This window comes from Emydura macquarii, unplaced genomic scaffold (assembly GCF_026122565.2).
Source record: "Emydura macquarii macquarii isolate MOO-44397 ecotype Brisbane River unplaced genomic scaffold, CSIRO-AGI_Emac_v2 contig_1363, whole genome shotgun sequence".
In the NCBI taxonomy this organism is placed as follows: domain Eukaryota; kingdom Metazoa; phylum Chordata; order Testudines; family Chelidae; genus Emydura; species Emydura macquarii.
The window spans coordinates 15,898,360-16,042,538 of NW_027131500.1; the positions used below are offsets into that span (position 1 = coordinate 15,898,360).

The window sequence follows — 144,179 nt, forward strand, 5'->3', positions numbered from 1 at the left end:
ATTTCATATTTAAACTCTCCACCTTTATTTTTTAATGTTGATATCTTTAAAGGAGTTTCTGATAATTATGGTAGTGGGGAGGCACAAAGGAGGTTAGCTAGCTATTTTAGCAACTTTTATGCCCAACGTTATCAGAATATCTGAGTACCTCACAATGTTTAATGTATTTATCCTCACCATACCCCTGTGAGGTAGGGAAGTGCTATTATCTTCATCTTAAAGATGGGGAACTGAGGCATAGGAAGGCTAAATGAATTGCCCATGGCCCGACAGGAAGTTTATGACAGAGCAGGGACTTGAACCCAGGGGTCTCGAGTCCTAGGATAATGCTGTAACCACTGCTTAATCCTTCCTCAAGTTGAAGGAAAGGAGGTTCACTGATCTCCCACCCATGAGAACAATCTCAAACCATATTTTGCTGAATCCGCATGAGCAAGGGCTGAGATTCACAAACAGTTCAGATTTGAACAAGGATAATTTGGGGTACTCAGATGGTTCAAACTGAAGATATCAGACAGCTGTGTCAAAGTCTTGACTGTATCAAAGACAAAAGAGATATCTTTGAACTCCAGGGTTTCTTCTCTGGCTAGTTGAAAGATGGACAAAGGAAAGTAATTCTCTTTTTGTGCTGTTAAAAATACTCTACGGACAATCCAAACAAAGAACAAAGTTTTGGCAGAGGGAAAGGCAAGAACAAAGATAAATCAACCTTTCCTATCCTTGTGCTTTACCCAGTCTTTGACTGCCAGGCTGCAACATGTTCAGATTTTCATTGAGTTTCTGATGTTTCAGCAGCAGCAGAGTTTGAAAATGGTCTCATTCCATAGCTATTTCATTCGGCAGCCATGGGCACCTGCAGAGAATAAGGAGGTGTATAGAAAAGCAAAGTGTTTTCATAGTCTGAAAAAGATGCAGACATTCCGTGATGCTGCTAGTAACATTTTCAGCAATGTGTTAGCAAAATATCCCAGCTTTTCTCATGACACACATACCATTGAGATGTCCACAATCAGTCAACTGATGAGGCCATTGTCAGTCAACTCGAGGTGGTTAATTGGTATGGTTATATTTCAAACTAAAATTATATTAATTTAACTGAGTACCTGACATATGTTTATTTATTTTAGGGGATAACAGTAACTCACTGAAAAATTATTTATTGGTGCCATATGGCATTCCCCCAAATGATGGCCTAATTAGGCTTAATGAATCTCATAAAAACATGTTTTGTCATCAAAAAGGGCTTTAGAAATTTTAGAAGTCAGCTTTTGGAAAGTTCTTAAGGTGTTTGGAACACCATTCAAGCCATATATTATGGCCATTAGAAAACAGAATGGTACATAAAGCTGAGGCTTTATTTTGCAACTACGTGCCCTCTCAAAAGTCCTTTATTCGTGCCATTTTGACACCCAGTGGCATTACTTTAAAGTCCCTCAAGAGCAATCCAGCACTAGGATCTAGGAGTTTACATAAACCAATATGTATGAGGTATCCATTTTAGCATGTTAGTTGCCCACACAGCAGACCAAATCACTCCCTTTGATCTAGTAAGTGCCTCTTCAGTCTGCAACAGCTAGAATTCAGGGTAAACATTTTTTAAAAAAAAATAATGCCAGGTCTAATGTAGAGCTGTCTGTGAGCAAAGGAAACATCAAAAATAGAGAATGTGTTTGGAGTTATGAATGAAGAGAGGAACAAGAATTTTAAGGAGAAAAAGATTCTGAAATATTAAAAACACCTTCTCTGTGAATACACTAGAGATTCAGACAGGGAATGAAGAAAAGAATTTCAAGTGCTATGTTAATTTGTTTCGCTGTTTTCCAGAAGTTTGACTTTAACGTGTCATGTGAATTGATTTGCTGTTTTGCCCTATGGTTAAATCAACACAGAAGTTGAGTTTGGAACTTTGATGTACTATTGCTGCTTATTTTTCTGTATATGGTAAACACTGTACTGACACTCCTCTCTCCCCTGTGCTGGACTCAGGTGCTGCTATATGTCCTAAGGTAGTGAGCCTGCACTTATTCCTCTCTGGATGGGCATTAGTCCCCTTTACTTACATGGGTCTGGTAATTCCTGACACAAAATCCAGTTACACACATAGGAGATTTGTAACCATTTATATAAAAGAATATTGGGTAAGGGAGTAGTACAGGCTGAAAGGGAAGGGAAGCTAAGGCAATTCAACATCCACAATGAAACAATAGCACAATCCCTTCCCCTACCTCTGGAAATACTCAAAACCATTACCTCCCCAGCCAGAGGCCTCCAATTCCACTGATGGTGGACATAGATCTAAGAGGCACTAGCCTGATAAGATAGCTTCTCCTCTGGTGGCTGCTCACTCTGGACCCCTTGGCCTGCGGGTGGAGGGTTGGGGCTCCTTGGATACTCAGCCATCACCTTCCCTTGGGACACATGCAAATCTGAGTCCAAAGTGTTCACCACTAGCCCCAGTTGCACACAATCTATTACAGTCTTTTCCCCAGTCTAACCCAGAGCAACATACTACTCCTTCCTTCTGCTGAGACTCTCATATATTGCAGCAAAGATGGCACCCCATCTTCCAGCCTCTCCCAACTGTCATGGACTCCTCTCAGCTATTGAGCCTCCCAGACTTGGCTGCTCATGTATAGGTGCCATCTGCTGGCTTATTACAACACTCTGTTTTGTACACACTTCTGCCATAGTGTTGTCTAATGACCTTTTCAAGAGTCTTGATATATCTGGTGGTAATCTTAAAAACCCAGCTTCAAAATTCTTGGATTAATGTGATTATGTGAGAAACTCAGCTCTCAATCTCTCTCTCTCTCTTTGTTTTAAAAGGTAAGTTCTAGACCTAATGGTTGCAGAGTAAAGCTTGAAAATGTGACCTCAGTGAACCAAAAGGCAAATTAAAATAAACCAATCATGATTTTTTTTGGATCCTGACTCTTTTTTTTAATTGTGTGGTTGGCAATACCAGTACATACTAAAATAATCTTCCCCTAAACAAAAATGAAGACAAGCGGTTCAGTTTCTAAATCAAATACCTGTAAAACTCCTATTGAAAGTGAGAAACAAGTTTTTGTTAATACCATGTTCTGGAATCATGAAGAAATTATAGAAAAACTAAGAAAAACAAAATAACGATAATATTTTTAAAGGAGACAAAATATATATTGAAGATACTACCAACAGAATTTTAAAAGGTTATAAAATTCATGTAGAGCTTGGAATAAGGATACAGTATAAAGAAATTCAAATGAAGGAACAAAGATACAAGATTTACTTTGAACTTGGGCATTTTTTTCTCCTGGAACTAGCTGCAGGGGTACATTGTGCTTTGTACCTGACAAGAATGTGCTTGTGAACTCCATGATGTGTTTGTCCATTATACAGCTCAAGGACAGTGCACATGCACATTTCTTATACACAGTGAGGTCTATTAGATGATTTCTTCAGGCTGTATATTAGTATAATCTATATCACAATGTATGACAGTCCATCATACTGCAGCAACAGTCTCTTTCCCAAATGACTGTGAGCTGAGTACATAGTTTAATGTAAATAACTCACTCCATCAGTTTTAGCCTCTTCATGGAATGACCACAAGCAGGTGGCAGTTATCTAAGGTTAATTTAGTATTTTCATTGTCTGACTTTATTCACTTACTATTCTGGTGACAGTTTTTTGGATTTTTTAAATTTTTTAAAAAAATAAATCCAGGTTTGCTCACCAACTGTTCAATGTGAGTGTTCAGTTTTGAAAAAACAAATGTAAGCTATGTTGATTACTTGTGGTTGTTCACATAAACCACATGGTATTATTTCTGTTACCTAATTGGATGAGCATAATGTGACCAGAAGATTTTCATGAAGGTTTGAAGAAATCACACAGTATTTAATCTCTCAGGGAAAAGGTAGCAGAGAATGAGGTGTTGTGCTGTCCCTTAAGGGGAAGTGCCCAGTCCAATTTTTCCCTTTCTCAAGTTCTGACCCAGAGCACCAAAGCAAACTCTTATCAGGGATCTGTCATTCCCAGAGGGATCTCGGAACAGTAGCAAAGTATGCTGGGAAGAGGGTCAGTATAAAAGTTTCTTGCTTTGCTCAGTAAAGTGAAAGAACTAGAAGGTGGAGGATCGACTGTTAGATCTCTCTGGTCAAAATGCTCAGGGTGTTGCTTTAGAAGAGCTCAAGAGAGATTAGGTAGGAAATAAGACTGGAAGTGGTTCTCTTGCTGAGGGGTCCTGTAAGGGTTCCAGGGCAGGATAAGCAGCGTAGGACAAGGAAGGAAGGTCTGGGAAGAAACCTGAGAGGTAGTGGTCACAATGGCAAAGGACTAGCATAATGAAGGAAGATGCTGTGGAAAAAGGGAATAAAAAGTGATGGGAATGAGAGCTGCATACCAGTTTCCTGTTTCAGACCCTATGGACAATACTTCCAAGAGAGCGTGAGAGGAAGCCCTCCCATTTCTCCCTTGCATCATATAAGAGGGAAAACTATTCAGAACTTGAAAAGTTGACTGTGTCCCAGGAAGGGCAAAGGACTCCGAGGAACCCCTGTGTGCAAGAAGAAACAGTCAAATAGACCCTAAGGAGTAGGCTGTGGCCCGGGAAGGGCAAAGGACTGTTTACATTTTTATTTATTTATTCGTTTTGGTTTTTTAACTTTGTTGTTCAGGAAGGGAGCTTAGTTTTGTCAGAGTCCTACACTGTCTCAGAGAGAGAGAGAGAGAGAGAGAGAGAGAGAGAGAGAGAGAACGGTGGACCAGTGAGGAAACTGAAGCAGTGGCTACAGCCAAACCTGAGAAGTAATTCTCCTCACAAGAGAAGGGTTACGGTGTTCAGAAGACTTCCTCTTTCAGCCATCTCAGTCTTGTTCCAAGAAATAATGTATAGAAAAATTAGGCTACTGTCTGACTTACAGGTAAGATCCAAATACAATTACCCAAAATAGCCAAGTGGTATCTTCTTTGCAGCACTTCAGTTATGGAGCCAGACCTTCTGGTTAATTTTTGTTTTGTTTTAGATTTTGGAGGCATGAAATATTCAAAAGAGAAAAAAGTCTCTTGTGATACCTGAAGTTACTCAGATACATGCAGCCCAGTAGCCAGTGAAATCAAGCAGTAATATTTCCATCACACTTGGCAAACTTAGAGTTTACTTCAAATGGATGTTTTCTGCCTAAAACCAGCAATTTTACAGTAATTCCTTTGCGAGAAACAGAAGTTCTGCAATGGTGCAAACTTTTAAATATATCTCAGTAAGAGAAGAAATCTTGAAGCAGTAAAGCTAATAAATAATAATGTATTAAGGGATCAAATGCCCTGATATATTTCAAGATCTCTTAGCGTTAGAGATTTGGAGAGCTACAAAAGACAGCCATCAAGGAAAGATATTGGGAAGGAAATGTTAGCAGGAATTAGGAAAAGGTCAAGGGTATTAAAAATGGAAAAAATACCTAGATTTAGGCAGAATTTGAAAGACAAAAAATAGGTCCAGAGAGAAATGAAATGAGAAGTCTAAGTACTAGCAGTTAGAAGATATATATATGAACCTCTTCATGCTGTTCACTAAGATAGATTTAGGTACGGTTTCTCATCTACAACCAAGGCTAGTGGAATGTAATTTATTAGGTGGCATCAGAATAAAGCCCTAGGAGTCTAAAACAGATGCACTTGATATATAAAGAGGAATCCAGGAACATTTCTGATTATAAATATAATGGGAAAGTCATTTTAAAGGGTAAGAATCTTAATTCTCTAGGGATAAGTGGAGGGCAGGTACTGAAGGAGAATGGGTATGGTGTTCTTTTAAAAGAGCAAGTTTTCAACACAGTCAGATGTGGCTGAAGCATTCAGAATGAGATTTCCTCACACTTTTTTTTTTGGCATGCTTTTTCAAATGACAAATATATATTTCATTTTCGCAAACCTCTAATCAGTTTTTAATAAAAGACCTGAATTCATAAAATCTAGTTAAATGTGTTTATTATTTCCAGCTTTCAGCTTTTGAGAGAAATTTTATATTAATATAACTATGATGGAATGTCCCATTTAGTTACCAATGAAGCAAGGAGTACCTTTTGATATTCAAAAGGAGATGAACTCTTAATAGCCTAGATACTCAGTCAAAGCTCTCACAACAAGGCTTTCTTGTGTCACCTAAAGGCTATATTCTTTAGCTGCTGAAAATTTGAAAAAATGTAAAATTAAGCCAAGAATATTACAAGGAATTATTTTCCTCAAGTGAAGAAAATTAGAAAGGGTTTGGAAATAGATGTTGACGGGGAAAAAGTGCAAAGAGACTGAAGTAATCCAAACCAAAAGGCCTACTAATAGAACTCAAGGACTGTGTTAACTTCAAACCTGGTAAACAGGAACAGTGAAGGATTAGAAATCAATGAACCAAAACTGGTATGTTGGAAATTAGGCCTAACTAGTGGACAAAACAATGAGGGGATGGGCTATTCCACCTACCACTTCCTTTTGCAGAAAGCTGGTTACTGTGATACTAGCTGACTGAAAGATGAGAGAATGGGAAGGAGCAAGATTCACAATCATGACTGCCATGCCCATTGTCTCCTGAGACCTTGGGCCTTCTTTGTCCTAATCCTGAGAGATGTCCTCACCAGGCTAGGCCAGAGAGAGGGAGATACAACCCCACCTCCAACTAAATACAAAATAGCAGCTGGGATGTGAGATTTTGTCATCCCACCCTTGTGTGTTCTTTTCTCTCCTGACCTTATTTCTTCTCTTTCCTACCTCTCTCCTTTTTCCTTCTGTCTAATATAAGTCTGGTTTAGCTGGTCAAAACTGTCTTTTTTGTTTCACTGCTGTAAGCCAGTGACGAGAAAGACAGATAAATGCATTGTTGTAAACAACCTGATGCTGTTACAAGTTTGCCAGGTCTTGGAATGGCTGATAAGACCTTGCACTGTGCCTATGTTTTTTCCAGCAGTGAGGATGCAAGTAAAAGTTAGCACCAAAGACAGAAGCTGTATTTTCTATATTTGCTGTTCTTTTCTTTCTCTCGTGTGTGTGTCTTGGTTTGTCTTTTAGGAATAAGGGATCAGACTTTAACTGCAACATCCCCAGCCCTCCTCCCCTAACTTTTCATCCTTTTCCCAAAAAGGACAGGTATATCACCATCTTTTATATCTTTTAAAAGACTATCAAACAAGAGTTTTCCTTATTAAAACTTTGCACAGCTTAAAGGGAACAAGGAAGATTGTTCAAATGAAAGCTTACTTAACACTTTACATTTCAAAAGCTCAGTTTTACTTTATTTTTCTGTATCTTTAATGAAAGGTTTGAGAGATATTTAATTGGTGTGTTTGCCATGGTACACAGCAGGCTTGGGTCTCTCTATACCAAACCGTATTTGTAACTTTTTAATGTTATAAACAGGATCATGTTAACACCTTTGACACTTTGGGCCCTTTATTCCACCTAAATTAATAAAAACAAATTAAATCAATGGGATCAGGTTGTCTCCTCCCTTAGAAAAACTTGGGGAAGAAGGTGGAAGAGAGAAAATTCTACAAGGAAAAATCTAGGAGAGTTTTCAGGGTGCAATGTTCTCTTGGGCTACATCATGGGGGGAGGCATCGCTTTTCAAACCTTTACATCTAGAAGATCCACAGGCAAGGAAACCTCAGATTTACATTGTTGCAACGAAGGGGAAACTAAGAGTTAATACTGCTTTAAGCAGTTAGAGTTGTACAGAATTGTTTTCCTCATCCTAGATATTTAGAACATATTATTAATGATCAATGTTTGGATTGTATTTCTTTTTTTTTTTTTTTTTTTTGGTGACAGAATCCATTTGACTGCAGCAATATCATGAATAGCACAAAAGATGCTATCCAGGTTACATGCTCTTCTGTAGACAACCCTAAACAATAGCAATAGCTGCGTGTGCCAGAATGTACCCCTCTGTCCACACCGTACATACTATTGTAATCATCTTTGTACAAAGTATGTCTTGTGAGATATCTTTTTTAAAAACTAATAATTTGCTGGTCATTATTGTCCTAATAAAATGTGTGTGGTAACACTGTATGTAAATTTATAAGATTCTGCTGTATGGTGTTCTTACCATATGTTCCAAACTGAGGTTAGCAAAGAGGTCTGTCTCAAACAAAGGAATGTGTGCCCTACTTAATTTTTATTTGAGCAGTCAACAGAGTCAAACAGGTGAGGAAAAGTAGCAGGGAACATCCTTCTCTATAGACTCAAGCTCTTGAATCTCAGGTGGAAATGTTTTTCAAGGGAGGGACTAGCACTCTAAAAAGGAGAGTTAAACATACCAAGATGCCTCGCATGCCCCATTGTATTCACAGCACCAGAAGCAGCAAAGGAAGCATTCATTGGACTGGAGAAGGGGTCCTGACCTAAAGTTTGGTCAGTAAGACTGCTGAAAGCATATGGTGACAAACTACTTGAATTTGATATAGTTTAAGTTAGGTGCAGTAGCATTTATCTTTATTTTCTTGTAACCATTTCTGACTTTTATACCTCATTATTTGTAGTCACTTGAATCTCTCTTTGCAGTTAATAAACTTGTTCTATATTGAAGGGTCTGGGAAACTCCATTTGGGGTAGCAAGTTATGTGCATATTATTTCTATTAAAGCAATCATGGACTTTTATATAAAATGTATATTGTCCAGGAAAGGGATGGGCAGTACAGGACATACATTTCTGGGGAGAAATCTAAGACTGGGAGTGTGTTGGGATCACCCTGAAGTATAGCTGAAGCTGGTAAGAGCCAAGGTGTGGATGACTGGCTGCAGCATATACGGACATAGCTGGGAGTGACTTGCATGCTGGAGGCTGAGAGCAGTCCAGACTAGAGGCTACTGAAGCAAAGCATTGTGAAAGTCACCCCAGGTTAGAGGGCAGGGGTAACACAGCTACTCATTAGTCTGGATTGTACCCTGGTATGTCACACTGTGGTAGTAGTATGGTATGTGGTTGGAGGGAGGCTTAATTTAGGATGAAGGTTGAAGAAGCATTAGACCTTATACAATGAGATAGTTGTATTTCTGTGGCTGTGGCCAATATTCTCAAATTATTTTCTCATTTCTCTGTACATTTGACATGTCTGAAAATGAGTTTAGTAACTACAGCCTGTGGCCGTGAGTTGAGATGATACTTCAAGACACAGCAGTTCATTCAAAAACATCAAGAAATAGAAGTGTCTGTTTTTTGCCTGCCTTTTGTTGTAATGTTGAAAATATCATAAAGAGCAAGTGTGTAATGTTGTAATATTACTGCACAATACTTAATCCTTGTTCTCACCCCACTTGCAGCCCCATATTGTTTAAATATATTTTTTAAAAATAGATTGCAAGCTCTTCCACTCAGAGACCACATATCCTTGACTTCATTATGAACCTTGCACATTCTGAGGTTCTGTATAAATAACAAGTTATTGTTATTGTTTTTCTTATTTTTATTGTGGTAGTCATGGATCAGGGCCACACCAGCTAAGCACTATACACACACAGTACAGATAGATGCTCCAAAAGAGCTTACAATCGAAGTATAAGAGGAAAGACAACAGATGAATAAAAGAAACATTAGTGGATAATAAGAAAATGAGGCAATACTGATCAGCAAATAAAGTAGCCATCAAAGAACACCAACTGCCTAGTCACTATCACATTTTTACTAAGCTTCCCAATAAAGGAGATTCTTAATGATGGACACAAAGAAGACAAATGAGGTGGCTTTGCAGAGGTGAATGGAAGAACGTGCTTGTTCAAAAATATAATAAATGGTCTATGAAAGGTGATATCACTGGAGGAGTGGTGATGTAGGTCAGTGTCTCTAGGATATTGTCTATTAATAACTATTAATATTACTATCTATTGTTTAAATCAATTCACTGGAGAACTAGCACTCATTCTATTCAATGTGTAATATTTACCAATGATTACATAAAAACATTTACCAATGATTACATAAAATATTTTAGCTCAGGAATTACTGAAGTTTCTACAGCATTTTTTTTTAAGGTTACTGACAAAGTTATGTACTGAGATCCTGGGATAAGCATACTGAACAAAGATGAAGAAACATACTCTCTCTGTTCTCCCATTTAAAAAAAAAAGATATTTACTTACCTCACAGGCCTGCTGTGAGAATTAGTTATGTAACATTTGTGCAGAACATCTGAGCCATATCATGGAATTTAATGACAATATTTCTTGTACCAGATCAATACTTCTGCTCGTCCTCTGTTCACCTGCTAGTATTCTGTAAACAGCTAACATCAGACATGCCAACAGCTAGTTTTGAGTAAAGGGTCTTCATTGCAGAGAAGAGCCTTGATACCTCTAAAAGCTGCTAAAAGCAAGGAGGAGTATCTCAGATGCCTTCCCCCTCTAAGCATAACTGCTACATAAGTAAAGGAGGAAGGAAACATCAGTACTGGAGCTTCCAGCAGGACAGGAGACAGGAAATATCAACAAGACTAGAGCTACCAGTGCGAGTAGGGAACTAGGAGGACCAGGTGCCAGATGCAGGTACAGGGAAATGGAAGAGGGGGGCAAGCAGAAACAGAATGGATGGAACGGGAAGGAGGAGATAGTTCTATTATCCTTTTCAACAAGTTCAAAACCCTTATTACATTAAAGAATGTTGTAAATACTTTTCCTACTCATTTTCCTTATATGCAATTGCTGTGGCTGCCAAAGGGGTGTTATGTGGAACATTTCTCCTTCCACTCCATCTTATACAGAAAGGTTGGTGATTCACAAGAAGTTCTCTGTCACGACGTGGTCCCTGTGATGAAAATATTGGAGAATGCATGTACTAAAGAAAGAATTAGTCTCCCAATGTTACAAAGAACACCCCTCAGTTGAAAGTTAAGTTTGTTCTTTTTTAAGACTAGAGTTCCAATCTGCTGTGGAGAAGGCCAAGATCTACTATAAGTACAAGGTTATTAAACATTTCTGAGTTCAGATCTTCTTCAGTCAGATTGAGAATAGGAAGGAAAGAGGATGAGATGATAAAGAAAGTCAAAACGATCTTCCACCATATGGTAGATTCTCTGCACACCCTGACAAAAGCAGAGACCAGGAACCAAGAGAAGACTGAAAGAAAAAGTGGAAATAACACATATCCAGGCTCACAAAATGTCAGCTATGGCTCATGAGCAAATGAAGATTTTTCTAGAGTTATCCGAAGAACATTACAGTTCAACTGGATGATGTTGTCTAATGGACTAATAATTGACAATAGAACCTCAGAGTTACAAACACCAGAGTTACAAACTGACCAGTCAACTACACACCTCATTTGGAACCGGAAGTATGCAATCAGGCAGCAGCAGAGACAAAAAAGTAAATACAGTACAGTACTGTGTTAAACATAAAACTACTAAATATTAAAGGAAAAGTTTAAAAGAGATTTGACAACGTAAGGAAACTGTTTCTGTACTTGTTTTATTTATATTAAGATGGTTAAAAGTAGCATTTTTCTTCTGTATAGTAAAGTTTCCAAATATTAAGTCAATGTTGAGTTGTAAATGTTTAAAAGAACAACCAGATTTTTTTTTTTTTTTTTTAAAGTTTCCAACTTTTCAGAGTTACAAGCAACCTACATTCCCGAGATTCTCGTAACTGAGGTTCTATTGTATAATGTGTAATTTGTGCTGAATTGTGTGTGTTCTGGTCATGAAGTATCCTACAGTGGATTGTGATATTTAGGCATTTCTCCTCTTAGCATTGAAAGGTGTAAGTCACTTAGGCCTTGCAACACTGAGTGGAGTAATACCTAAATACGTTTACAAATCTTAGGGAAATACTACTAATTATAATTATCTTGCAAGCTATTTACATAGGCTATGTCTACACTGACAGCGGCAAAGTCGCCACCATCAGATCGACTTTTCTGGATCGACTGAGCAGTCAGTGAAGACCTGCTCAGTCAATCCAGAAATCAATGCTGTTAATCCACCCCCGCAAGTGGTGCGGTGCAGTGCAGTGAAGACGGCACGCAGAAGAGAGAAGGGAGAGTTTCTCAAGTTTTCTGCGTAGTTTGTGTAACTCCCATCGACTGCCGCCGAATCGCCAGAGTAACTGTGGGCCATAGTTAGTATCATTCAAATGACCAAACAAATCACTCTCTTTTAAACATGTAAGCTTATTTCTCTCCAACGAATTGTATGCCATTCCCAACACAGATATAGTGATTTTATGGATAATGATTTATGTAATTATTAATATGATAAATCAATTTATCAATATAGGGTTCTTTCAATATGATTCTAATACATAGAAATTAATTATCTTAAGCCATATAAAAACATTTTTAAGCAAGTAGTAAAAAAAGGATTTCTATTGACATGTAAATTCCCCACCCAGACAGGGTTATTTAAAAAAATCCTAGATTTAGGACCAATCCTGCAATTATTAATATGTATGTTGCAGTGTAAACTTCAATGGGATTAGTCATATGAGTATACTGATACACGTTCATAGCTGTTTGCAGGGTACTGCTATAGTTTAAGTGCCAGTTTATACCTTTGCATACACCTCATTGAAGTCCATGGGATTAGTCTGTGAATATCCACAAGCATAATTTGACTCTAAAAGAATGTAAACTTCCATCCAATTTACAACTTCTAACCTCCCTTTGAATATCAAAGTAAGTAAAAATAAAAAACATTTCATCATCTCCTTCCACCCCATCTTTGAAATATTTGTGGCCTAACATGACACCTTTGAGAGTTGTCAACATTAGACAGACACTTTCTCTGCATTATCAGTTTACTCAAAGGAGAGAAACCATTTCTGAATGATTAACCACTTTATAAGAGAACAAAATTATTAATGTATATCAAACATGCTCTTCCTTTCTCTTAATATTAAAAATAGTATGCTTTACTGTATTCTAGACTACAGAACATGGGTCAGTAATTAAAAAAACATATGATAAATGGTTGGTTTCTCGGTCAACCTCACATCACACAAAGTATCAGCCTGAGAATAGTTACTCATAGACTTTATATGATCATGATGGTCCCTTCTGTCCTTAGTCTGACACAGATCACAGAACTTCGCCTCCCCCCGCCCCCCCCCCGAAATAGGGTCTTAACTTCTGGCTGAATTACTGAAGTCCTCAAATCTTGATTTAAGAGACTTTAAATTATAGATTATGCACCATTTACTTTAGTTCACCCCAGCAAGTGACCAATGCCCCATGTTGCAGAGGAAGGTGACCATCCTCCAGGTTTTCTGCCAATCTGCCCTGAGGGAAAATTCCTTCCCTATCCCAAATATGGTGATCAGTTAGACCCTGAGCATGTGGGCAAGACCAGAGACCAGGCAAAGAATTGTCATTGGAGTTAGCAACTCTCATCACACTTAGGTTGTTTCTTTTCCTACTCATCTACATATTTGGATTAATAACTTCCATCTCCATCAGTTGTAATTAGAAGATGCTTTCTACCTAGGTGCAAGTTTTTAAAACAATATTCCTGAGCAGCCATAATGATTGGCTTTGAATAGAACACGTGTACATAGTGCTTTTTAAGAAGGGAAAATTGCCATCAACTACAATATCACCACAGCTTGCCTGGAATCAAAGGAAGCTAATTAATAGGAAAACTAATTTCCAACTTTATTATAAATAAATCAGTTTGGATGCCATTCAGCATGGATGCCCTCCACCTGCCTATTCACAGACATCCTTGCTGTAAGTGGCATGCCAACTTTCATGATGCTCAACCATTCTGGTTGCCAGGAAATGTCTAACCCAGACATAATTTTTGATTAATTAATACAGCAACACTCTTCGTTCACTTATTACTACTACTAATTACTGTAGCATCTGGGGATTCTATTGTGCTAGGTGCAGTACAGACACAGCAAAAAAAAAAAGACAGTTTGTGCCACAAGGGTCTTACTATCTAAATATAAGACAAGAGATAACTGATGGAATAGGGAAGACAAGTAAACAATGAGACAACTTTAGCCAGCCTAGTAGGCAGGAGTCTCTGCATGCTATCAGCTTCACCATTGTCAGTTTGTTTTGTTTTGTTTTTTAAAGTCATAGCAAAGGAGAATTCTGAGGAGGGGTCTGAAGGTAGATAATAAGGTGTCTTTGCAAATGTCTAACAGCAAACACCTCCTGAGTGTGTGTGCGGGGCCCAAGCATAATTTTTTTAGGCCCAGTACAAACTTGTAACCCGGGCCCCCTCCCACACACATACCACAATCCCTCATCCCATACATACAATCTCATGTTTTCCTCATAGTAATGGGCGTCGCAGCCTGGGCCAGGCCCCTCAGGGCCTCTGGGCCCCAGTAAAGTGTACCCTTCCCTGCTCCCCCATTGAGCCCTGTGTGTGAGGCAGCATGGGAGAAAGCAAGAAGGTGATCAGAGGTGAGCACCAACAGCTCAATAGCAAAAGACTGAGCACTAAAGAGAGCATTCTGTCCCTCTTGCCAAGTAAGCAATGACATTAAACTGTTCCATTAATTCCCATATATGGGGCTCAATCCACTTACCATGAAATAAAAAAAGCCTATCCGTTGATTTCATTGGGAGTTGGATCAGACTCATAATGAGAAGTAAAGACTTCAATTTCTTATCATATCTGTGTTTTACTCAATGTTTTAGAAAGTTGGTTGGAAAATTAAAAGATGAGGGAGAAGAGCTAAAACAAAGTAAAGTTGTTCCTTTCAAGATACCAGATGCAAAAAAACAATTATTAAAAGGGGGAAAGGAAATTATTACTTTAAACTGAATTTAAAATACACATTGTGAACTTGAAAAGCATAAATTGCCAAAATCGAAGTACCTCCCTTGTCCTGTCTATGAAGAGACAACCCGAAGAAGAAGGGACCTAAAGAAGCGCTCTATGTAGCTTGAAAGTTTGTCTTTCACCAACAGAAGTTGGTGCAATAGAAGATATTACCTCACTTATTTTGTGGGTTTATGCACAGAAGAATGATTTCCCTGGTAGTTTAAATGCAGCCACCTCTGATAATCCCAAGTATAGTAGTAAATACTGTATTTCTATTTCTTCAGTTTAAATCTATGGCAGATGGTGTAATTTGGAAAAAAATTGACAGATTTGATTGTTTCATGTGAACAGTTTAGTTAACTAAAACAAATGAATGTGCAAAGTATAGTGTAGCTGTGATCCATCTGGTCAAAGCTAAAATTTAATTTCTTCCAAAATATGGATTTAAAAATTGTCACTCTAATTTGTATTTAAAATATTTAGAGGCTTAATTAGGAAGAGATATTTGTAAGGGTGTTGACTGATGTTTTAATTTACATTTATAATTGCTCTATAATGAAATTTTATGTTACAAAACAACAAGAAAAAACCATTAAAACTAAAAAAGCAAAATGTATCTTTGATTACCATATCTTCTGTTCTATACACTGATATATTTTCAGAAGAAAAAAACCCTCTGGAAGATACTTAAGGACTTCGGTAAATCCTAGAGGAATCTAATCTAAAATGTATATAAATAAATGAGGAGCTCAGGCTTTGGGACCCGTTTCTAACAATGCTTGCTCACATTCAATAGTACCTTATTCTGCAAACAATTCCACTGATTCCAGAGATGGAACTGCTCACATACTAAAGTACGAGTAAAGGTAGCAGAATCAGAACGTTTGACTTCTTTTTTTTTCTCTTTATAGTTTATCTGATAATTTATCTGATTATTCAGTAGTCTGAGAAAAATGAAAATAAAATTTAGCACATAATTAAACCAACCATCCTTCAGACATTTATTCCATAGGCCCCACTACCAGAACCAACTCAAAACGAAAACATAAAATGAACTCCTCTTTCCTCCATAACATTCCCGTCTTTCTTCTTTCTCTTTTGATTTTTGGCAAATTGATTATCCTCTCTGCCACCCACACTCACAACTTTGTGCTCCGTTGTGCTGACTCTTCTCTTTCTTCCCCATCCTTCACCCAAACTGTCACCAAAATCCTACTAGTTCTTCCTCTGTAACATGTTTGAAATCTATCTTTTCCCTGCCATCCCTACTTTTAAAAAAAACATATCCATGCAAGTCACATCATTCCCTTTTTAGAACCTATTAACTGCCATCCCTTTTGCTTCACAGTAAGGTTCAAAGTTCTCATACTTACCTTCCAGGCCATGCAGAGCTCCATTGTCACATTTTTCTGCCTTGGTATTGCCAACCTGAACATTCAAAAAAAATTGAGAGGTTGACAAATATTTTGAGATTTGTAAAAAATAAATAAATACACTTCGGGTTCTTTTTATTTGTCTTCTGACTTTGAGCCTTTTAATGTAAATTCAGTTAACATGTTCAGACTTTTCACCACAACCATGAGGACTAGAAACATTTTTTAAATTTATTATTATTAATGAAAGCAGAGATTCTCACAAAATCACTTGACTATAAAAGGCAAAACAAGTATCATGCGACTTTCTATAAAGTGAGTTTATGTGAGTTGACAACACAGCTATTCTTACCCTCACTCTCTTCACTCAGCCAGAGCTTCCCTCATCAGTTCACTTTGGATCTGATTCTTCTCTCACCTGTTTGGGTATAAATCTGGAGTAACGCGATTGAAAAATCAATAGGTTTTGCTCAGTCTGAAATGAATGATGAAGTTGTCACTAGGGCGGAGTGGGCAATGACAACACACTCTGATAACCTCATGAGAGAATTAGATGGGGAAAGTATTAAGAATTAACTAAACAGTATTTATGTTCTAACAGTAGTTACCTTGGTTGACACAATATTGTCAGTCAGGAAATACTAGCTGCTGAAGATTTCTTAGGATTAGGAACAACGAACCTGAAGAAATTAAAATTGAAAGCCACACCCCTGATGCTACCCTGCATGACAGTTATAAAGGCCAGAGTGCCATAAAGGGACTCTAAATGCCCCTGACACAGGAGTCTTATTCAAGAGATGTTAAATACATAAGATTAAAATTACTGTGGAACATTCTCACAGCTATATGTATGCCAGCAATGTAAAAATGCCAGTGCAATTCATGCATCACTTGTACCATTTTTTTGTAAAGTTTGCTTCACATTCTACTGAGTTGGGGAAGGAACAAGGTGTTTATGTTGTGTGAAGATATAACTGCATATGGATGGGAAGTGCACTGTGGTGGAACAAGCAGCTGTAATGTAAGCCAAGTGTGCATCTTTGCAAAACAGTTCCAAAATGTATTTCGTTCCTGAACTGAATAGGCATCTCTTATTTTAAAAAGAGAGCCTTTTGATTTGGTGGATTTCTTCACCTTTGGGGGAATCGACTGGCTCGGAGGATTAGGTTTGCCACCCATCACTATGGCAAAGAGAATGACATATCTTCTCTCATATGGAAGTAGACCATCCAGAAAAGGCTGTGTTATCTGTCCTGTGGATAGACTTAAAATACCAATGCTGTGAAGCTACTCATGTTTCATGAACACTGCATTCATAATACCTTCAACCCCTTCTCCCCAATCCCTACAGACACACAAACAAAAACTAAAAATGTCTACCCTTGTTCAATATTCAGCTTGGCTGCAGATCTGAAGAAAAAGAATTAAACTCATAAGAGGAGCCTTCAAATGTATTTGAATAAATGCTCCATTTTTCATTCATATGTAATGAAGTCACCTGTAGATTTCTTCATTTGCCCCCCTCCCAGTATGCACACAAAAGTGTGTTGTGTGGGGGTGAAAACCTATATCAAAGATCATCCTAAAATGAACGATAACAATAGTGGATATTGGTAACACTATAATTTTTTGTTTCCTTCTAGACTATAATGATTAGTGCCTCAAATGCATTAATTTATAAACTTTTAAACAGCTGTATATTTATCTATTCTGAACATTTGCTAATCATGTAGGCCTTGACAGAACTAGTCTGCTGGAAAAAAAAAAGTGTCAATGTATTGAAAGAAAGAGAGCCCAGTTTAGGATTGTGATCATTTTCTAAGGTTATTTTTAAAAGGTGAGAAAATACACGATGGCAGCTAATGCCTAATATTCAGTGTTACCAGGTAACTGACTAGAGAGATGTGTCAGTGAGAGCCATCCAAATAAGGTAGATTCAGCAGAAGTAGCAGCATCAGGTAGGTAAGAATAAACACATTACCATCTTGTATTTATCTTTTATTTAAATTTAAGAAAGTAAATTTAAATTTACATATATTTATATACATATATTTTAGCACACTAGGAATAATGAATATGTAGATACAGTATACTGTACGCCTAAGACCAAATTCTGGGAATTGATATTTTAAACATTGTAGTAATTCTTCAGGGAGTAATAGATATTCCTCCTAATTATTAAAGAGAGTGGGATAATTAGAATGACCCACCCTGATTCACAAATATAAACAAATTGGGCCCTCACATAACAAAACACTTAAGCACATGCTTAGCTTTAACATGCAAGTTCTTTTGTAACATCAATGGGACTAATCATGTGCCAATAGTTAAGCATGAATTTCAGTAGTCTGTTGGATCAGGGTCCAAAAAAGCAGCATTAATTTACGATTGAGAGACCGATTCTTTAGGCATGAAAAATCTTCCTGACAAAAATTTCATCAAAACTGATACGTTTCCACAAAAAGTTTTGGTTTTGATGAATGGGCATTTTCTAACAAAAGAAGTTTAGTCAAAAAATTCTGGACCAGCTCTACTAATGAGCTGGATTGCTGTTCATAAACATTTCTTTCTAGCTATCTTCTAGATTTTCCATTTATTTGAGTAACTATGTTGGTTCTAGTAGAGATGGGCAATTCGGGCCGTGTTCAGGTGCAGAGCAGGCAAAGAGAAAAAGTCTGGAGTTTTAATCATCTCTAAATTTTGGATACCTGAGAGATTTTTGCCTCATATCATGAAAACCTTATGATCAAATGGCTTTGTAACAGGTGCGCCATTTCAGATTTTGGTGGAGGGGCAACTTTAACTGTGATTCGATGGGCTAGTTAGGCACCTGCAAATTCTAGTTTTTTTGTAGATAACTACTTAGAAATTATCTCACATGAGCACAGTATCTAATTTCTATATAAAGAAAAAATATATTAGACCCACTCATCTCTAATACTTACATGTTCGGACATCTTGTATCAAGCCACTTAAGGGACACAGGTTAGGTTTAAAATTTTACAATTGAAACAATGGTAGAAAAATCTAGATTACTTTCTATCATTTAGGTTACTTACTTTTTGCAGTTCACCAAGCTTGGAATAGATCGTTTAAATTTTGGAAACATTCTATTAGGGCAAAGCACTGTAAGTTTATACTGAACCTGCCTGGAGTTATAAGGGGTGTTACCATACTCCTAATAAATAAACTAGAAACTGACTTTAAACAGGAAAGAAACTGACACTTTCAAGTCACTTTCACAGTATTGCCAATCCCAAATCATTAAAAATCATGAGATTATGTAAAAATAATAGATTTAGGGTTTGTTTCTTTTTATTTGCCTTCTGTTTTTTTAAACCTTTAGGGTGTACTGGGGTCACATTTTGAAGCTTTCTCCACAGCCGTGAGGGCTAGGAACCTATCCCTGCAACAAACCCCGTTGCCAGCTCTGCCCACACATCGACTCTAGTGACAGCATCACTGGTCCTAACCACGTCAATCACACCATAAGGGGCTCATTCACCTGCACATCCACTAATGTTATATATGCCATCATGTGCCAGCAATGCCCCTCTGCCATGTACATTGGCCAAACTGGACTATCACTACGCAAAAGAATAGACAGACACAAATCAGACATAAAAAATAATAACATCCATAAACCAGTCGGAGAACACTTCAATCTCCCTAAGCATTCTGTTGCTGACCTGAAAGTTGCTGTACTTCTCCAAAAAAACTTCAAAAACAGACTTGAAAGAGAAACTGCTGAGTTAGAAATTATCTGGAAACTTGACACATTCAAACTGGGTTTAAACAGGGATTTGGAATGGCTCTCTCATTACAAGAAGTAATTTGCTCTGATCACCCATTCTTACTTCCTACTCAATGGTTGTCATTAAGCCTCAAGTATCTGGCTTTTATCCACCTACCCCATTGTTATCTATGCCCTTGGATATGCATATGTTACCTCCTATATATGTTTCCTATTTGCTGTATCATTTCTACCAACTGCATCTGAGGAAGTGAGCTGAAGCTCATGAAAGCTTATGCTTGCTGAAATTAAATTTGTTAGTCTTTAAAGTGCTACAGAATTCTCGTTCCATCTGGAACCGTATCCAAAACAGATCTGGAAAAGAGGCTCCATGCCCTTCTACTTTCCAGTCTAACCAAGAAACAAACCTGTATAAACAAACTTATAACTAGCTATTTGAATTCAAGCCATTCCTAAATTAAAGGGTAGATTTGGATTGGATTGGAGGTTCTGGTTCAGTCCCATCTCTACAAATCTGGCCTAGAGAAACTAAAGGTATATGGGTGTTGCTGAGCTCAGCATTGTTGTGCCTAACTGATGTAGATTCCTCAAACTCATTTTCAAAAGATTTAGGCACTTGGGAGCCTAACTCCCATTGACAGTTGATAGGATTTAAACTTCTAAGAGCTTAAATCACATTTGAAAATTAGTTAGACTCCTGAGCACAGCAATGCCTAGATACCTTTAAATATCTGGGTCTCTGTGTCTAATTTTTGTTGATTTCTTTGTTGTGATTTCATGGCCTCCACCACATCATGAAAAGTGGATAAATCCAGATAAATCAAATCTATACTTATATTTGGCACTTGGAAATCATGATGCAGTACAAATACTTGGAATGAAACGAGTGAATCCTAGCACTCTAGGGGTAGTGGTTTAAAAAGAACAATGTTCCACCTCTCCAGAGGTGAGCTATAAACTCCCTTTTGCACCCTGTGTCTATCTTGAAAAGGATTTCCTGCTGTACTTGAGCAAAAATAATAATTTCATTTATTAAATGTCTTTCTTGTGAAGCTGCTCCGGGATCTTTACAATAATTTAAGATAGAAAAGGCTTTAAAATGTCATAGAAGAGCATATAAAGAGAAAAAAGACTGGTATGGTGTAATTATAAAAATGGAGAGTGGCTCTTAAACAGAAGTCCAATATGTAAATATTAAATAGCATTGTCTGAGCTATCGATTACCAATATAGCAAGAAAAAAGTTCATGAAAGTCAAACAAAAATACATTTATTTGTATGATTCTCAAAACCTTCCTGTTTCCCATGCCTGAGAAGAAATACTGGATACTGTTTAGTGTACAATAGTAAATTAAGTGCACAGTATAAATTGACAGACTACAATTAAATGACCAAAAAAGCGTAATCCAAAAAAGATCTTATATAGTAAATCTATTTTATTTACATAGCCAGATGGGTATGTTATTAAATATGTAAAACAAGTGCTGCAACCTTTAACCCACTGGCTAAGTAAAAAACGTGTTTGTACTCTTTTGAGAAACAGCACTGCTATCTTCAGAGGTTCTTAGGGATGAATCTGTAATTCATAATTTATTCATGTTTTCTGCTGCTCCTCATGAAAAATGAATATTCTACATAGTCTACAGGCAACGATACATAATACTAGTAAGTGGTTTTTTGGAGGTTATGCAAATAAACTGAAATATGATGTATAGCATACTGAATTGAACATACTGACCTATACAAACTGAACAACATACAAACAAATATAGCCAAGATCCAGTTTTTCTGAACACTATGATACTTTCCCATCTGTAGTCTTACAATTTAAGGCCCTAATCCAGCAAAAGTCCTGTTTATATAAATAAGCAAAAGGATTATTTATATGTACACTATATTCTTTTGAAGTCAGTTAGACTCTCTGCAGTACTAATGATTCACCTGTGTAGACCCTTTGCTTAACTTCTTGAAATACACTTCGTGTGTAACCCTACTACAAAGTTACAATAAAAAATGAACTGACAGCAATCTATTTGGCAAGGATCAACTGAGAGTGTATGTTGGACCACCAGTGTTCATAAATCCTTGCAAAATAAATCCACTGATTTGGGGATTAGAATTCCTGGTTTGTTTGGCTTTTCCATTGTTTTTAACCAGGAAAAGTAGAACACCTGACAGTTCTCCTGGGAAAGGGTTAGAGTTTTCACAGTGAAATCTGGTTTTGTCCAGTAATGAAAATGATTGCACTTGGCTTCAACGTCTGTGGTCATCAAGAATTCTCCAATCCTAAAATTCCACAGAAAAATTTTCCCACCAAATGTACAGAGGGATTATTATATATACGTTTGTCTGTTACCCAAGTGTGCTATGTTGTAACTCAGATGAAGTTGTAGAGCAGCTTTAAGTCTAAAACAAAACTAGAGAATATGAATAAAAACATAAGAAAGGGAGGATTTGACAGCGGCCTTCAACTACCTGAAGGGGGGTTCCAGGGAGGATGGAGCTAAGCTGTTCTCAGAGGCGGCAGATGACAGAACAAGGAGCAATGGTCTCAAGTTGCAGTGGGGGAGGTCTAGATTGGACAGTAGGAAAAACTTTTTCAGTAGGAGGGTGGTGAAGCACTGGAATGGGTTATCTTGGGAGGTGGTGGAATCTCAATCTTTAGAGATTTTAAGGCTAGGTTCGACAAAGCCCTGGCTGTGATGATTTAGTTGGGGTTGGTCCTGCTTTGAGCAGGGGGTTGGACTCGATGACCTCCCGAGGTCCCTTCCATCCCTAATTTTCTATGATTCTTTGAAAGCTAAAATTGTTTATTAACATCGGAAACAACTTCAAATATTTAATATAGATGAGCAACTTAGAATTAACAAGATAATCACCCTAGCTTGCTTCAGTCTTCTATCTGAATTTGTATGCCATTTTGTGACAGAAAAGTATACAAATAGACACACTTCCATATGGAACAAGAGATAGAAAGGTCATGGTCACCATTATCATTCATCAAGTCATTATTGATTTACTATCTCATCAGCTTACTTGTTGGGGGGGGGGGGGGGGGAAATCATATTGATCATCTTCTGTCAGTCTCAGTAAGCCTCAGCCCATAGTATTATAGGGGATTTTAGTGCCACAAGTATTACAAACTGAATTGACTTGGAGTATGAAACACAACTGTAAAAGCCAAGAGTAAGCAATAGTGCTGGTGCTCCATAGGAATATATTAAATGGCATGCATTTGTGCAGTCCAAGCAGCTTAGAAAAAAAAAAAATCATTACTGTCAATGTCTCTTCACTGCAATACAGTTTGTCAATTTCTCTTCTATATTCATTCAAGTTACTGTTTTCTCAGCTTGAAGAAAAAGTTTCAGTGTAAAATAAAATACATCTATTTATGAAGGATAAATAATCATTACAATATTTTTACATCTTTTAAATGAGCAAACAATTAACCTGGAAGCTATCATCTTGACAGCCTAAGCCAGTATAGGACACAAGACATGTTGCTCCACATATACAAATGAAAAAAGTAGGAGATTCATAGTTATTGAAAGGTACATGTTTGAGAATTATGAATAAACCCTAGTTTCCTGATTCAATTAAAAAAAACAACAACAACTACCCTTAACTAATAACTCTGAAAGTCTCCTGGCTTCCTAAAGCAGTAATGTGTTAAGTAACACTTCCTATGTATCCAACTGTAGCATCAAACTGAACTTCCTTCCTGGAAATATCAGTGAAACAACAGCTGTCACTGAAACATCAGAAGCATTCTCAATTACAAAGATATTTAAAAATTGGCAGGTATTTCAGAAAATGGTTTTGAAATTGTACTTTTAAATACTTAGTCTTCTTTGGTAAATATTTATCTGACTAGTGGCATGTTCCTACTCCCATTAAAGTCAATGTGAATTTTGTCACTTCAATGGGTGCAGGCTTTCACATGTTCCAAATAATTACTACAGTTTCTCTTTAATTTCCCTTAAAGCTCCTAGTGACATCATGCTAACAAGGAAATACAAATTAGCACTGATATGCCAGACACAGTAAGAAAGTTACTTAAAAGTAACAAACAATACTCCTGAAAACATGGTTCCTTGTTTTGAAGGAAAAGGCACTGTACTAAAGTGAAGAAAAGGGATAGCAGCTCAGCAGAAGATGCAATAAACATACCTCTACAGTCTGAGAACCAGATTCACTTGCACTGGTGTAAAACAGGGATTACTCCACTCACCTCAATTTAGTTATACCAGACACAGAAGTGGTAGAGAAGAAGAATTACCCCTGACTTTTTAAGTATGGTCTCTTCAAAGGAGGTCATTCTCTGCTTGTTGGTGTTTCTTTACTCTGTTTGATCAGCTGCAATATCAAAATCTTTAGGTGAAAGCTTGAGGCTGTCTAAAATGTGTTTATCATCAAAAAAACAAATACATAAAAACATCACTCAAGAGTTCTGCTCCCCATATGTATTCAGACCCATACCAGCTTCGTTTAGCATTCACTACTTTTTACTTGGGTTGTCACTGAAGAGCAGACTAGCTATGGAAATGGAGTAGGACTTTTTTTCCCCCCAGCAGAATTTCTAACTAAATTCTGATTATAGAATTTTCATTACTGGTGATAATGCTGAAGTCAGACTGACTTTCAGGCTAGGCTGGCTGTTACTACACTCACTCCTCTCCCTACCTCTCTCTCTCCCTTTGTTACTTGTGAAGCTAGCACATTTGATGACACAATTTGTGCTGAGGCACTTTTCAAAATATAATCACACACAAAAAAGGTGATATGGACACCCGCACTCCCACTTGTCAACCTAAACATTGCATATTATTGATTCTGATTTTAATCAGAGGGCTATTTATGCATTGTGCCTACCACAGCACAGTTGAATTTCATATCTATTAGAAGCAGCTTGTAACTTTGGCTCATCAAGAACTTGAAAACAATGAACCAGATCCAGTCAATAAATCATGCCAGAAATTGTTAATTATGTCTAAAATAACACAAGTGGAAGGCACCAAGATTTCTAATTTAACACCCATGAAAAGTTTAGACCTCAAAACGATACAGTAGGATAGTGGGCACAACCCATGCTGAAAATTTGTTTTCTTTCCAAAGTCACATTTTTAAAAAATCTCTTTTCAAAATACCTTATAACCCATGACATTATCCAAGCCTAATCCAGATAAATTATTCTTTTGGAAATAAATTATATATTTCTAGGCTTTATAGTGCAAAATATCTATACCCATATTGCTCCATTCTTCCATACCGTGCACAGTTCCACTGTGAATTGGGACTTTTCTTTTCAACACACATAGCAGATAAAATAGCACTTACCCATGTCAGCAGCACCTCTTCATAATCATTGACCAGGCTAATAGTAAAGAGTTCATGAAGAGAAAAACAGCTCATTAGCACTCTCCTTTCACACTATTGTATTCCTATTCAAATCATCATATAATTGTTCCATTTCACAGTTGGATGTTCAAATCAGTTTTTACTAAAAATCACCCGATGCCACTTAGACCTTTAAAACATCTTGGAGCATGGCCATAATTTTCCATACCCCCTTGTGTTTAGGTACAACTAAATATGCTTTAGCAGAATCCAGATTTCCACATTTAGTTGCATTATTGTTAGCCATTGCACTTTAAGTTTAGTGTACAGTCTCAGTCCATTTCCTCATGGTTCTTAAAAACCAGAGAGGCAACGACCCCTTCTAAGCAAAGGCAAGCTCAGCTATTGTCAAATGGCTTTGTGGTTTGGAGAAGAGCTTAACTCTCCTCTCAGCACATTCTTAAGGTTCTTAGTATTCTTACTTCAAATAATATTTTGTAATAAAATCGGAAGATTCAAATAAAGCTTGAGAGCTCATGATACTGAAAACAGAGGTGTCATCTGGTAGTCTTCACATACAAAAAGCTGGTCTGTACTGGGTACACTAGGAGAGTGAAATTTAATCATCTGCCTAGCAGAGAAGATGGGGAAGGGAAAAACTGAAATATGCACAGATGCAGTAAGAAACAAAAAGGTCAGTATATTGTTTCTTTTAGGAACATTCTTTGTAGCATGTTATAAGGCACTACACTTTGGGAAGCGGGGCAATAGATCCAAAAGAACAACCTGCATCTCTGGACTGTAGTTACATGTAGTGGTTGTTTCATAGTTGCTGCTTCCTATTTCAGTTACATTAATAATTAAGGACTGTCCATAATTAGGATAAATGTATTCTCCAGCAGGGATTTTGAGACTCCTACAGCAGATGAATTTATTATTTGTTGACATCCCTCTAGATTAAATGGGAGAATTATCTTTCATCAGCTGCCCTTATATCATTATCTCGTTCTGCATTTCCAGTTCTCTGTTCTGTTTCAGCTCATTTTATTAGTTTTTACAGTATCCTTTTCCAACTACTATCCCCTTTCTTTTCTTCTGTTCTCACAGATTGCTTGTAATTACCACATTGGTTCATAACTTCATTTTATATTTATAAATCCCTTAATTATACTGTTGTACTCAAGTGAAATTTTGATGACATGTAAGCAACTTGAACCATTCACACTCAAACTGTTCTCTTGCCAACTCTTCACACTGTTTCACCTTGCCCTATCACTTAGTTTGAGTTCCTTCTTTATTTTTACAGTAGCTTTCTTCTGCTTTTTACTTATGGAGAGGAGAGTGCTTCAAAGTAAGAGCAACACATTTAAACTTACCGTAGTATTGCTGTGTAAGGATGTTTTATAAACCTGAACAACAAATCATTCCAGGTATTCTGGCACTCTTCGTTTTAATCAATACAATAAATCATGAAAGGTAGCTTTTCTGCACAAACTGTTTTACTCAAAATTTCTAGAATGCGTAATTCAATCAATTTTGCTAGTTTTTTGGGGTTTTTTAAAGAAAAGATTAGCAGCAATTTAACAAAAAATCCGGAAGAACAGACTAATTTTAATAAGGGTGATTTAGCAGCAGTTTACAAGTACAGTGAGTTCTCTAAGACTCTGTTAAGAGTTCAAAAGACCAGGGGGGAAGAAATAATCATGCAGTTATGTCCCCCAAATCTAACACAAACTACATTTTAATGGCATAAAACTAAAGGAACCAAGATGTGTAGGGTAGGAGAAATGGAAGGTCACTTGTTGTCCACAACATTGCTCTTATGTATTTAAGTCATATGAGTAGACAAAACGCCTACTAGTGCCCTTCAACAGGGACAATGAGTAAAGAATATGAATGTGTGTTCACATTTTAAGCTCCAATGATTGCAACATTGCATGATATAATTATTGATATATAAACTATTCCTAGGAGTCTATAGGAGCAGAATAGTAGCCATTAAAATAGTTTGTGAGTTCTCTAGTGCACTCCCAAACTATTGAAAATAACAATACCACAATTCCTAAGCAGTTTTTATACATCTCCATAATGTTTCCAGGGCACCTCACAGAGACTAAAAAAGGCTTTAATAATATCAAAATTATTCCACATCAAAATTAACAAAGCACACTGGATGCTTATTCCCAATTAAATACATATATTTTAGTATGCCAAATATTCAGATGATAGAAAGATATCGGCAATAAGAATTTATTCTTTGACTGTACCTTACATAGTTACCAATTACCACAGCTATTCCAAGGCTGAGCAAAACAGCTTTGAAAGAATACTTACGCTGAATAAGCTATATGAAAGTAAGTGAATATTCTGGTCCTCTTCCATTTAAATTATAATAAAAAAATGACTTAAAGCTGGCCAAAACTCAGGATTTCTGGTTCACAAGAAAATTTTGGCATTTAGAAATTTGATTTTGTTCCACATAGGAATTAATCTAAATTTTTCAAAAATTTTCACAAAGTGGAAAACCTGAAAAATAATTGCATCAGGAATACTGACGTATGGCATGTTCAGAATGAAATTTGCTCCACAGGATCTGCAGCTGCAGAGTGAAATTAATATTCATGTGAATTTCACCACTGCTCTTGTATGGTGGAGATGACCTAGAGTAGCAGGTACTGGAAACCCCAGGGCAGTCCGTCACAACCCTTTCTGTGATTCAGCAAAAGTTTGTCAAATCCCACTCATTTCTACAAGAAATTACAGGTTTGATGAACCAGCATTACCAAGAAATCAGCTTTGTTGGAAAATTTCTACCCAGCTCTGTGTGTATGGGAGCTGTTTATGAGAAGAATTAGCAAAGTTGTATGAAATTTTCGTAGCGAAACCTATAACCAGGTGACTGGTTTCTGGTTTTGTTACAATTCTCTGTGAAATCTAGTGCCTACTGAAGTCAATGGCAAAACTTCAATGGAAACAAGACTTCAAAGCTAGCTCAAACAGAGGATATGGAAAAGTTTCACCAAATTTGTGATTTTATTTTGTTTGCTAATTTTTGGAGAATCAAAGTTCAAGCTTTAAGAGAACTCATTGAATTTTGAATGAATCTAGGAAAGAGTATGTATTTAATGGAAACCATAAGAAAATTATTTTCATATTGTTTCAACTTGAAAACAATCTAAATATGATGTTTTCAAAATGATGAGTTTGTTTGAAGCCAAAACTCAAAATGAAACCAGTGTGTTGGGAGGGTGAGGGGGTGTTGAAGCTGAAAAACCCCAAAATGCAAAAAAGTTCACTTGAACCACTGCAAGCTGAAACCACAGTTTTCACAGTTCTAGAGAGAAATTGCCTGGGATTAGAGCCCATAATACCTATTATTTTGTATTGCCACTCCAGTGGAAAAAAAATACAGGCTTGGTAACAGAAAATACTCAGATAGCCTGAAAGTAAACAAAGAGAATGATATGTTGTAAATGACACTATTAGCAAACAAATGCATCTCTTAGGTCTAAGCTAAAAAACCAAATATGACATTTGTAAAAATGAAAAGTTCATCCCATCAAAATTCATCCCAGATTGAACTTGATTGATTTAAATGGATTTATACCAGAGGAAAAAAATACCCCAAAATACTTGAGCAGTGAAAATTTTCTAACATATAAGAATATTAAAGTATTACATCCTGGAATATGTAATGTTAGCTCACTAGCAGGAGTACTCTATTCTTTCTTTGTATTTTTCCTATGCTGTTTCAACAAAAGAAAACAGTTGGATTGTCAGCACTCTTTGGCTTGTATTGAAATATTTAGTTAAAAATAAATATACAGAACCTTTGGGTAGAAATAACTGCCAATATAGTGTTTCCTCTTGCTCTTTTTTGACTTCAAGTCTTGCCTTTGAGTTGGTCATGATTTGTGCAGATGCAGATTTGTGTCTTCCATGTTTTCAACAATGGGTTCTTCTCAGAGAATTTCCAAGCAGGAATTTTAGGACTAAAATGAAAGTAATCTCTCTTTTCATGTGCTCTAGAAACATATTCCAGCAGTTTAAAGTGTTGAGAAAGTGCTTCTTTAAAACTTGTTCCAATCTGATAATTTAGATGAGATTTCTATCAATTGCTGCAAACTGTGTTTATAAAGAACCACTTCTTGTTTAAAATATCCACCTATCTTCAATGAAAAGATTCTGGGTCATGTTTATAGATTCTGTAAGCAGGTCCAATTACATTGTCCCAGAGATGCAGGAAGAATGACAAAATCTGAGGGCTGTGATTTAATTAGGCCACAACTTCATTCACTTAACTCATTTGAGAATACCCAGCTTCTGTTTTAAGTATATTGTATTTTAACCATTTTACAATATTCTGGCACATCTGTACCTGTGTTCTGTAGTGATGGGAGCAGGAGTCTTTTTAATTTTTGGGTGAAGGGGTGAAATTTTTATCAATAAAATATACAATCATATTTCTTGTACACAAATATTTAGAGAACTCATACAGTTCCAAAGTCCCCAGGAAAAACACACACACACCTATTCGGCATTCTTTTGAAACTGAACTCTCATATAATGTTTCTCCAGATATTCAAATGTGCAGCAACAGAGCTAGCACTGGTTTGTGATCAATGACAATGAAATAGCTAAACAATTTTATCTCCAGAAGGCTGTCCTCCCACAATAATTGCCCTGTCAATTTGCAGTATTTCACTAGTATTTGAAAAATAGTCTTATACCCAACACACTTTTTTCTGCACAATTTCTAGTTGCTAATTTCTAAAGTAGCCAAAATGAGAGAGTTTGTGAGGTGTACTGAGAGTTCATGTTTATGTGTATGCAGAATATGTTCATGCTTACGTGTTTGCAGAATATATAAGAGAAATCAGAAGCATTGTAAAAACCAGAAAAGAAAAACAAAAGTACCTCTTCTTACATGTTCTTGCAAGGGAAAAAGGAAGCACCAATATGGTGATAATTTCAAACACCCAACATTTCCAAGTTACAGTATTGCTGTAACTTACAGAACTCAGGGATTGCAAAATTCTCATGGTGTGAGTTAGGGTGTTTTGTTGTCAACTAGATTTTGAATCATGGTTCTCCGCAGACCTTGGTCCATATCATGCCCTTGAACAACAAAAATAATGTTGGAAAAGGAAGAAATATGGGGAAACTCCATAACTCCACAGAGCCTACATTGTGATTTAACGCAAGATAAGAGGCCTGCATGAGAGACTTTCTTTAAATATCTTTTTCTAAAAACAGTGTGCGGCTGCTTCCAAACATCTTTGTGGCAACTTCACTTCTTTCATTATTCTTGTGTAGTCTTATTTCCTCTCAAGGATACTAAAGGTTTCTGTAGATTGCTTGAGGCATTGCAAAAGTGACAAAGTTCACTAAATTGAAGCAAAGACCTGCTTACACCCAGATCATTGTATTCTGTTTTGAGTCTATTAACTTCTCAATCCTGAGCGTTCTTATGCCTTCTCCAGGTAAAACCAGGGAAAGAAATATTGGAAAACAAGCCTCACCCTCCCGAACAGAAATATTTTATTATAAAGGATTATGCCAGAAGATTCACTAAAATAATCCAGTGTATGTTAGTAGTCTGGCACAAAGATTTAGGCTCTTGAAAGCACTTCAGACATACCTAATTTTAAGCATGTGTCTAAGAGCTTTATTGAAGTGGGTCCTAAGACTCGAACTTTAGTCAGCCTTCAAGTCTAACATTTTGAAATGTTATCTCCCACATTGTGCGGTTCAGTTCAGTGAATCAATGCCTTTTTGAGTACTTATACTTAATTTGTTTGTGACGTTTTTGAATCACTTCTGTAACGCGAAGTGAAAATGTTCATGAACTTGAGAGTGAGAGCAGCCATCTTTTAAGTATCGCTCTATCACTAAACAATGCTCACCACATTCACACCTGGTCATATTGCTAAATCTCATCCCCCAGGGCCCGATATTTATATTTACTTTTCTGTGCTATTTAAAGGGAAAGATACTAACTTCTTTAATTTTGGGATGTATTTCACCCATATACACACACAGAGGAAGTGGCTGTGTGAAAACCATTGATTTTACTGGATGTTAAAGGTCTGCATCAAGGAGAAAATGGAGTACTAGACATTTAAAAACAATCAGTATAAAAAACAGCTGCATAAAGACCCTTGAAATGAGTATACCGTAAATACAGAATTGGTAATGCCTTCAGTAATATTTTAACATTTATATGTGGAACAAGTGTAACTTATCTCTCCCTGCTTTCTATTATAATCTAGCAGGAAATCATTTGTTCTCTTCATCACTGGTGAAAGTATAGACATTTTATGTGGAGTGGGGAAATGGTGATTTGAAGACTCCCTTTGGTGTTCCAAGTAAGAGAGTTTGGGTCCATCTGTCTATCCGTCCATTGGAAGGGGATGCCATTTCCTGCACCAAGTTCAGTTTCTGAACTTATTTTTGTTATGGCCCAACACAGGTTGCATTTAGGGTGACCAGATAGCCAGTGTGAAAAATCAGGACAGGGGTTGAGAGGTAATAGGCACCTATATAAGAAAAAACCCTGAATATCAGGACTGTCCCTATAAAATCAGGACATCTGGTCACCCTAGTTGCATTGCAACACCCCTCTCCTGAAGAGAAAGACATGGATTACAGAAGCAAGGTCTGCAAACAAATGGGAGTTTTCTTTCTTATTCTGTATTTCCTTTGAACCAGTAGGTGGTCTTGATTTACCTACACATGGCTACTGTTTTTGATCATGGTTTGGCCACTCTCTGAATATCAGAGATATACTGCATGTCTCCATGACAATATATATTTGTGTATATAATTTTAAAAATTAGTATCTTAAAAGAAAAACATTTTTAGCTCTTGGAAGAAGTCCAAGTATGAAATAGTGATTGTTTTAAATAATCATTTTTGTTTCTTTAGCTTTCAAAGAAAAAGTGTTGTAAGAGGGCAGGTGAGGGGACTGAAAAAGAGGGAGTAGGAAAAGGGTTTTTTTGTTTCTTTTTAAACCAAAGTGACATCTGTGTCTGAAGGCAACAATTAATGATTTTAAAATGTTTAAAGATTCCTTGACTGAGATTCTAAGGTCAGAAGGGACCAATATTATCTAGTCTGACCTCCTGCACAATGCAGGCCACAGAATCTCACCCACCCCTATAATAAACCTCTAACCTATGACTGAATTATTAAAGTCCTCTAATTGTGTTTAAAGACTTTAAGGTACAGAGAATCCACCAGCAAGTGAGCCGTGCCCCATGCTACAGAGGAAGGTGAAAAACCCCCAGATCCTTTGCCAATCTGCCCTGAGCAGATGTTCCAGTATTGTAACATCAGGAGGGGGATGAGAAGTCTCCTGTTGAGACTGCACTAGCCCTGGCAAAGGGCTACCCTCAGGCATGGATTGACTATCTCCTTCCACTGTAAAAGGTAGAATTAATTATTCCTCTTGGAGTCTATTCTGCTAAAAGTAGGGACAGTGCTCCTGTGTCAGCATAAGGTTTTCCCATGAGATGAAGGCTGTAATTCACTAAGAGCTGAAATCACTAGAGGAACTGGGAAACCTTGACTGACAATCAGGAATGGGAGCCAGGAGCAGCGCCAGCAGATGGTGAGAGGCTGCAGATGGCGGAAGCCAGGAGGGGTCGGCACCAGCAGATGGTGGGAGCCTGTAGCAGGGACTTGGCAAGGCCCAGAGTGGCAGGAAGCAGCAGCGGAGAGGGCCTGGTCAAGCCTATGTCCAGCAGGAGCCTGCAGAAGGGGACTGGCTGAGCCCCCACCGAGAGGTGGACAGTGCAACTATGATGGTTAGTACAGGGGAAAGCAAGAAGGGAGAGGCGAAGGACATGCCTCCGTACTCTGGGGTGGACTCGGCTCATTGAGTTCATGAATTCTGTTTGCACTGGTTCCAAAACCAGAGCTGTTACTTTATTCCTTTTATTAAAAGGTTTACTTTCTACAATCAGACTCTGTGCTTGCAAGAGGGGAAGTATTGCCTTTTGGGGGCACCCAGGGGATAGTGTGTGATTTCCCAGGTGACTGGGTGGGAGCTCAAGCCGGTTTGGTGTTGCATTATTGACAGGGACCCCTACATATAGAACCCGGCCCTTTGTTGCTGCCAGCTCTGCCTGGCAGAAGGGTTACATTTTAGGGGCTTGTCCGAGATCCCTGGGTCAGTACCCCTCGCCAGCACATATTTAATGATGCATTAAGCTGTGAAAACCATGCTGTATAATTGGAGGAAATCATAGTGGTATGATGGCTAATATGCCAGATGGGTTGGGTCCTGACTCAGCAGCTCCAAGCTTGGGGGCTGCAGTCTCAACCGATAAGTGGGTCAAGATCCTAGGACAAGCATTGGAAAGGGTAGTGCTGTCCCACTGTATGTCAAGACCCTACTGTAAGTTAAGGTTATTTGCTGGAGGTCCCATCCCAATACCTGGGGAAGAGGAGTTTGAACTCTGGTTGGAACACACCACTGAAGTGCTGCAGGAGTGGGCAGCGCCAGAGGCAAAGAAATGAAGATATCTATTGGAGAGCCTCAGGGGCCTAGCATTAGGTTCTATTGGCCCCAGATAGCTGAGAATGTTCGCCAGAAATGTGAAACCTGCACTTGGTGTGTTCAAAGGAAAACCTTCCCCACTAGAGCAGCATATTTGAAGAACATCACCAGCGGCAAACCATCAGAGCTGGTATTCATCTCCTTCTTGTGGACAGGAAGAATATGGGGAACGTCTTAATGATGACAGATCATTTTACACGTTATGCACAGGCCTACCCCACACGTAACCAGAAAGCTACTACCGTTACTTGAGTGTTGTGGGAAAAATATGTTTCAGGGTATGAATTCCCGTTTAAAAATACACTCTGATTAGGGATGGGACTTTGAGAACCACCTTCTGAAGGAAGTACTGAGGATGGTCAGAATTAAGAAGTCCAGGACAACACCTTACCATCTGCAAGGTGATTCTCAACCAGATTGGTTTAATCGAACTCTGTTGGATATGCTGGGGACTTTATGGCCAGAGTAAAAGGCAACCTGGAGCCAGCATGTAGCATTTCTGGTGCATGTCTGCAATGCTACAGAGAATGATGCTACTGGCGTCACCCCATATCTTTTAATGCTTGGGTGAGAAACAAGATTATCTACTGACTTGTGTTTCGGCATATCTGAGGATGGAGATAGCTATGAGACACATCAGCAATATGTTTCATGACTAAGAGAAAAGCTGCAGGATGTGTATCGCTTAGCTTCAGCTGCTGCCCGTAAGAACACGGATAGAAACAAGCACCGATATGACACTAGGGTGCGGTCACAAAAGCTCTATGCTGGAGACAGAGTCCTGATACGAAACCTGGGTGTTGCAGGCAAACACAAGATAGCTGACTGATGATGGAAAAGCTGGGAGTTCTGCTGGTTTACACAATTAGACCTGAGGCAGAGTCAGGACAAATGAAGACGGTAGATAGGAATCTCTTACTACCTGTGGGAGAGTTGATAGATGCCCCTGATGGAATGGGCTATGACATGGGACTAGGGTGAAACAGGGACACTGGACCAAATCCACCACCCAGCACGTGCAGTAGGTCCTCGGGGATAAACCTACTCCTAATGAACACATCTGAGAGTGAGTCTGAAGAAGAGGATATTCCAGTAGTATATCCCAGGATGGAGACCGGATCCCAGCCTCGATTAGAGAAACCCAGCAACAGCTCCAATTTCTCAGCTCTAAACCCCATCGCAGAAGCATTTATGCCTGTTGCACCCACACTGACAGCAGGACCAGGATGAGACAATGAGTTTGTCTCCCCAACATTCTCAGAGTTCGAGACAGCACAACAGACCAGTGATGGCATGGCTAAGCTGTTGGACAGTGGGGACACAGGTGGGAAGTGTCTCTTGTGCCCTGGATCTGCCAGGACCAGAACAAGAGATGCAGGAGCCAGTGCCTGTAGATGAGGGACCCTCCAAGGAATCTGCATCATCCCTAGCCAAGGAAGACAGTCCCACTGCCCCGATAGACCCACGCTCAATAGGCGTGATGGAATTATACCACCAGTTAACAGGTTAACTTATGATGCACCTGGGGTGAATAGTGAGGAAGTAATACACTTAGTTCACAGACACGTGGCAGGCATAGTAGGTTTCCTTAGACCCCTTGGGGAGAACTCATGTGGTTGGTATAATCTGCAGCATGATTTGCTAGGACAAATTCTCAGCTGGGGGGAATGACTAGGAATGGTCTTGTGCAGGCACCCAGGGACACCGTCCACAGCAGAGGAATTGCACGGAGTGACTGTATTGGTCGGGTATTTTAAACTTGCATCATCTTCCTTAGATGACCATGTGTGATATCAGTCTCCTGAGGGTAATGCAGGCAGAAAGGGAAGATTTGCTGCAAGCATCAGGGTACAGGCCTGGGCCCTTATGCTGCTATGCTGTGTTCTGCAATGATGCCTGCTCAGTTAATAGCAGAGTGGCAGGGAAAAGTATCCTATCGTGGAGGAAGAAATAAGGCTGCCCTCCCCAGGAACAATTGCAGAGTACCTACATGCAAGTTTCCTAGAGATATCCACGGAGGATTCTCAGAGCATCCCCGTGCACATAAATAATATGTTCCACAGGTAACCCTCTGCTTCAGTGGATCAACACCCAGGAAGCCCATCCCCACAAAAACACAAACTCCTTTTTCCCCCCCACAAATAAGAAGCTGGACTGGGGACATAACCACAGAAAGGCAATTTACTATACACTCTCACCAAATGTGCCTTACCTGGCATCTTGGTCAGTAACACTGCCCTGTGTCTGGCTGTGCTGCTCTAGGGTAATGAACAGGTCCCGACTCTCAGGGAGAATGGATACTCTGCTCTCCTGCCCCCTGTTATCATCCTCCTCCTCCACAGAGTCCTCCTCATTCATCCTGGACTGGGATTCTTTAGAGATATCAAGGCTGAGTGGGTGGCACAGTGGTGGGGTCACTGCCAAGAATCGCATGCAGATCCTCATAAAAGTGGCACGTCTTCAGTGATGATCCAGAATGACTGTTCATCTCCCTAGTTTTCTGATATGCCTACTTGTGCTCTTTGATTTTAACACAGCACTGCTGTGCGTCACTGTTGTGGCCTTCTCCACCATAACACGCGATATCTTCTCGTAAATATCTAAATTTCTTTTGCTCGCTCGGAGATCAGCCAGAACAGACTCTTCGCTCCATAGGCTGATGAGATCCAAGATCTGGAGCATGTTTGGGGTGTCCAGCCTCCATGAACAGTTTAGCTACAGAGCTCTCTCCACTCTCACCAAACAGGAAATAGGAATTAAAAATTTCTTTTTTTAAGGCTTTAGGGAAGAGGCTGTTTCCTGTGCACCTGACCATTGTGCAGCAGAGTTCAAATGTCCAGGACAGTCACAACAGAGCACTATGGGATACCTCCCACAGACCAGTGACGTTGATTTACATTGCGCTCTTCCTACACTGACGCTCATTCGACCCATAAAATTCTACTTCAGTGCTACACCACTGGTGATTTTATTAAGTCAAATTTTACCACGACTTAGGTCAGCGGAACTGACATGCCACTGGAGATGCATACTTTATATGGTCAACCTAAATTGCAGTACGTTGACCTACATTGTCAGTGTAGACCAGGCCTTCGAAAATTACTAAAGAACTCACTCTGTTTGGCAACTAAAACAAGGCACTAAAAAGCATTCATTCATGCTTAAGTGTAATCTAAGGAGTTAACTAGTCGTTGATCATCAACCATTTTACTTTAATAGCATAGATACAGTGGGAACTCTTTTCTAATCATTCCTTCAAAGCAAGATTTGGATTGATTTTCAATTACTTGTTTTTCTTCAGAACATAGAAGCAATAGTCAGGAGAACTTATGACAGATTCCATCTAGCAGTGGACTTTAGATATCAGAGATGTACATCTGTCTATTGCACCACTTCCAAGATAATTCCTCATCAAGCGTAGGGTATCATAGGCAAGCAATGCTGGCCCAGATGATGATATGGAGGTCATGAAGCCAGTCCTTCACAGGGGAGCTGAAAACAGCCTTTTGCTTTAGTTCCTTCAAACAAGATTAACAACATTTATTTATATTTAGAAAAGCTGCCTATTTAAAACCATGAAAAAAACTGAGCTCAGAAACTGTCAGGGCATTGGTGCATTACAGAAGAGGCTTATCCAACCAGTTTAGAACATCTTGTTTCTCTTCACTGCATATCTACTTATGTCTTCCAGAGATACATTTCAAAATGAATCTTCTGATTGTTCTGACTAGGAATCACAATTTCTGGCCTTTTTTCCTTTTTAAAAATAAGAGACCTGATAAATCTGTTTGACACAAACTGAACAGAATCTTTTTGAATTTGCCAGCAGGAGTGTTTAGCAGATTTCACAGATCTCTCATAAATATCCCTGCATGATGTCCTACAGAGACACAAAACAAATCATTTCCTCCAAAAATGGACAAATAATGTCAGCTCTAATAATGATACAAAGTTTAAGATAATCCATTAAACTTATTTACAGCACCTTGCCTTTCTAGTCATGTAACTCATCAAGTGAGCAAAATATTGATGGCAGGTCTTGAGCTGAAGATTTATAGTTGCTTTTTCTGTCACATTTTTTGTGAGAGTTTGATTTGAAGCAACAACTGCATTCTAGATCAACACCTAGCATCTCTCTGTATCACATAACTCAGAATGATATCAACCAGACTCAATCTACAAGTCATGTCATTTGGAGAGTATTTTAGTCTAATGATTAAAGGCTAAGTTGTGATTTTAAGGCACAGCTTTGCAATGGGGGCAGAATGACTCAGAAATCGCCATCTTATAAGGGAGAGTGCCCACTTCTGCAGCAATATATAGGGTGCAGCAAGAGTCTTATGCACTGGCTATATAGCCCCATCCTCTCCCCACTGCATTTGAGACTATATGCACCTTCAGTGGAGAATGGAAGGTATAGTCCTTCCTTTACTCTGAATGCAGGGTTCCTAGTGTACTTCAGTCTCCACTATGTACCTGCATAAGAGGCAAGTGTAATCTGGCCAGAAGGTAGGAAATGCTTTCATTTATTCAGATTTTGAGAAGGTAATTTTGAAATCCTAATTGTGAAAATGAGATTTCAATATAATAAATCACTAATACAAAAACACATCAGTGTTAATCAGGAAGAACTTCAGTGAAGACAATGGAATAGCATAATTGAAAAACTACACAAGTAAGAGCTGACTCAGACAGTCCTTAAATAAAATTAAGTCTGTGACCCAAATAAATTTGAGTCAGCCTTACCTCCCAATTTTCTGAGTTTAGTATAATTGGTCTTACCTGTCCAAAAATAGTTTTGTTTGGTTTTAAATTACAAGAAAGAAAATGTTCAGATTTCCGCTGATAGCTGTATGTGGATATGCTGGCCAGGTCTTTTGATGTGTGTACAATATTTGTTCTTCATGAAGGGTACATCAGGCTAAATTTCAAGAGGGCCAGTCTCTAAGCTAGATCCTCAGTTGTTGTAAACCAATATAAACTTCAGTGCAGTTGCACCAGTTTACACCTGTTGAGATTTAGGCCCTATATTTTTACTTGCACAAATGGTGTACAAAAGCTAGTATTTGCATATCAATGACACAATAGAATGTACTTGTGCAAAAAACATTTGTTTGATTTGCCTATAAAAATCAATTTTCCATGTGTGCAAAAATATAAATTTATATTTATATTGCACATAAACACTACAAACAGATTCAAAACTATAGGCAAAGTCCATACTTTGAAAGTGTTGCCCATAAAATAAAAACTGAATAAGGAAATAAAAGGACAATTTTTTTCTTGTGAAGATGTAATATCAAGATACCTTCTTATTCAGGATGCCAGAATGATGGAGATTGACCAGACTTTTAGAAGATACCTTTCCTAATAATGTCAGGAAGGAAAATGGTAGTTTATGACATTAGGAACTTCTTGCATATTGTTGCCTGTAATGCATTAGTATTTATTTGATAAAATTCAGTGGACTACCCAGTGTTATCTCTGAAACTAAATCAATAGTGAATGTGGGGGGAGGGAAGAGATTTTAAAAAAAGCAAATGTATTCCAATCTGCCACCAGAGAACAACAGTAAGTTTGACAATTCTTTAAGCCTAGGCATTAGCTAGAGCATAAGATGATGAAATTGAGGACACTGACAGCCAATTACAGAAACACCAATTGTGTGATAAAACACAACATGTTGCTGATTATGGGAGTTTTATGTCCCCCTCCCATTAACATTGAAGGTTGGCAATCACAATATGATGGCTATTCAATGGCTGGAAGATGATTCACTCAGTCAGCTGTCCATACAACACATTATTTTGACATCGTGGAAGGAAGAAAAACCACCGGAAGCTTTCCAAAGGAAGCAAATAAATTAAATCATTGTACAGAGAAGTTGGTAAATCAGGCTTCTGATTTGTAAAACTCTGCTACATGCTGAGTATATCAACTTAGTTTTATATGTTGAGAGGAAGTTTGAAGTAAGCTACAGTGGCCATTTAGATAGAAACAGAGCACCATTGTGCCTGGAAGCGTGTTACAAAATGGAAAATCAGAAAACAGTTTAAGTGCTAAAATAAAAAGGAAAGGAGAAGAACAAACAAAAATGAGATGGGAGTTGCAATGAAGGACATATTCACTGATATTGCAAAGAATATAATCTATGTGAAAACATGATGAAGACAGACAGCATGACTCTCAGATGTAGTCAGGAGAAAACAAAGGCACTAAAATGCTGCATCTAGACCAGTGATTCCCAAGTTTTTACTAAGGTGACCCATCAGTTATGTCTTGTCTTTTTTTGTGACCCATCCAGGGTCCAAATTTGGAAGCAAGGGACAAAATCATAGGCCTACCTCTCTGTTATCTTGTCTTCCTCGCCCCACTGAAGGGTCACGGATCATCCACAGCATTACCTTCTGCCTTGCATAGCAGGCCAATACAATGATCTAGACCTACTTTACAATATCATATGAATATATACCTTTTCCCATTGCCTATAATAAAATAATAATACTATTTAGGTCTTATAGCTTTTCGAAGTAGATATCAAAGTACTTTATAATTCTTTATCCTCACAAACACACATGCATTGCAAAGCATTGTTATCCCCATTTTACAGATAGAGAACTGAGCCAGAGGGGCTAAGTGACTTGCCTAAGGTCACTCTATACACTTTACAATTTCTATCTCCTTTTGCTATTACAAAGCTAGACTAATTAATCAATCTTTCTTAGTTTCATTCAGCCTGCACTATAATACAGAAGTGATTGGTGAATAAGAACAGTGAGTTTGGTTCACAATAATTTGTGGATTCTCTATTTGCTTTTTATCAGTATTTTCTCATGTGCTGGGTATTTGTAGACATGTTTGCAAGTCCTGTAAGTTTGATGAATTTTAACATCACCATTTTTTTTGAAGATTCATAGAGGAAGTACATTATTCAGTATTTGTTGTTTGTATTGTCCTGTTTTAAAAAAAATTTCATCCAAAGAGAAACAATACTGTGTGATTCAGGGGACCAATTAATCACAAAGAATGGAACCAATCAGTACAATCAGTATACAAACAATCTGTAAGTTGAAAAAAGAAAATAAGCAAGTACTGGCTAGATAATAAATGCTTTTGCAGAAATCAAGACTGGTTAAATGAATGATTTTTTCAAGTAGAAAATGGGCTAAATTTGCAACAAAGTTTTCAACCCACTCGATAGGTTAGCAATTTGGGTTTATATGAAAACGCTATGCAAACTAAGGACCCTCTCCAGTTTCCAACAAAATCAATGAGTGTTGGTATTGACTTCATTGGGAGCAGGATCAAACTCTAAGAGACATTTTATTGTGAACTTGCTTGGTATCTGCCCTCCCTTTGCCTGGCTTACAAAAGAAATAATAAACCTCTCATTTAAGAGTGCCCGAATTCACACATTTAAAAATAAACCACAGAAGTGCAGTAGCCACACAAATTCTAGTTCAGCTTCGCATCTGAGAGGAAAAGTTGTCACATTTACGACTGGTAACTGTTTCCCTTCAGATTTACTTTTTTCAATTTTGTTGATTTCAAGAGGAGTTAGGAACTCAGGCACCTTCAAAATCCCAATAAGCACCTGTCCGCATGTTCAGGCGCCTAAATACTTTTCTAAAATCTGGCCCACTGGCCCTCATATCTCCTACAGGACCTATGCTTTTAAGATATCCCCTACTATAGCTGCCTCCAATGCTTACTTCTGTGGTTTGATAGGGTAGATTCTAGAGAAGCCCAGTTAGCTCTGTATTCTATCTCCACACAGTCTTCTCACCACACTTCCAATGCTACAGAGCTAGAATGTAATGAAGTCCATGGGGATGTAGCAGGGAGTGTGATCACTCTGTTCTATATATTAATTTCCAGTTTATCTGAAGAACATAGTCCCACATTTCCTCTTGCACCCAGTTTCTTTGCTGGAAAAAAAAAAAAAAAAAAAAGTACCAGTTTGTCTTAATTTTCCCTGATAAATATTATTCCAGGGAAGATTGGTTAAGAATCCCAGACATCTGGAAATAGCTAGAACTTCTCTTCAGCCTCGGAGATAGGCTTAATTTCTTTCAGCATCCATAGAATAATCTGAAGATTCTTCATATTCTGTTGCCTTTCAGTCATTTGAGCTTTCCTGGCCCTCGTTATTATTTGTATTTCGTTAGTGCATCAAGATAACAGAGTATTAGGCAACCTATTGTCTTGTACAACCACACATAAGAAGATGCCACCCCTGCCCCAAGAGTTTACACTTTAGTTTGCCGCAAGTGCAACAAGCAGTACGTGAAAGGACAGAGGTGGAAGGAGGATGAGGGCAACATTTGTAAATCCAGGAGGTTAGCTAGGTGCACAACTTGATGGTTCTGAGTCACTTGAAATATTTGTTTCCTTTTTCTTTTATAAATAAATATTAACCATCCTAAATTTTCACTCAACATAGGCATTATTTGCTGGTTGGATATCTTATAGTTGTCACAGCAGAAATGGGTCTTGAGGAGAGATTTGAAAGAAGAAAGAAGAAACTGGATTTACAGTGATGGGGTTATATTCCATATGTAAGAGGAAACATGGAAGAAAGTACACAGTTGTTTGTGGAAGAAATGGATATTCAACGCTGGCAAAGCAGACTGGGTCAGAGAGCAACATAAGAGACAAAAGCTGATAAGCAGTGACGGGTAGAGATTGAAGGTCCAGGACAAAAAACATGAATTAAAGTACTTATATCAAATAATTCTCTCATGTGGTGTTTATATCTGGGAGTGAAAACAGTTATTGACTTTCTAACAGAAAAGAAAATGGATGGGTCTATAATTACTTCTAGGACAAAATGAACAGAAAGTTACAAAACTAGTAATTGTGCAGGTAAGCAAGTATTAGTCACATGCAATCATTCATTCGTGCACAAATCTTTGGCATGCTAGGAGAAATTAATGGTTTCTGGTAAATGCTAACTCAGTGTAAATTGGAGGTACATTTGATAATTTGTTGTACTATTGCCAAGAATCATACTTTTCTCAGAAAATTAGATGATTATATCTCATGGGACTTTTAGTAAAATAATGTATAAATAATTAAATGGCATATCCTTCGCCAAGGACAAAAAGAGGAAAGACTAAAGAAATGTATAAAACTGTGTATGCACACATGCATTGTATGGGCCACATCAGGGCTGTGAGCCACTAAATTCATTAAGAGTTCTGACAAGAAAAATTCCTGACAGAAGGGCTTAGGAACAAGGGAAAAAAACAATTATTGTTTGTATTACACTAGTATATAGAGGATCCATTGAAGTTTGTGCTAAGCATTGTACAAATACATAGTAAGGGAAAGTTTTTATCCCAGAGTTTACAATGTAAATAGACATGACTGAGGAAAGTAGTATTGTTACACATCATGAACTGAGGAAGAGAGGAATAAAGTACGTCACATAGGATGTTTCTGGAAGAGCCATTGATTAGATCTCCTGAATCTCAATCCCGTGCCTTAAACATTTGTCCTCATGTTGGGGGCAACATCTCTTCAATATTTTGAAAGGATGTGTTGTGCATTCTTTGACACCAGGGCAGCTCTTTGGCCCAGTGCGTTCTTAACTAGATGAGGGAGAAGGAACAGGACTCTCCAAAACTCCTTTGGGCCAGCCATCACCAAGCTCTTACTGAGGAGGCTAGACACACCCACAGTCCAGGGCAGGAACTCTCTGTTGAGAACTCTCCCTCAGCTACCACAGTGATGGATAGTATAATAGTATGATAGGCAGTATAACTTCCTAAGAAAGAGTTCTAGAATGTGACCAGCCTTTGCACAGGGGCATAAGATGGGAAAGGCTCCTTTCAAATTCTTTTCTCCCTCCCTCCATCTCTTGAGCTCACAGTCCAAACCAGCTGCACCCTGACCCATTATTGCTGGCTAGATTAACTTGCACTGCCTGAATATTTGCTAATCCTCCAAGAAATTTTCAGTGTATCTGTTATTGTTTTCTGCATGGTATGGGAGGAACAAGAACTGTTTCAAATTAAAAACAATGGTTTTGCCTCTAGGCTTGTAAAGGCTTTCTAGAATTTGGAAGCTTGGTATTGATTTCCCAAAGATCGTTTGCTGTAAATTATTCACATGTAGCCATTTATAATTAAGTTTAATCAAATGGGAAGTTATGGAATCTAGAATGCAGTCTTAAAATGTAAAGCTAACTAAAGGAGGACTTAAGTGGATCCACCTATTAGAAAATTTTGGTTTATTAAGTTAAAACAAGAATAACTACCTTAATCACTGCCAAAGCACATAGTATATAGTCAGTAGTCATGAAGGCAGTGTTGCAAAACATTATTGAAGTAAAACATAGTTGCATAGTTATAGGAAAGTATAGATTAGTGGTGCAAACCCTCTGACGGTTGTATTATGTTACAAGGAGCTGAAATCCACAGAACAAAATTCATCCCTGATATAACTCCACTGAGGTTTCAACAGGGATTAATTTAGCATATTATCTTTGGCAGACTTTACAAGAGAAAGTTATTTTCCTGACAAATGTGAAGGAGAAATATATTTTAGGGTCCTTTTGTATTTGGACTAGGATACCAAACAAAAAAAAAGGTTGATCCAAAGTCCCTTTTTTTATTAATTTAACTGATTGATTTGGTTTATTAGTGATTTAATTGTTTTACATTTGTAGGACACTAAAAAAATTAACCACACTTCAGATATTACATTTTGCTGCAAATATAATGTAAAAAAAAATTCAGAAATAAAGGAATATTTGACTTTCTTTAACTGCGTCCATACTAAAATATAATTAATGCACATTTTAATAGAAAAGTTAACCGAGTTTGTTGGATTTTTCAACAGTAGTGGATGACTGGCTAGACCTAAAAATCTACCAGATGTAGGTCACTGTAGCACCACTGAAGTCAGTGGTTCAATATCAATTTATACCAGCTGAAGATTTTCCCCTTCGTCTCTACATAATTAATTAAATATAGGATGCATCATAACAACAGCCCATTTGTGTGTAATAAATAGTATTACATTAAAACAGATAACATTTAATACTAGAATGTGACAAGGAATATAAAAAAACATGAGATAATTAATAATGTGTTACAATAAATCCTGACATCGTAGACATATTAGAATCAATAATAAATTCAATAGAATATATTAGCAACCAAGGGCCTTATCCTGAAAGGTGCTGACATCTCCCAGCAGGTGCCGAGTTCCCCCCAACTCCCAGAATCAGGCCCCACAGCCACTGAAATCACTGGGGAGATACAGAGCACCACTTGTTAGAACTCAACTCCCCTCAAGATCCAGGGAAATAGAGAGTACAAAGCACATCACAGACAGTGCTCAGCAACTCACATGATTGGATCCTTGATGAAGCATCCCAGAAAATATTTTATTCTAATCCACTGGTATTACTGTTTACATATCCAATTGTCATACCTCTTCATTAGATGTAATGAAGAATATCATATTTAGACCCCAAGAGTTGATGTTTTAATTAAAAAGACATAGCCAAGAATTCAAAGGAGTTTTGCATGAAACTGAAAAATGAGACCCAATTAAAACAATGTATGAAAGTTCTATTTCAGAAGACCAATCAAAAGATAGTGAACTGTGAGTATAAAGAAGAACAGCATCAGAGTTACTGATAAAAATGCTTCAGTATCATTCTCAAGGCTTTACTTCTCTTAACTTTTCACCTACAAATAGTAATAATTACTTATAGTGCAATCTAATACTAGAGCTAATGTTTGAAAATGAATAAGACTTAAAGAGAAGAGATCATTGGATTCTGGGGGATTCATCTTCGATAGTGAGCTGTCTTTTAATATGTAAGTTGACATGAGGGTCTACACATTCAAGCATTTAAAATAAACTTAATGGATTTCATCACAATTTCATATTTCATTCCTCAAAAGTAATTCAAAGGCCCAAATCCCTCCAGCTGTTATTCATGAATAGTCCCATTGACTTAAGGACAAGATGCAGATAAAATTTAACATAAGTAAGTGTGTCAGAATCTGGCACAAATAATTCTAATGGTGTCGGTGGATTAGGCCCTAAAGAACATTTGTAGTTTAAGAACAAACTAATAAAAACTTCAGTACCTAGAAGGCAATGCCTTCAGTCAGTTTGATGCAACATTTGAGAAATGCAAATAAGAGCTAACAAGATTCACACTGTCACAGACTAATGAATTCAATTTAGGCTCTGACAAAGATTGAGGGGTATGTCTTCACTGACGGCGACAAATTCACCACCGTCAGATCAATTTATCTGGATTGACTGAGCAGAAGTGAAGACCCGCTCAATTGATCCGGAAGTTGATTCAATAAAACCACCTTCCAAAAAAGCATAGCGCTGCATTGATAGGTATGCATTTCCCATCTGCGCAGCATAGTGGAGACAGTGCGCAGAAGAGAATTTAGGAAGTCGACATAAGTTATGCAAGCTGCGTAACTCCCGTCAACTGCTGCTGAATTTCCTGGTAAGTATAGACCAGTTTTTCAGTGGTGTAACTAGCATTTTTAAATTTCAACATTACCTCCCATTATGTTGTTCCCACACCCCTGAAATAAAATGATTATAAATGGCCACTGGGTAATTTTCTTCAGATCTTTTTTTTTTTAATGCATACTACTTGTTCCAAAGGTAGTGCACTTCCAGGAAACCTCAAGCAAAAGGTAAAACATTGATGGTTGAAGGATGATTAACTTTCCACAGAGGACTGAGAATTCCTCTCCCCTTCTATTGTACCATTTTTATCAATGTAAATGCTATTTTAAAAAATAACATATATATACTATATTAGTCAAGTTATTTTGACATTTCTTTGGTACCACACTTTAACCTTGTAGGAGAAATTTTCCTCGTTTAGTTTGGTATAATTTTAATTAAGTCAATGGGGTTGCACCTGTGTCGATGAAGGTATTCATGAGTCAATAGGAGTTAGCAGGCACAAATGACATTTATGTGCCTAACATTTACTGCCCTCCCGCCTTCTCTCTTATGTGTTGGAAAACACCAGCCACCAACATGGCCTCTTTAGTTCATAACTCCCATGGATCCCTTTGAAAATCACAACATATGCAGCTTAGATGCTAAATATTTCCTTTAACTTCACGCACAAATTCTCCATGCCCACATTGCAGCACAAATAATATTAAAGATACATACGGATGTTGCAAAACAATAAGCAACAGCACTCCATCCAGGACACATCAGGAAAAGGTTGAAAGGTTTAAAAACAAAGTGTACTGACTATGTCTGAGAGAGTGTTCCTGTATTCCTATGAATCAGGAATGTCATGAACAGAAGATTGCTAGACTAGACCAGATCAAAGATCCACGTAGTCTCAGATCCTACCTCCAATATTGACTAATACTCTACTTCATATAGAGAGAAATTCTTCTCTTTTTTATCTGCATATCATTTTCTTTTGTCATTTTTCTCCCTCTCCTTTATTTTCTAACTTATTCATTTGTCTTCATTTAAACTCATCCCTATTCAGAAGCATGAATGATAGCTTGAATAGGGATGCTTTCGTGAATTGAGACTCAATTTAGGCAATGACTCAGTTCCTAAATATTTACTAAAAAATTGACAATTTCAGACAGTAAAAGGTCATCCTTTTAATATCAATTATAAGTAATACTGCTTACTCATTATTCCTCTTCATCAAACAAACAGTTTGCATATGCTGAGCTCATATACACAGATTTAAAACCATATCCTTTATAAAAGTCACTGTCAAAGTCTCATGGTTGAGCTCATTTTTTTTTTAAACAGTTAAATACTTAATAAACAGCAGGTCTAAGATTAAAGTTCCATAAACACTAATTTTCCTGTTCTAACAGGTAACTTAATTAATAGGTGGGGTTGCAGACTGGAGGGGAAAGAAAAAAATGAATTAGCACCAGGGTCTGTAAAGAGATGGGAAACAAGAAGAGGGAGGACAGTTCTTGGGAATGACTTCTTGTGAGAAGCGCTTGGTTACCACTTCCAAAGAGAAAATTGTTATGCCACAGTGGGTGATCTAGAGTATGCTTGGCCAGACTATTTGTGAACACGTTGTTTGTTTGCCTTCATCGTATTTAGATTATGCTCTTGAGAGGAAGTAAATATGGTTTCGCATTTGAGTTGCATGACCAGAGAGTTGAATACATTGCGGAGTATGCAGAAAAGCAGAATTTCCTTCAGGAAGACCCCTGTCAGGATCTCAGAGATCAGCATTATTTACAATACAGAACATTGTGCTGGAGATTCTTTTGTACAGTGGAGCGTTGTGATCATATAGAAAAATAATTCTCCAAGGGTAGCTACTGTAGTCCCTAAAAAGAGCAAGTACTTTGAAATTTGGATTTAGGCAGGGCAGGGAAACTCCAGTATATGTTCTTTATAGCTGCAGGATTAATCAGAAGGCTCATTTTTCTCATGTTAGGGTAGTATGCAAGCACCTTTTGTCTTGTTTAATAATACATTTTTTCTTAGAGTCACTAGACGCAGCATCCATCAGCTTAAAATTAACTGTATCGCGCACACAAAAAAAAAGTTAATACTTTTATAGTCCTTTCTGTTTCTGCTGAAAAAATTCCTCATTCATGAAATTTCAAATAAAGGTAGCTTTTTTTTTTCCATGTTTTTATATGGAAGTGAAAGCTGCATGTCAGCAGATTATGAGTAAAAAAATTAACCCTCCTTAAATTTGGAAAAGTTCAGATTTGGATCCAGAGCCAAATCTCTTCAGCTCACTTCTAATTAGGGGCATTACAGTGTTGCAGATTGTGCTGTTCAGTATCATGAGTGATTGCAACTCAGATCATTTGAATGCTTCCATACACTGAATGATGAATTATACCTGCCCGGCATGGGTGTACTGGACCAGAGCAAAGGCAGATGTCATTTCCCCTGCCCCCGTACATCCATGCAGGGGGAAACTATAATTTGACTGTAGGGTTGTATTGTAGTGCCAGAGGGACTGGACTGGACAAAGCCATCCTCCTCTACTCAGCATGTCAGAAGAGCTGTTCTGTCAAGAGATCTGCCTACACTTCTACAGTATATGAAGTGATAGTCTTGTGCATCCCAACACATAAGCACAACACCTTCAGGCACTGCACCTCTTCCCTCACAGAGAGGCTCTGTCTCTTAGGTCGATCTGCCGGCGGTGAATTTTTCACCGTCAGTGAAGACAGCCTATCTGGATCGACTGAGTGGTCAGTGAAGACCCCCTCAGTCGATCCTGAAATCGATATATTAAGACCACCTCCTCAAGTGGTGTAGTGCTGCGTCAAAGGGAACGTGGTTCCCGTCGGTGCGGTGCAGTGCAGTGCAGTGAAGACGGAGCGTAGAACAGAAGCACAGGAGCGTTACGAGTGTTCGACAGGAGTTATGCAAGTTTTTAGCGTAGTTTGCGTAACTGCGGTCGACTGCCGCCGAATCTCTGAGGTATGTGTAGACAAGCCCTTAATCATATTTGGATCCACAATGTTGTAGCCAAGAAGACACCCAACTGTTATGCATTACAACATTATCCTGGAGAGTGCAGCATTTTGGGGCATGAACATTGATAAAAATGGAAAGGCATGTCACACAAATACCTTGTGACTGTAGCAGTGACAAGATACTGCCAGTTTAAGCAAAGGGAAAAAAAGATGCAAGCAACTTCAACTGACATGGCTGACACATGCCACAGAATGGTCAACTTCATATTTTTTTTGAATTAGCAGTTTCCCTTTTAGAGTGCTTGCTCACATGCAAGGCCATAAAATATTTAAATAAACTCATATCCCTTTTTGCTCATTTTAGGAATATTAGGCTGTCATATCAGGTCTCAGTTTGTTCATAGCTAGAGGTATTTCTTTAAACATAATGGGCCAGATTCTGATACCATTACATTGAATAGTTTCTTACTCCACAAGTTGTTCCATTGAAGTCACCAAGGATATCAAAGCTGTGTATTCTGTACCAATCTAGATGCATTTTGAAGTATGCATGTGCACAGCAGAACATATCCATCAGTGGGAAAAATGACCCGTCAGAGTCTGAGCCCAGGCCATCATTCAATGGTGCCATACATTAATTATTGATAATGCCATCTCTCCTGCTCCCTACCTCTCCCCCACCCCCCAAGTTAATCCTTTCCTAAGGGAATATGAGGCATGGATCCATAAAATCACTACAAAAACATCACACACACTCTTCCTCCTGCCTTCAGTCTCCTAATAAACCTTTGCTGTCCCACCAGTTGAACTCCTTTAAACATACATTCCTGCCTCAGTGTGCTGTCAATAGTTAGAGTTTATTCATTTTCCTGTACAGCCTCATGGATGTCCAGTGAATCTGAAACACTCACTCCAGTTTTAATAAATCCTTTATTAGTTAGTTTTAAATCTGATCTTAAAAACTTCATCTTCTCAAGCTTGTAATTGATTGTTTATGTAAAATGCTTTGATATGTAGGAGGAATGCTATAAAAATAATGATTTATAATTTATGTGTAGCCAAAACTGTCCATAATTTGTTGTACTCAGGTATTTCAGAGTAGAATAGCAGGGAATTAACTAGTTTTTGACAGTTAAATCAGAACCCAAGAGTGTTATTTTAAAACATTTGGTCTCATTTTATTCCTACGGATGAAAAGCGAGACTCAAAATGACAAAAGAAATAGCCTTCAGGCATTTTTATTGCACTCTATGCTTTGAGGTGTATATTGGCTGCTCCAAAATTTGCAATGTTCTCTGTGGGGAGTGAAAGGATGATGATGACGAGTGCACTTGAGAATGTTATGAAAGTGGGGCAAGGTTGTGCCTTCCCAATCCTAGATGCACCAGAGCTGGAAGGTGCAAAGAGCCATTTCCCCTGCTTATACTCCTGTGCAGGGACGGGGCATATTTACAGTCCTTGTGGATACCTAACATGGAACTCAACCCCAATGTGAACTAGAGCAGCTCTTGGTATCTTGAGAAGAGGTTGGATAAGCTTTATGCACCTATCAGAATGCGCTCTCTATAAGTGGATGTGGGTGGGTACAGGAAAAGGGTGCCCACTGCTTGACTATAAAGTGCAAAACTATTTTCTTAAATTTCAAGTTGAAAATATTGCGCTAAGGCACATTTCCTACCAAATTTCTATTAATGAGTTTTAACCTTGGCAGAATGGAGTTTATGGGAAAGCACTAACAATAAAAATCTATGGCAGTTCTGGCAGATGCTGCTGTCCAGTAATCTGTTTTAAGAGTTTTTACTGCCAGCCATCACTGTATTGTGAGCACTGTAGTAACAAGCAGCAGATTGAAAAGCTAACTCTTCAACTAGGGATGAAAGTGAGCTAATACAATTTGGATCCAGATTTGGATTCTGAACATCCCAAAGTTCAATGGTACTAGGACCACTGCATGCCAGATATCATGAAGATTATAGATAGGTCTATAAAGTCATGAATGGTGAAAAAAAGTGATATTTACCTCTTCACATAGCTCAAGAATCAGGGTCACCCAATGAAGTTAATAGGCAGCAGGTTTAAAATAAACTTCTTCACATAATGTACAGACAACCTGGGGAACTTGTTGCCAGAGGATGTTGTGAAGGCCAAAAGTACAATGGGGCTAAAAAAAGCATTAAGTAAGTTCATGGAGGATATGTCCACCCATGGCTGTTAGCTAAAATGGTCAAATGTAATCCAGTATTCTGGGTGTTCCTTAGCCGCTGACTGCCAGAAGCTGGGAATGGACGATAAGGGATGGTTCACTTGTTCATTGCTTTGCTGTGTTCATTCCCTTAGCAGTACTTTGCAGAAGACAGGACACTGGGCTAGATGGACCACTGGTCTGAACCAGTGTAGCAATTTTTATGGTATTTTGGGTCATCCCCTTAGAGATAGGAGGAAAATGAAAAGCAGATTCTGGTATTAGAATCTGAAGCTTAGATTTAGGACCATCCTGTCAATAAGTTGCACTTGCACCAAAATATAAACAGCCTCAATATTTTCCAAAACCTTGTTGGGCCATAAATAGTTATCAGACTGAAATCAAGCTGACATCTTTTGAAAATATTTTGTTCATATAAATATTATCAGAAAATGATAGAAACTGGTGTTGCCTTTACCTACCTATTTCTATGTCATGTACCAAAAGCCACCAGCCTGCATTATGTTGCTATCTGAAGAGTATTACTCCAAGTGAGAAATATCACTGTATTAGCAAGTCAGCATTCCTTATTGTAGCAATTTCATTGAAATAGCACTGTACATCCAATGAGAGATGAAAATCAATTAGTCATAAGCACAACTCAACTACGGACCTTGGAACATCAAGTGTTCAGAACAACCTGATATTTCTGAGACCCATTTTTAACTCAGTGAACCATCTCCAAATAGAAAAATGTTAAATGTAATCAGCACACTTCCAAATAACTAACAGTGAGTTATTTGTGTCCATGGATACTAACTTGTCGTTATGAACAGCATCCATTTCAGTCCTGTGAACGATCAGCCTAAATATCACTAAAGTTTTCTTGTCAGATTTTAGTGATAAACCACATATGGACACAATTAAGAGATGAAACCCAGCATTTATTCTAATCTTAACTCTAGAAAAAGATACATGGAATTTATTTGACACAACACTTAGCAGCAGGGATTCTGCTTGTGCTCATGCAACTATTAGCTACGGATACTGAAGAATTGATTTTATTTTAAAGCAATATATTTAAAGCAGTTTCATGATGCAGAAGAGGGCACTTCAGATATTTATTCTACATTTACTCTGAGGCATCAGAGCATGTAGCTGCCCTCAGCAATGTTCAGAACAGTGGGGAACATTAGTTGTTTTTCCATTCCTTTTCTAAACTACTCTGCAATTATGAATCTGTCTTAATGTACTTTGGTGCTAATGGAATGGGAAAATTACTTACTATTACTAGAAATTGTGTTTGTCAGTTTCCTTTTTTCCTCATTCGTTATGGGAGAAAGCAAGCAAAAGAGCTGTCAATTAAAATAGAGCTAAATATCCTAATCTTCCCATTATTTCACTTCGCTTCTCTCTTCTCATTTTTCGTCTTTTAGAAAAAGACGAGTTGCTGTTCAAGATAAGAGGATAAAACAAGGGAAGAATAGAGGAAAGAGGAGAGAGTCAAATTTGATATAGCATGTGGTGACAGTGACCAGGAACTGGTTGTGTTGGGAAAGGGGAGGTGGCAAAATTTTCACAGGCCTGTTCAAAACAGTTAAGGCCAGGTATTCCTGTTAAAGTTTTCCAAAACTGGGACTAAGTTCACTACTGTACAGTTGGGTAGATGTACCATCACCACGATTGTTGTTTCAGCAACAGGAAATTCCACAAAAGGAACACCCCCCAACAGCACTGTGAGGAGTGCATGGAGAATTCACTATGTAGTCCCTGCACATGTGGGAATACACAACTATTCCAGAAGAGCATGAGGAAGAATAAATGAAGTGCAGCCAAGGGGCTACCACACTGTGTGGGAATCCTGCAACTGGTGCATCACATTTTTCTTCCCATCAGTGCCCACCTACCCAGCTCAAAGTCCAGCCAGAGTTTACAGTCTTTACTGGGAAGGAATCTGGAGCTTTGTTCTCCTCACTACCACCACCAAAGGGAGACCCATTTCTCCACCTCACTCTCCATACTACATGGGGAGGACTGCCAATAATCATGGAAAGACCCACTGACTTTGAGAACAATAGAGGAAGTATTCATAACCAATCCACAAGATGAGTCACCTACCATAGGTACTGTTGCAAGCAGTGTTTGACAGGAAGGTGAAGTGTTCAGAAGAAAAATTATAGGCCTGTCAGTCCTACATAGATTCCAGGAAAAGAAATGGAGTGGCTGATACTAGATCCTACCAATAAAGAATTAAGAAGGTAATAAAATTAATGCCAATTGATATGGGTTTAAGGAAAATAAATCTTGCCAAACTACCCTGATCTCTTTTTTTGCTGCAATTACAATTTTGATTGTTAAAAGGTAGTAGTATTGATGTAATATACTTAGACTTCTATAGGACATTTAATTGGTACCACACATTTTATTTAAAAAAAAAAAAAAAAGTGATATAAAATTAACATGGCACAAATTAAATGTATTGAAAACTGGTTGATGGGTTTCAAAATGTAATTGTATAGGGCAAATCAAATGAGTGTTTCTCCAGCAGGGGCCCACAGTGATTGGTTCTTGTCCCTATGCTACTTTGCATTTTCATTTATGACCTTAAAAAAAAATCACTGATAAAATTTGACGGTGGCAAAAAAATGGGAGAGAGTGGTAAATAATTGAAAGGACAGGTCACTGGTACAGAGTGATCTGGATAACTTGGTTTGCTTGTGCCTACTTACAATAAGTAGGGTGCAAGCAAGTGTGTTTTAGTATGTCTACATGTATACATCTAGGAACAAAGAATGTAGGCTATATTTACAGGATGTGGGACTCCTGTGGCCAAAAAGGTTGTGATCCTCAAATGCATAAACAGGAGAATCTCAAGTAGGAGTAGAGAGGTTATTTTACTTCTGTATTGACACTGATACAGCCACTGCTGAAATTTTGCATCCAGTTCTGGTGTCCACAATTCAAGAATGATGTTGATTAATTGGAGAGGGTTCAGAGAAAAGCCATGAGACTGATTAAAGAATTAGAAGACATGCCTTATAGTGAAAACATTGAATAGCTCAATCTCTTTGTTAAACATAAGAGAAGATAAATGGGACACTAGATCATAGTTTATAAGTATCTGCACGGGGAACAAATATTTGATAATGGGCTTTTCAACCTAGCAGAATAAGATCTAATAGCTGGAAGTTGAAGCTAGACACATTCAGACTTGAGATAAGGCATATAGTGAGGGCATTTCAAATTATTTACTAAGGGTCATGGTAGATTCACCATCACTGGCAATTTTTAAATCACGATTGGATTTTTCTTTTTTAAAAGGTATGCTCTGGGAATTATTTTGGGGAACTTTATGGCCTGCGATATACAGGAGGTGAGAGTAAATGACCACAGTGGTCCCTTCTGAGTCTGGAATCCATGAAAGCATGACAGATCAAGAGCATTGGGATTGAAAGTCTGATGGATTTAAATGGGTTGTTGGGAGCGTGGATGTGTAGAGTAAGGAACTGATGGGCTAACAACTTTTTGATGTAAAGCCAGATTATAATTTGGATCCCTATATCTCTGATGCATTTCAAGAAAATATTTTATTCTGGGCACTACACGCAAGTGAGAAACACTGCAAATGGATCTGTCTTTTGTTCAGAAACACGATAGAAAATACCTTTTTATAAAGCTATATTTGTTTCAGTGAATTGTTTATAAATGTAGCAGCCTATCAGCTAGCTTGCAATATTACCAATGTTGACATGGTGTCATTGATTCTCATTGAAAAAAATGAAAATAGTGAAAAGAGATGAGGTGCTGAAATTTGTATAAAATATTTAAATTAATGCCATGTCCTTCCTTAGCTGCTGGATATGTATCTGCTTCACTGTATAATTTTCTTCAGTTACACTACAATATGTCTTATTCATATTAATCAAATTTCTATTCATATTTTAGTGTGTTAAATGTAATATGGAAGATTTTTCCAATAAAGTTGATTTTGTATTCCAGCACCCAATTAATTCTCCTTAATATTATCTCTTCATTTAGACCTGATTCTTACCATCTACTTTTTAAAAGGAAAAATTGATTGCCATTACTTAGAGATACTATTTTGTAACTCACGCACCACAAATTACTACATGTTCTACATATGGGGAAGAACATACTGCTTTGTGGTAATTGTGGTTAAAAGTTAACATTTTTATAGCCATCATGATTGTTTATTTTGGTTCTATTGTGTGTGTAATTTCTGATATATATTGGACAGATAATGCATACATATGTAACTAAATTTACTGAAATTTTGTTTTTTGTCGACTTGGGTAAGAGTTTTTGAATATTTTGTAACTGGTCATCCATACTACAAATTTCAGTAAAAGTGTCTAAAGCTCAGTCCTCATATGGAGGCCAGATATAGATATTGATTCAGCTAGGCCCAGGATAATTAGATTATCCAAATTAGTCAGAGATGGGTGCTATTAATTTACTTAGAAATGTCATAAAACTCACTAGTATATATTGAACTACACAGCAATAAATGTGTAAACTTCAGTTAATTTCACCATGAACTCTATGATGTGACAGACATGATTAGTATTAATGTAGTACATGACTTATTCTAGGCAAAGACTTTTATTAGTCCAGCTCCTTTACGGTAGTTAAGACACTAAATGTTTCTTTGGAAAACATATTGGTCAGAGTCAGCCAGATAAAAATTTGAGAAGTCCACTCAAAGATTAATCACATAAAAATAGCCTGAATCTAAAATAGTATAGTTGTGCATGCTTACATGCTTCCTTGACAAAGGAATACTACTGTCTAGGATATTTTCAAAGTTCTAACCCAAATCATGGGCTCCATTCTGCAAAACTTCTGTGCACAGAGAGTAGTATTTGGCTCTATACTCAGAAATACTGAGTCCCTAATGTATAAATTGAATAAAGCAATATGGTTCCTTGGTACTAGTTGGAAAGATGCATTTGAAAATTGAACTGATGGAAATGTAGGTCTGTTAAATTAATATACTTTCTTGAACAAGCAAAAAGCTGCATTTGAAGAACATTATGGAAAGTCAAAACTCTCAAAAGTTACTCAATGATGGACTTACGGTTTCCCATGAAACCCTAATTCTCTCTTGGCATGTTCATCCTTCACATTGAACAAGTCTGTGGTCCTCTGGAAAACTAGAATATGATCATATAAATTGTCAACTGTAGCATAACGCATACTAATGGAGTAGGCATAACAAGAATTTTGACATTTGCTTCTGTTAATGCAGATGACTGTGCCTCATACATAAACAAAAACAGTCATATATTCCCTGATGCTTACTATGTGAGGACTTTCGAGATTGAGGCCAACGTATGTAAGCTGAGTTTGACAGTTTCTTAAGAGATCCTCCCATTGGTTCTCCCCAAAATCCTAATGCAGTCCTTGTGCACAGTGGTGTAGATACAATGAAATAGTTGGCTATGACTGTGGTGAGGACATTAGAAAAGCTGTAATGGAAATGTATGCAAAAATAAAAGACATCTCTGGGCCTAAGAATGACAAATTGGTATAATCATTTATCTGAGTTTACCTGCAATATGGAGCAATAAACTAATGCAGAATTGAGACTGCCAAGGTTAGTAGTAGATTTATATTCTTAATCCTGACCCTTTAGCTCCTGTCAGCAAACAAGTGTTTTAAAAGAAGATCAGCAATTTTTAGTGTAGTAAAGATTCATGTACACTGAAGGTATGAATCCTTTATTAAAATTTAAGTTTACTTTAGGAAGGTTAAACTTGAGCCACCACAGAAAGGCAGACAGCTAAAAAGTGACAATTTTTAAAAAAGTACTTATATATAAATGCTAGAAATCTAAATACTAAGATGGGTGAATTTGAGTGCCTTGTATAAAATGCGGATATTTGATACAACAGGCATCACGGAAACTAGGTGGAATGAGGATAATCAATGGGACACAGTAATACCAGGGTACAAAATATATCGGAAGGACAGAATAGGTCATACTGGTGGGGGACTGGCATTATATGTGAAAGAAAGCATAAAAGTCAAATGAAATAAAAATCTTAAATGAACCAAACTGTACCATAGACTCTTTATGGATAGTAATTTCATACTTTAATAATAAGAATCTAGCAGTAGGGATATACTACCAAACACCTGACTAGGATGGTGATAGTGACTATGAAAAGCTCTGGAAGATTAGAGAGGCTATAAAAATAAAAAAACTTAACAATGGGGAATATTGACTGGGTACATGACACCTCAGGACAGGATGCAGAGATAAAGATTCTTAAATCAGTGGTTCCCAACCTTTATGATGAAAGTTAACACTGGGTAAAGCACGCACCTTCCTCCTCACTTTCCTCCTCATTAGCCATAAACACACACACAAAACGATAACACCACTAAAGAACACATAAATAATAATAATAAATAATAAATTGCTCTTATCTGAGTAAGAAGCTAAGCCTTCCTTGGCACAGCCACCACCTCACACCCCATGTGGCCCTGCCTCTTCCTGTCCCTAATGGACTGAGGGTAACGGAGGCGGGCCCTGGTGGGTTGGCTGGGGCTGCTCCAGGCCCCCACTAGCATGGGGCTGCTCCTCTCTGCCTGGGCACCCAACAGTGCATGGATGTAGGACAGGGACAGCACCCGGGGGCTGCTTCTTCACCCCAGCTGTGTGGAGCTCAAAGCTGCTCCTCTGCTTTGACTGGCACAGAGATTGGGGTGCTGTGCCCAGTGCAGAACTCAGAGGGCTAAATGACCTCAATATTATTAAAGCCTCATGGACCCCCTGTAATCTTTGGAACCCCTTCCCCAAAAGGGGTCCCACACTCCAGGCTGGGAACTGTTGCCTTAAATGACTGCGTCTTGGAGCAGCTAGTTTTGGATCCCACAAGAGGAAAGACATTCTTGATTTAATCCTAAATGGAGCATAGGATCTGGTCCAAGAGGTGAATATAGACGAACTGCTTGGTAATAGTGACCATAACATAATAAAATTTAACATCCCCTGGGGCTGGAGGGGTGGGGGGAAGACACCAAAACAGCTCACCACGGTAGCATTTGATTTCAGAAAGGGGAACGGCACAAAAATGAGGAAGTTAGTTAAGCAGAAATTAAGATACAGTGCTAAAAGTGAAATCCCTGCAAGATGCATGGAAACTTTTTAAAGACACCATCAGAGGCTCAATTTAAATACATACCCCAAATTATAAAACATTGTAAGAGGACCAAAAAAGTGCCACAATGGCTAAACAACAAAGTAAAAGAAGCAGTTGGAGACAAAAAGGCAATCTTTAAAAAGTAGAAGTTAAATCCCATTGAGGAAAATAGAAAGGAGCATAAACTCTGGTAAATGAAGTGTAAAAATATAATTAGTAGAGCCAAAGAAGAATTTGAAGAAGAGCTAGCCAAAGACTCAAAAAGTAACAGCAAAAAATATATAAGTACCTCAGAAGCAGGAAGCCTGCTAAATAACCAGTGTGGCCACTGGATGATCAAGGTGCTAAAGGAGCACTCAAAGAAAATAAGGTTATTGAAGAGAAACTAAATGTATTCTTTCATTGGTCTTCATGGCTGAGGATGCGAGGGAGATTCCCAAACCTGAGCCATTCCTTTTAGGTGATAAATCTGAGGAACTGCCCCATACTGAGGTGACAGAGGAGATTTTGGAACATATTGATAAATTAAACAGTAATAAGTCACCAGGACCAGATGGTATCCACACGTGAGTTCTGAAGAAACTCAAATGTGAAATTACAGAACTGTAGTACATAACCCATCATTTAAATCAGCTTCTGTACTTGATGACTGGAAGCTAGCTAATGTGATGCCAATTTTTTAAAAAGGCTCCAGAGGTGATCCCAGCAATTACAGGTTGGTAAGCCTAACTTCAGTACCAGGCAAATTGGTTGAAACTATATTAAAGAAAAGAATTATCAGACGTATAGATGAATATGATCTGTTGGGGAAGAGTCAACATAGTTTGGTGATGCATGATTTCCCTTTGCAAAATCTACTAGAATTCTTTGAGGGGGTCATAACAAGCATGTGGACAAGGGTGATCCAGTGGATATAGTGTACTTAGATTTTCAGACAGCGTCTGACAAGGTTCCTCACCAAAGGCTCATAAGCAAAGTAAGTGGTCATGGGGTAAGAGGGATGGTCCTATAATGGATCAGTAACTTGTTAAAAGATAACAAACAAAGGGTAGGAATAAATGGTCAGTTTTCAGAATGTAGAGATGTAAATAGTGGTGTCCCTCAGGGGTGTGTACTGGGACCAGTACTCTTCAACATATTCATAAATGATCTGGAAAAAGGAGTGAACAGTGATTATACAAAACTATTCAAGATAGTTAAGTCCAAAACAGACTGCAAAGAGTTCAAAAGGGATTTCACAAAACTGGGTGACTGAGCAACAAAATGGCAGATGAAATTCAATGTTAATAAATGCAAAGTAATGCACTTTGGAAAACATAATCCCAACAACACATACAAAATGAGGGGTCTAAATTAGATGTTGCCATTCAAGAAAGAAATCTTGGAGTCATTGTGGATAGTTCTTTGAAAACATCCACTCTATGTGCAGTGGCAATCAAAAGAGCTAACAGAACATTGGGAATCATTAGGAAAGGGATAAATAATAAGACGGAAATTATCGTATTGCCTCTTTATAAATCCCTGGTACACTCACATCTTGAATACTATGTGCAAATCTGGTTGGCCCATCTCAGAAAAGATATATTGGAATTGCAAAAGATACAGAAAAGGGCAACTAAAATAATTAAGGTTATGGAAAAGCTTCCATATGAGGAGAGATGAATAAGACTTGAAATTTTCAGCCTGGAAAAGATATGACTAAGGGGCTACATAATGGAGGTCTATAAAATCATGACTGGTATGGAGGAATTAATAGGCATCAGGTTCAAAACAAACAAGAGGAAATATTTCTTCACATAACGCACAGTCAACCTCTGGAACTCCTTTCCAGAGGATGTTGTGAAAGCCGAGACTATAACAGGGTTTAAAAAAAAAGAACTAGATAAATTAATGGAGGATAGGGATAGGTAGGGATCACTGTTTGCCAGAAGCTGGGAGTGGTTGAAGACAGGGATCACTGGATGATTACCTCTATTCATTCCCTATGAAGCACCTGGCATTGGCCACTGCTGGAAGACAGAATACTGGGCTTGATGGACCATTGGCCTGACCCAGTATAGCCATTCTGAAGGTCTACGATGTGATTATCTTGTACTGTCATAAAAATTGGTTCAGCCTAAGAGTAGTGGGAAAGAAAGATTATAATTAGCCATCATAACAGTAGCACATTTCTCTAAATAATCCAGAGGCACTGTGGAGTTTTACTGAACAAAGTTGTCTGCCATGAATGCATAAAAGGCAGTGACAAACATGCTGAGTTTTCAGGTAGAAAGTTAGATAACTTGAAATATTTTTTCCAAAGTAAAATGCTACATGGCATCTTAATAAACTGTTATTTTACTACACTTATAAAAAAACCTTTTTTCAGTTGTTTAGCACTTTGACTATTGGGCTCATTCCCATTTAGGGAGTCAGCCCAGGCTGATTTTTATTGGAAAATTTCAGCCAAAATGGTTCAACCATGTCTGAGGACAAGGTTAGGGAAATAGGTTATTTTGCTCATGTTAAAAAATGTTTAAGCGCATTTTTTAAGAAAACCTCTATACCCCCACACTTTGGAGCAGAGACTAGAAATTTGGGGAGGGGGTGGCCTTTTTGTGATCCCCAATAAAATCTACTGAAGTCTGAGTAAATTATAAGCTTTTCCAAAAAAATTACAATTCACATATGCTCAGTACGGGCTTCGATTTTAGCAGCTAAAGTATCTGAAGATTCCATACTTACTGAGCATACCCAGTCCTCTCAGTTCCTAGTGCTGACCACACTGCACATGCACCATCCCCACTGAGCATGTTCCATCCTCTCACGTTTCCAACCTGTGACTGGACTGTGCATGTGCCATCTCTACAAAGAGACTGAGCATGGTCCAATAAGGGCTACCAGGACACAGGAGAACTTTTCCTGAAATGGCTGCTTCTGACTGCTCTGAGCCAGGATGGGGCCAGGCACTGGAACTTAGAAAAGGGAACCTCTGTTTCTTGTGCTCTCAGTGACTCCCTTGCTGACATCTAGACACTGTGGAGGAGGAAGCCCTCTGATCTGAAAGCAAAGGGAAGAAGAGCCAGACTAGGGTAGAGGGAAAGAAATTGATTAAGACAAGAAGTCTCATAGCCTGGGGTAGGAGGGGAGGAGAAAAACTGACTGGGAGTTGGAGAGGCAAGACTAATACTAGCTAGGCAGACAGACCTGGAGATGGGGATATGCCAGGTTTGAACTGGTTGGGTAAAGAGGCTGGGATGTATGGAAGATGGGACTGGGAGTCAGGGGAAGAGGGGAGACTGGGAGCTGGTGAGAAACAGGGGGGATGGATTGGGAGCAAGTAGCTGTAGCAAACAGTGCGATTGGATGAAGAGCTGGGGAGTGGGGTAGACTAAGGCTAGTGGGCCAGGAGACAGACTAGGAACCAGTGGAAGGCAGAAGTAGGGGAAAGAAGAGATTGACCCGACGAGGAGCTGGAGTTCAGATGAGAATCTGGCACAAGGTTGCTATGTGTAACAGTGCATGTATTTATGGCACTTACATCACCACAAAACGTAAGGTTGTGGTGGAGTAATGAAATATCTGTTATTTGAGAAAAACACTGGGTGAAATCCCAGCTATTAAAGTCAATGGCAAAGTGATCATTGATTTCAATGGGACCAGGATTTCACTAAATGAGAGCAGTATAAGATTTGTGATATCCATAGCTATTATTTTCTTTGCTTTTAAGTGCTTTGGTGTTGAAAATGATATGCTGGATATGTACCTTGTTGTCATTCAGAAACTTTAATCATTTTTGAAGCAAAGATTCTTAGCATTTCTGCTAGAGTGTACACATCAAGCCTTCCTAAAGAAACAAGCTACAAAGATTTAGTGAATGGTTAACCAAAACAAGTAATTGTGAATTTAAATTAAAAAAAGTGAAGTACCTGTTCAGACTAAAAGCCTTGGGCAGACTCTCTGGGCCAAACTGTGTCCTGTTCCACACACCTCAGGACTCCAATGGAGTTTGTATTAGAGAGAGATCTGGGCAAAATTTGGCTTTCTGCTTCTACAATCTCTAGTACCTGCACCTAGCTTTAATTTACACACAGAAATAAAATTTATCCCAGTACTGAAGGGCAACCCAAGACTGTTAGATGTCACCATTTAAATCACAATAATCCCATTTAGACCCACTTGTACAGAGGTAACTTTCACCTACATGGAAAACTCATTTCCATTTGAGTATTTTATGTTTGCTCAGGTTCTGTCAACAAATATAAAAATACTGAGTTGCCTCAATCTTATATAGTTAGACAAAAGCAAGTTTTCTAAAAAGCTGTATGATTCTTTTGTTTATGGTTCTGTAGCGTTTATCAAAACATTTATGGATTAATAAACTACTTCTGGCTCATCAAGAAGTTATTAAACCAATGGAGGCCCAAATCTGTGAGGTTGTGAATTTCTCCTGAGAAACTTCTATGAACTTCCATAGAAGATGAAGGTACCTGGCATTTTTAAAAGCATTCATGCTTAGCTGGCTTGAACCCTAAATTGCAGTGTTGCCATCTCTGGATAATATATCAAGAGTCTCACAGTATTTAGTGTATTTCTGAAAACTCCAGCTCCTGGAATCATGTGAATACACGAGAATCACAGCATTCATTTTTTTAAAAATGACATTTCTAGCCCTCATGTTTGTGGAGAAAAGCTTAAAAGTTATGCTAGTGTGCCTTGATGTTAAAAAGGCCAGAAACTTAGTAAAAGGAACCCAAATTGCTAAAAATGTTATGATTTTTAAAGCCAATCTCCTGATTTTCCTTATCCTGACAGATGACTTTAGAATGCTTGGGGATGGCAATACCAATGTAATGGGATTAAATAATTATGCACTGTTGGCTCAGGGTTCAATACTGTAAATTTGCATAAGTAATTTTACTCATGATAGTACTTCCCATGAAAGCATGGGGGTAAAGTCATTCAGCATGTGTAAATTACAGTAGTGGATCCAAAAGCCAACCATAAGATAGTGTAATTAGTGAAAGTAATGACAATTTACATTATCACATATGACAATCTACCTTTCCAGCTGTGCTTTACATTTGCAGAGACCAGTAAAAAAGTGACTGTTTAAACTATTCTCTTCGAAATTGCTCATCAGGGGCTACTCATATGACCCTAATCTTCCTTGAAAAATCTTAGCTAAATTATTCATTTTAAAAAAGTTGATCTCATTAAATAGTCTATTCAGAAAATAAGCATTATTTAACAGAAATAAATTTAATTTAATAAAATGGCCTCCAAAGCTTAAAAATTAGCATTTTCAATTTCAGTTTGGAAGAATGACTCATTCATGTGGTTTATAAAAGCTTCACTTAAAAATGATAATGACTTTCATTAAAAAGTTATAGATTATTTGGAATTATATTTGTCTGAAATATAACCTTATACTACTTTAAAAATATTTCTATATCATATAAGTATTTGTCCTCCTTTAGAGTCCTTTTCTTTAGGAAGTTATAAAATATTATTTCTAGTAAGGCACTAAGGTGTGCACAATATACTCTAATAATGGCTTGTCTTTGATGTTAATGATGGGAGCTAAAGTCTGACATTCTGAATGTCTTACTGCTTAATTATAATTTTTGAAAAATTTTTGAATCACATTGTTTAATTATCAACAGTTTTTTAAATCTTTAGCTGGATAGAATGCTTTCCAGGGTCAGTCTCAGATTGCCATAGCTCACCGCATACATAACTTTTCATTTAAACAAAACCCAACCATGAGCAGCTTGTTAAGGTTGTGCTTCTACTCCTGAAGTCAGATCCTAAGACTAAAAGACAACTACCCCTGTGTATAGTAAAGTCCTTTTATATAGTGAATAATGAAGCACTAAAAGTATTACTTTTCAGATTTAATAAAACGTGGCTAGGCATGCTGTTCTCTACAAACACTCCACCATTTTGTCCCATTACTCTCATTTTCAGAACATTAATAAATGTTAAATAATGTGAGTCTTAAATATTCCTATGGAATTAAGCTAGATATCTCCTACCAGTTTAATATACGTATTTGTCATTATCTATTTTTTTAAAGGATCTGTCAGTGAATTTTCAATCCTAACATTTTTATCCAAGCCAACTCAGATTCATTTTTAAAATAAGATCTTGTGGCTATTGCAGAAGAAGATGCAGAGGGAGCATTTGTTAGTCTGAGATGAAAGTGTTTGAAGTATTGTCCAAATCTGGATTTGATGAAAATTTCTGTTACATGAATTGCATTACTGTATATGGAGACTGATGTGGCTATTGTTTCTACTGAAATGACATCAAACATTTCCTATTCTTAAACGCACTCTAGATCTCTGATTTGATTTCACACTTGAAATACTAGCACGGATTCTATTCATCGGTATCACCATTACAGGAAAAGAATAAGAAAAGACGGTTTGCTCATGATACCCTATTCTGTGGGAGCACCACAGAAAACTCTAGAACTATTTAACTTCAGTATGAAATTGAATTTCGATTGATATAAATTGTTGGGAGAAATCTGAAATAACTCCTAATTTTTCTTCCTGGAATTTAAAAAGGGAAGCAAAAAAGTTTCCAAGATATGAGTTACAATGCGCCTTTCATCGTGCCTCTCTGCTGCAGTCTGTCTCATTGAAATATTTCTAAAAATAGTTTACTTCTTTCATTCATGTCTCTCATCCTCTCTTTACAGAAGTATTCTCTCATAATCGCCTGTATTACCCATTATATTTGGATTACTGCATCCGTACTTCTCTTGACACATGCCTGTGTTATTCTGTTTTTGAAACTGCCTTCCTCAGTATGCTATCCATACTCATAAGCACCATTTCATTTTTACTACTCAATGAGAAGTTGACATCTGCTCTCACCCAATCACTTGACTTCTGCTCTTCTTATACAGCAGCAGCTGTTTCTTCTAAAGGATGCACATTTTCAGGGTTCTTTCACCTACAAAGTATGTGTCATGATGATCACAGATATTATTTGTTAGGATTTTTGCTCTATGCAAAAGTTGTGTATTCTTCTTCTTCAATATAAAAGACTATGGAGGGTCATGTTTTTGTTTACATTTTTGTAAAATTTCATCCATTGAGTTTGGGGGGGGCGGTGTGGGGGGGAAGTGAAGATACACAAAAATTAAAGATGGTTTAGACCCCATTCTACTTTATTTGACTCACATTAGTTTGAGAGATTCCATAATAGATTGGACCATCTCTAGTTTCTGTTGAAAGGCTTTCTTCACCATAACCTTCAAACACTCATGTTTTTAATTGCAAAATGAATTAGTCAGCTGTTAATTTGTTTCATATTGACCAGTTCTAAGTTTGTTTTAGACTCAGATTTAGAGCCAGAAAGGATCATCGTGATAATATAGTCTGATCCCCTGCTCATTGCAGGCCACAGAACATCACCCACCCACTACTGTAGCAGACCCATAACTTCTGGCTGAGTTACTGAAGCTCTCAAATAATTATTTAAAAAGACTTCAAGTTATAGATAATCCATCATTTACTCTAGTTCAAACTAGTAAGTGACCTATACTGCAGAGGAAGGTGAACACCCACCTCCACAGGGTCTTTGCCAGTCTGACCTGGGGAAAATTCCTTCCTGACCCCAAATATGGCAACAGTTAGACCCTGAGCATGTCAGCAAGACCCAATAGCTAGATACCTGGGAAAGAATTCCCTGCAGTAACTCAGAGCCTCCCCTTCTAGTGCCCCATCTCTGGCCATTGGGGATATTTGCTAGTAGCAGTTGCCAATGGTCCATATGCCATTGTAAGCAAATTTATCAAGCTCAATTTTGTAGGTAATCTGTTTTTTAGCCCCCACTGCTCCCTTTGGAAGACTGTTCCAGAACGTCACTCCTCTGATGATTAGACATCTTCATCTAATTTCAAGCCTATATTTGCTGATGGCCAATTTATATCCATTTGTTCTCGTGTCAACATTGGTGCTTAACTTAAATAACTCCTCTCCCTTTCAGGTATTTATTACTCTGGTGTATCTATAGAGAGCAATCATATCTCCCCCCAGCCTTTGTTTTGTAAGGCAGGTTTTCCATTCCTCTAATCATCTTAGTAGCCCTTCTCTGCACGTGTTCCTGTTTCAGTTTGAATTCATCCTTCTCAAATGTGGGAGACCAGAAATGCACACAGCATTTCAAATGAGGTCTCACCAGTGCCTTGTATAATGTCAACAATACTTCCCTATCTCTACTGAAAACATCTCGCCTGACTCAATCCTAGGATTGCATTAGCCTTATTCACAGCAGCATCATATTGGCAGCTCAGACATCTTGTGATCAACCAATACACTCAAGTCTTATTTTTTCAGTTAAATGGGCTTATTTTGACATTCTAAGAAAACGCAAGCTATTGCACTTTGAGTAGGGCATATTTCAAAATCTATATATCTTTATACAAAGCACTTTCACTAACTTTTAACGATACTTATGTGAGGATATGACTTGACGCATCTTCCCTGTGTCTGCAGGGGCATCAATAGAAATTTTGTCCATTAATTATCTGTGTATTTCAATTTAAACAATAAGAAAAATTGTGCCTATATCTAATGTGGTCACATAAAAGGACTAGAATGATTAGAAGTTGTTGAAGCAGCTGTGTTGCACTATGACAAGGCTTCTTTCTGATTTGGCACTTCAGATATGTAGTCTTTGTTAGTCTACTATCAACTTAATTTTTATTCACAAAACAATCCCCCATCCCATGATCTGGACATCCTTATATCATTTAACTTTCCCAATAAAGTATCTTAATAACCTGCTCATTCCATTCCAAAAAATAGACATGACTGTCCATCATTTTATGGTCACGTGAGTAATGCTCATACTAGCCAGTAGTAAGATGAAGGCTTAAGGGTTAGATAGTGATTTTGCTTCTGCACATGGTATAGGGATTTCTGTAAATGTTACACCTGCAACACTTCCTGGTACTGATTCCTCTCTTACTAGTGTGAATCTGAATCAGTGTTTACAGTGTAAACACAAAACAGTGAGAGGAGAATCCAGTGCCAGAGACAAGCATACCTCCAAAAGCACAAAGGGAACTTATGTGCAGTTGCAAACAAAAGACCACCATCACCACAACACACACAAAAAACACCAAATACACTCCAGGATAATAGAGAGGTGAGAAGGTAACAACAGGAGTGTGGTAAGACATAGGAGGTAACTGTGCCACTCTAGTTAGCTGCGGTGAGGCCTCAGCTGGGGTATTGTGTCCAGTTCTGGGCACCACACTTTAGGAAAGATGTGGACAAAATGGAAAGCAGAGCAACAAAAAAGGTTTAGAAAACCTGACCTATAAAGAAAGATTAAAAAACCTGGGCAAGTTTAGTCTTGAGACAAGAGACCAAGGAAGGGACCAGATAGTCTTCAAATATGTTAAGGGCTTCTGTAAAAGGGATGGGAATCAATTGTTCTCCCTGTCCACTGAAGGCAGGAGAAGAGATAATGGACTTAATCTGCAGCAAGGGAGAGTTGGAAATATTCACTTAATACCTAACTTAACTGTAAGGAGTTAGTTTTGAAATAGGCTTGCAAATAAGGCTGTAGAATCCCCAAGATTGGAGGATTTTAAGAAAAGGTTAGACAAACACCTGTCAGTTATAATCTAGATTTATTTGGTCCTGTCTCAGCTCAGGGGGCTGGACTAGAAGATCTTTGGAAGTCTCTTCCAGCCCTCCATTTCTATGATTCTATATAGACAGCAACCATTCACTATGGTGAAGTGTGCACCTCCATCCTATTTTACTCCAACTCCCATGTTAAGATTAGACCCTTTAGCTTACATGCACCATGAGTGCAAGTACCAGGACAGTGCCTGTTCTCTACACAGATAGCACAAGGTGGGAGTAAAGCACCTTGAAACTCTCCCCATCCTTGACAAGCCCTCCCATCCCCCCTAATAGTCTAGGCAAAGCATAGTCCTAAATAAAAAGAAATAGGCCAACACCACTCAATGCAAACTTATTCAGATAAATTGGTTTAATATTGATGTTTCTTTACTGAAAGGAACAATAAAGTGAATCTCACTGGCTATAATAAAACCATGCTTATTCAAAACTTTAATATCCTAAATAATTCCAGAAAATCATTACTTTTGGCTGCAAAACTTGTAAATGCCCAACAGTACCTACCTCTGCTTCATAAACTGAAGTTGTCAGAAATTTCACCGTGACTTTTTCCATTAACCATCTTTTACTACCTAATAGATAAAAAACTAGGTATTTTTTCCCATAAAGGGATTTGCATATATTTTGCAGGGGTGGATTGTAAACAGGTACCAAATTAGATTCTTGTAAAATGAAGAGATCTCATTTTCTCTGAATTGCTGCATAATTTATGTTTCTCATACCCAAAACATGCACTTTTAGTTTTAAAAAGATGCATCCCAGAACAAAAAACAACAAACAAAAAGGGCTACCTCTTACACTGCATGACAGCAGCTATGCAATTCTCTTCACTGGTACAAAGTTGCACTAAAGATACCTTACCTATTCTTTAGGTAAGCTGAAGGAGTTCTCCACCTATGTTACCCATCCTCTCTGCAACTAGTTGAGAGGGCATGGTATCTGAAATCTGGTTTTTGGAATAGCCCTCTTATAACCTTTGGCAGCTGGAACCTTACATTTTAAAAACCCTTTGCTACCACATGGATGTTTGTGTATGACCATTAGAGTATAGTCTTCATAGTGCTATAGATTTTCTGAACTGAATTTCCAGCATGAAAATTCTCTGCCTCAAGAGCAGTGCAGCTGGTGTCCTTACTCTGATAAGCATAAGTTTCCCCTTCCCTCGGAAGCCGCTTTCTCTGTCCTCTGATCTTTTCAACTTGCTATCCACTTTAGTTTATTTTTCTGTCTAAAATACCACTGAGTTTGTGGTGTGGACTGGAGAAGACAGCAAGAAATACTCAAACTTAAGAAAAAAAGAATACTCACATGTTTATATACAGCTTCACAAAGTTTAATTTTAAAAACAGATCTTTCCTAGATTCCAGCTTTTTTGAAAAGCCAGAGAGAAGAGTTGGATTGTGTGTGTGGAGCAGGGTTCTTTCTAATACTGGCTACAATTAACTAGGTTCCAGTAAAGAAACAGGAGACGAAAAGAAAAGCCACAGAATATTTAAAAATAGGCATGTTTCATTTTGTGAAGACTTTTGAACATTCTGACTTTTTGAGCTGAATATTGTCATTGACTAGGATATAGCCCACAGCACCTCATATGTACAGCACTGTCAACATGATTGTGAAACTCTGTCTGTATTCTCCTTGTGCACTAAGGCAGTGTGTTTTTTTTTTTTTTTTTTTTGGGGGGGGGGGGTTATTTCATGCATCATTCAATACATGAATTAGTGATTCTACAGAGTCAGAACATATTGTATCCTTGGCGCATAAAAGGGAACGCATTAATCTCGTCTGCATTTTGAGAAGTACACATAACTGGATACAAATTTTACTGTCATTAAGCTAGTAACACAAGCTACTAAATGGTTAGAAAATTCATGCATCCATAAGCAAATTAGGAAAGTTGTGCTTCAATAGTAGAAAGGCTATAGGACATGGATATCTGTTCCCAGCAATATCACAAGCAAAACTGATTGAAAAGATTATATATATATATATATATATATATATATATAGCATCAATACTGTTTAATGGGAAAAAAGAAAAGGAATGCTATTTTGAGGCTCATCCTTGTGTATAGGAACATGAGAACACCCATACTGGGTCAAACCAATGTTCTATCTAGCCCAGTATCCTGTCCTCCGACAGTGGCCCATACTAGATGCTTCAAAGGAAATGAACAGAACAGGGCAATTATAGAGTGATCCATCTTTTATTGTCCAATCCCAGTTTAGAGATATCTAGATCATGTCATTGCTTCTCTGACCATCTTGGCTAATAGCCACTGATGGACCTATCTTTCACGAACTTGCCTGATTTTTTTTTAAACCCACTAATACTGAGCCTTCACAACATCCCCTGCAATGAGTTCCACTGTTGACTGGGCATTGTGTGAAGTACTTCATTATGTTTGTTTTAAACCTGCTGCCTATTAAATTTCATTGGGTGACTACTGGTTTGTGTTATTTACCACTTCATGTAACACTTCCTTATATTCTTTCTCCACCACATTCATAATTTTATAGACTTCTATTATATCCCCCTTAGTTTTCTCTTTTCCAAGCTGGCCAGTTCCAGTCTCTTTAATCTCTCTCTTTGTATGGAAGCATTTCTGTCGACCTAGTCATTTTTGTTGCCCTTCTCTGTTCTTTTTCCAATTGTAATATATCTTTTTTGAGATGGGGCAACCAGAACTGCACACAGAATTCAAGGTGTGGCCATACCATGGATTTATGTAGTGGCATTAAGAAAAATAAATAAATAGGACAGAAAATATCACAACAATTCTTAACATTGTTAGCTTTTATCTGCAACTTCACATTGAGAAGATGTTTTCAAAAGACTATCCAGAATGATTCCAAGATCTTTCTTGAACAACAACAACTAAATTAGATCCCATCATTTTGTATGTATAGTTGGATTGTTTTTTCCAGTTTATAAACAGTTACTGATTCACAAGAGGACCTTCCCAGGACTGCTTACTTTGCTTCAGAGCCTTTGGTGAAGGACCTTGTCAAAGGCTTTATGAAAATCCAAGTATACTATATCCACTGGTCCACCTTCATCCACGTTTGCTGACCCGCTCAAAGAATTGTGATAGATTGGTGAGACATGGTTTCCCTCTGCAAAAGGGATGTTGACTCCTCCCCAAGAATTACAGTATGTCCGAGAATTTTGTTCTTTACTATAGTTTCAACCAATTTGCCTGGTACTGAAGTTAGGCTTACCAGTCTAATTGCCAGGATTGTGTCTGGAGCCTTTCTTTAAAAAAATTGGTGTTACATTAGCTATCCTCCAGTCATCTGCTACAGAGGCTGTTTTAATTGATAGGTTACTTGCCACAGTACATTTATTCTCAGTAAAGATATTTTCTCACTGTAGTATGTTATCAGAGCCATTAGAAACTTACTGGTTTCATTCCTAATTTAACAAGTGTTACTAACTCAAGAAGTGTTGCAACCTCAGGGGAATTCTATATTAGATCTAATCTTGTCACTGTAATCATCCTTTTGTCACCGAAGATTAGGCTGTTGTAATGCACCCTGTATCAGGCTGCACTTTAAAACAATTTGCAAACGGAGGCTGGTGCAGAATATAGAGGGTCTCTTACCGTGTTTCTTGCTGGGAGTACATGACACCAGTTTTCTGGGATTATCATTGGCTGCCCATTGGTCTCCTGTGTAGAATTTAGGGTGGTCATGACTCTACACAGCCTTAAATGGCCTGGAATCAGCCTACCTGAGGGATTCTCTCTCCCCATGCCATACTGTCTCAGCTGTGGTCAGCTGGACCACCTGACCTGGTGACCCCTGACTATACAAGACAGCTAGCAGGGTGTTTTCTATGAGGGCTCTGACACTGTGGAACTTTCTTCCTCCTTGCTCTAGAGTTGTTAGGGCCCCTCAGTTCTTGGATTGACATCTCTAATTTTATATCTAAATTTTAAATTATTGTACAATACCTAAATAGGTCCTACAAGCCTCACAGTACAAATAGATAGACTTGGTCCCCACCTAAAGAAATTTATGATCAAATGTTAAATGTTACAATAAAAAGAAGTTAACAAAACACTAAGGAGGCACTAAGAGAGGAAAGACAGGTAATATTAATAGGTTTACACAGCTACTCAGATACTTGTGCACCGCATGATGGTGTTATTATATTTTTAGTATAGATAAATGAATCAATGTCTATTGATTCATTTCTTGTGGGCATCACAATAGAAATGGTTCTCATGGAGAGAGATAAATGCAAAAGATTCTTTTGTTCCTGAAAGACTAGAATATTGACTCATGCTGGTTAAAACTAGGAATTTCTATTTTGTGGGAAATGACATTTTGAAAACTGTTTTCATTCTCAATTTGAAGTTTCTCATGAAATGGATAATGCAAAATATCAATTTTTCCAAAATTGTGAACAGTGTTCATTTTGATTTTTTTTGTTTTTGTTTTTTTCCATTATTTCTATTTTTCCATTATTTCAGGACAGGTCAATTGAAGTAATGCACAGTGACAAATCATTACCTAATGATTTGATATGCAAAGTTAAGCATTACTCCTACTGTAAAAAAAAAAATTCAAGTTGAATGTCAGGTTTCAAAAGGCCTCCCCTACCCTTCAAAATTTTTGGAAATGAAAAAAAAAAGTGTTTCATATGTTCTTCCATCTCCTCCTCCACCTAGGGAAAATTGTCAAAATAAATACAATTAAAAAAAAAAATCAATTTAGTTGAAATAGAATTTTTCAACAGAAAACTGTTTCAATTAGGTTTTTTCAACCAGTTCTTATATTGACAACATATTAGGGATGGTATCATATGTCCATCTCATACAGACATAGCACAGGAAGACAGATTACAAGTCATATCTTCAACTTCCTCTCCCAAGTCACTTAACAAGGGCATTCACCTGAGTTTCTTACATATTTGCCATCTTATTTGTTTGGTTTTATTTTCATTCACTGTACAACAGTGGTGCTGAATACGGTTGAGAATACTGAGTCCAATCCAACGTTACTTTTTTCCCATCTAATTACCAAGTACTATCCCTTGATGTTTACTATTTTAAATGCTACTATTCATTTTAATATTAGATCACCACAGCAGCAGTTCTTACAAAACTCAGTCATTATAAAAACTTTTTTAAAAAACAACATGGCAGACTGACAGTGCCAATCGGAGAGATCTAAGTGGCAAATAACAAAAAGAGATAAGAGATTCTCGATCAGGCAAAGTTGCTCAGATAACACAATGACGACTTTGTAGGAGAACACAGTTTTAGCTTGCTTCATTAAAAACACTTAGTAACTAGTAGGATATTAAATATAAATCAGAAACGTTAACATTCATTTGTTATTCTTATAAGATTTCATCATTTCTTTTGAGGCTACTGTCCCTTATTAGTGATAAAATGCTAGCTTTGTGCCTTTAGGCATAACCCATTGAAAGGGGATCCCCAAGCAGAACAGGAGACACTGCGCATTCAAGAAGCAGATGCCTCCCAGCTGCACACCTGGGACTACATCATTTTGTGAATTTGAGTTTATATCCCCTAGATAGAATCCACCATCAACAATTTCAGGGCACTCAGCATTCTTCCATCTCCCTCCAATCCACCCCTCCCTATTCGCTACAAACAAGACTAAGAAATGCCAAGTAATCTAGTTTCTGATTCTTTACATTTTGTCCAGGTTCTAAAGCAGATGGTGCTACTACTGGTCTTCTCTCTCCCACCACCAACTCCAAGTATCATTGCATAAGCCTTTTCTCTGACCTACAAGCCTTCAAGTAATCTTAACCAAACTTGCTGCTGTTATGTGAGTGAGTGAATCTTGTCGGTGCCCAGGATATTTTAAGAGGACAGATGGCTTTTACAGAAGTGACTTAGCACAACAGTTATTTTGTGATGGGAACTTAAGTCTCAGAACTGGAACTTGTCATGGGCTTACTGCAAGCAGATGTTTATGAAAATGAAAGAATAGGATAGATACTTAAACATATTGATTCTGGGCAATGATTCTGCAAGCTGCTGTCAGAAAGCTGAAAGACCGCTCGGCCTTTTTGTGTATTGCCACTTTTGTCTATAAAATTTACATTTTAAATTTACAAGTTCATGTCTTTCCACCAACTAGTAACAGCAGCCACTCCAAAATGTTCAGCCCAACAGCTTTGACAGTATTTATAATACACTGCAATGGATTGTAATTTTAAAAAGAGAATTACACTTCCAGGCTTTAAAAAATATTTTTTTTATATTTAAGTGCATCAATGTAGCTGTCACAACTCTAAGCAAGCACCATTCTTGGACATTCACTGCACTGCTGTGAGGGGATCTAGCTATCAGAATTCATGTGCTTTAAGCCTCCGAAGTCTGAACAGTGGCCAGACACTGCCTCCGGTTTGGCACTTAGGTGCACTCTTGGGATTCTCCATCTAGCATGGTATCCTTCAAGTGGAGACCTTGCAGCACAACTGCCTAGCCCGTTACCAGTGCTGACCCTTCCAACTCCCCCTTAGCTTAAGCTCATCCTCTCCCAGAGCTCCAGTCACATGAGTTAACCCATAGGTCTATAACACCCATTAGAGCATGCAATAGGTGTAACAGAAAACAAATTTTGCACAGGAGTCTAAACCACTACTTTTTAATACCAGGAGATCTGTACAAGAGTACCAGAGATCCGTACAAAAAATAGATAAGTGCATTTCCCAGTCTCCTTTGCCTCAGAACATTGGAGCATTTTTGGACTGAGGTCTGGGATCTCTGGCCACGTCCAAAATCCTTCTGCTACAACTCCTGGTTTGACTTCTGAACCATGAAGTCTCTCCTTCTCTCTAGGTCAACTGTCCTTCTCTGACCTTGGATGTTCTAATAATTAAGCAGCACTCCACTGCAACAAAAGCATGTTAGTCTCTTTCCTTCTCTCTTGCATCTGAGAGTCCTTTAAAATTAGGGAAACGTAATCCACTACCAAAACGTGGTTTCTTTGTCCCAATTTCTTTGGTAAATTTTCTATTCTGGAATCACCAAATCATTAGGGTCTTGAACCTACACCACTGATGTTGATGAAAGTTTTGCCATTGACATCACTAGGAGCAAGGGAAGGCCCTAGCAGTAACAGAAAAACGACTTCTTTTGCTCATCATTTCAGGACTTCAAATATATTTCCTTTTTGCCGATAGTGAAACATGCACATCTTTTTCACTATAGTATCTTCTGTTTGAGAGAAACTGATGCAGTCTCTTGACCTGTGATTTTGCTTTTGGTGAAAGCACATATTGGCTCCATGAAGAACAGTTTTGTTTTTCACTGATGAAGTTAAATAACCTGAGAATCTTTGAGTCACTCTTTTTATTAAATTTAAGTGTTGTTGCAACTGAATGGAAGTTAATTTAAATAAAAAAAGACTGAAAGTAGGGAACATACACATACTCTATCTAATCCTGGCAGCACACCCTTATAGCTGGAAGTCGGAATTCATGTCATAAAGTTGGAGATGACAGACACAAATAATCTCCCATAGTAAGAAATGGGTGTTAAGGAGGTTTCACCCCAACTCTTCATTTCTCCATTGCACTGAACACAAACTTCCTTGAAGTTGCAGGTTCAGGAAGAATCACACTGGTAGTTCTCCTCTGAAAAAAATATTTTCTTCTCCCTCACAAGAGGTACTCTGGATGTTTTTCTCTCAGTGTACTATCTAACCAATGTGAAGCAAAGTGAGATAATATGCCCCACAATCTTACCATAGGACTGTGACACTTGTCAAAGCTCTTGTGCTCAGTTGAAAGGTCAGCAGTCATCTGCCTGTGCAGCCAGTAAATCACATGGTCATCATTCTGAAGCCTACAAAAATACTTGGACTGAAACTAACAGTAGAAGCAATTGTATCTACTTGGTAAAGTGATGTTGCTAAAATCTAACATTATATTCTGGTTAATGGCAGTTGTTCTGTCAACTACCTCCCAATGCAGCATTGTTGTTACTGACTGGGTAGAAAATTCACAGTTCAGACTTAAGCTAACTGAGGTGGCTTTTAGTAAACAGATTTAATAAACAGATTTAATTTATTTACCAGCATCTCTAAAAGATTTTTCCATAGGCCATCAAAAACAAATGATATTGCTAGTGGGGCTTTTCAAATGACACTCACTGTCTTTGATTTACGTACAGAACTCTGGAATTCATCCTCCAGGGGTACAGCAAGGAGAAGTTTCTTATAACTGGGTAGTACTGGATGTTGATGTTTAAACATATACTATTATGCATCTTCTTATAACTCAAAAGTTAGACAATATAGTGACAGCAGAGCCCAAAGAGTTTCAGAGGTTTATTTCAGGATAATCTTCCAAAAGTTTGTGGATAAAATCCTGACACCACTGAAACCAATGGCAAAGCTCCCATTAACTTTAATGAGGACAGTATTTCACCACATATGCTTCTCTGAAGAGTAGCAGAAATTATGAATTTTATACTTGTACTTTTTGTCCCTCCAAAAATTTGCGTGCAGAGTAGGAATTACTTCCTCATAACTCTAAAAAGCTCTGGTTCCCCCTTTAACATTCATCCGCCCACAGTCAGTTTGAGCTCATCCCTTTCTCCTTTTGACATATCAATATGCCACAACCATTCCCCAAGTGATCCTCCAGTAGCTTTTCCAGCAAATGGTTTATTACAGACTTCTGGAAAAAAAGTGATCTCTACAGTAGAGCTGGTCAAATATTATGTATTGACTATATTATTCATTCATTTGCACAATTTTTTATTGAATAATTTATTCAACAAATACTTTTTCATGGTACTCAGCCAGTTCTACTGTTCAAATATGATTTGTCAAGTAATTTGATAAATAATGTGTTATTCAAATAATTTATTCAACCAATTTTTGTTCCGATAGTCAGCTAGCTCTAATCTATGCCACAGAGTCAAGCTGCCTGAATATAAATTAAGGATATTCATATTATAATGATAGACTTAAAACTTCAGCACAAATAATGGTACATTTTTCCAGCAAAAAGCAAAAGTATCAGTTTTAAGAGCAACACTTCACATGCTACCAGATCAGAAACAGGATGGTAATGAATTGAAACAAATGAGCACCTTGAATTTTACATCACCATACTTCAATGCAAGTGTTTCCATCACCGCAGTGGTCGTTTGTTTTTAAAGTTCTCTCTTAACTTGGAATATTGTAGACGCTTAATGTTCTTTTTAGAAACTTCAACATTCTTTTAAGATCTCCTTGCCCCAAGTTATAGATCAATATTTCAGCTATACCTACAGTTTAACAGATTTTTGTCGGGATTGTAATCTTGTTTTTGCACTTAGTTAGGCTCAGAATCTTACATCCAAGAGTTGAAACAACAATTCAGTTGAGGAGTGTTTATGTTACAATCTTTAATTGCATGATCACGAACTGTGCTTTCCACAGGACACATATCTCATTCAGAGCGTGGACTTGCTCTTGGAAGGAATCGGGTTGTGTAATGAAAGAAGCTGTTGTCTCAGAACCCCTGCCTCATTTGTTGCAGGTGTTGGAAGATGTGTAGTGAATGAGGCAATGGGATTGCAGGAAGAAAAGGAGTGGTCTGATGGTTAAGGAAGTTGAATGTCACCCAGGAGAACTGGATTCTATCCCTACCTCTGTCTCTGTTTGGTAATTGGAAAGTGAAACAGATGACCACACACATTTTCTGGATACCCAATGTGAGAAACCTGGAGTCAGATTTGCAGAAATGCTGAGCATTCGCAACAACTGAAGTCATTTGGATTCTACTTTGAGCACAGAAAGGGCTATGAAAATATTAAAGTAATCAAAAATTAGGCTGTTGGTTTTTCAAGAGGGTACTCATCATTACTGGAGACTTGACAATTTTGTCTTTAATTTCTATGTTCCTTAGTTTCTATTTGTAAAAGAGAGATAATGGTGCCGCCCAATGTCATTGAGGTGTTATGAAGATAAATTCACTAATGTTTGTGAAAATCTCAGATTTTATAGTGAGAACACCATAAAACACAAGAAGGAAATGACTAATTCTGCATTCCACACAGGGTATGGTTTGTTGGCCTGGGGCAACACATTCAATGAGGATAAAAAGAAATACTGAATAGCTAATTTAATCAGTGAGGCAGGGGTTCTGTAAAAATATAGTATGTTATCATGTAATAAAACTATATCTTACTGTATATGCACAAGAGGGCTTAATTTAGGTAGTATAGGTAACTAATTCTGGACTCTCAAGACTTTTGAGTATTTGGCTTTGCAACCTTAACATTCCTTTAATGCAGTTGTATAATTATCTCACACATGAGAAGTTCGGTGACAATAAAGGGACATTACCATTTATTATAAATCATTTCACCAGATTTCTCACACAGAAGCTCAGTCAGACTCCAAGGAAATGTCCCTTATCATTTGATAGTTTCTTGGTTAACAACATTTCTTAGTTCAATTTTAAATAACTCAGACTTTTAGCAATAAAATAGTAATTAAACAAAATACCCATTAAACTTTGGTTTTGTATTCTCCACAGCTGTTACATGATCATTGCTTCACTAAAATCTAGCACTTTCCACAGCAGACTTAAAATCAAACTCATGTTTAGCATGGGTGCATCTACTTCAATGTAGCTAATTGTTCAGATTAAACTCAAGAAAAATGTAGATAATTAAGATATTTTAAATATGTCATGGTAATTGTAGTCAGAAATATCATAAAAAGTGCTACGAAGTTCATCTTTTCATAATCACAACCTAGGCTGTGTACGTGAATTCCTCTGCCACAGAAATATGAATTATTTTTATTTATATTTTACACTATTCATCCTCTGTGGTCCCAGGTTTTTATTTTTAATGTATATTTTAATATTGTTACCAATACCCTTCAGGACATTATTCTGACTTTTGGCAAAAATGAACTACTTGCTTTAAATTATTTTCAAATTGTTTCAGATGGTGTGTGGGAGAGACACTTTGAAGATAACTATATGTTTTGTTGTTGTCAATCATACTGCTGTATACTGTGGGCCAGATTTAGTAAAACTTTACCTAGTTTCCAGAGTGTGCAAGCCTACACAATGATTCACAAGAATACAGGGACCGTCGACATAGGCTGATTTGATAAATCATGGCCGTATTGTATCTACATTAGGTTATATCCCTGTATTCTGTACCATTTTTCCCCACAGGTGATTGATAATAGCCCTAACATTTCCCTGGTCAACAAAATATTTATCTGAATTATTTAATACTTCAGCTGAAACAATGAGTAACATTTATCAGCTATGAATGAATTCAGAAATATTTAACAGAACATTATATGCTTCATTGTTTGGCCTGAATTAGTTGGATTAGATGGATTCATCTGACATGCAATGATAGTGCTAAAAAAATGTTTAACCAGCCAACTGGTCAAAACCAGTTGGTTACAGTCCAGTTGGCTGAGACATGAAGCGTAATTAACTCAAATTAGTATCCACTAAAATTACAGCTTCATCTTCCACAGTCATTATAATGTTGTATAAAAAAATATTAAACTGCTATTGGGTAACCCCTGAGAATTTTAGGATTATTCAGACCAGCCAAATTAGCTTAATTGTTAACCTTAATCTACTGCCCAAAATTAGTTCACAATCCAGGTCCTGTAGATTGAAAGGAGATAATATTTCTAGTCTCAGTATCTAAGAAGTGAAATTTTCACTCTCACAGTTGGGTCAGGATCAGTTCATTTCTTGTGATCTAGTATCCCTGTGGGCTGCTCTCAGTTGCATTGTCCACAGGAACTCCAATCATATCATAAATCCCTATCTTACTGGAGCATAGGGAACTGCAAAGTTCAGCATTTTTAAGTTGGAAATTAATAAATATTGCTCTCTTATGATCATCAGTTATGAGCATAAATGTACTAAGTACAGCCATACATATGAAACGTTACACATTTTCCTGCTATAATTAGGTGCATCAAGCTTTAAGAACTGTAGTGCCTGTGTTTGGTTTCTGTACCTTTAAGACCAGGAACATTCCGGATGCAGAAAACAACACCTCAAAATCCCCATATTCACCAATGTCGTACAATTATATGTTCCATTCAAAGTTTGCCCTTATGAGATATTATTTTAAAAGTCTTGAAACATTAATTTCGTGTTCGATTGTATGTACTACCATAGTATGTGAAGTTATGAAACATTGTTGAATATGCTAACATGTTGCAAGGCGAGAAACTCCCACAAACAGCTTTTCAGGCACAACAATGGAGTAGCCAGACAACATTAATGGCTCTCTCACCCATTCAAGAATAGAGTCAGTTAACAGGAATTGTTTACAGTGAAGGCTTCACTGTAAGACACATGTTCGCAATGGGGCTTGACTGACCAAGGAGGACGACCCTACAGGTCCAAGCCTGATAGTTCTACTAAGCTGAAGCAGACTAAAAGGGGGAGCATGACATTATCACATAGCATCTCTCCCCTCTCAACTCAACACATGAAGGATCATCTGGAAGACAAAGAGTCCCATGTGGGGAAAGCAGTTTCTGCCTGTGTGAATTGAAAACCTGAAGCCTGCTTGTACCATCTCTCAGGTTGAGACACTGCTAATTTGAATACTGTTAGCATGTAGAACTTAGTCTGCAATCTTATGTTTATTTCAATTGATAACTACTTTTATAAGTGATAAGTGTAAAGAGATTAATCACTTAAAATCTATTTTTCTGTAGTTAATAAACTTGTTTAATCTTAACCAGTGTGTTTTTGAATGAAGCGTTTACACAAACTGCTCAGTAACAAAAGCTGGTGCACGTTCCTTCCACTTGAAGGGTGGATTGGATAATCATCTCTACTGGTTAAGCTTTTTGACCAGGCTTAGATGGTAAAGTCCTGGGTATCTAGGCTGAGGAGTCAGCTGAAGTTTCTCTATTGTTGGTTCGTGAGTGACTGGAAAGCATTCACTGAACTGAGTTGGGTGTGGTCTCTGCTTGTGGAGGGCTGTGTAAGTGAAGTATCTGCCAGGTGTTTTGGGCTCGTCACAGCATCACAGTAAGAGAGGGAGCCCAAGCTGGTCAGACAAAGGGCTCAGGGGTACCCCAGCTCCCAGGTGGTACCCCAGGGGTTCTGCATACCGTCACATGAACACAAAAATCTTGAGAGCTGGAAGCAGTAGGAGATTGAACTTAAAAAAAGTGGCACTGGATGTAGTTGACTATGATAACTCTTCTCATTGGGCTTACTTACTATATTTTTCTGTTTCTTATTTTTCTTATTGTTTGGATGAAGTTAAAGTAATTGGGCCACAGCCTCAGCAGGTTTATATTGGTTTCACTCCATTTAATTCCTAAAGTACTTAAACTGAAAGGCACCATTATCTGACTGATCTAAGGAGACAGCTGGAACTAAACCAAAATCCCAGACCTGAACACCCTCAAACTTTGGGTGTGTTTTGAATCCTAGTCAAAATCCAGATCTGAATGTCAAAACTGGCTCTCTCTAGTGAAGAGAGCCAAAACTCTCAAATTTTCAGAATCTCAGATCCTTTTGCAGCTTGGACACATCACAAGATAAAATATAAAGGGGGAGGAGAGGAAGAGACACATATAGGCTTCATTTCTACACCTGTCCCATTTACTTGCGATGTGCCAAATGATCCACACCCTGGGGACAGGGCAAAATGGAACACTGTCAGGTAGCATTCATCATGATAGCTCCTGTTCCACCCCTCCTGCCAGCAGAGGGGACATGATCACAGGAAAAAAAAAAAACTCATCTTCTCTATGCTCCAACTATTCCCAGTTGTGTTGTCAGTTACCAGACTAACTACACCTCTAACTCTTGTTGAATCGCCTTGAATCCAACCCTTCTCTCACAATTCTCCCACGCTCAGACCAGGGTTTGGGCTGCTGTTTCCTGGTACTAACCATAATTACCTCAGCAGGTCTGAGTAGATTCAGCCCCTGTATCACCCCGGGAACAATGACCATGATAAACAATCATCAGAAAGCCTTCTTAAAGCAAACTCTTTATTTAGAGCCAAAGCAGTTCAGAGAAAAATATCTTAAAAACAAACAATATACTCCTGCCTAGCTTACTAGCGTTTTACCCATCTTCCACATGGGGATCCTAATAAGTCTAAGCTTTCTACAGAAAGACCTCTGGGGTCCTGGTGACAACCCGTTCCCTGAATTCACAATTAGTTCACTCTCTGTTTAAAGCAGTGAATCTTTAAATCCTCCTCATTCTTTTGATCACTCCCTCTTCACAAGTCCAAGTCACTTTTTAACCATTTATATCCCAGTGCTCAATTTCTAAAAAAAGGAAGTATCTTAATGGTGTTTAGCTCCCAAAAAAATGCTGGAATAGCTTCAGCTTCCAGACATTGGTTTATGTTATAACTTTTCTTTACTATATCAAGTCCAAATATTTGTTCTCCATCACTAGTACCTAGCTACCATTAGTTTTTAATTCTTTTCAGTTCCCCTTTACTTTTCAAAAGGAGGTCAAATATAGAATTGCCACATAATGGTTGTAACACTTTTTTTAAAATCAGGAAATTGTCATCTTAAATATTTAGAAATTCAAAGGATGCTTTGGTACTGGCAGTATGAGCCCTCCATTATGCCACCTAAATTAAAGTCCCTCATGATCATTCAGTTCCCTTCCCCCTCCCCCCGCAATATGTCATGCTTTATCTAGTAAGACATTGATCCATAAGCATTTACGATCACTTTGTGCCCCACTCCACAGCTGCATGGAGCACTCCTCACCCAATTCTGAGGATCTGGTCCATAATATTTAACTAGAAAGCAAGAAGTTCTACCAGTGATCTTTATCTGGTGATAAAATAATCACTTAATGAAAAGTAACACTACCAGTGCATCACATTTCTATGGAAAATAACTCTATTAACTAAAAAAAGAGGGAATTGTTGAACAAAATTGGTAATGACTTCCTTTTAACCTCTTAAGTTGCTTTTATCTTTAACTTTAAAATCAAATGATTTATTCCATAATATTACTACAAATGTAACTAGCTGCATTTAATGACTTCTTATAAGTTAATATGTAAATTAGGGTTTGTACTTCAGTAAGACAGAAGATTTTGTATATAAACCATATTAAACTAAAACACGCCTTGTGTGTACACACACACTGGAAATGTAATATATATATGTAAGCACAAGCAGGTGTCTGAAGTAGGGAGCAAGGAATTATGTTCCCCTCTTCTGGGCTTTGTATGGAATGCATTAGGACCATACAGAATTGCAGCCCCTGACACTAAATTGCTCCAAAGTGCACGGAGAGGGGTGGAGAATAGGTGGAGCCATGGATTAGCTGACTAGCTGTACACTGCATTCCTTCCCAAATATCAGTCTCGCTCTGAGTGAGCTATGCGGCATTATATCTCCATTATTTCCGACGTTAATGTTCACATGCATGTTCTTCACATTTCACAAGCCCTTTTATCTCAATGGGGACATTATGGCAAGAGCAGAAAAAAGATGGATGCAGCTAGTCTCCCGAGAAACAGACATATATTTGTGCTCATTTCCCTTACAAGAATTTACTATATTAAAGACACTGAAAATTAAGGGCCCAATCCTGAAAGGTGCTGAGCACTCCCCATTCCCATTAAAGTTAATGGCCAAATTCCGCTCTGTTAGACCAATGTAAGTAAGTGGCAACTACCCTGGAGTAATAAATGGAATGTCTCCAGATTTACAACAGAACTTGACCTACGGGGAACTAAGGGCACTCAGTATCTTGTAGGAATGGAGCCAAAGTTTGGTCATTTCTATGGCTGAAGAAATTAAACTAAAACATATCCTACTACTTATGTACTAAATGTCACTTTCCTGTCTTTACTGTAAAATGCTAGTTTGTTTCCCTATTGTCCCCATGGTAACCACAGAAACTTAATTTCTACTCCAAATATTTAAATTCCAAATCAAACCTGTTAACATTTCACAGAATAAACACAGAGGAGTCATGTGATTGCTTTGCATTAATCCAGGTATCACTGGCAGATTGTGTCTACCGTAACTCTTTGGATTTAGGGATGCAGAGATTTCTTAGCTACTTTAAAATGTAATGTATTCTGGGATAATCTATTTATTCCAAGAAAAGCTATTTACAGCACATTAGGAAACTGTCAGGTACTGGAGGTTAATTTCCTGCATATTTTTACACCGTAAATTAAAGCATTAATGAGTTGGTGTTAGCAAGTTTTTTCAAATGTTTGCAAGGTTTATGCTGGCATGAATTTAAAGTTTATCAGCACTGAAATTCCATTAAAGCCTTTGGTTTTGTTTTGATTTTTTAAAATTTTGATTTAAAAAAAAAAAAAGGCATCCCTACCTTGTCATTAGAAGTCAGCATTTTCTGAGAGCTACCACACATTCGTAAGTCAGAGGTTATTATTTAACTTAGATTGCACACTCTTTGTCTATTTGTTCTTTGCTTGTACAGCATCTAGCACAAAGGTGTCCTGGTCTATGACTGGGTCTATGCCATGATAGATAAATAATAAAATATTTTCAGTAGCTTGCAGAGGCTTCAGTCAGTATAAAAGCAAAAATACATGAAGATATGATCCCTACCACAAAGAATTTATAAATTTAACTGGCACAAAATGCAACAAATGATTAGAACAATCAAAAAGAGGGAAGATGTGGCAAATATTAATAAGATCACAGGGTTATATAAGTTTGCTATTGCATAATTAAGGATTGCAGATCATTTGTGTTCTCTGTTTTTGCTTTTTTATGTAAAAGGTATCTGTTGTTTGTAACCACAGTATGTGAATAATGAACAGTTCCAATGCTAATTGCTGAGCTGTGGTATTTCCAAATTATTATTCATAGAAAATTTGTACACTTCAGTATTTATGGATTTCTGGTTTGTCCACATTTATTAAATATTTTGTGCAGCTTTTAAATCCTTCTCATATCAGCGGAAATTAGATTGAGAAAATAAATATCCTGATTTTTTTCCTCCTTCCTTTTTTTTTTTTTTTTTAAACTGGACTTGTGCCTCAGATGTACAAGAAAGAATTTTCAGAAGCTAATCTCTCTACTTCCCAAACACGAAAATAGTTACAGGGAATAAAAACGTTCTTCCAACAATTTAACCAGGGTTGTAGCCAGGAGCGCATATTGGGCAACAGGAATGCAACATTTTCTGTTAGAACAAAAATGCTGCTTCTTGTTTGCATGTAAAGCTGTTGAAGAGGCATGATGTATTCTTTTAACACCCATAACAAAACAATGTTCCTTTTCTTAATGAACATGGAGTTGGGGGGAAATAAAACCAATATGATCTACAACACAGGAAATGCAAATCTACTGTACCTACAGTGTGACATTAAAAATGATGGTTAACACATTTACATTTACTGTGTTATCTGTGGTATTGTCCCTACCATTATACACTGATATACTTTTCTACTGTGGTAAAATCCCATAGTGGAGTCCATGCTGCACTTAACAACTCTGAAGGGCAGGGAGGGGTTCGGCTAAAGTGACTTTAAACCACCATCCTAATCCTGGTGCACTCCAGAGTTTGAAGTGCCCCTCCAACCCAGCATAATTTAGACAGCCTTGGGGTGGGGGGAAGGAAGGGATGAGGAGGAAGAGTCTAAATTAAGGCATCCTGCCTGGATTGCTTTAAGGGCCACATCACTGCCTAGAAAAAGCAGCCCTGCACCGTTGCCTCCTACACACCTCTCCCCAATGCCAAAGCTTCTAAGGGGTCATTGCAGGGCAACTTTATGGCTGACTGTTGCAGTGCCTGTGCCAAGGAAATATTCCTCCAGATGCAACTGGGGCTTTTTGAATTTTCCTATGCTTCTCTAGCCCTTGTACTTAACATAAAGGAACCAAAACAGCCCCAGCTTTCAATTATACTGACTGTACACATCCTTCTCTAATGGCTGTATCTTCTATTTTCATTTTTTCCAAAAATGCATCAAGCTCATTTTTAAACCAAGGAACTGTGCTTACATTGCTGAATTAGCAGTATGGTACATATTCTGGCCATCCTTACTATAAAGAAACTGCTATCTAAATTGCTTGTACACTAGACCTTACTCAATTTAAATCCAAGACCTTATGTTTTTAAATGAGTAACTATATCAGCTTGTCACCATCAGTACTTTCCTTTATACATAATGTAATTTACATCTTCTGAAATCCCCTTCAGTCTCCTTTCTACTAAGCCACAATAGTCATTATCGTCTAATCTGGATAATCTTATATAAACATTTTCCTCTCCAAGCCCTGTCTTATTTTGGATACATCCTGCAGTGCTATTTGAATCTGAGCATTGTCTTTTACTTGGAAATAAAAATAAACCTTATTTTCTTTTTTCCCCCAGAAAAACAAAAAACATCCAAAACATGTTGACCCATCATATGGATGAAATAGGCTGTGTCAAGGATACTTTATGTAAGGTATTTATTTTCCATATTAAATATGGAACACCAACAGAATGAAACTGTTTTATGTCACAAGCTGTTTGAAACTGTTTGAAGTCCAAGGGAAGCACATGCTTAAGTGCTTTGCTGAATCAAAGCCATGGAGGAGAAGAGGGGAAAAAACCCTACTAATTTGGAGAAGATTAGACTATTTGCTGATAATTAAGATTTTATAATTTTATAAGATGCTCAAAGAATACAGTGGCGAGCGTGTTTTAAACATAAGGAGATGGAGAGGTCAATGAGTAAGGACTGAGTAATGAATGACTGAACTTTGGTCAGTCATTACTCAGATGTCACTGCCATCAGAGGTTAACTTCTCTAGAAATTTTGATGGAAGACAGCAAGAACGCAACTTCTCTCCCCCCTTTTCACCCTCTATTTATAACAGTGACTTTATTTGTACTGTACATTTATAGACATAATTGCAAGAATTATACACCCCATTTTTGCAAGGATTGTTTTTAATGAGCGTAATTAAAAAAGGTTTTAAGAACAGGGATGCACTGAAAGGAAAACAGTCAATTTAACTTATGTTAATAACTTATGTTATGACTAATATTTGTCTGTTCTACTTATGAAAAAAGATGTAAAACACATGGGAGAAGGGAAAAAGAAGGTTGGGATTATGACTAATTTTAAAGCAGAGAACTCAAAACAAACAAAAGTTCTTGTAATGAGAGAAATTAAGGTTTTTCGTCCTTTAAATGTTAAATTAGAGTCAGGAAAAAGGCATCTTGGCCAAAGCTATGAAAATCAGATAGCCGCTCATGATCACAAAAATAGTACGTTTCTGCAACAAGATACGCTGATATCCAAATGAGTGTCCAAGGGGATAGCTATTTGAAAATAAAATGAAAGAGCATTTTAAACTAGCCATTGGGGGAGATGCCTCGGTAATTTCCATGCCTAATAACATTGAGAGGGAGGAAAATGAAGTAAGACTAGCTCTGTGGATGTGGGGAAAGCAGTGGATGTGACATACCTTAACTTTAGCAAAGCTTTTGATATAGTCTCCCACAGTATTCTTATCAGCAAGTTAAAGAAGTATGGGTTGGATGAATGGACTATAAAATGGATAGAGAGCTGGCTAGATCATCGGGCTCAACGGGTAGTGATCAATGGCTCCATGTCTAGCTGGCAGCTGGTCACAAGCGGAGTGCCTCAGGGGTCGGTCCTGGGACAATTTTGTTCAACATCTTTATTAATGATCTGGAGGATGGGGTAGATTGCACCCTCAGCAAGTTTGCAGATGACACTAAGCTAGGGGGAGTGGTAGATACCCTGGAAGGTAGGGGTAGGATACAGAATGACCTAAACAAATTGGAGGATTGAGTCAAAAGAAATCTGATGAGGTTCAACAAGCACAAGTGCAGAGTCCTCCACTTAGGATGGAAGAATCCCATGCACAGCTACAGATTGGGGACTGACAAGCTAGGCATCAGTTCTCAGAAAAGGACATGGGGGTTACAATGGACAAGCTGGATATGAATCAGCAGTGTGCCCTGGTTGCCAAGAAGGCTAATAGCATATCAGGCTGCATTAGTAGGAGCATTGCCAGCAGATCGCAGGAAGTGATTATTCTCCTCTATTCAGCATTGGTGAGGCCGCATTTGGAGTATTGTATCCAGTTTGGGGCCCCCCCACTACAAAAAAGATGTGAAGAAGTTGGAGAGAGTCCAGCAGAGGGGAACAAAAATGATTAGGGGACTGAAGCACAAGACTTATGAGGAGACGCTGAGAGAACTAGGCTTGTTTAGTCTGCAAAAGAGAAGAATGGGGGGGGGGGAGTTGATAGCAGCCTTTAACTACCTGAAAGGGGGTTCCAGGAAGGATGTAGCTAGGCTTTTCTCAATGGTGGTAGATGACAGAACAAGGAGCAATGGTCTCAAGTTGCAGTGTGGGAGGTCTAGGTTGGATATTAGGAAAAAGTTTTTCAGTAGGAGGGTGGTGAAGCACTGGAATGGGTTACCTAGGGAGTTGGTGGAATCTCCATCTTTAGAGGTTTTTAAGCTATGGCTTGACAAAGTCCTGGCTGGGATGATTCAGCTGAGGTTAGTCCTGCTTTGAGTAGGGGGTTGGACTAGATGAGTTCCTGAAGTCCCTTCTAACTCTAATATTCTATGATTCTAATAGAAAGCATAAAGCCTACAAGGAGTGCAAGATGGGAGGTATCAGAAGCGAAAGCTACCTCTTGGAGGTCAGAACATGTAGAGATAAAGTGAGAAAGGCCAAAAGCCAAGTAGAGTTGGACCTTGCAAAGGGAATTAAAACCAACAGTAAAAGGTTCTACAACCCCATAAATAGGAAGAAAACAAAGAAAGAAGTGGGACCACTAAGCTCTGAGGATGAGGTAGAGGTTAAGGATAAACTAGGCATGGACGAATATCTAAACAAATACTTTGCCTCCATTTTTAATGAGGCTAATGATGAGCTTGGGGATAGTGGTAGGGTGGCTAATAGGAATGAGGATATGGAGGTAGAAATTACCACATCTGAGGTAGAAGCCAAACTTGAACATCTTAGTGGGACTAAATCGGGAGACCCAGATAATCTCCATCCAAGAATATGAAAGGAACTGACCCACGAAATTGCAAGCCCATAAGCAAGTATTTTTAATTAATCTGTAAACTCAAGGGTTGTACCATATGACTGCTTACATAGTTCCTATTTTTAAGGGGGAAAAAAGTGACCTGGGTAACTATAGGCCTGTTCGTTTTACCTCAAGGTCTTGGAAAAAATTGAAAGAGAAAGTAGTTAAAGACATCAACGTTAACAGTAACTGGGACAAAATACAATATGGTTTTACAAAAGGTAGATCATGCCGGACCAGTCTGATCTACTTCCCTGAGAAGATAACAGATTTCTTAGACAAAGGGATTGCAGTGAATCTAATTTACTGAGATTTCACTAAGGCATTTACTATGGTTCCACATGGGGAATTATTAGTTAAATTGGAAGAGATGGGAATTAATATGAAAATTGGAAGATGGATAAGGAACTGGTGAAAGGGTAGACTACAACGGGTCATGCTGAAAGGTGAACTGTCAGGCTGGAGGAAGGTTATTAGTGGAGTTCCTCAGGGATTGGTGTTGGGACCAATTTTATTTAACCTTTTTATTACTGACCTTGGCACAAAAAATGGAAATGTTCTAATAAAGTTTGTGGATGACACGAAGCTGGGAGGTATTGCTAATACAGAGAAAGACTGGGATATCATACAAGAAGATCTGGCTGACCTTGTAAACTGGAGTAAAAGAAATAAGATGAAATTTAATAGTGAAAAGTGCAAGGTCATGCATTTAGGGACTAAATAAATTTTTTGCTATAAACTGGGAACACATCAGATGGAAGGGACAGAGGAAGAGAAGGACCTGGGCATATTGGTTGGTCATGTTCCAACAGGTTAATGATCCCCGAGAGTCAATAATGAGTCAATTCATGACTAAATGAATTGTATTATAAAACAACAGGAATAATATAGATTTTTAACCATTTCTAGACTAATACAATAGAATATGAAACAGACAATTACTATACAATATAAACTGAATTTGAACTGACAATTAACTGCAAGACACAGAATGATTTTAAACAGACAGTTAACTGCCTGGTACAGACTAATTTTAAAAAGACAACAAACAGTTAACTGCAAGTTACAGACTGATAGGGAGAAATGTAAACAGTCAGCTAGCTGCAGAACACAGACTGATATGGAGGAAGGAATGTAAAGCTGCAACACAGACTGACAGTTAACTCCTTACCATCCATGCGAGAAGGGCACACAGCATAATAAATGTAAAAACTTGAACTCGGCCAGCTAACAGACGATTCACCATCGGGGGGTGGGGGGAGGGTCACGGGAGCGGGAGAGTCCGGACGGAGGTGATCAGGTTGGTAGTTCGGGAAGGATCTCAACCAGGGGCTTGGATAAGACCCCTTTTATGGGCTTCGTGCCAACACCAGATTGGCCAGGAGATACTTGCAATAGGTTTCGTTTCCTAGTTGGTGTTAAGTTTAGTTTTCCATATAATGGTCAGTTAAGTTTCATTTCCCATATATGACGTGGAAGCCGAAGGCACAGCCGATCGCACAGGCATACCCTAATAAGGTCAGGTCGTGGATTGACTGTTAGCACCGAATGGGTGGGGGGGAGGCGAGGGGTGGTCATGGCAGAATTGGTGCAGCGACAGATCACAGGATAACTATGAGTTGTCAATGTGATGTGGCCATGAAAAAAGCTAATGTTGTCCTGGGATGCATCTGGCAAATTATTTCTAGTAGAGATAGGGAGGTTTTCGTACTGTTATACAAGGTGCTGGTGAGACCTCATCTGGAATAGCGTGTGCAGTTCTGGTCCCCCATGTTTAAGAAAAGAAGGTTACTTACCTTGTAACTGCTGTTCTTCGAGATGTATTGCTCATGTCCATTCCATTATAGGCATGTGCACATCTCCATGCACAGTTACCGGAACTTTTTTCCCCTTAGCAGACCCCGTAGGGCCAGCTTTGGCGTCCCCTGGAGCCCCATGCACATGCCACAGTATATGAGTTGCTGCCGGCCCTATACCCCCTTAGTCCCTTCTTTCTGCCAACTCTGGCAGCGGAGACAGGGGGTGGGTCATGGAATGCACATGGGATAGTAGCACACACCTATAATGGAATGGACATGAGCAAGCACTCGAAGAAGAAAGATGAATTCAATTTAGAACAGGTGCAGACAAGGGCTAGTAGGATGATTCAAGGAATGGAACACCTGCCTTATGAGAGGAAACTCAAAGAGCTTGGCTTGTTTAGCCTAAACCAAAGAAGGCTGAGGAGAGATATGATTGCTTTCTATAAATACACCATAGGGATAAATACCAGAGAGGAATTATTTAAGTTCAGCACCAGTGTGGACACAAGAACCAATGAATATAAACTGGCGCTCAGGAAGTTTAGACTTGAAATTAGATGCAGGTTTCTAACCATCAGAGGAGTGAAATTCTGGAACAGCCTTCCAAGAGGAGCAGTGGGGGCAAAAATCAAGCTCAATCTTGAAGCCAGCTAGGTTAAGTTTATGGAGGGGAGGGTTTGATGGGACAGCCTAATTTGGCAATTAACAGATCTTTTATTCCTAGTGGTAAATATGGCCAATAGCCTCTGATGGGATGTTAGATGGGGTGGGTTCCAAGTTACTACAGAGAATTCTTTCCAGGTGTCTGGCTGGTGAGTTTTGCCCACATGCTCAGGGTTTAGTTAATCGCCATATTTGGGGTCAGTAGGGAATTTTCCCCCAGCACAGATTGGCATAGGCCCTGGGAGTTTGTCTTCCTCTGCAGCATGGGGTACAGGGCATTTGCTGGTAGATTCTCTGTACCTTGAAGTCTTTAAATCATGATTTGAGGACTTCAATAACTCAGTCATAGTTTAGGGGTCTATTACAGGAGTGGCTGGGTGAAGTTCTGTGACCTGCGTTTTGCAGGAGGTCAGAATAGATATTCATAATGGTCCCTTCTGACTTTAAAGTCCATGAGTCAGAGAGAAATGGACTTGCCAAAGGCCATTATTTCAAATTTTAAAAACTCATATTGGTTTAATACCCAGCTGTAGGAAAGTAAAGAGTTAAAAGCTGGACAAGTGGTCAGGCCTAAGTTACAGGGAACGGGGTCATGGCACGGGCAAACCTTGTTTCTGCTAATTGGTATGAATTCTAGTTAGAGTCTTATCTCTCTTCTTTTCCTCCCTTCCTGGCCATCTGCACAGGGGATGAGGCTATCACTACTCCTGCACAAGGCCTTTGGTGGGAAGAAAGCATTATCTTCCTTCCCCCCCCCCCCCGGCATGTCTTTACTTCAAAGAATGTTAGTGTAAAATTAATAGGTGTTAAGGTGGTGTGCCTGACCTCTGTATGGTAATCCTGTAAACAACAAATAGGGGGCGGGTATAATTGTATTCATCATGTAGTTACTATTCATTTTATAGGTGTCAATGTGGCCAAATAAGGGTCTATGGGGAGTTGCTGGAAATGTATACATTTACATACAGTTATGGATAAAAAGATTGTAAAGTAACCCCCTCGTTGCTCACTCGCAGCGTCAAGGTGGAACGAGCAGGCAATAAAGGGTTCTGTCTCCCCAGTCCACCCCAGAGACAATGAGTCTGGTTATTTCTAACACCAGCAAACATCTTTTTTGAGTGAGAATGTTAAGAGAATAGAGACACAAACAAATAGAGTGGACATCATTAATTGCTTTGTAAAGCTATCCTCCACACCATAATCTTCAATAGTGAAAGGTTTAACTGCCAAAAAGATTTTTAAAGGGAAAGTTTGGCCTTAGAATTTAGTGCTACAACAAGTGAATTACCATCATTCATTCATGAAACCTTTAACTGAATGCATGTGAACCTTCAACTGAATGCATGTGACACTCCTGTGACATGAGGGTAATACCAGCAGGAGTTTTTAATAACACATATGGTAATATGTAATGTAGATTGGACAATACTATGTTTTATACTCTAATGAAAGATCAGACTACAAAAGTTTGAAACAGACATTGAATTATAGTGGTACAAGGGAGAAGTCCTAGTTATTTTTCACCATGGAAGATCCGTGTAATATCTTAACTAACTACAGCATCAGAAATGGAATTGATGAAAGCCTAAAGGTTCATGGGGAGTGAAAGCTATGAGCCTCCCAAAGTATTGAGGGAGGTTGGGTAGAAGGTCAAATAGAACAAGGATGGACTCTCTAGAGAGGGGCCCAACACAAGGGATTTCACAGGACAGAGTGAAAGAGTTCAGAAAGAGAACCAGGGAAGCACTGTTGTTTCCCTGCCTTCTCCACCAATGAACCTCTGGTGGTTCATAAAGGTTTTCATTGCAAACCAAAGGAAGTTCATTACAAATGGAGATGGAAGCACTCATTCGTATCTCTTTCCTTTTCCTGCATCCCTGAGCTGCTCCTGAACACACCACACAAAAAGACAGAGGTTACACCCCACCTGTACCTTTCAATTTCTGGCACCACACATCTAGTCATATCTGGTGTGGAGAGTATGGGGTAGAGAGGACATCAGGAGAAGGAATGGAGGATAGAGGAAAAGCACGTTAAGGCTCTCCTGATTTGCACTGGGAGCTCCATTGGTCACTTGACTGATTTCAGAATAAAGTAGCTTCAAAGAGGATACAAATCCAGGCACACCAAGGCCAGAGCAAGCCAGATGATTCAGTCCCATGGTCTCTTCCATTATCTCTTAATTTAAGTCAGGGGCAGAATGGAAATATCCACCTTTCAAAATATTGCAGAAATTAACTTCTTCAGCTGTTCCCCAGATATAGATATATAATTACATAACATATAGTTTCATAGAACAGTAATATATGGAATGCCATGGGGAAACTTCTCCTTAAACTCTCACCATTCCCCAAAGGTGGTGGTGCCATGAATTATTTAGAAGACTGAACTTACATGTATTGCATCTGTGAAGAAGTCATGAAAAGTATTAAATAAATTCTGGAATTCCCCAAGAGTACTTCTGCTAATGCTGAAGAGATCAAGTATTCATTTGCCTCCACTCCATGAAACAAATTTCTAAAGCCACTTAATGAGTGAAAGAGTGAAGAGGAGCATTGAGAATACAGTCTGAGAAACGTGGGAATCCAGCGATATATGGAATGTATTCAGATGCCAGAGAGTCTGGTACAGTTGTGGAACCATTAGGTTTGTTTACATTTTGTTTCTTAATGAAACTATTACTCATCTTACATTGTTAAGGGGAAGCTGAACAAACAGGATTTACAGCTGTTCCAGTTATTCATTACAGAATGTAAGGACTTGCATATATAAACACAAGTGTGTCTTTAAGCCGCAGTTGTATCATTTGAGAATGCAGTTTGCAGTAAGGTTCACTGGTAACAAAATGGATTCTGTTTCAAAACTCTGGTTACCTTACAAATACATTATCTAAAGTGTCCTAGTCAAATTACAGCATGCAAGTAATATTTATTTTTAGCACTCAGAAATGCTTTAGATGCTCTACAGCAACAAGTAAACATGGTTCCTGCCCTTAAGAACTTACAATCAAAGGGCTAGAATGAGACCTCTCTTAGCCCTTACCAAGGGGCTTATACAGCTTCACAACCCCAGGAGTGAACCAGGGAGGGAATGATGACTGAGTAACTGTTTCTTCCCTGCCCTCTCCCCATTGTCTCTCTAGGAGCAATTAATTCTCTATTGGAGAGTAGCAGATTGTTCATTCTCTCTCTTTGCCTACACATTTCCCACCCACCTTCTCAGGAGAGAGAGTGGCAGCTCCATGGAATCTGCTCTGTGATCCTTGATGTGAGTGACCTTTGTAAGGGGGACTAGGGCAGGCACCTTACACCACTATAGCTCCCTGTGTACATGCATAAAATCAATCATCTTGCTCTAAATTTAGAAATGATACCATCAATGAGGTTTGGAAAGAAAAACACAGGAAAGGACAAGGTTTACAATGATAGATTTCAGTTACTCTGAAGATGTGTGCATTTTGATTTATTATTGTAAGTTTTTAATATATATGTATAGTGCTGAAAATACACACTTTCCTTACAACAGATAAACTGGCCATTGAGTAACAGGGTCCAGTTACTGAAAAACTGTCAGTCTAAAAAGGTATGAGCAGATATGATATATGCATGACAAATATACAATACATACATGTTTGCTTATGTCTGGAATGTTTTGCTGTTTTACTGTAGAGCCCTAATTAAAAAAAAAAAAAAAAAAAAAAGCCTCTGCCATGGCCCTGGAATGCTCTGACTAAGTTTCTTGGGTTCTTCAACCAGGAAACTCTGTGCTTTATTCAGAGGAAAAAGGATCTTTTCAACAGCTATAGAATATCAGCCACCATAACCTGATCTATAAGACAACTGGGCTCAGAGGAATGACACAGGAGAATTGCCTGACTATCAGAGCAAATTCTTCCTGATTAAGTGAACTTCCCGGGCTGACACCTGCCTGCCAGGGCGCGCAAGACTTTGTAATGCAAGGTCAGCTTAGTATGGCAAGAGCTAGGCCCTAAAAGTGGCAGCAGGCTTATGAGCAAGAGTTAGGCCTCTCAAGAACCAGACTTGTAAGGAATAAGAGGAACTGTCTCCAAGTCTGGAAATATCCTTGAGATGAATATAAAAGCCAGCTGACCATAGGGTCAGCAAAAAATTAGCAGCGTTAGCAGTAAAATCAGCAACTCTAGTAATAAACAACTAATGTCACCTTATTGCGGATTGGCCCCTAGCTAACTGCCAATAAAACAACAGGAAACATGTGTTAAGGCCCAATCCCCAAGGGGATTGAAATGTAGCCAATAAGCTTATTGCTAGAATTGGGGAAGGGGGTATTTTAGGACATCCAGGTGTGCCCAGCCCTGAGGCTCTCCATGGAGGTACTAGCAGATGCCCCAGGTGGGTCGGCTTCCTGGTTGCAACTTGCTTATAGGGTGGAGAATGGGTCTCCCCACCCTTGTGCTGGTAAGCGCCTGATTCCCAACTGTTAACAGCTTGCAATAGCTTAAAATTTGTAACTCTCGTAACTTAAGTGCTGCCTTGAATAAACTGCTGAATGGGCACTTCCTGTCCGCCTGTCTCTTCACCACTGAGATCTAAAAATAAGAACTCTCCGCCTCTGCAAAGCACACTGCCCCATGCAGCACTCCCCAAATTAGTCAATGAGAGGAAGATATTTTCTCTACCCCAGAGGTTGTCAAAAGGGGGTGGAAGGATGACTGCCTTCACTTTACACCTTTGATTATCGTTGGTCATAGAAACCATATCACTATTGCTCTCCAATAACAGAAGTAAGAGTGCTCCCCACTTTAATACATTAGGTGTTTTGCCTTAAAGAGGGCATTGCTTTTCCCTTTTTAAAAAAGCCAACAAAATCTGGTCTTGAAGCTTTGAGTTGTAAAATTGCATAATTACATAAGTCTCTTGGAGATATGATACATATGGTATTTGAAAACATATATACAAGCTGTAAGACATTTACCTTTTTGTACTCCTCATTATCTGGTTCTCTCTCAAAATAAAAAAAAAAAAAAAAAAAAAAAAAAGCAAAAAGCAACAAACAAACCACCTCCTCCCGAACAGGATGGCACATGTGTTGTGTTTGGGGACTCTCTCTCTTTGCTTGTAGCTGAATGAGGAAATTACTCACTGGTGCCAGAATACTTCTCACAAGTTGCACAGAGAAGGGAAAACAGTTCATTTGGGACATTTAACTCAATTCTCCTCCTGGACAGGTCTGTTACCCCCAGTCTCAGAGTTTTATTTTCATTGGTTTGCATGGTGGACCAAACTTTCTTCCACACACATCAACCCAGTGCAGAACTAGCAATTTCTGGGATTTATTTATCCTATACAAGAAAATAGTCTTCTGTAGCTTGAGCAGCCTGGAAATCTTTATATTTTCTATTGAATTGAGCCCATGGTTCATTAATGTTTTTATTTCAATAGTAACATAGAAATTAATCACCTCTGGACAGAGACCATGTCATTATTTTCCATGTAAATTGCCAGGCACACTTAATGCAACATGTTAAATAGTTTTTGCATACGACACACAATTGTTAGTTAAAAAGCTCATTTAATTAATTTATTTCCAGGCAACAGCAGGTACAAGGAGGAAAATAAATGAAAATATCACAAGTAGTCAGGATTCCAGGCACTCACATTTTTTCTCCATATCAATGACCTAACCGATTGCGGAGGTCTACAAACCATGACCGAAAAACAAGACCACCTTGATTATTGTCATGGAAAACTAAACACAGCTACATCATAAGAGAACAGAACAGAACATTAGCTCAAACTGTCACTACTCCATCAAAAACTACCAGCTGACAGCAGTCAATAGAGGTTGGATGTAAGTAACTGAATTAATAGTACTGGAAGAAAAGGAGTTCAAACAAACTGAAAGGGATAAAATCAGCTTTTAGGCAACTGTCATATAGGAGGAGGATAAATTGTGACAGTCAGGAACAAAGTACTTGAATTCTTTAATAGGGATAACAATTCAGGAGTTGTTAGTATACAAGTTTGCAATAAAGCCACATCATGTATTCTCCCCTCTCCCCTGTTTGAGTCTAATGAACGGTGAAGGTGAGAATCTCATTATTTAATGTATTTTTGTACTATATTTTAATCCCAACAGCATACAAAGCCTGAGGTCCACTACAAAGACGCTACTGAATGATCACTTTAACCACCATCTTCTTCTCATAGTAACCTTATCTGCATATAGTGGTGAAAATATTTGCAGAAATATCAGTTCCTTGATTTGCCTTTTGCTATTCAGGATATCAGGCAATTTTTGTTTCCATCAACATTCAAGCATATCAAGGAAACTTTCCAATTATTCTTATTGTTGCTTTTTTTAGTATACCAACAACCAAATATTTCATTTTTTGGTTTCTCTTTTAAGGATGGCTGGTTGGCAAGACAAGTCTGTCTTGTATTCTCTTCAAGGCATTGCAATGCTGCTACAGTAAAAATGTATGTTATTGTTAAATGTGTTTTTGTTTCAAATCTTGCTTAGTTACTATGTTAACTTTTGTTTTGTAAAGGCAATAAACCAATAATACTGAAATGAAGAAACAAGTGGCCCAAGTGCATGACCAACCTGAACCAAATGATCTGTCATAAGATCAAACCTGACAATCTGCTGGCAAGCCTTTTGCTAAATGAAAAGGATCAGTTCCTTGTTAATATATGACCTGATCCACAATCCAGTGAATTCAATGGACAGACTCCCATTGATTTCAATGGACATTTTCACAAGCCCATAAGGAACAAGTGTAGACACTGTGGCGAGGTGGGCCTGTTTGGCCCCATAGGTCTGTGCTTCCTTCGAGTATGCCGGTGTGTGGCTGGGTGGGAGCCCAGTCCCGCCCTCTATCCCAGGCCCTGACCCAGGGCCCCTGGAAGGAGTAGCCTCAAACAGCTTAGTCCACGGGCTACTACCTTCCCTGGATCACCTGTACATGGCTCCCCTGCTTGTGGTCCTTCTTCAGGCTTTTGGGGTCAGCGTCCCTCAGCCTTGCCTGGATGGGCTTCTCTTTACCTCCCAGGGCAGGGTGCTGTCGCAACACTCACCCTAGCTCCAAGCCTTGTAGCCACTCTGCTCCACTTCTCCACTAGCTCCACGCCTTGTAGCAGCTCTATTCCATTCCATTCCATTCCGCTCCGCTCTGCTCCGCTCCTCCACTCAACTCCCTCTCAGCTGCCTCTGCCTGCCTGAAACAGAGGCTTTTACCTGATGTGGCAGGCTCCTTAATTGGTTTCAGGTGCCCCAATTAATCTTGAGTAACCCTGGCTGTGTTACCTAGGGAACAGGGATTTGGTAAGCCTGGGGCTGATATATATGCCTTCTAGCACCCTCCTATAGCCGTCAGGGCTGGCCCCGTCACAACACATTGTGGATGGTAAAATTAATTCATATAAAATAAGAACAAAACCAGTACTACAGCCAGAAACTCAAACTAACCAAACTGGTTCTGGCTCTGTTCCCTGATCCATGGGAAAGATCACACAAGCTCCTCTTCTTGCAAGATTTCCTGGCAATTTTTGCAAAGACAAAAGGTTCTGCTAGTTCAGATAAGAATTGAAATCTGAATGTGAGAGGAGCCTTGGTCATAACACTGGATTACAGACCAGCTAAAAACACTAAGCTTGGAGAAAGTTCAAATCTGTTTTGGAGCTTCCAAGCTGACACCTTTTTCTATAATCAATTATGGACTGAGCCAACATTTTTAATATGACCCCCCAACCCTGAGAAAGTTCAAATTCAGACTTGAATCCAGAGTCACACTCTCAGTTTCATGTCTGATCTGAACTGAATCTCTGAATCAGAAGTTTGGTTATCACTAACTAACTGTGGGACTGGCAACACTGACTATTATTCAAGTTGCCTATCACTTCTCTTTATAAGACCCTGTTTTCAGTTGCTTACAACTTTGCCAAATTTTAGCTATTTGGAATGAATTTCCCATGCAGGGTGACTCCCCAGGGTAATTTGTTTTGGAAATTTTTAGCCAAAATGGTTCAGTTGTTTCCAAGAATGAGGCTAGGGAAAAATTGCATTGTTTTGCCCATTGTGATGTCACCACTGGACAGTAACTTCTCCTAGCAGTTCTGGGGATTTGTTCTCCAAGGCAGACACTCCTTCTTACACTTGCACTCCTTCTCAATCTCATTCTCTCTGTCTGCAGCCCCTCTCTCACTCCAGAAGCTGCTACACCCTCCTCATGACTCAGTCCTCCAACAACTCATGTTTCCCCTTCAAGGGTAGTCTTCAAAGTCTCTTTCCTCAACCTCAAGCAGCATCAGGCAGCCCCCATGCCCAATGACCTAACCCCATCACTCCAACAGTGACTCAGGCAGTCTTCCTGTTCACTGCCCAGAACTATACCACTCTTCAATGGTTGGTAGGGGAACCCAGGTTCACCTTCCACTCTGGATTCCAGTGCAGGGCCCTGGAATGAACAATTAAGGTCTGCATCTCCACCAACTTTATTGCTCTCACCCTTAGACTTCTTCTCCCTTACCTCAGGTAGGGGGACTACAAGCTTGCACTGCTATTGCTAGCCTCCTGGCTTCATAGAAGCCCCATCAGTTCTCTCACAGGTGAGCTTCCTTCTAATTAGCTTCCTTCACACAGCCTAAATCTCTCCCATTTACAGCCTAATTGGCTGATTGGGCCCACTTGCCTTAATTCAGCTCTTGCAGGAACGGGGGGGGGGGGGGGGGAAGTACATACCATCACACCCATGTTAAAAAATTCTGACTACCTTTTATTTAAAAAGATGTAGTACCCCTATACTTTAGAATAGGGACTTGAAATTAGCAGGTATGTGTTTTCTCTGTGAACACCTGCCTAAATTTGGTGAAGTTTGAAGACTTTGAAAACAGCATTTGCATATGCTCAGTAGAAACTTTTTAGATTTGTGCAGCTAAATTCCTCAAAGATTCCATCAGCACTGAGCAGGACTTTTTCTGCAATTGGAGCTCTGGGGTGGGCTAGGCTGGGCTGGGCTCTGCCTGATTCAGTGAAGGGACTTGGCTTCCACTTCCCAACAAAGTGTCCTAAACACAAGGCTATAATATCTAAGTCTCTCTCTCTCTGTAGCAAAGTTCCACTTTGTAAAAATAATTAACTACTAAGGGGACCAGAAAGACTGGTTCTGCATCCTGCTGGTTTGGACACTCATCTGGGATATGGAAAACCTTGTTTCTAGTCCCTACTCAAAATCAGAAAGAGCAGAGATCTGAATCTGAGTTTCTTACGTCTCCGATGAGTGTCCCAACCACTGGGTTAGGTCACACTCTCACATTTCTATGTTTTGATTATAAATTCTATCCTGTACCTCAGAAACCTTTCCAGACAGTGTTGCTGAAACAGATGTGTTTTCATTTAAACAAATCAGAATTTTCTGATGGAAAACTGTTTGGCTAAAAATTCCCAACCAGCTCTTATTAGCAACACCTGAGGTCTGCTGGAGAAGCCAGAGCAGTGAGAGTGGGAGGAGAGTGCTGGGCCATGGGAAGTGCAGCCCCTCCCCCCAGCAGCCTAGCATTTTGCCCCAATGGCTCACATACCACCAGGGCACCACAGAAAGCAGGTGGAAATGAGATAGCCGGGCCAGGCTAGGCTGCTCCCAGACAACTCCTGAGTCAACAGATGATAGCAGCAGCCCATCCCCTCTTTTTGAATAACAGACTTTTCCACCTATCAGCTATTATAGTTTAGTCCTGTAGCTCAAGTAGTAGAAGTCTCTAGTATAATACTGAAGATTCAGAGTTCTACCCCTGCTGATGATACATGATAGGGGGTTATTACACTTGTCTAACATAAACAACGAGAGTCCTATAGCACTTTAAAGACTAACAAATTTAATTTCTGCAGGCATAAGCTTTCGTGGACTGTAACCCACTTCGTCAGATGACATCATATCTGACGAAGTGGGTTACAGCTCACGAAAGCTTATGCCTGTAGAAATTAAATGTGTTAGTCTTTAAAGTGCTACAGGGCTCTTGTTGTATTTGCTGTATATAGACTAACACGGCTACCCCTCTGGAACTTGTCTAACATAGTTTTTTTTAAAGCCTTTTCTTTAAAAAAGCACCAAGAAATTACATATAGAACTGTGATAAATGAAGGTTATTTCAGTTGCAAAGTGAAGACCACAAAAGTTAGAAAATGACAGATTTACAATTGCAAATGCAACCTTAGTTCTGTGCTGTTGTGCTTATGCATTTTGAAAGTCTTTAACTACATGATCACATAATATTTTTCCCCACAGGCCCCTCCCTCATTCAGTGCACAGGGAACTAAAGTTGTACATGTAACCACCAGTCTGACAGCTCCAAAGTTTCAAATGGTTGCCTTTGCATCCTAAATAACTTATTTTTGGACAACAGAGGGTTTTAATGTATTTTTATTTAGTTTCTAATTTACTCTAAATTATCTATATATATATATATTTATACTTCAATAGTCAATGACAGAATTCCTGCACTATCACATTTTTTGGAAATTACATTCAGGATAAAGTTCTATTTGGCTTTCTGAGAACCATGGTTTTATTGTACTTTACACTTTATCATGGGGGATCATAAGAATTCCGGCCTGTGTAAAAATCCTCAAGCAAACTATTTTACACAGTTTCAGCCGGAGCTGAATCATTGACTCTTTGCACTTATTTCAAAATACTCTACAAGAATCAGAATAGTAGAAAATCATGTCAAAACACCCAGCAGGTAGGAAATCAAAACTATAACTATAAGTACCATCACAAAATAGTTTTGATATATGCTCTATATGCCATGCTCTTTCAAGAACAACAATGGGATATTCAGCAAGAAATTGTGTCATTATTAAGGTATTATGGATATGGTCATTAAAAGACAGAGTATTTGTGTTTGAGCAACAGCATAAAATGCATTCTTGGCAGTTTTCATCTTTCTAGGAAAATGATATGTGTACTATCTGACAGCTTGCCCCCAGGGGCATCATTAAAAGCATTTACTATGAGAAATCAAGATAACATTTCTTTTCCAGCAAAATGTAGCTGAAAGCTGTCAAATTTTGGTCTGGTCCTGTGCATAATGAATGCTACTGTTGCGATGTTGTTCTGACTGATGCAGGGATTGTAAGTTATTCTTTAGGCATGTGCTCCTATATTTGTCATTTGCATGTTCCTTGGAAATGTTGTTTTGAACATTTATTATGTCTATAACCAAAGCTCCCTAAGATGTTCATTCCCTGCTCAATGCCTGAATGAAAGCAGCAGAAGGAGCTCCTCTGCAAAAACAGACTTTCAGCTGTAGCATCAAATTTAGTTAGCTGTTTGCTTTATCTTTTCTATTTTTCCAATAGCTTATAGAGTTTATGACTTAGTCACTTTTAATCTTCTGTGGGCTTGCCAGTTGTAATTTCCCACCCACAGGCATTATATCATTTGTATGGTTTTAAATGTCAGAATGCAGTTTCCCCTCCCACCCCCCACCAAAAAAAATGTTTATCCAAAATATAACTGTGATTCAGGCCAAATATTTCTAAAGCAGCCACTGACTTGAGTGCCAGCTTAAGACATCTTTGGCCTGATTTTCAGAGTTGCTGAACATCCACAAGTGCAATTAAAATCAATGGGAATTGTGAGTGCTTAGCCCTTCTGAAAATCAGGCATCTGCATTTGGGCACGCACTTTTGAAAATGTGTCTGTCAGTGTTCCTGGGCCTGATCCAAAGCCTATTGGAGCTACTGGGAGTCATTCCCTTTACTTCACTAGGCTTTGGGTCATGCCATCAGTGAGACAAGCATCCATTTCCCCAGTGAGGAATAGGACCCTCACCTTCAAAACTAAGCTAAATTAGGATCTCTACTTTACACACAGGCTTTAGGTCTCAGCTTCCATGTTTTGTCTGTACCAGCCAGGACAGTGATGATCAAATGGCAACCTACAGCATCACACAGTCCGTGCTTACCTGAGAGCAGCTTTTTACCCTGCTCCCACACCACCAGACCTGTTGGTAAATGCGCTGAAACAGCAATCTGCTTTCACTGTCTGCAGTGCATTTAAACACAGAAGAATGGTCCAAGCCCTGATTTGGGGCTTAAAAATCCATAACCACTTTCTAACCATAATAAATTCTTTTTATTATTTCCATACCTGCAACTTTATAATGAAAAATAAAATACATAAATTCAGGCCTTAAATTCCCAAGCCACCAAAAATGGCATTATGGTAACAATAAAGGCCAAGGTCAGGTTGCCTCTTCTGCATATGTGTAAGCTTGTAAAGACGCGCTCAGAATAGGAAGTACAGAACTTCATCCTTGAATCCCTTAAAACACACAGTGAAGGTCAATGTATTCTAGTTTCCATGCCCCTGACCGAGTCACGCCATATCTTGCACAAGATTAATCTGCCAGGGGATGTACATGGGGCCACTGCCAGGTCTGTATTAATGCTGCTTTTGCTTCTGGTCAAGAAGAGTTAACTCCTTTTGTAGCATTAGTAGATGCCTGTTTCCCCCTCAGAATTGATATAGCTTCAGTTTGGCCCTAAGAGCTGTATTTTTAAAGCATCTGTGCTCGATCACTTTTAACATCTTTTTTGTTGTCATCTTAATCTGTTCACACCTGGCTTCCACTGCAGCCTATTTGCAGAAGTAAAATGTGTCCTGCAGCCACATTCAAATGTCAATGTTCATTGTAATGGCAAAATACTAGGTACATGCCAGCACACGAAGTTGATTTTGTCCAGCAACATCTGAACCAGCCAAAAAATTCTTGCCACTCTCAATTGCTAATCATTTTTCAAGTATAATTTTAGAGAGCAATTGCCAGAGAAAAACTAGGCCCTCAACCTTATGGAAGCTGTGTGCTCTTAATTAAAAAGAAAATTTAGAGAACTACAGAATGTACAAAGTATTTTGTGGTGATATCCTCTGTAGCCTTCCTTTTCTTCTTCAAAGAATCCGCATTACCTTGACCTATTCTACTAGCCAGAGAGTGATCCTTTTGAAACCCATCAGTTGGCTTTATGGTCAGCTGGAGGGAGGTCAATGAATGATGCCAAGTGCTTTGGGCAGTGCTCCCAGCTGCCCATGCCAGGCCAAAAATAGTCTTACTGAATGCAGAATGGAAGAACATTTGCTACTACAGGAAAGCACAAAAAAATACAACATATACTTATCAAGGACAGCAAAACTGCATGGAAATGTGTTACACTGTTACACAGTACGGCAGCATAAAACAATGGTCTATACTTTATTAATACAAACACTGCCTCTAATAGTATAACATTATTGTACTTGTTCTGTAAATGAAACATCTCATAATAAAGAAGAGCTCTTCATGGCTGCCTTAGAAATGCATCAGAGACCACGCTGCAGCTGGCTGAAATTTTTCAAACATTTTTTTCTGTGTCAAAAGTGGAAATTTTGGCAAAAATTGTTTGAGTTTTTTGAAATTGTATATGTTATTGATAAAACCAGAAAATAGTGCTTTTTTATTTTGGGTGTTTTTCCTGTTTATTATTTTTCCTTCTCCCTCCACCTACTTTTTTTGTAAAGAGATAGGAAAAGGAATCACAAAATAGCCAAAAAGATTTTGAAAATGAAAAATTTTCAAGAACGTATTCACACAAATAAATGAAAAAAAATCATTCCTTTTCAAAAACTAAGGAATAAAAACTTTGAAAATTTTTCACAATTTTTTCCCCTTTTCCTTCTAGCTCCAGACTACACTTCGTATTTGATAAGGAAGGTAGATTTTTTAAAAATCTAAAGGTTTCTAAGTGGTTGTGAACTACATAGCAAAAGCCAAAAGGATTATAAATATTAGAGTTAAGCAAGTATTACAGAAATATCTGTGAATATTACTTGATGATTAGTGCATTCCCATAAGCCATTCTAAACTCCTTCCCCCCATTTTGTGTTTGATTTCTCTGAACATTTATGTGACTGAGTTTTACTAGCACAAATGTTCAGAGAAAATTAATTGCAAAGCTGCATATGTATTTGTGGAAGCTACATTTTAAAATCTCTCATGCGTGATTTCATGCTGGAAGAGCTCTGGGGAAGAGGAGATGGGGGACCAACCTTCTACTGCTCTAAATCAATAGCAGATTACATCCTTCTCTATGCAGGCTCAGCTCTACAGGCCTACATTTAGGTGGGGGGAGAAGGGACTGAAGTAAAGGCCTTTCTCTGCCCCGCCCCTCCACTTCCAACTTACCTGCACTGCATATGAGTAGTGACCCTGTAGAGGCTGCTCTACCATGCTTGCTGTGTGCTATAAGATGCATAGCCCATTTAGAGGAATCTGGTAGGCTTTGGGCCACTTTATTTCCCTGAACTTGTGTACAAGGCAAGCAGTGATGTTGCTCTTAAATAGCAAACAGCCAATTTCTAGAGAGATTTGTCCAGAGTCAGTCCATGGAATTAGAAATTTCATCCCAAAATTGTAAAATAATTTCAAATAGTGAATAAATGTGAGGAAAGCAGCAGCTACCTTGGAGATAGCAGAAAAGAAGTTATATTCCTTGAATGAATTCAGTGTGAATTATTCTTTTAGTTCTTAAAAATAAACTTTTGGAAAATCTGTTTATCAGTGTTGGAAAAAGGTTCTCATTTTCTTTAGGTCAGTAAAATATGCACTCAGAATAATGCAAGTAACATCCATTTGCACACATGAAAAAAGGAACTCTTTACAGCCAGGTCCACAGAGGCTGTAGTGGATCTCCAGGCTGTTGCAGTTTAAGGAATAAGACTTATCAATCATGGGTTTGAGGCTAAAATCTGGCCCCGAATAAGCCTATTGGATTTTCATAGGGATCTAAGTTCCTTTGGTGTTCAATTCTCATTGAATTTTAATGGGAATTAGGCCCTTTTGAAAGTCTCACCCCAAACCTTTAAGAAATTAAAAAATGTCCTTTGCATTCAGTACAAATTGGGTTCTCTCTAGGTTCTTTCCTATTATGGGATCTGGAGCCTCTACATTTCTGAAGGAATCTGTTCTTTTGTTTGGTGGGGTTAATTCCCCAACAATACGACATTTCAACTGTCTTTTCTTTCAGCAGCACATCATTGGGGGGAAACATAATAGAAGCACCCAAGATTAAAGCAAAGGCAAAGAATTGCAGTGAGGTGACCTCTTCCCATACAAAAATGCATGGACTTGTTCCTCTTCTTCTCTTGAGAGAGCACCATATGGTCAGTACAAAAAACATCTAGAGAGGGCTCTCCTGTCTCTCTGCTCTAACACCAGAGGCTGTCTCTCAAAAGGAAAGCATCCTGCAAAGGAGTATTTCCCCCTTCTCCTTCACATCAGATATAACCTACTTGTCTTCATTTCAATCCAATAATTCACTGGCAATATGCACTCCAATTCCTGCTCTTCATCCTCAAAAGCCAATGGACACGCTCCGGGATCTTGGCACCAACAGTAAAGGACACTTCTGGATCACCAAATGTTTCACCACACCGTATGTCATTCGTCATCTATTCCCAAGAGAACTCATCCTTCCCTTTTGGGGCTGTCTTGGATGGAAAAACTTCTTACGTCCTTGCTGTCCGAAATCAAAGACCAAGAAAACAACCAACAGATTGAGCAGAAAGTCAATAAAACAGTCAGAGTGGAAATACAATGATCTATGCAGAACCTTTGCGAGAGGAAAAACAAGCGCTCAATCTTCTCTAATCATACAGTAATACTTTTTTTACATTACGGTTTCAGTGAGATCAAGTGAAAATATGAAAGAACAAGCCTCAGAAAAACCTAATATGCTGCTTTTACCTTGGGAGCTAATATAATCTTACTGGAAATCCAAGGAAATCCATTTACTATTTAAAAAATATAAAACTAAACAAAGTCAGGAATCTTTATTCAATTTCTTATGCCATCCTGTGATTCTACATAAAAATAAGTCTGAGTGCTGCCTCAGATGTTGGACTAGATCTTCAGCTGGTATAAATTGGTGTACATCCACAGTCCTTAGTGATGCTACACTAATGTACACGATCTGAGGATCTGGCCCTTTATGGACCTATGTGCAAAGGTGTATATATTATCTTAACCATTTCAGTAGAATTCAAGATCAAGTGACAAAAATATTAACTGTATTTTTTTCTTTTCATTTTCCCATTTTATGTTTTCTGTGCTCTTACTTTATATCTGTAATGATACTGAAAGAGACATTTTGCCACAGATTTCTACTCAGTACAGAGTGTACATTTGAAACTCTCTCTCTCACACATCACTCCATCACAATCTACCAAAAAAAAAGATGTAAAGGAATATTTTAAAACCAATTTTGTCTGAGAAGCAAATAGTAGGACTACACTGTTCTGGAGAAGAAAATTTGGAATGGCACTAATCTGGACTCTTCGTGTTATAATAAAACACTCTTTGCAGACTAAACTCAGTCCAATGGCCAGATTGTGACAGCTTCTAACATGGCTGCATGAGGGAGAGGAAAACGGAAGACAGCACACACGCAAAATTGCACTGCCCAGACAAGGGCCTGTTGCAATTACAGTCCTTGTATCAAGGGAGTACCAAGGAGCAGGAAGGAGGTAGAACCATAGCCCCCCTTCCCTGATCAAAGGAGATGGGCAGCTACAAATGGTGCAGACTGCACTGTTCATCTATAGAGAAGGTCACTTAAATAAAGCTTTGCACACTCCTTCCCCAAGCCTCCCACATGGTTCAATGGCTCCTTACCAACACTCAGGCCACTGGTTAATTGTCACAATTTGTCCCTTTACTTACACTAAAGTTAAGAAAAGTTTAAACAATTAATTTATCCAATAAGCTTCGCTTCTTTTGCCATTCATAAAATATCTGCAGGTAGATCAACATTTCCTTGAATTTCTTTTACTGTTTGAAATTATTAGGTGAGGTTTTTGTCTCTACAGATTGTGAGCAGTTCTCTGAGTAATCAGCTTTCTAACTATAGCAGTTGAGAACATTGATATTGTGACTGGTCAGATAAGTCACTGGCTTTTCTGTAGACTTGGGTGTGTGTAAAACTACATCCAGCACAAATGCTTACAAAAGAAAATGTAATATTCCATTTTAATTAATATTTCTATATGTGCTTTAAAATTCATTTGTCATGAAAATTAATTCCAATGAAACTCAGTTGTTCAAATGTTCATGAAAGAGAACACAAAAGGAGCTTGAACAGGCTGTTGCAAATTAATTAAAGGCTTCTGATACTATGTATAAGAAACTAAATAGCTATTTAACTATAAAAGTTAAACAAATATTTGCAGAATTATTATTTGATATTCTGTACCCAGACACTACTGCCATGATTTCTGGTTAGCTGAGAACTTCTTGTTTTTCAGATTTGAAAGGTGATTTCTCTAAATCCTCTGATCCTATGTAGTTGTCTTTTCTATCTATTTGCATTAAATATCTCATTTCATTAAAACTGTGGGTCATAATTAGTCCCTGATCCTGAAGCTGACTCAGACCAGGTATATCCCTACATCAACACATAGCCCTTTGGAAAGTCAATGGTTACAGAGATTGCCAAAACATACTAAATTCCAGATGTGGGGTCTTGGATAACAGTAATTGAAAACAGCAAAAAAAAAAAAAATTTTTTTTAAGAAAGACTATTAAAACATGCTTCTCTTGCATTTAAGATAAAATGCAGAGGGACAATACAGTAGACAAAAGCATCATGAGCTAAATGTATATGTGATATATTAGGATATTTTTATAAGACATATAACTTCTTTTCCAAAGCACACGCGAAAAATACAAAATATAGTTTTAAAAAAGGTTGAATTCATTGCAACTGCAGGGCTCTTTTAACCTTTGCAGGTGTATACTGTAGGTTCTTCCAATATCAGCTTATTCACAGGTTTCATATTATCTTCCTCATTTTGTGTTAGAGCTATAAAATGTCCTACAGATTTCTTTTAAAATTCCTGGCTGATCTCTTTTGTTACTCGTAATAATTAATCCCTGTCTATTCTTGGTGGCAGAGATACTAGTTTAAGTGCCAGCTTTTCCTCAACCTTTAAGTTATGAGTTTGCTGCCTGCTTGATTCAAAGTGGTTCAGTATCCATCTAAAGAGAGCATATTACATCCTTCGTGGTTAACAAGCCGTCAAGGTGAAATGTATCTTGAATCAATTTATGTTTAATTTTCTGTAGAGTTGTCCCTATTGAAAATGTCTGTGTTTTAATTCCAAGAGAATTTTGTGGAATTTGTTGATTTTTACAAAATGAGGAAAGGCAAATTATTGTTCCATTAAAAGTCACTCTTAGGTGTCTCCCAGCATATAACCTAAGATTAGTCTGAGGAACTGCAGTAAAACAAGAGAATGCTTTTTTTCTAAGGGGAAATTGAATTAAAAACTCCTCCTTCAGGCGCTCACCACATCTATTTGTATATGGCCAGATTGGCAAAGGGATTTAGGTATCTAACTGCCATTTTAAGCACAAAATTTAGATCATCAAAACCTCTGTTCAACTCAGAATCCCTGAAGCACCCCACACTGCAGATATGTATCCTTCTGTCCCTGATCCACTCCCGAACACTTATAGCCTTACCCACGCCTCCTGGCTTGGAAGAGGGTGAAGCTGTAGGCGGAGATGTTAGGGAATTCTGCCCTCGCAAAGTGTGGCTTGTTTACAACTTATGCATGCCACAAGAGTAAAGTATAAGGGCCAATAGTAGGGGGTAGTATTGGTTCTACTCTTAAGTCCACTCACTGACTAGCAAAAAAGCAGCCTCCTGAAATCAATATGACTTGTACTTATTACGATCATACCAGTCACTATTTATTGCAAAAACTACAAATCTTTTCCTATAATAAATCAGGCCTATAAACAATTAATGCCAATTTCTTCCCTCTGCTGTGTTGGTGTGCAAAGATAGCGAAGAAACTTCTTCCCACCTATTGAAGAAGAAGGAAGCAAGATACATCCATGGCACAGAAGAACATACTGGGAGGAATGCCCACCTACTGAACCAACTGAGCCAACATATCCCCAAGAAGGTATGAACTGCAGAAAGAGGGGCATGATCAGACACTGCTAGCTAGCAAATATGTTGCTTTCTGCAGTTTACAGAGCAAACTCTACTACTGCTGAAAATGCACGACTAAAATTCTGGTCACAAAGACAGACGTGCACCATTACCCAACAAGGACTGAAGCAGTAAAAATTCCCTTGGAAGTGTCCTTCCTTACCCAGCTCAAAGGAACTAAACTGTTAACAGGAAACTAGCTGGCAACACAAACAAGGAACCCATAGTAAGTAGCAATATGGGGTCAAAGATCACCTTTGATCCATGTAACAAGCTTTTAAAAAAAATTAGAACAGGATCCATTTGTTAGGAAGGATGTTACAGAAGCACCAGAAGAAACTGAAAGCAGCTTCTCTCTGAGGAGGACAGGAGCAGGCTGAGTCTCTTAATGGGAGGTTTGTAGTCACATCAGATACCCTGCATTTTCCCTGCTCAGAAACCCCTCCCCACACACTACTCCCTTCTGGCCTCTGCAGCATTTTTCCACTTGTCTCTCATAGTTCAGTGGCTCTTTGATTCCACTAGTCTCTGCTGCCCACCAAAGCCTTACCTCAAAATAAAGGAGAGCTACTAGACTAAAGGAAGATTCTGATATTTTCAAGTGCCTCCTTATATTTCTCCTGGTTACAGTAGATGCGGTTCCCGATTTCCCCCACAGTAACTGATCCCCTAGTCAGTCTCCTACTGGACCCAGATGTCCTCCTGAGCACCTACTTCCCATTATGCTTGTGAAAATCCCATTGGGGCATATCTGAATCTCCAGGTGCCTAAATATGATTGACTCTTGGCCCAACCAGGTAGCCAATACTCAGGTTGTTTCCGTTAGGAGAAGAAATTGATTATATCAGCAGTAGGCATTTCTTCGGTGCAATCGTGTTTACAAAGCATGTACACAAAGGCTTATCTCCTTGAATACAATAAGATAAAATAACAGTAGACAGTTTTCTTGCTCACAATTTCCAAGCCCGGACTTCCAGCCAGTCCAGTGCACCGCATAGACGGACAGACAGACAGACAGACACACACACACCCCTGCAACCAATCGATGCCTCAGCCTTTGCCATCAGTCCTCAGGGAAACAACTCAGCTACATGGCTCAGCTTCTAAGGGTAGGTCTACACTGCAATGTAAGCCCAAAGGTAGTAGAACTCAAGGGTATATCTACACAGCAATTAAAAACCTGCAGCTAGTCCATACCAGCTCTCTCAGGCTCGTGCGGCTTGGCTACGGGGTTGTGTAATTGCAGTGTAGATGTACAGGCTCAGCCTGGAGACCAGAATCTAGGACCCTAAGAGGTGGGAGGGTCCCAGAGCTTGGGCTGCAGCCTGAGCTCGAACAACATCTACACTGCAGTGTGTGTGTGTCTCTGCCGTGGACAGGACCGGCTGGCAGGCCAAGCTTGGAAATTGTGAGCACGGAAATTGCTAGATGCAGGTTTTTAATTGCAGTGTAGACATACCCCAAGTTAACAGGCCCTAGGTTTGTCAACGTAGATCTTGAGTGTTTACTTTCATGTGTAACCCTAAGTTAGGAATTGTTGAACTCTGAGGCTCCAGCATCTACAATGCATCATGTGGGCCTTAATTCCATATCCCAGACTTCCTAATGCCTTCCCAAAATGTAGCACCTCTAGCTCTTTGTTCATTATGCAGAATGGGAGCACTTGACTGTCCAGCAAACTTGATTGTCCAGAGGACAGACTTGTGGAATAATTTTGATGGACTCCCAGAGCATCAGTTCAATGGAGCTGCTTCTACACTGCAAAGCAATAGGGCTTGAATCTTGGGTCCCAGTTTGGGTTCAAACCTTGAGGTCCTGGGACCCTGGGTCCAACCCCTGAGTTAGAGCAATTTGTCTGTAGATGGAATGGGAATTTAAGCTTGAGTCTGAGTTTGAACCCTGAGCTTACATTACAGTTTAGACATACCCTGATGGGTCTTCCATATAGCTTAATACCTTGAGCAGTGGCTTCCATGGTCTCCAGCTAGCCTATTCCATAAAAGAAATTAATTGCTTCTTGCAATGAATGAATGAAGAGTAGCTAGAATGCCCACAGCTTTAATGAAGTCTGTGATTGTCTGTATATAAAATACATGCTTGTTATCATCCATTAACACCTTCCAACATAACAATACTTTAAAAAAAAAGCTGTCCCTAAGTATATTGCCAGTGGAAAAGGTTAACAAAAACTATTCATGGTATTAAAAGATGTGTTTAAAGAAGTCCCAAATTAAGTGTGTTTGCAGGATTGGAGTCTTACTGTGAACACCAGCTATTGATGTTGATTATTTAAGAATGAAAACAAACAGAATTTTGACTATCATTTAACTTTTTTATGAACATTTATTCTTTTAAACCATTGACAATTATTTAGCTTTTTTAACATTAGAATTAATTTGATTGAATTGATACATTGCAGATGCCTGTTCTCATAGATCTACAGAGTCTCTATTATCCTGGGTCTTTAAATGATCTCTTGTGTGATACCTTTAATGTGTCAGTTCCCCAAGGGGATCACACTTTTCCACAAGGGTAGGCCTTTCAACCTCAACAGCTCCAAGACTGGGCCTCTAAACTCCAGTACTCCTTTTGCTTAGGGTGAACTCTGCTTAGGGAGTTTATCTGAAGTAGACTTCTGTTCAGAGACTTTTTTTACCCCTTCAGTCATCAGTGCACATCAGTAAATAATTGCAGTGATACTAGTAGCCTTTTCAAAACAAAATAGGTTTTAATAGTCAACTGGAAAACAGCATTGGGATTTCTTAGTTTAGCATATAGGCGCAATGCCAGAGCTCTACCAAGCCATGCTACAATAGACCCATCTTTTCCCTCCCCCCCCCCTTTCTCTCTCTCTTTCTCTGTCCCTTTGTCCTCTGAGTTCCAAATGAACTTGTGTGTGTCTAGGAGCTTGGTTCTTAATACACCTCCTGATACCTCTCATCTTTGTTCTCCGCCCATAACCATGTTGTGTTCATATGTGCAGCTGCCTCTACAACTAGGTAGACAAAGTGGGTGAGGTAATATCTTTATTTTGAATCAACATCATCTCCCTTTCACTAACAGAAGTTGATCCAATAAAAGATAGTACTTCACCTACCTTGTCTCTCTAATAACCTGGGAGCTACTTGGCAATAACAACATTGCCTTCTACAACTAGGTGTTAATCTTCAGTCATAGGAACCTTAGTAAAGTCTTTCATTCAAATGTATTATTAATTCCAGCCCAGCCCTTGATGGCTCATTCACTCCACCACAGGCAGCTACACCAGACCCCTCATGCTTTCCTTGCTTCAGGAGAAATCTTTTAACCCTTATGCACCCACTGGGTAGCAATACCAAATCAGATGGATCAATTGACATGCAGATTGAGAATTTCCACTTATGTTACAGCTATATTAGGTATATTTAACATTAATAAAATGCTATGTTAACAGTTGAGTTGCTTTGATATTGATAATGTGGATATCATCTTCCTAAAGAATAGTAAATTAGATAAGATTAGTACTTTAGGATAAGATTTATATCGCTCTGTATTGAATTAATTAGATTATATTCTTGATAAAGCTTCAAATTACATGTTAAAGGAATATGTTTAAGGGAAAATTATGCCTCTTATGAGACAGCAGTGTGGCAGGAAGGAAGAAAAAAGTACAATTGAGTGTCAGTGTCTCTTCTGCACAGTGCTTTTATTTGCACTGGGGTGGGGGTTTGTGTGCTGGAAAATAGCTCCGACAAAAAAATGCCACTACCAATCCTTTAAATGAAGAGCTTCTGGCAAACGGCAGGGGGGAGGGGAAGGGGATGCCCTTTCAGACACAGGTCATTTGGGAACACTAACACTGTCAACAGTGCTACCTACCGCCTTGTATGTAATGTACAGCTGCCCCCACATAGGATTATACAAAAACCATTATAATTCCTTAGAGGTAACAAATTTGGGAAGACAACAATCATCAGACTAAATGAACTTAGTCCCCATCAACAAACCTAGCAGTATTTACATAGACTTACATAGGAGTAGAGTTAACTTCACACAGGACAAAATTCTGGTATGCCTGTTGATTGTGTTATTTGTACTGACTTTATCTAATTTTATTATGTTAAATTGCTGGACAGTAATTATACTTTCCATGTCAATGTGAATCCTTATTCTCTGTGTAAATCTAAGTAGTTTCCACTCTGAAACTCCTAGTTTTATTGTAGAGCTTTGTATTAGCTTTTGTCCCTTATGTTTACCAGCCTTGTCATTAATGGGCTTGATCCCTGCTGGGTTATATGAGTTTCAGATCACTTTAACTCTGGTGCTTTCACCAGAGCCAAAACCTGATGTAATGCAGAGGAAAATAATGCTCAATATTTGTTTTTCTCCTTGTTAGTCAATATTATAGGTTAGTTGCACAGTAATATTTATTATTTGCTTTTATTGTTTATTAGAAATCCCCATCTACTTTTGTTTTTTTATTAAGTCTTCAAGCAAGACTCCACTTTGACAATTCTGACAGTCTCAATCTTTCATAGCTCTGATTCTCCGATTAACAGCTTTCACACTTTTTTCCTCTCACCTTTTGTGACTAAAAGCTCAAACCTGTAAAGTGCTGAGCACACCTATGAGATACTTATTTCCCTGTAATTTCAGAGGGAGTTAAGAGTGTTCAGCACAGGGCAGGAGTATTCACCATCTTCCAGGATACCCATCCCTCCAGAAGAAGACAGATGTTTAGAAAGCTTCAGCTAATTAATAATGGATAGGTAGAGGGGGAACATCAGTATTAGTCAACATTTCTTTATTTTTAAAAATATTGTTTTTGCAGATTAATATAAGCTTACTTAAACCTTATTTTTATTTTATTTTCATCAAAAAGAAATAAATATTGCTTGGGCATTATCACTTGTTAACTAAGTCTTTCACACACTTGCATATACTCAAATAAAATATGGAGGTGGGAAAAAAGGGAGGAGAAATATAATCTCTTTATCTTCCCCACACAGCCCACCCCCCTCAACTACTTTCTTCCTTTAAATTCTCCCTCCTCACAATGTTTGTCTCGAGGATGGGGATTCCATCTGAAGCCCAGTATAGCTTCTCCTCCCGGGTTTTCTAAGGGCATCAGGCAATTGCTTCCTTATCTTCTTCCTATGAGAAGGGGGCCACAAGGGAGAACCCCTACAACCAACACATAATGGTGTTCACAGAGCTGATGTCAGTGTAGCTCCTGTTACCCTAAATTATATGGGGAAAGCTAAGTGCCGCTCATAGTTTAGCATATGGCTCCTAGGGACTCCCTGACATCTATGTGCTAAGTCTTATTAGTAAGTGCCTGCCCCTATTGCTTAGTACAACTGTGACTGCAGAATAAAGGGAATTTCTGCTTGACTCACTGCTTAGACTTTGGAGAACTAGTGTATTCAAGCAGTTTCTTGATCCCATCAACTTCCAGATTATAGATTAGTAGATAGTGACACACCCTCTCCATCAAAGAAAAATGGAAGAACAGCCGTCTGACAACCCTAGGAAATCCCAGGGAAGAAGTGACACTGCCTCAGGAGATAGCATCATTGTAGGATAAGGTCTGAATGCGGAAATCAGATCTCTGGGTTTTGAAAAAATCAGGGGGCATTGAAACTATAGGACAGCTCAGTGAATCTGAATCTCCAAACTTCAGGGGTGAGTCATGTAAATATTTCAGGTTTGGCTTCTTGCCTGCTCCAGTCAGAAATGGAGAAAAAAAGGGTTAATTCTGGTTTTGCCAATTTTTTCAAAATTTTGTTTTGCAAATCCCAGTCAAGGCTTTTTTAAAATCTGGGTCCTATTGTATACTAACCCATTGAGTCTGAGGACAAGGGAGATGTTATTTTACCTCCAAGAATGTTGCTTTTAAACCCTGGGGTTTCCCATCAAGCATTGTCACAAAGAATAATGTACTCTTAGGAATGATCTCATGCCTAACTAGCTTAATTATTTAAACCAAAAATGCAGTGAAACATTTGAATACTCCAGGATAAAATAATTTTTGTAGTTACTAAGAAAGAAACCATAAATGAATTTCCATGATGCTCTTTAGCAATGTATTATACCTATCACAGTTTCAATATCTGCCCAACTGTGAAGTGTTCTGATGTCTCTCAGTGAGGGCTGCCATTTTAATTCTACTTCCCCAGCAGGAACTCCATTCTGCTGCCTGGGATTTGTGACAAAAGAAATGCTACAGAAATCAGCAGCTGCATGCACAAGAAAAGCTAGAGTGTTTTGTTGTGTTAAGGTAAACTCTGTTATTGAAGATTTGAGGAGGTTACTTTAACTCTGGTCCACAGAACAGTCTGTCAAGCTTTTTCCATAGCAAAATTAAACAAGAACTTAAAGGAAAGATCTCTTTAGCCCTCCACCCTATCTCCATCCTGACCACCTTTTTTCTTCCTGATCTTTCATTAGATCATATGACAAAATATACATTTAAAAGACAACATCAAAATCAAATATTACTTATGTCATATTACAGAGACAAGGTGGGTGAGGTAATGTCTCTCTAATATTCTGCGACCAACACGGCTACAACAACATTGCATACAACTATGACATATTGGCAGAAACACAGATGTCTGAGCACCCTTCCCCGTTGGTGTCTGGCAACATCATGTGAGAAAAACATGCATTACACATTGATGGCATGCCACATTGTGAACACCCTTTGGGGAAGACTTTTCCCATGTCATCTTTCTCCTTTAACTATTTAGACAGCACAACTTTTGCCACTCTACCTCACAGTATTTCTAAGCACTCAATCATTTTGTTTAGGTCAAGAAGACCTTGTTGCCTGGGCCTGATTATTCTGCTCCTTCTGCAGCTTGTGGCACTGACTACGGGCTCAGTTGTCCTTTGGCTGATTGCTGACCAGTGATAGGAGTGTGTTTGTAACTTTGCTTACTGACTCGTCAGGCTATTTTGGCTGGCTCAGATTTCCTCAGTCTGTCTGCTGACTCTGACTGCCCTGTTTCCACTGTAGTCTCAGCTCTCCTCATTCTCTCTGCTGACACCTGCTGAACCCTGTTGAACTCCTGTTAAAACTTTGGCTTCAGAAGCAAATAAGTGTAAGATTTCAAAGAAGTGTTATGTTGCTTTGAATTAATTTCTGCTACAAGATGTGCAAATTATGTAAATGAGGTGCTGCCTGGGGTTTGTGGGAAGTTGCTGAAGTGTCCTACATTGTCACAATATTTGCATGACCCAGACCCGTGTGTGAGGAATATGAGGAATACATAGATCCATCCATTATTCATTTTGGAACATGAACAAAGTGGAACAGCATCAGAATATCATTGAAGGTTTTTCTTGAAAGTGAATAATGAAAAATCTCACTTGCACCTGTCAAAAATTCCGAGTCTAATAATTAATTATGTGACACAGGTGCAGTCATCTATAAGTTTACATGCTTAAGTAGAAAATATATCGGCAGTTGGTAAAGTTAAGTGCTCTGCTGAAAATGCATACTTAGAGAATCAAAGAATGTGCCCCTTTGAAAAACTATTTTATGGCAAACAGTGATATTTTTCAGTGTTATAGAAAATTGGTATAGAAAGGACTAAAGCCATATCAAGAAAGTGGAGATGTAAATTCATTTGTCACTGCATCTGTGTTCAAGGTAATAGAAGCCATTAGCTGGTTAACAGTTACCTCAGCTGCCTTCTTATTTGAAGTACAAGAATGAAGTGTGGTGGTGTTGGGTACTAGTAGGTGGTAACTACTGGCAAATATTTTTAAGGTGATAGCTATACTATTACACCAGTGCTGATAGAGGATGTCAGTCACAATGTGAGCCCAGATGCAGCAGCCATTAATGTCACAGTGGTCATTTGATGCATCTCGTCCCTCTTTGTCTGTAATTGAATATTAGTACACTTACGGATACCAGCATCCTGAAAACTGAAACCAGGAATTTGTCTGACAGTGTTTTAAAAAGAAAGTAGGCTTGATCATTGCTTGTGCCACACTATATTTTTTTTTTATTTTATTGAGTTTTAGATTCTCTACATGTTGTAGTTTTAGAAGCTGCTTAGATGGCTTTGATTGGTTTTAATTTTACATCTTTTTCTAAAGCCACACTAAAAAAGGTCATTTAAAAAAAGAGGAATGGGGGACTAACAATGATCAGGTTGAATATATTCTGTGTAACATAATCAGTTCCATAAAGCACCCCTATCATCTGGGCATCATTTATCTCTAGCATCCTCTATTGGTAACCTCTTAGTCTTCTAGCAAGTCATGTCTACCCCAAAACCCCTTTCAGTGGTAACAAGAGTCCAAAACAGAAGTCCAACAAATGTTCATACAAAGGGTTCTTCCTCCCTGCTTGGACTCCTCTTCAGCCTGCCCTCCAGGACTCACTCCCAGCCCCTTTTGGGTTACCTTTTTAGTCTCTCCAGCTCTGGAATAGAGCCCTAACTCCCAGGTTCCTTCCCATCACAGTTTCAGTCCCTCTTCCAGACCGCCCTCCAGGGCATTCTGCAAGAATCCAGCTTGCTCCCTGTGGTTCCATCCCCCTCCACTCCCTTTCCCAAGATTTCTCTGGGGGCCTTTTGTGAGGCCCAAGGGTTTCCGGCTATGGCTGACCCCAGTAAGTCCTGCCCCCGCTGCCTAAGAGAGTTAATTAGGGCACAGATGAGCTGATTGAACAGGTCTGGCTAGCCCCAGACCTCCTGCCCTTAAAGGGTCAGGCAACCTTGTTACAGTAATATATTAACATCTATAGCAAGTACACATTTTTAAGTAATACCAAAATAAACTCCAGTGTAAAATACACACACCATAAATAATAAATGTTATTCTATTGCTGCAATATTGTATTATGGCAAAAGTAACTAATATGCATAGAATGTATACATTTAATAAAATAACATTCGTAAAGGTGAGAAAGAGTCTCCAATATCAAAGAGTTCAAACATCTTCAAAGCATTTATGATGGAGGATTTTTGACAACATTTACACATTTAAATGGATTTTCTTTAGCGATGAATAGCAACAAAACACAAATTTGCATCAGTTCATCAGTGAACAATTTTTCTGAAATTTCTCTGAAGCACATGGCAGCACAACTAGTAAAGCACTAATAAATCCCCATAATTGTTGAAGCTCTCAGAACTTTTGTAGCTGAGCAGAGTTTCAGCAAGAGTCATTATGAATAGACTGGAATTCAGTTGCATGTTGGTAGCTGCTACAGGCATTCCAATTTACAGTATCCTGGAGGTTGCTTTAAATTGCTCCTTGAAGGCAACCCAGCAGATGATGGCCTCCATGCCCCAAGCTGCACCAGGAGCCAAAGAGACAATCTCAAAGATCTCACTCTTCTATTTGAGTAAATGAATGGTTTACTTGCTCCTGCTAATGAGTGCAAACTTACATAACTTTGCTTTTTTTTAAATTACCAGGAGTCCTTGAGTCTAGGGAGTGCAGACTCCAGCAGCATTAAGCAAAGAACACTATCAGCCAAGATCAAAGACCTGGTGTTGGAGAATGTTCTTTAACTTTGGCCTGATGGGCTGACATCGTTCAGGTTGTGTTTGCAAAACAGAGTAGGTTTATAATTAATTAATTGGCATGAAAGCAGATAGAGAAAAACTGTACCCTTTAATTAAAATTGAAAGATCCTTCTGTAAACAGCGAAGGACTTTAATGAAATTTTCAGGGAAAAAGGATGCAGATGTTTCACAAAACTTCAAATGCTGAACAATACCAGCTAAACCATGAAAGATTATTTTTGGAGATTTGTACCCCATTTTTTTCCCCTAAAACTCTAAGTGTGAGTATCAATGTCATAAATGCCCAGAAATGATCCTATAATAATATTCTCTGTGGATATATTGACTATTTACTGGAACGTACACAATTAAGTTAAATTTTACTCTCACAAGTGGGCTGACCTGTGCTATGCCAATATAAATCCAATCAATCCCTCTGAAGTCAATAAGGTTACTATAGACTGTCAAACATTGAACTGAGCAAAAGATGGCCCAGGGCTTTCTGAATCTTTGACATTAAAAAAATATAGATTTTTTTCTTCTTTTTAGGAGATGGGAGATTTATAGTTGTTCAGGAAAGAAAAACCTCTTTTCTCCTCCCCGTGTTTTTTCCCATTTTGGAGACCCAAACCACAAATTTGTTTTAAAGGTTTCTACTGTTTGGTTCATATTTTCATTTCTCACATGAATGTAATTCTACTTCCTGTCTTGCCAGAAACTAGAAGTATTAAATAAAGAAAGAAACGCCTTTTTTAATGATAGTCAAAATGTTGAAGACTCTAAAGATTTGGATAAGCTTATCTGAACTTATTTTTCATTCCTAAGGGTTTATCACATTCATATTAATGTTGCAAGTATGTAATAAAGAAAAATGATAACATCTAAAAGTTGTATGGCCAACTGAGGAGTTCAGTAACTTTGAAAAATCAGGCCATGTGTTTAGGTGCTGAAATATCCATTAAAATTGAAAATTTGGTCCAACCTACTTGTGCAAGCCACTCAGAGTTAGTGCCAGGAATAGAAGCCCAAGTTGCCAGTTAGAAATTAATCTTCCCTTTGAAAAAAAAAACCCCAACAACTCTCTGTGTTCATCAGAAAAACAGAGTTTAAATCTAATTCCATTTGTTTGAGTACAATAAATCATCCTAATTAACATGTAATTCTAGGTGAATGTATTCATTTTATTATATTTCTTAGCGACTATTTCTTTGCTATTCAGACAGCTTTTATATGTTTTCTTGTTATTTTCCCCTCATTACATACTTCTAAGATGAATGTAAATGTGATAAAGACTGTTATTTTTCATGCTAATGAACAACTCAGACTAGTGAGAAATACATCTGAATTGTTCCCAAATTCACATCAAATGCACTGTTGCTTAATTTTATTTCTTTGAGCTGTGTTAACAGTTTTGATGTTATACTGAATACCCACTGTATGGTACCTGGGGGCTTTTATGCATTCATACTTAAAAAAATAGAGAGCAATTGATCAGTTATAGCATTATTACAGTTCTAATTGTGTCTAGACGTTTACTGGGAGGAGGCCACGAGGAACCTCTCCCCACCCCCAGTGTCCAGGAACAATAGCAGTCTTTTCATTAAAGCTCATCACTCCCCAGGACTATTTCAGCTGTGTGGAAGGGCTTGTCCTATCTACCATGAACCTTGACTGATAAGGATCAGGCAGAGAGAGGGGAGCTGGCCCCACCACTTCAGAGCTATTAATGATGATTGGGTGGCTATCCCACTCCTGACTTCTGCTGCCAGCCTGCCTTGCATAGGAGGAGATGAATACCGCTCTACAGCAAGCTTACCCAAGTTTAAACAAGGGATTGGTTGCAGGTAAGGCTGCTCACAGTCCCATGTTATAAGGGATCTCCCTTATGGAAATAAAAAAATGCCTCATGCTTAGTAAGTAGGGGGACACCTTTTATCCCATACTTCAAACATAGGTGTAGAGCTACCAGAACGATCAAAGGCATCGCTCTGGCACAGGAAACTGAGGATGGAATGGCACTCTGGCACTTCACTTTGCAAAGTGCTGCTGGTTGGCAACTTGAGCTGGCACACGGGATCGCAGCACTGCTCAAATTTGGCCTGGACGCCCCTCCATCATGCCAGTCATAGGGGCAGCTGGGCCAAATTTGAGTGGTGTTGTGACTGTGGCTGCCCTTCCATCCCTGGACCCCTGGCAAAAGTTGCCCCTCACATTGAAATCTGAAATGGTCCCCCTGCTGACTGCTGTGAAACCTCCTCCAGCTGCTGCCTTCCTCCAGCCACAACCCCTCTTTAAGCCTCTACCCACATAGCACTGCAGAAGTGGAGACCATCAACTTCAATCACTGACAGAACTCCCGGTGTCCGCATGGAACTTGAACAGGAACTGCAGCAGCTGCCTGGCCCAGTGTGAGAGACCCCCAGTTCTCTGCAGAGCCTAGAGCTAGAGAGACAGAACCCATAAGAAAGGTGGGGGAGGAGAAAGGAGTCGCCTCCCAGAAGCTCAATAACTCAGCAGCCATTCTAGTCAGCCTTGCTTTAGGATCCATATACTTGAATTCTCTATCTCAAGACCATACATTTTACCAATCTGCCTGATGACACTATCACGTTTGAGTCTTTTTTGAAATATCAGCCTTTCAGCACACCCTCGCCATTCCCATGCCCCACAATCAGTAATAGTTTGCATGATTTGGGGCATACAAAAACAAGGCAGAAGAGTTCTAATACATGAACTCTATGGCGGGGACTTTACCATCCACTCCCTTTCATCAGAGGATTACGGTGGGCTATAAGAAAGAGGGGTTGGCTCCCTGCCGTACCAATCATAGGAGCCTGACCCCCTTTCTGTTTCTGTTTCTTTAACGGACACCTCCTTTTCAAATCCTTTTCCAATCCATTTATCCAGTCACTGGGTACCTTTTCTGTGGAGCACCTGCGCTGGACATCCACCCCACACTTATGTAATGAGTTGCAACATATAGCCTACCTTCCTTCGTGCCACGCATGAACAAAGCCCTTCCAGAACCTGCTGTAGGGAAGGTGAAAAAACCTCAATTGCACCTAGGCCAAACTGGTGGTAAGTCCTTTCCAGCCCCCCTAAAAATGGATGGTTAGCACAATTCCCACAGCAGGTCTTGATCAAACCTGGTATTTCCTAAAGGGGAGAGAGGGTGGGTGCTGCCTCAGCCTGATCCATGTGAAAGGGACTTTCACTGCATGGGCTGCCCATTTTAAATCCTTCCACCCATCCGGAATTCCAGGGAATGAATCAGTGTTACCCTTTGTTCAATTTTGCAGAAGTTTGACCTCTTTCTTTTCCCCTGTCCCCAGTCATAAAACTCTGTTTCCTTCATTTGGCCAGCTAGACAAATTCCCTCCCACCCCCAGCTTAAAAGGTGCAGTGCGATCAGTCTCACAGGAACATTTGATTAACTTCAAAATTTCTGTGGGAGCAAGCACAATGTTGTCTGGTACAGTTTTTGGAAAAAGAGACTTGGAACTGTCTTAGCATATCCATCCATACTGCAGTGTACCAAGTGTGGTGGTATGTCTGGATCTAAAGTGCTTTTCCACACACATGCCCGAAGATGTGTTCACTTAACATTTTCTGTAAATGCTTCTGCTGGTGGTAAGGAGCTGAACTTAGGTGTTGAAGTGGTACCTTTGCCAGTTTTCACTGCCCATGATTTCTGCCATGCTTCTAATGTGGTGGCGCAGTTCAATTTTCCATAGCATTCAGCCATGAATTTGGTTGCCTATTCAATGGCATAGCATTGCTGCTTGAATGTCACCTAGCGGAGAGAGGGAGTATCCAGCTCAAAGACTGTCCAACACAGTTCCTTTGCCGAGGCCAAAAGAGGAAGCTACTGTATCTCAGCCTCATAGTGCATGTGCCGCTAACAGTCCTAGTACAATGGTCCCGTGTCCCTCTGTGGTAGCATGGATGTCTATTACAGCTCTCTTGGACTGGGGATTCCATAATCCCTAAAGAGGTAAGGCCCTTTCAGAGTAATGGTGCAAGAGTAAGACAGATACAGCAGTGTCATGTGATAATACTGACATTCACATCAGATTAGTTTTTGCAGCCATCACTGTTTGGTGTATAAGGATGTAGTCATCTTTCTCATGGAAGATGGCCATAGCTCCCCTGTTGATCACCACACCTACCTGGTTTATTTTAACTTGAGTGTTATCTTGGCTTGTGGTGACTAGCTTGCACTTTAGTGCATGTGTGTCGTTGATTAAACTTCTTGTCTTGAATGAAGTCTGTACAAATGATATCAATCAACTGTTTCTAATTTTCAGTAACCATCAAGACAACTTTCTACAGAGGTTGCTGATGCATTCTGCTTGCTTCTGTAGCTCTGCTAGGTCCTGTTACACTCTTTGTGCTGAAATCTTTGGAACTCTTCTACAAAGGTACTGAGGGGTAGCCGTGTTAGTCTACATACAGCAAAAATAACAAGAGTTCTGTAGCACTTTAAAGACTAACAAATACTGAAATTAAATTTGTTACTCTTTAAAGTGATACAGAACTCTCGTTGTTAGTACCTTTGTAGATAAGGTATACATCACCTGCTACTAGCTTATGTTCAAAGTAGATGCTGAAATTTATCACAAAGTCCTTGGTGATACCACTTGCTGGCCATTGTATTATCCAAAAAGCAAAACAGTCAGTAACTGCAGGTGATTTCTTGTGAAGTAGGTGTAGTTAACACCTCTGTCTGCAGCTGTTTCTTAATTTTAGACTTAGCCATAGCAATCCTCATGTCACCAGGGTCAAAGAACATTGACATTGGTACAGGAGTCAACTAATGTCACAAAGTATTCTTGATGTCAACCTGTCATGGACTTGCTTCTAGGTCTATCACTCTTGAATAGATAAGGTTAGTGCCAAATACCCTTGTTAGAATAATTTGTATATGCTTTTCTTGCCATAGCCAGTGTCTCTACTATCCTTGGTATTGTTTTTTTTTTAAATAGAAAATTGGGTTTTCAACAAAATAATTTTTTTTTACTGTGACTGCTCTCCTTGAACTAGTCCTCTCTTTTTGTTGGAAAACTGAAAATTTTCAGTAATAAAAGGATATTTTTAATATTGTGGCTGAAGATTTTTAGTTTCAGAAAAATGTCAACCAAAATCTAACAAAAAACAACAAAAAAAAATGGGGCCAATAAATGAAGATTTTTTTATTCATCAAGCTGAGCTGACACTGTTTCCAAGCATAAGCAATCACTGCAAAGGGAATGAGGCACCCTATTCAGGGACTAAAGGACTCAGACTGGGGAACAGTTTGGATTTGTCATTGGATTAGATAGTATTACTTTATATTTAAGTAATGAAAGTGCACTGCGCTATCCCTATTGTGGTGTGCATGACTCCCCACAGGGGCCCCTGAATGTTCCCTTTTACTAATTGAGGTTTTGTCCTTGCCCAGATAAAAAAGTATTCTGAGTGCAACACGTATGTCTGCGTTTAATTCCTACTTCTTCAAAGGTTATGGAAGATAATTGAACGTATAAGGCCTCAAGGGATTCTCCTTCCCTAGATACATGGATTGGAATTTAATGATTGCAAATGAACCAGACTGCCTCCACCACAGAGGGAGAGCATGGAATTGCTCCATTGCTATATCTTGGAGAGTCGAAGAATCCCAAAAGTAGTAGGAAGGTACAAGGAGGTTAAAGCCATTTTCTGCCTCTTTTCCATGCCAGTCCTGACAGAAGATGGTAAGCTGCAACCTATGAAGTGGTTTAGAACAGGCATGTTTCTCCTGTACTGCTGGCAGCTCCACAATTCCATCCTGAACTCCCCCTAGTTCATTGCAACTCTGTATCTCCTCTTACTATGGACTATATCTAATTACATGTAACCAATAACCCTAACTTGCTTTTAGATTGTCATGGTCAGATAATTAAAGATTAGTTGAATGACTACGTATGCCTTTTACAATAGTTGTCACAACATTTATTTGTGGTTAAGTTAAAAGAAAAAATTAATTTATAATTTTCCCCCATTCCTCTTTCGAAATCTTAGACATCAGTCAACTAATATATGCAGAGAACATAAAAAAAAATCTGAGGCTTCCCCTGCCACTACCCATTTATCACAGAAACACATATCCATGATCTTTACTGTTTGCAGAATGAGGTAAAAATCAATCAATTTCCACTTGAAAAAAAGTGTATCCAGCGAGAACATCAATCCACATCCACTTAGGCATTTTTTTAACAAGGTCTGAAGATCAATGATTAAAGCCTTACTTGCCAGCACACTAAAAAACCACCTCAAATTTGAACTTGGCATATTCAATCAACCCTATTCAGTGTATATATGCAATTCTGTGTCTGACTATAGTAAGAATTTGAATTGTGGTCTGGTTTTCAACCACTTGAATTAATACTGAGTCTAGATCTTTGCAATGAAGAAAATAAATATTAAAGCTGCTATGAACTTTGTCATCTAAAGAACAACAATTACCTTCACATATTCAGAATAGATGGCATTGTAAAATAAAGTTGTAATCCACTAAAATGGCTCCTCAACATTTTTTTAATATTTGCAGTGAATGCGGGTCTCATGCACTTTAGTACTTGTTATCCTTCATGTTCTCTGAAGTCCTATTTTTTATTATTAAAGGATAATGTGAATTGATCCATTGCTCCATAGCCATGAAAATTTGGAGAGGAAAAAAATCAGTGTAAAGCAAAAATTTCAGATAAAACCAACTAACTCAAAGGTCATGAGATCTATAAAATCAGTGCATTCTTACATTATGAGGGTCAGCTCTAGGTCACACATATATACTGTGCTCAGGTGAACATCTAAATCTGAAAGCTCACTTCTCATTACTTTGTCAGGAGCATGAATACTGAACCTGTCAGAAACTATAATGCCAGAGCAGCGCTGTACCAAACACAGCTAGACTTGCTATCATCAACTGATTTTACTGCAAAGTCAATACAGTGTCCATTGAATAAAAATGTTATCAAAACCGTCTACTCTTGGGCAATATTCATGCTTCTAAGTGAAGGTTTCCAGGATATTTAAAGCGCCTAGGGTCCAATATTGCTTCTATTAAAGTCAATGTCAAAATACCCATTGACTTCTAAGGGAGCAGGAGCCCCTGATGCATTAAACAGTGCATTACAGACATAAGTATAACAGAAAAAATTACTCAGGAACTCATGGCCTGATTCACTGTTATCTTGTATTTGGTGTTACTCCTGTGCAAAATAGGTGTAAAATGCTTCCAAACAAATTATCATGGATTCCCCCCTCCAATCCCCACCTCCCCCAGTGCTTGGTCAGCTCTACTAAACTTTATTAGAAAAGTAAGGAGACATTTTCTATTCAATTTACCACAATGTAGAGTTGTATGCACATACAATGAGAATAATTACTAAACACTGGCATTGAACAGAGTGATGAGTGACTGGAATTTTTTTTTCCTGGCACCACAAAACATATTGAAATTTATAGACAGAGAAATATGACTAATTCCAGTTTTGATTGGTTGCTTGTTCTAATTTTAGTAATCTTCCCAACATTCCAAATTTGGGGAGAGGTGTTTACTGAAATATCCTAATTTGGGAGATATTAGTATACAATGAAAATGAGGACAAAATACTGAATTTTGAACATGTTAATGTATATTATCAGTGGGAAATAAATTTAATTAGAAAAAGCAGAATGACAGACCTATGATATCCTGTAGTAATCAATTTTATTGAAAAATCATGAATTCATATAAACCGTAATATATATGGTGATGATAATAAATACATAAATTATTACTACCACTATTTTTAATTTGAAGGATAAGCCCATTTCACTTAAATGACTGCACAGTAGACCTAAAGGTGTCAGATGCTGGTACAATTTACTTGTCATTATCTCCCAGAGAGTTCTTCTGTTTCATTCAGATTCTTACACTGCATCTATCGCCATGATATCTAAACATCTAACTGACAAAGTACAAGTCCACAGCTGGGGAGCATCACCCATTACTTATCTCTTCTCTAAATTCAGCATTCCGAGGGCTACATTCACAAGGGGGCCTTAGGAGTTTAACCACCCTGTTAGTCCTAACCACTGGGCTATCAAGCCACTCTTTTTCTCTGGCCCAGTGACTATTCATGTCTTTTATACAAAGCGGAACAACTTGAATAGCAGAGCTTGAGAGAGATCCACCCCAGACCCCAGAATACCCAATAGCCCAGTGGCTAGGGCATACACATGGGCTCAAGCCCCTCTCTAAATTAGGCAGAGTGGTGATTTGAACCTATAACTCCCACATGCCAAGTGAGTAATCTAGCCCTTGGCCTATTGGGTTAAAGGGGAGCACTGCCACCACCTCATTCTCTCATTTAGGTACCTATCTCACTTAGGCCTAACTCCATGAGAGGATTCATGGCTGAGAGTCCCAAGAGAAGGGAGTACCTCCCTCCAGCCCAGATTTAGACACCAAACTCCCTTTGAAGGGGGTGTCTAGGCAACCTTCTCCTCATTATTTCCTACTGGCTTAGGTAGCTTCTCAATCATCCTGTTGGCTTTGATAAATCACTTTATTTTTTAGGTACTTAACTTTCCCCAGGCACTGTAGAGGAAGCCTGGATGCCTAACTTGGGGCTCTGATTTCTGTTAGGCAGCAGTGCAATTAAAACACTGGAATCGCAATGCCTGAATCCTCCTTGTGACTCTTGCACCCACAATACTTTCAACCTCTCTTCAGAGATATCTTTCCAGTAAGGTTTCATCACATATCTCTGAACCCTGACTATTCTTGCTATCTCCTTTGGGAGACAGGAAGACCAGAAGTGAACCCAGCATTCCCACTGAGAGGGTAACATTAATTTATATTTTGGAATTAGATTATTTTCCATAGTATTTTCTATCACATTCCTTATGGACCTAAATATTCTATGCTTTTTTTTTTGTTTTTTTTTTAAACCTTTGCTGCACAAGGAGCAGGTATTTATTAAGCTCTCTACAATGACATGCAGGTGTTTTTCCTGAATATTTACAGTTAATTTTAAACCTACTTATTTGTATTGTTCTGGCAATAGAGATGCAAGCCAAAAATTGGCCTTATTGCCTCATTCCAGTCCCCAGCCAGTCCAGCTCATAATGTGCAGGTGTTACTCATTTGCCCTAACTCACACTTGGAAACTATAACCCTGGTTAAATGCCTGTTATCCTGTCTTTGCCCTTCTCTGGAGCGTGTGTTCCATAATGCCTCTAATCTACAAATCTGCCATTCTTGTACTGCTAATCACAAGGCTCCCTTTATGCTCTCTACTATTATGCACAGCTGGAAGGAGAACATGTCCAGGTGTCTGTGCCTCTCCAAGCTACTGCATGGCCTAGGAAGACTGCTGTCATACAGCGAAGCACACACATCTCTATGCTCTGGGCAAGCTTATCAACACTCCTATTTCAGCTCAAGTTACACATCTTTGATCACCATAAGGCAGTCTCTACACCACCTCTCATAGAGCAAGCTCTGGCACTAAGGGGAATAAATAAGGACAGTAATTTTCTACTCTTCCAGCTATTTAGGAAATATGAATGTGTGTTAATTCAGCTATAAGTGGGTGTCTGATGAGACGTGATCAGAGTGTTACCAGAAAGAGATATTAACAAATAGTAAATGTTGCAAAAATAACCGATCAATTAAGTAATGGTCATACGGATTGTATCATGAGAACTGTGGAATGTAGAATGGGGAGATTTAGTGCCATATGGAATGTGGATGGAGGTCCCAGCTGCGTGTTTTATTTCTACTGAAAAGACTTATTTTATTATATTCATTTTGAGCTTCAAATTATACACATAAAATTGTTTGAATTAGTTTCATTTTTACTGCAATTGCTTTACAGGTACATACAACACATTTCAGCTGAAGGTTAATGGTTGTGGGCCATAAATTGACCATTTCCAGGATTTACCAATGTAGGGTTAGATTCAGAATTTACTCACAGCTAGGCCTGGACAAAAAATTTTCAGCAAATAGCAAATTCACTGAAAAATGCATTTTTTTTTCAGGGCACTGACACTATTCACAAATTTAGGTAGAATTCTATTAATAATTTTAGCTGAAAAGACATGAAAAAGTTTTTTAAAAGTCTAACTGTTCCATTTTCACCAATTTAAAATATTTAATTTTGATTTTTCATTTTGAAACAGCTTTTCATTTAGAAATTTTACTAAAAAATAAATACGTAGGGTAAAAACTTCCAAAATGATCCAAAGCAAATCAGGTGAAATGAAATGTTTTGTTTGACTTGAAACTTCCCCTCTCCACCCACCATTTGACAAAAAAAAAGAATAAAATTTAATTTTGGTTCAAACCAAATTGAATTTTTTGGTTCAGTCCCGAAGCCTCAAAAATTATTTTTTTACTCAGCTCTATTCACAGCACATAGAAAGGGATAGCATGTAGCTCCCCTGCCCCAAAAACACTAGTCTATCTATCTATTACTTCCCTGTCCATACCATTGCAGTTAAGCTGGCTGGTTTTTCCTGATAAGGTGGAATGAACTCCCCATCCATTCTCTCCATTCCTGATAGGCCATTTCCATCCAAATACATGGGAGAGTGAGTCATAGCCCCACGTGGGCTGCCATACCCATGCTCTGTGACAGAGGTAGTCCATACTGGGGAGTTCACCATACCAATGTGCATATGGTGAGCTACAACTTTTTTTTTTTTTTTTTAATAAGAGGGAGGAGGGGTTCTATGTCTCCTAAACCTGGAGCATACCATCCTATGCTTAGTTTTACATAGCATTTTAATAATATGCAATGCTGCACTTCCTTCCCCCGCATCAGCACCAGAGAACCTGTGATGTCTGAGCTTACTGCTTGAACCTCCACTGCTTGAACTAAAAGGCTCACACCTGTTAGCTAAGGCTGCCGCAGGCTTATCAGCTTCTTTGTGGCCTAGCTACCATGAGGGGGAGACAGACCACCACACTGAGCTGACGTGCGTTAGATATGTTTGTGCCTATTTTCAAACCCAAAACCTTTTATTTCTAGAGGTAAGTAATTGGGTGATTCGTTTTCATTTGATCAATGAGTGACAAGGAATGAACAGCTGCTAAAAATCAGGACGCTTGTTGTAAGAAGCCATTCCTGAGAGCGAGCGAGACTTTGCAGAGGTTACTTCCCAGGATGCTTGTTTCATTTGGAGGTATTGCACATAGAATGAATTACTTTTTTTTCTTTATTTGGCATACTCTCAGGCTTTTCTTTGGTATTAAGGATTAAAGTGGGTTTCTTTGCATATATGCCAAAATATATGTAAAATAATTCACTGTTTAAAAGGAAAAAAAACTGTAAATATAGCTACAAACTTTAGTTTGAATTACAGATGACCAGACTAGTTCTTGCCAGTTCAAGGGCAACAGGAACATTTTCTTTTGTGCTTGTCACTTCAGTGTGTCTGATAAATTGGACTGGACAGTAATAAAAATACCAGAGCCTTTGTTATTGGCACCCTGATAACTACAGTACAGTAGGAAAAGCAGGTAGCGGGCATATCTGCTGACATACATCTAAAGAGAAAGAATATCTTTGCTCACCCTGACAGCCATTAAACCAGTGTTGTTTTACATAAACACAGCTGCAAGAACACTGATCTGACAGTAAAGGTACAGTAAAGCTCAAGGCAATTTTTTTCACTTAAAAAAACCCACATTTGTTTCTTGTTCCATAGATGAAGTAATAGACTGATAAACTGAAAGGATAAGAGTTAGGGAGATACATGTTTTGTACAGGTTTGCAATAGTGGCTTCATTCTGAGCCTCCAACAAAAGTGACATGTAAACCAAAAATGCTCAGCTAATTTAAGAGATTTATATGGAACATGGGTTTTTATTTTTATTATCTATTTTAGTGTGATTGGGATACCATGGTTGTATGTGTATTAGATCAGTTACAAGGAACATAACTGATATAGAAATATCTGCCATACCCAATCAGCTTTGAATCGGGCCCTAAGTTTAACCTTTCCCTAGTAATTGGTCTCACATGCTTATTGCATTCAATAGTTCTACTTAACTTTCCTGCTGTTTTAGAAAATGTTGGTGTATGTGGTATAGGTTTTTACTCTTTCTCTAATGTCATTACCTATCTACCCCAGGGCAGTGTCCAAGACTATATTCAGTGTTCCAGAGGTGGTCTAACAAGTCCTTTATACATAACAATATCACAAATTACATTTGTATTCTATCCTTAATAGATGAGGGTGGGGTGCTGTCTTGTAGGTGGGCTGCTGGGGTCAGCGTGATGAACCAGGGCTCTATAGCACATGGAATTCAGTGATCTGCATGCTTGCCTGCTAGCTAACTATTGGTGTCTGAGCTGAAGAGCATTTAAGGCATCTACAGTTAAAAGGCAGGTGGTGACACAACCTCTTACTGGTCTGGATTGTACCCTAAACCATTACACCCTCCATCTCACAGCTACCATCACCCCATGGATGCTGGAACTTATCACCTTCTCAAACTACTGATCCCTGTCTTCAGGCAAGCAGGGATCCATTCTGGAAGAGGGAGGATTCTGCTTATATGGGGTGGGGCTTAGAACTCCTACTGACCCCACCCCAGGAGAGTCATGGGGGACCAAATGGTGATTACCATATCCAATTTCTCTACTGTAGATAAAGCCATTTTGCTTTAGCCTGCCCACCTCTAAAATGGAAATAATCGATATCTACTTACTTCATCTTGTTGTGAAGTTTAATTATATTTGTAAATGTTTGATATCCTCAGATGAAAGACGATGTATTTTTCTCTTCACATCAGTAGCATGGGGGGAATGGATCAAAATTTGTACTTCACGTTTGGAATGACTATTATCCCCGTATACATGATCAACTATCTAGCTACCAATGAAACCCCTTTCACACGTCCTTTCTGAAACTGCATAACAGGGTTTTCAGGAATGCCAAACAACTTCCCATTTATGAGATTTTTTGTTTAAATCCAACATGTTCTCTGAACATGGACCAAGATCACAGAACACTAAAAATACCCCTATTTTTCAAAACTTTTCCTTCATGTATTTCTTACAACAACAGAGAAAATTGAAATTGTTCCAGCCATGGTGCACTGCTGTTTAGGCATTGTTCTGTGCTAAACATGTGGTGTATAATATTCATAAGCATGCACTGCTTTCCAATTTGAAGGCATGTATCATTATTTGATTTATTGTTAGTGACATAGACCCCATAGAAGCATACTATACTATACCCATGGCTTTCTTTTCCCCATTTCCACTTTCTTTTATAACTAGAATTACATTATTCTCTATTTTATACTTATAACAAATGGAAAGAAAAACATATGTCCTAGGCATAGCTTACAAGAGGTATCTGCCTAGCTCTTGCTTATTTCATCATGATGAAATTGTGAATCAAATTTTATAGCTTTACTCCAATAATTCAGTACTTCTTCAAAGAGCATCAAAGTACCCTTTGATCAAATGGAAAATGATCAAAGACTAAGCTAGTTAGAAAACAAACCCCACAAAGTGGAGATTCTAGTGCTTTTTTCCATTTTCATCTGACCTCCTTGCTTTGATTGTGCATTTTATTGTATGAAGAAGTTTGACAGAGGAGTAATATAACATAAAAATTGAGGAGGATGAGGGAACACAAGTGACAGAAGTGTTTGATTGACTGCTCTTAGATTTTCTGTGGGCTTGTCTTCACTGCAGTTTTAGCACAAGATATAACTTGAGCATTGCCTCAAACCAAACTCCCTTGTACACACAAAAGTTTCTAGCTCTAGTTAAGTGTTGCTTTCAACCTGTTCCAGCTGACCTGTCAGAGGGTATGGGTTGAAGCTTGCTGATGCTTGAGCTCATAATGCAGTGGGGATGCAGTTACTCTGTGCTATTAATCTAATCACTGTGCAGCTTGAATCTTGTTTGGCAATGTGACTGCTATCACTGGTGATAGCCTAACTCAAGAGAAGTTAACATAAATCATATGATAATCAAGCTAACTTGGCAAAGAAGACACCCCGAGACATCTATAGATATAAGAGCTTAGCTGAAATAAGTCATTAATGATCCCTGCCAACATATATAACGTAACATTATTATTATTATTTATTTGTATTATCACAATGCCATGGACCAGGACCACATTGTTCTAGATCTTCTCCTCAAAACTGAATTGCCATAGCTGTTTCCCAGTACAGGATGTTCATTTTTCATGGCTGAATTATGTTGCACTTTAGATGTTTGCTAAATATTAGGATATTTTTTGTTAAATGAACTAATCATGCAGAAACCAAGAAGGCTCACATTTCAGGAAGACTTGAAACTGGCAAAATAGGTGTCCTAATCCAAGAAAGGCCCATTGTAGCAGATTGCCACAGGCCCCCTACCCTTCTGGGTCCTCGGGGTGGTCTCACCCCTCTGGAATAACAAGACTCACAGGCTTCACCCATGCTTGTTTATTTATAAATGCAAATCCTACTCCCAAACCAGGCCTTCTGGGCTATGAGGCTACTCACCCTTCCTTGGCCAGGAGGCAAACTAAGTAGCAGGACTTCTACCCTCCTCCCTGCCTACACATCCTGTTGGTTGCTCCGTAGCTGGCTTATATAGCCCCTCTGGCTAGGGAAACAGCTGTGCCCTCTTGCCTCATTAGGCACAGCTCTGGGGTGCTCTAATCAGTACATTCAGCTGTTGCTTTCCTTGCCTGCAGTCTGGGGCCCTGCTGGCCCACTTTACCTCATCCCAGGCAGCTGAGTGGGGGTGGCAGAGGTATTGAGGGGCTAATCACCCTCTACTCTGCCACACCCAGGCATCTAGCAAAAGTGAACTGGAAATAAAAGCAAAACATTATTTTGTAATTCTTTGGGATGGTCCTAAAACCAAGATTCGTTCAACAATTACCATGCACATAAGCTAAAATCCTCTGCTCTGCTATATGGCCAAGTAGCTAGAGCCACATCAGATAAATGCCTAGGAGAAAGGCTGAGGTAGACTTTCCAGTCTCCTTTTTCAGTCCCCACACAGAAGAATCCCTAGCATCACATCTCATGCATTCCCTTTAACCTCCTATCACTGAGTTCTAAACCATACAGGAGCTCTAAACCAAACCCCTGAATGGTTACCCTCACAGTCAGCTCTTCCCTACATCAACCTCCTTATTATTTATTTGTATTATCATACTGCCGAGGAGCTCCACCCATAGACCGGGACTGCATTGTGTTTGGTACTGTATAAACGCAGAACAAAAAGACAGTTCCTGCCCACCCCCTCCAAGAACCTACAATCTAAGTATAAGATAGGCAATAAATGGACTGATAGGGGTGTACAATGACACAATATGGTCAGTATGCTAGGCTGACATAGCTTCCTTGGATGAAGGGGTTGGATGTTATTGTGACAGATCTGGCAATTTCCTGCAATATCCTGGACAAATCATATTGAATTAAGTTTTAGTATCTTAGGAGTTCTTTGTATTAAAAATTAAAACACTTATGTATGATTGGGATTTTATGTAATGTCTTCAAGGGGGAAATATGACTAATGTAAACCCTGGGAACTGTTATGAGCTTCAAAGCACAACTTGAAAGAATTTACCAGACAAGAATGAGGTTGTGGAACAAACAAAGTTTAGGTTCATTCTCTAAGGGAATGTATATGCAAAAATATCAGCTCCAGATATGCAAGAACTCTGCCTTTTGAAGCTTTTCCTTGAGAAAAGGACCATTGACTGCTGATCCCCAGTTACATGAGGACAAGATCAGAGACTCAGCTTGTATAAAGGAGTGACTCACAGATTCCTGGGGTTTCTTGTTCTAAGCAAAAGCTATTATGAACTTGTGACCACAAAAAAACCCATTGAGGGGATTTGAAGGATTGAGTTCCTACCAGAGCCCTGGTTAAAGTAGGGTGGGTGATCTCTGGAAAGTTTACTAGCATGAATGTAAGTTCTCTTATTATTTTTAATATGTTTTTTCCGTAATGCTTTTACCATAAAAATAAATGTGCTTGTTTAGAAAAAGCTGTGTGATAATTTATAACTGTGAACAATTAAGATGTTTATAAGCTTTATTCTATAAGCTTAATAATAGCTTATAAGAGAAAGCAAAGTAGGCCTGCTTAGGTCATCTGATTTGCTGGGGAACTCACAATGTAGGCAGGAAACTGTGCAGCCTGGAAGAACCCTGGTCAGGATGGGGAGAGACACGTTTGTCTGCCTGAAAGAGGTAATGGGTGAGGTGCAGGGACCTTGAAGGTGGATGTGCTTGAGAGATCATGGAGAGGGAGTACAGGTACAGTTGCCCTGGACTGAAACTGTTATCCATGAAAGAGCCCGTGAAACTGAAGAAACTAAATATATTCAGGTGTATGGTAACAGTGAATATATATGGACATGGAATATTACCAGGCTAAAACTCAGATTTCACCAATCCTATTTAGAAGCAAAACTGTCATACTTGACACCTATATATGATGCCTCCACAGCACAGAATTTCATATAAATATGTATACAAGTGCTTTGATATAAACAATATAGTTCTTCCTGAGGAGGAGATGACTACAAAAATCCAATTTTTTGCTAATACTGACTACAGCATAGGACTCACCCATCTGTAGTTTATTAACTGCACATTATTTTATTAAATGCAGGCTGCAGTGATTTAAAGGCTATTTTAGAGTTACCAGTCTGTACAGCAACTGTGGATAGACTGAGGATTCTGAGTATTTAAAAAACTGGACAAATTATGACTTGGAACACTGAGGTATCTAAAGCCTGGAGTGGAATGGTAATGTTTTGCCTTCTTACTTTATTTCCCTTCAAGCATTTTACTGAGGAATTAATAGACTTACAAAAGTTGTATAGTCACTGTTTAACACAAAACAATTCTGTATGGCTGAAGAGTTGTTTTGCAGTCTTCTGCATTAAAAGTGCAAATAAAATGAAAACGGTGTGTGTGATGGAGATTAAAGTGATGACTCAGTGATTTTTTCAAAGTACATACCTGACAATATAGCAAACTCTATTATCCCTCCCAATCCACAATTCATGCTTACGTGTACATAAAATCTATTGTCTAGTGCCCTCAGTGGTTTCAAAGTTGTTATTTACAGACTTTCAGGATGACAGCAACCTAGCTATAACTTTTGCTGGACTTCAGCTCATTAGTCTGTTTCTCCCTGTGGTAATTTCATTATGTCTTCAATCTGTGTTCAAACTCCCACAACTGTAATTAGATGTGAAATTTAGAGCTTGCAGATTGTAAAGTTATGCTACCTACTACCTGCTACCCAAGGGTAATTTAACCATTAATTACTAGAGCAGCAGCTAACTTTCCTTCCCCTCTAGTGAATCAGACCCTCAAAGCTCACAAGTTTACTTTCATTCACTAGGTGGGTACTGTCTTGCACGCAAGCCTGAATGCCCCCCATTAATCAGGTACTGAAGAACAAGCCTTTAAAAAGGTCTTTGAAATTACACTATAATGCCAGAAAAAAATTCAAGGTTTTTAGAGTGCTGGAATGAATGGAGACTGTTAAAATCTAGCATGCAGAACAAGATCTACATAGTTTGGAATGGTTTTATTTTGCTGTGTGTGTTTGTGTTCAGAAAGCCTGACCAACAGTGATTCAGAGATCCTAGGAGAGGAAAGACAAAATTTAAATAGCATTCAGGTAGTTGCACTTTTAGGGTCCAATCCTGTAAAGATTTAAGTGCATGCCTTTTTACACATAGCACTAGTTCTGTTGAAGTCAGTGGTACTATTAACATATGTAAAGCTAACCATGTGCATAAGTCTTTATGGGATTGGGTCCCTAAGCAATCAAATGTAGGTGAAAAGAGTGGTAAAACATTGATTTAAAATGTTCATTTCTTGTATGCTGTAAGATAGCATTACTACTACCCCATTCTCTGAAAAGGCAGTATATAGAGATTCAGAGCTCCAGTGTGTGTATGTGCTGTAAGGCAAGATAGCTGCATATGCATCTGAATAGGGGAATAAGAACAGGTGTTAAAGGAAAATTTTCGTGTTTTCCTATCTAAAATTTTATAGGTAGATAAATAACTAGCCTGTTCTGCACATTCAAAAAAACCCCTATTGTTTAAGAAATAGCTTTCTTATGGCTGTGAATGTTTCGGAGTTTATTCTGGGGATATTGATATTTCTTGCTAACAGGCAGAAAGTGACAATCAAGGGCAGGAAAAAACTTATTTTGCATTGAAATCAGTGGGAAAAGCATAAAATTTTGATCAGCAAATGTAAGTAATTTTATACATATCTTTAAAAAAAATCAGCAGTATTTCAGCTTGCCAAAAGCTGTTGTAGCCAAATCACTACAGGGATTTATGTTGAAGACTGTGAAGCCTCATTGTTTAGACAAACTGGAAAAGGGGATACAAACCATAGGAAATATTAGAAAACTAATCCATTTACAAAGGTGACCATGATCCAAATCCTGGGACCAATCAGCCATGGAATGCTAATTACGAAGTCAGCTACACTTTGTAGTGCAGATGTTTTCTCCTACAATCATTTATTTCATTGCATTGACTTGAGGCTTCTTGGCTCTTGTTTTCTCTCCTTTTATTCTCATACCCTCAAAACCTAGTTTAACATCAGAAGCCAAAAGAGGCACATAATGGATTGTTTGGATGCTGCTGCAAACATGCTACTAAAGTCACAGTAGACTTAAAGCCTCCGGGTTTGGTGTTACTGCCATCATTTCTATGGCAATAACATTACACTTAATCTCTTCTGGCTGAGCTATTTCATGCCTTTTTGATAAAGAGGAAATCTGCTGTGTGGAGTTTTAGTGGGAATGCCTCTTCAGCCAAAATTCCTCCTCTTTTACTAATCTGAAACAGGTCTAAGAACTGAGTCCGTGATCTGTTGATACGAGTTTGGCTTTTCAAACTGATTCATTGATGACTAATGAATGAAACTGACAGATCACAGGGATTTCTTACGGGGAGGTTTGTTTACCATGTGCCACTTACATTTGAATTTGTAGATAAAGTACAAATGGTCTGTAGGTGCAGTAAGTTTTGATGCCTTCCTACCACCTTCCAATTTTTACAGAAACAGAAGAATTTGTTGTGTTTTGTTGTTTTGCAGTTCCTTATCTTACAGTAAAACAAATCTGAAATCAGAACAAAGATAAACATGAACAAACCAGAAGATTTTACAGCTTGGACACAAATGTAAATATCTTATTAGGCATTCTAGACCAAAATAGCAAATGATTTATGAATTACACCTTCATGTGATGGCCCTGCAGTTCCTATAGATGTGAAAAGAAATATAAACAGTGCTTATATGTATTCCATTACTACACATTTTCATCAAATGTATCCATTTATCATTGGCTATTAAAATCTAAATATCTTCAATATATGGGCGCTCGAGCTGCAAAAATCAGACATGGCTTTTGAGACCCAGATTTCAGGGGGATTTGGCGCCATTTCTTTTTCTTCTGTTTATAATATGTAGGGGCCATTGGCAAAATTCAGATTTGGATTTAATTCAGATTTTAAAACCTCAGCCCCTCCCCTAGGTTTAGGGATGTTCTGAACCAGGTTATTGATCAAGGTCCATCTGTACTTGATATTTCTGTGGAGATTTTCATGTCTGTGCCCTGCATAGAGTAGGTTTCTGTTTCACTCACTATTAACTTGACATTCTCTCCTGTTGCTTTGTTCTTTTTCTGCAGAATATGATTTGGAAAGTTTTGTGAAGTTTGTACAAGTTTTATCAACAGGAAAATGTTTGGCTTTATTTTGTGGTTCTTCTGCTGATGGCATTTGGTGACATTTTCTCTTGCTGTTGGCAGTTTTTTATATTTCCTTAAAAGAATAAGCTAGTCTAGTAGTGGTGTTTAATTTGTTTTGTCTAGTCCATATAGTACACAAAGCTCTATGCTCACATTTTACTCCTACTTCAGCTTTCCTCTGTGATTGCTTTTTGATGCACCTTTGTTTGCTTTATGACCTTTGTCCAAATCATTTTTTTTTCTCTAGGTAGATGCTGGATAGCTCTTTGCCGATACCTGTCACATCTGATTTTTTCCAGTTTGGTTTTGTTTTTTACCAACATTCAGCATTGCAGCAGAACAGCTTCTTAGCTGTGTTCTCTAAAACTGTATACAAGTGAATCTTTTGAATTACGTTGCTGCAACTTGATTGTCTTCCTGTTAAATAAAGGTAAAGCATAGTTTTTTGTTGCTATTGCTGACAAGCCAATGCTGAGTGATTATTAATCTTTACATTATATTGTGTGTGCTGACTAACCTCCAGACAATTTTTTTAGAAAGCCACAGCAAAGGTGAAATAGGAGAGCAGGCTTCTGTGTTAAAATGGATGTGATTAGGCCTCCAGCTATTCTGCTAATGGTAGGAAATATGGAATATAACTGAAGAATTTTCAAGCAATGATGGGTACTGTGCCTCACAGTGTGTGGAGGTTAAAGGCCTGCCAAACCAGAATCAGTTTTGTGTCTTACAACTGTAGGGACGTAAATAATTTATATTTATAATACTATTTTAAAAGTCTGTTAAAATGTGAGAGCTTCACAATACAAGTAATTATTTAATTGCAACTCAGCCCTTGAAAGTAATAATCTTCCAATGTGCTGATTTGTGTGCTAGAGCAGACATGGGAGGGGGGAGCAGAATTAATGTGCCAACAGAAGGGCCGATGCAGATTTCCACCCACTTTGGGGAAAGAGAAATAGGAACCAGATCATGATAGTCAGAGTCATAATCTGGGTCATGCCCTGGCTGAGGGTAGCACAGCTGGACTATAGAGATACAATCCAGCCCAATGGGAACAAAGCAGCAAATAAATGTCTTAAATGGAAAGAAGAGCACAGAAAAAGAATTGTTTGTTCCAAGTATATTTGTTCATTTTTATTTTCAATAAAAATTTCAGAACAAGATCCTCTGCCTCACTTCATCCCCTAGCCACCACTTCTGTGGTGCAAAGTGAATAGAATGCCATCAGAAAAGGCAGGTCATGATTCCCCTTGTGTATAGGAATCCCTAATGTCATAGAGCCAACTTTGATGATCACTCCCTACCAGCCCTTGTTCCCCCTCCTCTGTGGTAGGTAGAATGTCATCACCCCCCACCATTGCCCTCTCCTACAGGAATGGGAGAGCACAAAGGAAGATCTAGCCAAATATAAACTGTATCCATCTGTCGCATTAGGGTAGATGCAGAATTATTGGGTTACTGGACTTGAGCCTCAAAAAAAAAAAAAGGGTTTCTGTTTTAACTTCAGTGTCTCTCTTCTTTGTGTAGGGAGGTGGGGAGGTACTGCAGCAAGGATTCTCTCCCTGTCTCAGGCATCTTTGACATTAATAATCACAGTGCTTTCACTGATAGAAATCCTTTAGCAGTTTTCTGTAGAATCCACTAACATCTTTCCACATTTACATTTTCCTTAACATCCAAATGCAGCAAAGCAGTTTTGTTTGCTACAAGACCCACTAGTTCTAAAAATTGTGTTTTTATATGGGACACAAGCACTCACTTAGTTTACAAGCTATGCTATGCACAGATCATCCCACGGCCCTTCCTTTTCTATAGTTTTTAATTCCTGTAGTCTTTGCTTCCATTGTATACCTGCCTTTCTTTATATTCTACATGTTTCCAGGATATCTAATTTAATATCCACTGTGGAGAGCTTAATGAGCAGAGATTTCACCTGAATTTTAAGGCTTGGAAAGCCCTTGTGCATATCTGTAATGTGTAACCATCATTCAGTAAGAGTTCATCTATATTAGCCTTATATTGTTTCCATGGATTGTGGTCTTCATCTTGGAAGATGCTCCATGTAGACATAAGGGGTCCATCCATGCAGAACTCATTGCAAGTTTGGAGTCTGTGTATGAATTTACTTCCCACTACATCAGTTTATAATCAGATTTGGCTAGATAACATGAGTGGCACTGCAGTCAAACACACTGTTCTAACTAAGGCACCTCAGCCCAGATCATCAAAGGGAGTTATTAGAACAAAAACGCTTTTCTTTTAAATTCTCTGGGAGTTCCCAGGATGGTAATAGCATTCGGAAGATGACTGCACCCATCTGTACTGTGGTCATTAGATGCATGTTCCGATACTAAAGCTGAACTACAGAGGTTATTAACACACTACTATACCCAACAGTAACTGTGTTCAGATGTAGTTTACTATGGGCCATTGGAACTGTAGATGCTGAACTCTTTCGTCCAGCAATATTTCTTTCAGAACTTTGTTTTTATTGAAATAATAGTTGGCACTGGGTGCAATAGCAGAACATTTATTGTTTATATAGGTCAGATGAGCCTTTTCACTGTGAACTAGATCACAGCTTGTCCTGCCTGCTGGTGCAATGACTCTCTTGGACTGGTGGCCCATACCACCACTTCCTGCCTGTGTAGGTAGAAAGCAGTCTCCACCATTAGATATCCTCCTTGTGCAGATGAGTGGGGAGAAATGGCAAGATGATGGAGAACTGATGTCATAATCCACCCCAACATGACCAGCATTTTATGGAGGCTACACAGCATTTGCTTATCCCTTCTGCAGAGCAATGGAGAGAGACTAGGAGGGAGACAGTGACTCTCAAGATTGTCCTGGGCTGCCCCTGGGACCGCGCAACATGCTACCTGTTACTATGAACTAGATCACAAATTCATTTCTTGATTCTTTCTTTTTCTTTCGGGAGCGGTGAAATGGATAATTTGTTTGTTTGTAATCGTTGGTCATGCAACATGATGATATGGGGTTTGCTACCTCTTTCTCCTATGAACAGGAGTGAATTCCTGACTTTTTTTTGTTATTGATAGACATACACTTTACCCCACATATATATACTCTCCCATATGTTCTGAAAGTAATCATGCCTGGACTAACATTGCCTCATGAGACCCTCTTATTGACTTGTATAAAAATCCTTTCCTGAAAATACTGCCTTTCAATGACAACATAAAATGTCAGATACTGGTATCACAACAGGACTATTATAGAAACTGCGGGACTATGAGGGGCTTTGGCACGTTGCTGTGAGGGAAGCATTGACGGTAGTGATGGGTAGTAGGTACTCGGGTTTTAGTTTTCATCCATTTCTTCACAGGAAGCTACAAATCATATCCATGGTTACAAAATGTGTACTGCAGAAATGGTATGTAATGCAAGATATTTTGCAGTACATACAAAGCTAGTTAGAAGCTTTTGACTCGTGTCCTTTCAGTGCTGGTTTAATTGAGGGCTGATTGATTTCAGGAAAATACATTCTCTCACTATAAATTATGCTACACTGCTTCTATATTAAACCTACAGGTTTTGCTTGTGTTTTGCACAACAGATGTCTGTTTTTAATTTCACTGCTTTCTACAAATTAAAATGTTACACCTAGCTTGTTTTCTAGTAATGTATGTTTAAAATGATATTTACTTCAGCATTATGTTTTAGTAACACATCAAAATAATAAATAAAAGCAGGCAAAATGAAAAAACTATTTGATATTTCCTTATTTACATATGTTCAGGGAGTTTCTAGAAACAATCATAAACACATTCACCTATGGTACTATTTAAAATCTTACCACACCTGTTACCATTTAATTTAGCAATTGAATTCTATTTCACATCCACAAAACTCATTTCTGATGTAATTTCAGTGAAGTCAGAGTTACACCAAGTATAAATTTAACTGAATGTTCATAGACATATATAAATGCCTCTTAAAATGATTCCCGGGCACTGCTAAGATACATTCAAACCAAGTCTGGTATATCCAAACAAAAATGGCATAATTCTGCATTAGACGACCCTTCATATAATCCCATTCATTTCATTCAGATTATATGGGACCTGATTTTAAAATTCACATATACTAGTGCAAATCAGGAGTTACTCCAGGGAAATCAGTGGCAC

General features: G+C 38.5%; 1 long non-coding RNA gene across 1 annotated transcript; it reads right to left on the reverse strand.

Annotated features, from left to right (window-relative positions):
- Window positions 1–602: 602 nt before the first annotated feature.
- On the reverse strand, window positions 603–98,859 carry LOC137155601 (uncharacterized). The gene is made up of 4 exons (XR_010920567.1): window positions 98,783–98,859; window positions 16,468–16,533; window positions 16,116–16,170; window positions 603–853 (listed from the first exon to the last, which is right to left on the reverse strand). It is a non-coding gene; the product is annotated as an uncharacterized lncRNA (long non-coding RNA).
- Between the last annotated feature and the right edge of the window lie 45,320 nt (window positions 98,860–144,179).